Source organism: Medicago sativa, chromosome 7 (genome assembly GCF_051527215.1).
Source record: "Medicago sativa cultivar Bolivia chromosome 7, Bolivia_mono, whole genome shotgun sequence".
NCBI lineage: Eukaryota > Viridiplantae > Streptophyta > Magnoliopsida > Fabales > Fabaceae > Medicago > Medicago sativa.
Window position 1 is genome coordinate 8,271,373 of NC_140755.1, and position 127,781 is coordinate 8,399,153.

The window sequence follows — 127,781 nt, forward strand, 5'->3', positions numbered from 1 at the left end:
GGAAAGTAAATTGCTAGAAGGATAAAACATAAAGATATTCAATTCATGAAGTGGACCTTAAAGATATTACATTCAATGGTGCTTCAGAAGTATTAATCATGTTCGTGAGCCTTCGAACTTTCTAATTTTTTAGAGGTGATGAGATGTGATCAGAGGGTACTATGATGAATTCTAGATCAATTTGAATTCATGAGAAGAGACATACAGAATGCAATTATAATTTTTAAACTTTTTGTGAGTTTGATCCGTTTTTAATGGTGGTAAAAGAAAGTTAACGGTGACGATTAGTGACATTGATTATTAATCCACGTGTTATTTTATAATTGGCTATTTGTATTTAAAATTAAGGGTATTTTTGGGAAGAAAATTCCAACCCAAAATTGTGCTGAAAGGTGTAGTTTTCTTTATATATAGTATATATATATATATATATATATATATATATATATATATATACATATATATATATATATATATAGATTTATTATTGATTCATATATTTACTTTATTCTAATTCTAATTAATTTATTCACTTTATTTTAATTTATTTATTCACTTTATTCTAATTTATTTATTTTCTTTATTCTAATTTATTTATTTTCTTTATTCTAATTTATTTATTTTCATTATTCTAGTTTATTTATATTCTTTATTTGAATGTATTTATTTATTTTCTTTATTCTAATTTATTTATTTATTTTATTCTAATTTATTTATTTTCTTTATTCGAATACATAATTATAAAATAAATGAAAAAAAAGAAAGGAACAAAATTAATATTTATTCGAATTTATTTATTCAATACAAAATCATAAAATAAATGAAATATAATTAAAAAGAAAGGAACAAAATTAATACATAAAACATCTCATTTTATTAATATAAATCATACACTAATTATTGATACATACATTTTATTCGAATTCACTAAATCTATTTATTTTCTTTTTACCCTCTTGGGTATATAGTGATCAGCCTTGGGGTAAATTGTGATCAATTCTGTTGGGGAAAAAGACATCAACAGCCCTTGGGGTAAATCTAAATCTGGTTCTTTTTATACCCCTAGAAGATTCTTTTTACCCACGGTAAAAAGTTTTTGGGGTAAAAAGAAGCAAATTTAATTTTACCTCAAGGGATGATGTCTTTTTCCCCAACCCGACTGACCACTTTATACCTCAAAGGGGTAAAAAGAGCCTAGAGACTATTGAAGAAAAAAGAAGAAGAGAAATAGGGGGAGAGTGAGGAGGAGAGAATGTGAGATGGTGTGAGAAAATGAGGAAGTTTGGAGAGATATTTATTAGTGGGAATGGTAACATAGGTTGTGACTACCATAAATGCAGTCATAAAAACGTGTAAAAGTTGTAAAAAAACGTGTAGATTGAATGTTGTAAACTTGACCAAAGTCTAAAAAAAGTGTGTTCTTCAGTTCATAAATTAAAGGATAATGACATGTAAACCAATTTACACATGTGGATTAAGCCACATCAGCGCCAAATGTGCCATGTCATTAAAAAGGTGACACATCAACTAATTTTGTGTCAAATTTTCTGTTGGGGGACCAAAATTGTGATTTTGAAATAGGGGACCAATTACGTGAGCAGACTAAAACTTGGGGACCAAAAGCGTAATTAATTCTATTAATTATAATAATCCACACCATATAAACTAAACTCCTTCGATTGGCAGCACAAAAGATTTGGAGTTTACTATGTTTCTTTCTTACCACAAATCTCCACTAATTAATTAACAACAACAACAAAAGGAAATTGATTTTGAACAAAGAGGGAATTAGATTAGATTTCGAGATTTAAGGATTTGGGAATTAAATTCGTGATTTAGGGATTTGAGATTCAATTTACGGATATTGATTTTCGGTTCAGAGGCTAAAGTGACAATTTTCTACTTTCACTTTAGTCCATGTGACACCTCATGCATGTCAACTCATCAATTAACAGAAGTTTTTAACGGCAGTGGTTAAACTAATAACGGAAATGCATATTCAGGGACTGCTTTGTATTTAATCCTAAGTCAGAGATCTTTGTGACAACGAGGTACAAAATCAGACACCAAAGTGACCATTTACTCCTTTGTGTAATAATCACACTACTTGTCTCAATCAAATTTGGATTTTGCCCTTTTAACTTCACAAATTGATTTTTAACATCCTAAAAATACGAAAATACCTCTAACGGCAGTTAGCTATCATTGAGTGTCAATGATAGTTAACTGTCAATGCACTCTAATAGCAAAAATGGAACAACGTTCTTGACATAATTGATGTTTTTTTAATCACCTACATTTGTATCCAATCATTCGCACAATCTCCTTTTTTCACAAGGTGCACAATTTTGCACATTATATGGGGTTTCAGGGTGTTATAAGTTGGTATCAGAGTCATGTCGGTCTAGTCCGTGCCATCACTTGTTTATAGGCAATTAGTTATGCTTGGAAGATAAACCAAAAAAAATTACTCCCTCCATTCCTTTTTATTTTTGCACGATTATTTCCTATTATACCTTTATTTTAATCCACCTATATATTCCTATTTTTTGCACAGACTTTTTCTTTTCAATAAATTTAATGTTATCTTTTTCTCGTAACAAACAAATTGTTAGTTACTATCTTTTTCTTCAACAAATTCTTATTTTTTGAACACTCTGTCTCTTTCATAACAAACAATTGTGAATTTTAATTTTAAGATATCAAGAAACAAACTTTATTTTAAAAAACAAACTTTAGTTTTCCAAATATATAGCATTAATTAGTTTTATTGAAAAAGATAAGAGTAATTGACAAAGCGTACAATTGTACTCTTAAAAACACCAAAACGACAGTTAAATAGAACGATAAATTCGCACTCAAATGACACTAAAAAAGGAACGGAGAGAGTAATAGTTAGTTTTTTTTTTCTTTTTCTTCTTTTTCAAAATGACAATTGAGTCCATAAAGTTAAGAAGATTGTGTTGAATTGGACATTGATATGAAATTTCGTTGGAACACGATTTTATTATAAGAGGAATGTTATATAGTAGAATATAATCTCCATAGAAATATCAATAATTACGAAGGCATAACTTTTTATAAACGCTGAATAATTTAAAAAATGAAATAAAAAATTCAATGATAGAATAAATAAATTTGATTCAAACCAACATCAAAACCATGGGATGTTTTCATCCATTGAGAGGATGAAACTAAATATAATGAGATATAGGAAAACGAACCAAGTCGTTAGTGTTAATACCCAAATTAAACGTGGTATCTCTTGCTTGTTGAATGTGACAAACCTTGTAAGAGTGATATGACATAATATAAAATTGATAATCGCAGCGGCAGTATTTGAAACAAGTCCCACTTCTATGCTTGATATTACACTTGATAGCAGCAGAATGTATAAGATTACCATGGTGTTGTTGTTGTTGTGAGGGTTAGGGTTAGGGTTAGGGACACGATGTAGTGTACTTCCAATATTAAGTGCTATTTGAAAAATCGAAACAACAGCAAGGACTATGAGCATCACAGCAATGTTATGTTGTGCCATGAATTTACCAAAAAATGATGACATATTCATTGAAGAAAACATAATCAATACCAAGAATAAATTCATCGTGATCACAACAACTCTCTTAAACCTCTGATGATCTTTGTCGATGTCTCTGATCATGTACCTAAATAGTGACATTAGAAACATACATTAATTGAGTTTTTTTTTTCTCTTATTTTGAACCGAAAAAATATTAAAAGCTAAAACAATAGTAAATAGTATAAAGGTAAAAGAAAGGATTTGATTACCACTGATTAATTGAATCCATTATTCGGCAGCACACACAGAGCTTCATTTGGTGAATATAGGTTGACGACTCTTTTGTTTGTACTTTGACTGTATAGGTTGCTACTTAAATAGGTGTGTGCAGTAACAAACATCACAAGATAATTAGAGAAGTTAGTTTTCTTTTTTCTTTTTTGTAACAAAATCAAACAGTTCATATGATTCATCATTAATCAAATAAACCGAATATAATAAAGAGGAAGATTCCCAAATTTTGGAGAAGTTAGTTGTTCATTCAACCTCTTTGCTTTGCTTGCTATCCACAAATTTGTTACGGTCAAAATATTGACTTTAGACGAGACAAAAAAAAAATATATAAGGATTTTCGAATTAGTATATGTTAAAAAAAAGGCTTAATTGCATGTTTGATCCCTTATGTTTATTCTAGTTTTCAAGTTGGTCCCTTATGTTTTAAACGTTTCAAGTTGGTCCCTTACGTTTTAAAAGTTTCAAGTTGGTCCAAAACGTTATTCACGTTGGAATAAGTTAGTCCCTTTCGCGACATGATATTGAGTTTAATAAAACCAAAAAAATTAAAAAAAGGTTTTAAACTGATTTTCTATATTAGTTAAGTTCTATCACCCATATTGTCAACCCAAATCATTAAATGTTAAGTGACGGAAGAGACTAACTTATTTCAACGTGGGTAACGTTTTGGACCAACTTGAAACTTTTAAAACGTAAGGGACCAACTTAAAACTTTTAAAACGTAAGAGACCAACTTGAAAACTAAAATAAACCTAAGGGACCAAACATGGAATTAAGCCTAAAAAAAAAAACTAATATTTCAATCTTATCGTTGTTATTAGAGATATAGTAAATAAATTATACATTATGAATAAGTTTTATTTAGTCATATGATTTTAAGGTGTAGTTTGTACACAAGTTTTAAAGTTAGAGGAGATATTTGCATATAAGTTATAAATTTGAGGAGGTATTTGCTACATACATTTTTAATTTCATGGGGGTATTTGAATGAACCTAAAAAGTAAAATTTGCTTATATTTAAAAACTGAGGGAGTACACCTCTAATAACAATGAAAAGTAAAAAATCACAACTTTAAAATATGATTTTTTTTTGTTCATTGTGTTTTTTATAGTTACAATTTGATGGAATTCATTCTCGTGAGTGTTTCATTATGCTCTAATGTGTATTTATACAATGATGTTGTCTTGGGTCTCAAGTATCTCTAACTTGGGCATGAAGTACCTTGGGCATCAAGTATATCTAACTTGTGCCTCAATTATCTCTAACTAATATACAATATATTAATAATTTATACAATAAATATTTTATATTCTAATACGCCCCCGTAGTCGAAACGGGAGGTTGACGGATGTTGAGACTATCTCTGAAATCATCAAATAATTGCAGCGGAAGGCCCTTGGTGAAAATGTCAGCTATTTGATAGCGAGATGAGACATGTAGAACACGTACTTGACAAGTAAACAGCACTAACGTTGTCATAGTAGACAAGAGTGCCTTTGATGATCGGACACTGTAGTTCTAATAATAAGTTTCGAAGTCAACAAGATTCAGCAACAACATTAGCAACACCACGATACTCTGCTTCAGCACCAGAGCAGGATAAAGTTAATTGTCGTTTTACAGACCAAGAGATCAAATTATTTTCAAGGTAGACACAATATCCAGATGTAGATCTTCGCGTATCTGGGCACCCTCCCCAATCAACATCTGTATAAGTGTAGTCCATGGTGAATGGTACCCTTAATGTACCTAATAATTCGCTTCAAGGCAGTCATATGTTGCGTGCGAGGATCATGCATAAATAGACACACTTGTTGGACGACATATGCGATATCGGGTCGTGTGAAAGTTAAATATTGCAATGCACCTGCAAGACTCCGACATTCAGATGGATTATGATAGGGGTTACCTGAGAGGCCACTAAATTTTGCTTTAGTGTCTACGGGGGTAAAGACTGGTTTACAAGATGACACGGAAGCTCTTTCAGTTATCTCTTCGACATATTTATGTTGAGAGAGAAAGAGACCACCTAAATGTCTAGTATCTGAGATACCCAGAAAATAACTGATAGGGCCTAAATCTTTCATAGCAAATTCACAACTAAGGTGAGACATGATGCACTGACGAAGAGTATCAGATGAAGCAGTAAGGATGATGTTATCGACATATAAGAGAATGTATGCTATGTCATTTCCATTGTGATAGATGAACAAATAATGGTCACATGTACTATGTGAGAATCCCAATGTCGCAACAAATTCAGTGAAGCGTTGGTACCATGCACGAGGGGCTTGTTTAAGGCCGTATAGTGACTTCTTTAGTAGACAGACATAGGATGGTGAGGAACACGAAAGCCGGGAGGTTGATGCATATAAACAGTTTCATTAATGTTACCATGTAAGAATGCATTCTTGACATCCAATTGATGTAGACACCATGATTTTGAAATAGCGATACTGAGGACTGTTCGTATAGTTGTTGGTTTTACCACCGAACTAAAAGTTTCTCCACAATCGACACCAGTTTGTTGATTAGAACCATTCCCAACTAGGCGAGCTTTGTATCTTTCAAAGGAAGGATCTGATTTTTTCTTATGCCGGAAAATCCACAAACTACGAATGACATTAGCATTAGCTGGACGTGGTACTAAATCCCACGTCTTATTTTCAATAAGAGCATAATATTCATCTTTCATAGCCATTTTCCAGTTATGATCTTTTAATGCATTGATAGGGTTAGTTGGCAAGGGAGAAATGATGGGTGAAGTAGAAATGTGGAGATTAAAAAGTTGTCGTGGTTTGAAAATGCCATGTTGAGCTCGGGTGGTCATTTGAGGAGATAATGGAGGATTGGCTAGAGACGAAGTAGGTGTGGGGATAGTAGGAGTGGATGTTGTGTTAGAGATAGGGGTTGGTGGATGATTTGTGTTGTTGATGGTATTTGTTGGCGTTGAATATGATGGGGGGTGAGGGAGGTAGGGTGGAGGCCGAAGGGATGAGTGGTGGAGTAATGTTGATTTGTGGTGTGTTAGGTGTAGAAATTGGTTGTATTGATTGATGGGTGGTCGAGGTAGGTAACATATGATAAGGAAATTGATCATTGCTTGTATCCAAAAATTCATAGCATGAGGAGGCAGGTGCAGGTGAAGAAGAGAACGGAAAGACAGTTTCATCAAAAGTAACGTGTCTAGAAATGATTATTTTGCGACTAGACAATTCAAGACACTTATATCCTCTATGATTGGAGGGGTAACCTAAGAAGACACATGGTCTTGACCTTGGTTGGAGTTTATTTCTATTAGTGGAAGGGATTAATGGAAAACAGAGATACCCGATGACTTTAAGGTGAGAATAGGATGGACGCTTTTGGTAAAGAATCGTAGTTGGTGTTTGAAGAGCTAATTGTTTGGTTGGAAGAATATTTAACAAATAAGTAGCCATTTGAAGAGCATGATGTCAAAGAGAAGGTGGTAGGGAAGCATGTGCAAGAAGAGTACGGATGATATTGTTAATAGTACGAATTTTTCTTTCGGCTTTTCCATTTTGAGGTGAGGTGTGATGACAAGAAAATCGGAAGCTCATTCCATTTTGTTTACAAAAATTATGGAAAGAAGTTCTGTCATATTCTTTTCCGTTATCACATTGAAAACATTTTATATCTCTTTCTAATTGTGTTTTAATGTGATTGCGAAAATGAAGAAAAGTGGAATAAACTTGAGATTTGTGTGCAATAGGAAAAGTCCATAAAAAGTTTGTAAAATCATCTAGAAATAAAATATAGTAACGATGACCACAAGAACTAAGAGTTGGTGATGTCCAAAGATCAGTATGCACAATAACAAACGGTAATAAAGTGTGAGACAAAGAATCATACAATGGCATTTTTATTTGTTTTCCAAATTGACAAGACTGACAAACTGGATTGTGATTAGACTTCTTACAGAAAATAAAATTATTTCTATGAAGAGAATTTAAAATAGCTGCTCCCGGATGTCCTAAACGATAATTTGTTTTTACTGGTCATTAACTTTCATAAATAGAAAATAAAAGATAGATACTATTGATGATTATAAAGTTTTTTTTTTTGGTAGTGGTCGGGGTTTGAACCCCGGACCTTGCATATTTTTATGCATTGTCCAACCAACTGAGCTAACCTCACGAGGACAATGATTATAAAGTTTTAAAATATAATGTGTAGTTTCTAGAGATATTTTTATGCTACATAAATATTAAAAATAAATTAATAACTTAAACAAAATATTTAGTTGATAAGATCAAAGTAACAATGAAGTTTGTTGAGATATATATGCCACATAAAATATTAATTTTGGAAAATAGAAAAAATAATAAAAATATTAAGAATAAACGTGGAAGCGACACGTGACATAAAAAACATTTACTTTATATATACTAGCGGAAAGACGGGCACTATCGTGCCCATCTGTCCGCTCTTTCTACTGCGCTAACGCATGTAATTATTTTATTATGTTTGTTTGTATAATTTTGATTAAATTTTTTAAATTTTTAAATATTAATGAAAATTATTGATATATTAATTTATAAACAAAATATTGTCAAGTTATATAACAATTATTTATGAACTCAACATATTTTAGTTTGTCTGCATATAAAATAAAGAAAAAATAATGATCTTTTATTGTTTATTCTAATAGTATTTAGTAACATCATAACATAAATGTATAAATGACATTTTATGTAAAAGAAACATTGTTATGATTGCGATAAAAGAATATCTTTAAAAACTATATTTTTCATAAAGTATCCATCTTCTCCTTCTATTTTCCCTTCATTAATGAGAACTTTTGTTGAATTTTGAGAAACTCCTCTCGATAAAGCTACATATAATTGACCATGACTGAAAACATGTTGTGGAAGATAGATTCCGACATTGGGAATGGTCTCCCTTTAACATTAATTTTTGCTCACATTTATTACTAATATTTTTTTAGAGGATTTAAAGTCCAATCTTTAACATAATATTTTGCTCACGTTTGTTACTAACATTTTTTTCCAGAGGATTTAAAGTTCAATCTTTAACATTATTGTTTGCTCACGTTTGTTACTAATATTTTTTTTTAGAGTATTTAAAGTTCAATCTTTAACATTATTTTTTTCTCACGTTTGTTACTAATCTTTTTTTAGAGGATTTAAAGTCCAGTCTTTGTTTTATCTTGGTTTTCGGGTGTCAAACATTGATTAAGTTTGAACCTTTTAACCGGTGATATCTCATTTTTTCTTGGGAAGGGAAAAAGTAAGCAAAACCCTTGAGAATCGAGGTCCGGGAGTTGTTTTCGCTACGGGAAGGTGTTAGGCACCCATAACGACTATAGTATCGTATAGGAACCGTCTTTAATTTCTACGCGCGCGCTTTATTTTTAAATACTATTTTGAAAGAAAATATTATTAAACCTAAGAATTTTCTAAGTGAAGAATTGGAGGGAGAAGAATGTGTTTGAATTTTTATTTTATTTGAATTGAAGGAATTTTGTTCCTTGCCTACGTACCCGTTTAAGGGATCAAATCCACCGTAGTTCTCTTCCAAAAAATGTTTTTGTTTTTGTTGGTTGATTTTAAGTTTGAAAATGGGATTTTGAAGAATAGAGAGAGGCCTCGAGGGCATGAGATTTAGAAAAGGTGAGGTGGAATTAGTTATTTGCAAAATATGGTCAAAGTATGATTAATTTTCATTGAATTTTTGATTAAGAAAATAAAAGGGAAAATTACAATGGGATTTTGATCCCAAGGTTTATTTTGAAAATGATTTGAGTGAAGTTTGTTCATATTTTTTGGAAAATTGATTTTTCAAAGTAATAAGCCTAAACATTCATCTAAACATACAATCCTAAACGTACATCTAAACATGCATATTCTAACTATATATCTAAAGTGAAGTGTGTGCGTGTGTCGGTGCTTGTGTCGGTGTACATCATTAGAGTCCATTGTCCTTTACATCATACCCTAGATACATTCTATGGTCTTGCAAGAAATTAAAAATTGCATAAAGTAAAATATTACAAAAGCTCCTAAGTATTACATTCTAGGCCTTGGTACAAATTAAATTGCAAGAAAAATAGAGATGAATATGAGATGAAATGGGGATGCTTGTGATGTATGGAACATGAAATAGAATGGTTAGTGAAGATGAGGCATAATAGAATAGTACTTATAAGCAAGCAAGATAGTACTAACAAAATGACACAAAAAAATAACAAAACAAGTATCAAAATATGCCTAAAAGTTCACCACAATGACAAGGCAAACACATGACCTATAATCCTCACATTTTGACACTTTACAAAGTATTTTAGTTCAGTTCTAACACAAGAATTATGAGGAAACGCCATGCCAAATCTTATAGTATACTTTTAAGCATATTTTACACTTTGTTTTCACATGAAATCTATCATTACTTGCAAGACAAGAAACTCATAATTGGACACACAAAACTGTAAAAACAAGCATATGTTCAGAGATAATCACATCACAAAGTCACATATCAATCATCAATACCACATAACAAAAGATCATGGTCACCACGTAGCAAGATTTCATACAAAATTAACAAGAAATGAAAACAAGTATCAAAGATCAATATACCTATTTTTTTATCAAATTCCATCATGCAAAAATACCATAAACACTAAGGAAAAAAACAAGAACACAAGGGAATTTATTTTGGAAATTTTGCACAAAAAAAAAAGACACACAGGAGGTGTAGGAAGCAAAGTCCAGGGGTGTAGCTAGCAAGGAATCCATAACCAACGAAAAAACAAAAGCCCAAACCAACTCTACATGGATCCTGGGTCTTCAGGGGGTTCAGGGACCGTTGGATTGATCCAGACGGATCAACCCTAGATCCAACGGTCTGGGAGGCGAACCAATTGAACCAGACCGGTCCAAGGGCTTATATAAAGGCCTGGTGACCGCCGCCGGTGAAGATTCCGATGCCGGAAACCTAACTAACACTCATACACACCAAAACTCTTCGATCTAAGGCTTTTCACCGTTTATTTTTCAATCTAAACACGAATCAAGCATCAGAAATCACAAATGAGACCTAGATCTATGTAGATCGAAACTCAAACCTTACGGTTTTTTACTTTTTCAAAACTCTTCGCACTTTTTGAAACGAGGCTTTAATCCGTGTTATTTTCTCTGCTGATGATGAATTTGAACTTGATTTTGTAAAATGAACGGTGAATTTTTGCAGATCTGTACTTTTAGGGTTTTACTTCAAAATCCTTCGAATTTATCGAAGCTTTTCTTCAATTCACCGTTTATTTGTGTTCGTTGAGCTTCGTTGAGCTTCTTGCAATGAAAAACGAAGGAGTTTGGGTGATTACCTGAGTTTGATTCGGAGATTCGAACAAAAAAGATCCACGCAGCCTTTGATGCTCTTGGTAAGCTTCGAAACCGAAAATAAATCGGTGTTTTGATCTTCTTCTTCTTCGAACTGTGATCTTGCTTCAATTCTTCTTCTTCTCGCTCCTCTCAAACCCTCTGTGATCGTACCAAATGATTTGGTGCTGGAATTGCAGGGGTCGTAGTTCAGTGATGAAGATTCGTCCTCGAATCCCTGAGAACTACGAAGCAATTGCTTCAATTTTGACTTGATTCTGATTCTGGAAAACTAGGGTTTCGTTGAGTTCTTCATTGTTCTTGGTAACTTCTGAATTTTGATCTAACTGCCAAGAGAGAGAAAGTTTTGATTTTGTTTTGATGAGTTGGCGCGTGATTATTGATTCTGGCCCTGCATTGAATGATGTGGCCTATTTATAGGCTGCCAAGTGTGATATGGACCAATGAATTGCTGACATGTGGACTTAGGCTTAGTTGGCTTCGGCCTTGCTGAGTTTATGACTTGAGGGCTTTTCTGCAATTTTTGAAAGTTCATGGACCAATCTGCAAATAGCTAAAAAAAAAAGACCAAAAGTAATAAACTGGACAAAAGGACATAATTGCAATTGACCTAAAATAAAAGTTTGACTTGGAAGGACTAAAACCTAAAAAGGAAAACTAAAATGCAATTTTAAAAGTCTTAAAGGACTGAAATGCAATTTTAGAATTTTAGGACTTAAAAATAAAAATAATAATAAAATTGGAACAAAATTGGTAAATTGGAAAAAACGTAAAGTGAAACGATTAAAATTGACAAAACGGACTAAAACGAACAAACGGCTTAAATGAGGTACTTTAAAGTAACCTCTCTCTGCCGAAATTTCGTGTGAAATGACCAAAATGCCCCTGGGGCTACACCGACTAAAAATGACTCAGATGCAAATTTTAAAAGGATTTTTAACAAGACATTAAAGCAAGAACTTATACACACAAAATTAACAGACTCAGAGACAATTTTAAAAGTTTGAACAGGATTTTGACACATGAAAAGACTAAAATGCCCCTAGGGGCAAAACAGACTCAAAATGACTTCAAATGCAATTTTTAAAATGGATTTTGACATAGAATTGAAATGAGGACTTATTCAAACTACTTGAAAGGACTCAACCCAATTTTTAAAAGACTGAAAGAAATTTTAACATAGGAAATGACTAAAATGCCCTTTTATGTGAATTTTGCAAGTAACATTGAAATAAAATGCAGAGAAAGATGTAATTGATCAGAGTCATATCAAATGGCTTGAAATGCATGAAAAGAAGGATTGAGTTGGTATTTTTAGGTCCAAAATGAGGGTATAACAGCTGCCCCTATTTAAGTTTCTTTGTCCGGGGAGTCAAAAGACGAAGTCTTTGAGTTGACGGGACGAAGATACTTAAATATTAACATTTGCACTGCTTTTGGACATAAAAATACGCTTTCAAATTTTCAAAAATATGAATGCCATGCAATACTTTGATTATGAATGCAAGACAAACAACTAGAGTCCATGGAACATGTCATGTCACTGGGGATTCAGGCGGACATTGACAGGGTGGACAGACCAGGGGATAGAAAATAAGGTACAAGTTGTTCTTTGGATCGAACTAGTCACTTGACCAAGGAATACAAAACAAGAGATAGGTACAAGCTGTTCTTGGGATCGAACTTGGCACTTGACCAGAAACATAGACATATAGGCAGATACAAGCTGTTCTTTGGATCGAACTTGACACTTGATTGAAGATACAGATAGGCAGACACAAACTGTTCTTTGGATCGAACTGGCTGTTTGGCCGGAGATATAGACAAAAGGGTAGATACAAACTGTTCTTTGGATCGAACTTGCCGTTGGATTATCACCACATCATGTGGGTAGGTGCAAACTGTTCTTTTAGATCGAACTTGCCGTTTGACCTATAACAAGGCATAAGCTGGGTACAAACTGTTCTTTGTATCGAACTTGTCGTTTGTCCGGAAGCATAGGTATATATGCAGGTACAAGCTGTTCTTTTTGATCGAACTAGCCACTTGACCAGTAACAAGATATGTTGGAAGTCTGATTTGGCAAGATACCTATTGAGAGTAAATTGTCATTGACTTGGTTTGAAGATAAGCATGACCATTTTTGTTGGACCAAGAGCAAATTGAGAGTGAATTGACATTGAATTGAAAGTTTGAGATTGAAAGAGATTGAGAATTGAGATTGAATAGAGACATAGACATAGACATTGGATTGGAGAGTTGCAATTGACATTGAGATTGGATTGGAATTGAATTGAAAATTGACATTGACATTGAGATTGGATTGAAATTGAATTGAAAATTGACATTGACATTGACATTGACATTGAGATTGGATTGGAATTGAGATTGGAAATTGCTTCGAATTGACATTGAATTGAAATTGAGATTGCTTCGATTTTGACATTGAATCGAAATTGAGATTGCTTCGAATTTGACATGATTGAAATTGAGATTGAGATTGGAGATTGCATCGAATTTGACAATTGAAATTGAATTTGACAGTTGGAATTGAAATTGAGATTGGAAAGTTGAGATTGCATCGAATTTGACAGTTGAAATTTGGATTGAATTGAGATTGGAATTGATTTGAAATTGGAATTGGGAGTGGAAACTGATTTGGATTGGAAATTGGAATTGGAAATGCAGCATGTATGTATGGCATAACAAGATTATTGAATGTATGAGCACATAAAATGCATGATTATGCATGTATGAATGCTTGAAATGCATGATCGGTTTGTAATTTGACAAAGAAGTTTCACAGAGATAAACAAGGCATTGGAAGATTGGGCACGTAGTGGCTCGTGCTGCAACATATTCACAGGGGAAAACCTCTTTGGAGAGATCGTCGTTGGGAGACGTATCAAAACCATGGCTGAGGGCAATATAAACTTGTAAAGGAGGGAACCTTGGAAGGTTCTTGGATACAGGTCGCCGTTGCTAGGCGTATCAGTGCTGGGTAAACATTGGATGTTCGCATCTGTGGTCAATGCTTTTATTTCATTTTCATTCTTTTCATTTTTCATTTTCAAACCCCATTTTTGCCTGAACCGCCCTTTCGGGTTTTCGATTCACCGGGGAGTAAGATTCTTTTCATTGCCCCATTTTTGCCTGAATTGCCTTCATAGGTCGTCAATCAGCGGGGTGCTCATTTTTGCCTAAGCCGCCCTTTCGGGTTTTCAACTTAGCGAGCTTCTCATTTTCATTTTTCATTTTTTTCATTCTGTTTTTTCATTCTTGCCATTGACCACAGATCATCTTAGGGAGTAACCTGCTTGTAACATGTATTGAAATAGACATTGACACTCATTTATCCATGCATGTTTCATTGAAATGTACCCTGTTGCTCAGGTTTGCTTTCAAAATAGACAGAAAAAGATTTTTCAATTTTCAAAGATGTTTGTTTCAGACATTGACATCATCAAATAGAAAGAAAGTATTTTGTATATAGCATTGAAAGTAGAAAGAAAAGTAGAGTTTCAAACAAAAGCACAGGCTCAAATTGATGTATAAGAGTGAGAGTTAGCCAAAGGCATGACTTCACGGATTTACAAAGCTTGGAAAATGGTAATTTTATTGGTTGGTGATACATTGAACACGATGACCGCTACATTTCATAGAAATTTTGAATTCACAAGTACAGAAGCCTCTGATGAAGAAAATCATTGACAGTTGTGGATGCCCCAAGGGTGATGGTAATTTGCCAGATATAGTTACTTGTCTTTTATCAACCTCATTTTTGCATGAACCGCCCTTTCGGGTTTTCGGCTCATCGAGGCGCTCATTCTTGCCTGAGTTGCGTACAATCTCAGCGAGCTTTTCATATTCATCTTTTTTGTCCCTAACTTTTGCCTGGATCGCCCTTTCGGGTTTTCGATCCACCGGGAAGCGCATTTTTGCCTAGGCCCCCCTTTCGGGTTTTCGACCTACCACGCTGTTCTTTTCTTTCTAGACAAAGTATTTCTTGACTATATCGGCATTGACAGGATTTGGGAGTTCAACACCATCCATGTGTGTAAGAATCAAAGCACCACCAGAGAAAGCCTTCTTGACAACATAAGGACCTTCATAGTTAGGCGTCCACTTGCCCCTTGGGTCGGGTTGCTGACTTATTCTTCTTTTCAATACAAGTTCGCCTTCCTTGAATTCTTGAGGTCGGACTTTCTTGTCAAAAGCATTCTTCATTCGCACTTGATACAACTGTCCATGAGCCATAGCATCCATACGTTTCTCTTCAATCAAATTCAATTGGTCATACCGACTTTGACACCATTCAGCCTCAGTTAATTTTGCTTCCATGATCACTCGAAGAGATGGAATCTCCACTTCCAGAGGGAGAACTGCTTCCATACCATACACTAGAGAGAAAGGAGTTGCCCTGGTTGAACTGCATACTGTAGTACGGTAACCATGCAAGGCAAAAGGTAGCATTTCATGCCAGTCTTTGTAAGTAGTGACCATCTTCTGAACAATCTTCTTGATGTTCTTGTTAGCGGCCTCAACTGCACCATTCATCAGAGGTCTATAAGGAGAAGAGTTGTGATGTTTGATTTTGAATTCTTCACATAAAGCTTGCATCATGCTATTGTTCAGATTGGAACCATTGTCAGTGATGATCTTGTTGGGAACACCGTATCGACAGATGATATTATTCTTGATAAACTTGACAACCACTTGCTTGGTCACATTAGCATAGGAAGCAGCTTCAACCCACTTGGTGAAATAATCAATTGCCACTAGAATGAAACGATGTCCATTGGAAGCCTTTGGTTCAATTCTTCCGATCATGTCAATGCCCCACATAGAGAAAGGCCATGGGGAAGATATAACATTGAGGGCATGTGGAGGTACATGAATCTTGTCAGCATAGATTTGACATTTGTGGCATCTCTTAGCATGTTTGTGGCAGTCACGTTCCATAGTTATCCAGTAATAGCCGGCTCTCAACAGTTTCCTTGACATAGTGTGGCCCGAAGCATGGGTCCCGAAAGTGCCATCATGTACCTCATGCATCAATTTCTCAGCTTCTTGTTTGTCAACACATCTCAACAAGACCATGTCATAGTTCCTCTTGTATAGGATTTCTCCGTCCAGGAGGAATTTGCTAGCCCATCGTCTCAAAGTCTTTTTATCCCTGTTGGAAGCACCAGGTGGATATTCACGATTCTGCAAGAATTGTTTGATATTGTAATACCAAGGCTTTTTACCATTCACATCTTCATCAGTTTGATCTGGTATATTTTCAACAGTAAACACATGAGCGGGTCTATCAAGACGCTGTACTTTGATCACAGGTACATCATTCCAATGATTGACACGAAACATGGAAGACAAAGTAGCAAGAGCGTCAGCCATCTGATTTTCATCCCGAGGGATATGGTGCAGCTCAACCTTCGTAAAGTATGTCAACAGACGTCTTGCATAGTCACGGTACGGGATCAGCTTCTCATGATGAGTCTCCCATTCACCCTTTATCTGATTAATGACAAGTGCAGAATCTCCATAGATGTCAAGGTGCTTAATCCTCAGGTCAAGGGCTTCTTCAATGCCCAAGATACATGCTTCATATTCAGCTATGTTGTTTGTGCATTCAAAAGTTATTCGAGCGGTGAAAGGAATGTGATGCCCTTGTGGTGTTACAATGATGGCCCCAATTCCTTTACCATAAGCATTAACAGCACCATCAAATACCAACCCCCACTTGCTATTGGGATCTGGCCCTTCATTGATCAGTGGTTCTTCACAGTCTTTCGCTTTCAAATACATGATCTCTTCATCAGGGAAATCAAACTTAATCGGCTGGTAATCATCAAGAGGCTGACAAGCAAGATGCTCAGCAAGGATACTTCCTTTGATTGCTTTCTGAGCTTTGTACACAATATCATATTCAGACAACAACATTTGCCAACGTGCAATCTTTCCAGTAACAGCAGGCTTCTCAAAGATGTACTTGATTGGATCCATTCGGGATATCAACCAAGTTGTATGATTCACCATATAATGACGCAGGCGTTTGGCAGCCCAAGCTAACGCACAACAAGTCTTTTCAAGCATTGTATACCGAGTCTCACAGTCAGTGAACTTCTTGCTCAGATAGTAGATAGCATGTTCTTTCTTTCCAGTCTCGTCTTGTTGACCGAGGACACAACCCACAGAATCATCTAACACTGACAGGTACATAATCAAGGGCCTTCCTTCCACTGGCGGGACAAGGATAGGTGGTTCCAACAAGTATTCTTTAATGCTATCAAAAGCTTCCTGACATTCATCATTCCATACAACAGGCTGATTCTTTCTGAGCAATTTGAAAATTGGTCCACAGGTAGTAGTCATGTGAGATATAAATCTTGAAATGTAATTCAAACGTCCAAGGAAACCTCTGACTTGCTTTTCAGTTTGAGGGGCCGGCATCTCTCTGATGGCACGGACTTTGTCAGGGTCAACTTCAATGCCTCTCTGGCTGACAATGAAGCCTAGCAACTTTCCAGATCGTACACCGAATGTACACTTGTTAGGATTCAACCGCAGCTTGTACTTTCTCAGTCTTTCAAACATTTTTTTCAAATACACAACATGCTGCTCTTCGTCGCTTGACTTCACAATCATATCATCAACATATACTTCAATCTCTTTGTGAATCATATCATGAAACAGAGTGGTCATACCCCTTTGATAGGTAGCACCAGCATTTATCAAGCCAAACGGCATCACTTTATAACAGAACGTTCCCCACGGAGTGATGAAGGACGTCTTTTCTCTATCTTCAGGCGACATCCGTATTTGGTTATAGCCAGAGAAACCATCCATAAAGGAGAACACTTTGGATTGGGCAGTACTGTCAACAAGCACATCAATATGAGGCAATGGGAAGTTATCTTTTGGACTGGCTTTGTTCAGATCTCTGTAATCAACACACATTCGAACTTTCCCATCTTTCTTTGGTATTGGTACGATGTTGGCAATCCACTCAGGGTATTCAGCCGTCATGAGGAAACCCGCATCAATTTGCTTTTGTACTTCAGCCTTGATCTTAAGAGCCATGTCTGGACGAGACCTTCTCAATTTCTGTTTGACGGGAGGACATTCAGGTCTTGTCGGTATCCGATGTTCCACAATCTTGGGATCTAGACCCGGCATATCTTCATAGGACCATGCAAAGACATCTGGATAATCATGGAGAAGCTGAGTAATTTTCCTTTTCACTTCTGGCTCAAGTGCAGCACCAATCTTGATCTCTCGCTTGTTCTCTTCAGTACCCAGGTTGATAAGCTCAATCTCTTCCTGGTGAGGCTGAATGGCTCTTCTTTCTTGCTCAAGCAATCGAGTGATCTCATACGGTATCTCTTCATCATCATCCTCATCTTCAGCTTCATATACAGGGAATTCAAAATTTGGAGGAACCATAGGGTCACTATGTTCAACGGGTTTATTGTGGTTCAATCTGCATAATATGATTGGGATGATTTTAGAAAAATGTTTTCTATGCAGATTTTTGAAATTAATAAGAAAATACAGATGTTTTGGTTTTTTCTGGCATTACCATTATTTCCAAGAAAAAGGCACTAAAAAAAAGTAAAAAACAAAGAGTCGTGAGAAAGACGACAACTTTTATTGATAACGGCAATGCCGAAACAAACACGCCCTTACAATGATATCACTTTCGCCTTGGGCAGAGTGAAAGGATTGTTATTTTGAAAACAAAGAAAACATGAGCAACAAGACACATTACATGGAAGCATGCATGACTAAAGGAACATCAATGGCCTCCCAATTTCTCACAGTGCCTCCTGGTACAACAAATGTAGGCACGTGACTACTTTCAGCAGCATCTTCAGCAATAGCATTGACGAACCCAGCACTGTAGAAAGTTCCTGTTGAAACACCTGAGGTTGGGGAGAATCCAAGGCCCTCTTTACGCTTGTTTTCCAAAATCTGAATCACTTTGCCCCAGCCAGCAGCTTGTCCTTCTTGAACAGCCTTCTGGGCGTCTTTCAGTGAAGCCATAGCAGTACCAGCTCTCCGGGGCTCTGCACCTTCAACAGTTAAGCCTTGGAATGACGTCCCTTCAGCGGACCCTGCTTCAACACAAGAGAAAGATGACACTTGGCTAACCAGATATGCTTCTTCACCATGCACAGTGACAATCTTACCGTTCCTCATGAACTTGAGCTTTTGATGCAAAGTAGAAGTTACTGCCCCAGCGTCGTGAATCCACGGCCTTCCGAGGAGACAGCTGTAAGAAGCATTGATATCCATAACCTGGAAAGTGATCTGAAATGTCTCAGGACCAATGGTGATTGGCAAGTCTACTTCCCCGAGAACACCCTTGCGAGATCCATCGAAGGCCTTAACCAGATAGCTACTTCCCCTCAAAGAGATCCCATGATGGCTCAATTGCCTTAATGTGGATTCAGGCATTACATTCAGAGTTGATCCAGTGTCCACCAGCACATTGGATATCATGTCAGACTTACAGTGTACGGAGATATGCAGAGCCAGGTTATGGTGTTTCCCTGCTTCGGGGAGTTCATCGTCACCAAACCCCAAGTTGTTGCAGGCAGTAATATTACTCACTATCCCATCAAATTGATCCACAGAGACTTCATGATCAACATACGCTTGCTCAAGTATCTTCATCAACACTTTCCTGTGAGCTTCTGAGCTCATAAGCAGAGACAGGATGGATATCTTGGACGGAGTTTGCAGCAACTGGTCAACAATCTTGTAGTCACTCTTTTTAATAAGCCTCAGAATTTCATCCAGATTAGACTCGTCAATAGATTGGCATGTCGGGCCGGGGCTCTTGTCAATAGGAGGAGCAACTGGTGGAGTTATTGTGGCAATAGGTGTGACCACCTTCTTTTGAAACAAGGGTGGACGGACTTTCCCGCTTCTTAGAGCTGTAATTTCACTAGCAACATTATCAACTGTAGCTGGGGATACCAGAGGCACTTCCACTCCATTCTCAATCATGGTTGCATTGTACTTGTAAGGAATTGCTTTTGTAGAAGCGTAAGGTACAGGACCAGGTAACCTGATCACCAAAGGTTCAACATTCCTTGCTTGGGATGCACTTCCGGTAGGAGAATCATGAAACACTGGCACGATCACACATACATCACTGACAATCAAGTGTTTGTCATCCATCAGACTCTGGATATCATCTTGCACCACACAACAGCCCATAGGATTCCGAAGACATTGTGAACAAGAAACATGATCATGTTTGAACAGAGAAGCCTGGCAGAGCTTGACATGTAATGGCACCAAGGGAGTAACGACATTGCGGACATCCAACACGGGATCATCTTGAGGAACGGGGATTCCTTCGAAAGCCTCGATCATGTTGATAGCAACATGGTTTGGAAGTGGATTGTCAAGAACATGAGGAACACTATTCTCAAAGGTCAACCTTCCTTTTTCTATCAGATCTTTCACAATATATTTCAAAGCATAGCAACCTTCAGTATCATGGCCTTGAGCACCCTGATGGAATTCGCATGTAAGATCATGTCGGAACCTGGGAGGCAACGGATTAGGCGGAGGTTTACCTGGTCTCGTGACACAGTGTCCCTTAGCAAGTAAAGTTGGGAGCAGCTCAGCATACCGCATTGGTATTGGTGGAAAGGAAGGTCTGGGTCGGGGACCCTGTTGTTGCTGTTGTTGTTGCTGAGCAGGAGGCTGTTGTTGTACTTGTTGAGCAATGGCATTGACGGGCACTGGTGGTTGACCCGGTGGCAGAGGATATTGCTGGTAGAATGGTGAGAAGAAAGGATGTTGAGAGTATTATTGCATGTATTGGTAAGGCAAAGGCATTTGAGTAGCAGCTGCAGATGGGTTACCAGATACCATCCCTACTTCGGATTCTTTCCTCTTATGGTGGCCATTACCGTACTTCTTTGGTGCACTGGCTGAGGATTCACCTTTCTCAAGAACGATGATGCCTTCTCTGACAGCCTCCTCTAGACGAGTTCCCATAGTGACCATGTCGGAGAAGTTATTTGGAGCAGAGACTATCATCCTTTCTTTATATTCCTTCTTCAGAGTCTTCAGGAATGTCTGTGTTAATTCTTCCTCATCTAGTCGAGGAGAAACACGGGCAGCTGCCCCTCTCCACCTCTGAGCATATTCACGGAAGGTTTCATCTGATTTCTGAGACAGAGCCTTAAGAGAGTCCCTATTCGGCTTCAGACGGGTATTAAATTCATAATGGCTTTCAAAAGCAGTAGCGAGTTCCTCAAAAGTATGGATGTTGTCTTTGATCAAACTAGTGTACCAATCTGCTGCATCATCTGTCAAGCTACTTTGGAAGCAGTGGATCATCAGTGCGTCATTATCTGCGTAGTTAGCCATCTTTCGGACATACCGGATAACATGGTTGTGGGGACAAGAAGTTCCATTGTATTTGTCAAATTCTGGCTCTTTGAATTTCTTAGGAACCTCAAATCGGGATACCAAGCATAGATCACGAGCTTTAGCAGGAACACCATTGTTTCCCCGGCTAGCCTTGACCTCACGGAGTTCTCCAGCCAACTCCCTTAACTGTCTTTTCATAGCTTCCATTGCGGGATCTTGTCCACGCGGAGTATCGACATCAATCACCTGTTGTACAGTGTGTACAATAGGATCAGTGACAACAGTAGTCACCTGAGGCATAGCAGTGGATACAGGAATCTGTCCCTGACCGGCAACACCAGAGACACCAGCAGCAGTATTAGGAGAATAGTAAGCCGAGAGACCATAAGGACGGCCGTTGGGCATAATAAACCGAGCATCGGTAGCCATAGTAGATAATGGGATAGATGGAATTGCTTCAGTAGAAACTGGGACAGATGTGGCTGGTTGTTCTTGTGCAGCCAGCAAAGCAGATATAGTGTCATGAGCCTTAGCCAAGTCTTCTTTCATAGCAGCCAATTCGGCACGGAGCTGAGCATTTTCTTCTTCAAAGTTAGCCATAATTCTTCTCTTGTAAAATCTTGTTTGATGAATTCTATCTGGTTGGTAAACTTTGCGAACACGAGCCACCTTTCAGACTGCGGCGGACAAAACCAGGAGGCAATGAGCACGAGAGAAGTCTTTTGTGACCAATGAATGCATATGATGCATGAGATATGTTAATGCATATGTAAAAAGACTCTTTTTTTTGTTATCGAAGGGTTTTAGACAAATTAGAAGTTTGTAAACATTACTAAACAACAATTAACATAAACGGGAAACAAACAACCAACATATAGTTTTATAAGACGATTCCCTTTGAAATGCTAAGCCAAGGGATAGACTTTGAAATGTAAAGCAGTAATAACAACTGGGAATAACAGCAGGAAATGGAAATCCTCAGGCATAGGAAGTGGAAGCATCGTCCTCAGACTCAGACTCATAGTTGCAATATTGGGCATAGAAGTTACGGGCACCCCTAGCCCTCTTAGAGTCCCTCATAAGCAACCTATCTTTCTCTTCAATCTCTCTCTTAGCCTTAGCTAACTCTTTCTTCAGTGTCATCACCTCATGAGTCTTCTGCTCATCCTTTCCATCCAAAGTCATGATCAAGTTCTCAGCCTCATAGTATCTAGCTCTCCACTGATGCTTCTCCCGACTCTCCATAGCTAGATGTTCCTGATACATCTCCTGGGTAGGTGGGAGTAGAGGCAAAGGCATAGTAGGAATAGATGCAGACACATATCTCATAGAGGGGTAAGGCATACCAATTTCTTCGGCTTGGTTTATCACCCACTGTGTATAGGCCTCATGAGCAACACCGGACCTTACTCCCATATGCTTCACCTCTTTCTTTCGAAGTTTGGACCAAGCATCCATGAAATCCTCTTTTATTCCCGTGGGAGCATTGGAGTAGTGAAAGAAGTAAGGAGCTGTAGCAAGATTGATGGGTTTATCTTTCATCGGGAAACCAAATTGTCGCAAGGCGAGCTCCGGGTTATAGTTGATTCCACCCCGGGTACCAAGAAGAGGTACATTAAGAAACTTCCCACCACCGAAGATAATTTCCTTAACTCTAGAAGCTGGAGTAAGCCAAACCACTTCATTAGGAGTGAGAGCCATAATCCTCTGTGAAATAGACCAATTCTCCGGATTGGCGTGGAAAGACTCCGGAAGGTGCGAAATAAACCACCTATAGAGGAGAGGCACACAACAAAGAATGTATCCACGACCCTTGCCGGAACGATCATGAATAGCATGGTATGTGTCAGCTAGCAAAGTAGGAACCGGATTCTTGGAGTGGAAGATCATAATAGCATTCATGTCCACGAAGCCATCAAGATTCGGAAAGAGAATAAGCCCATAGATGAGAAGTGCAAGAATAGCCTCAAGAGTGTCCTGACAAGTGGTATTGAGGTTGGCTTTCCCAAGAAGATACTCTGAAGTGAACCCTCGGATGCGTGCCTTAGTGACAAGATTCTTGGAGACATCGGTGGTCTTGAGATAGAGATCTTTAGCAATAACCAAAGGAGTAGGAGGATTTTCAGGTCCTGAGAAAGGTACCCCCATAGCAATAGATAGACCCATCAAATGAGAATAAGCCTCTAGAGTAGGCACCAGCTGGAAGTCGGGGAAAGTGAAGCACCGGTAGTCCCGATCATAGAATTGCACTAGAGTGTGCACAAGCTTCTCATCCACATTAGTCTGGAGAATAGTAAGTAAAGCCCCGTAACGACGTCGAAAACCAGTCGGATCCTCAATCTTGAGTGCCAAATCTCTCAAACTAGCTAAATCCACTTCCTTGAACTTGTAGGAATTAGTCCTCTTCATTCCTACAATGTTTACAAATTCAACTTGTCTAAGCCCTTCGATAACAATGCATGGAAAAAGTTTATGCATGTATGCATGTATGCATGAATGCATGATTATGTTCAAGTTCGGAGAAAACATGGTGGGTTGAAGTTCAAAGTCGAGGAGTCATGGGTGGACACGGTGTCCGGTGAATCTAGGGCTTTAGGATAATAGTAACCGGGTTCTAAAAGGTTCCCAAGTTGCAACCTCTCCAATGTATGTCATGGTGTCACGAGACAACACTCGCTCCATGATTATCCGTGGAAGGTCTAACTTGAGTGTAGTATCGCGTGACGACTAAAGCTCGAGACAACACTCGGTTTAGCCTCCGCACTACGTCCTAGAAAATGGCCATGGATGGGTTTGGTTATCTATGGTTCATAGCGTCATAGAACAATTCGAAGTAAAGTGCCTAAACGCAACAACACGCGCCGACAATATCACCCCCAAAATGCCTCAGCTATGTGGGATTGATCGCATAATCCAAAACACGAGGCAACCCCCGGAATGAATTGTCGATTATATCCCTCCTAAATCCTAAGTTCACTCAGCCCGGGTGCAGGACTTTTGATATTCTCACCCCACACGTTTGCAAGAAATTAAACATTTATTCACATAGGAAAGCAAGTAAAAGAAACAAGTAAAAAGAGCGCAAGCGTGGAAATAAAGACTAGGCGTAACTCTCGAATCTCCCCAGTGAAGTCGCCAGCTGTTTTATCTTGGTTTTCGGGTGTCAAACATTGATTAAGTTTGAACCTTTTAACCGGTGATATCTCATTTTTTCTTGGGAAGGGAAAAAGTAAGCAAAACCCTTGAGAATCGAGGTCCGGGAGTTGTTTTCGCTACGGGAAGGTGTTAGGCACCCATAACGACTATAGTATCCTATAGGAACCGTCTTTAATTTCTACGCGCGCGCTTTATTTTTAAATGCTATTTTGAAAGAAAATATTATTAAACCTAAGAATTTTCTAAGTGAAGAATTGGAGGGAGAAGAATGTGTTTGAATTTTTATTTTATTTGAATTGAAGGAATTTTGTTCCTTGCCTACGTACCCGTTTAAGGGATCAAATCCACCGTAGTTCTCTTCCAAAAAATGTTTTTGTTTTTGTTGGTTGATTTTAAGTTTGAAAATGGGATTTTGAAGAATAGAGAGAGGCCTCGAGGGCATGAGATTTAGAAAAGGTGAGGTGGAATTAGTTATTTGCAAAATATGGTCAAAGTATGATTAATTTTCATTGAATTTTTGATTAAGAAAATAAAAGGGAAAATTACAATGGGATTTTGATCCCAAGGTTTATTTTGAAAATGATTTGAGTGAAGTTTGTTCATATTTTTTGGAAAATTGATTTTTCAAAGTAATAAGCCTAAACATTCATCTAAACATACAATCATAAACGTACATCTAAACATGCATATTCTAACTATATATCTAAAGTGAAGTGTGTGCGTGTGTCGGTGCTTGTGTCGGTGTACATCATTAGAGTCCATTGTCCTTTACATCATACCCTAGATACATTCTATGGTCTTGCAAGAAATTAAAAATTGCATAAAGTAAAATATTACAAAAGCTCCTAAGTATTACATTCTAGGCCTTGGTACAAATTAAATTGCAAGAAAAATAGAGATGAATATGAGATGAAATGGGGATGCTTGTGATGTATGGAACATGAAATAGAATGGTTAGTGAAGATGAGGCATAATAGAATAGTACTTATAAGCAAGCAAGATAGTACTAACAAAATGACACAAAAAAATAACAAAACAAGTATCAAAATATGCCTAAAAGTTCACCACAATGACAAGGCAAACACATGACCTATAATCCTCACATTTTGACACTTTACAAAGTATTTTAGTTCAGTTCTAACACAAGAATTATGAGGAAACGCCATGCCAAATCTTATAGTATACTTTTAAGCATATTTTACACTTTGTTTTCACATGAAATCTATCATTACTTGCAAGACAAGAAACTCATAATTGGACACACAAAACTGTAAAAACAAGCATATGTTCAGAGATAATCACATCACAAAGTCACATATCAATCATCAATACCACATAACAAAAGATCATGGTCACCACGTAGCAAGATTTCATACAAAATTAACAAGAAATGAAAACAAGTATCAAAGATCAATATACCTATTTTTTTATCAAATTCCATCATGCAAAAATACCATAAACACTAAGGAAAAAAACAAGAACACAAGGGAATTTATTTTGGAAATTTTGCACAAAAAAAAAGACACACAGGAGGTGTAGGAAGCAAAGTCCAGGGGTGTAGCTAGCAAGGAATCCATAACCAACGAAAAAACAAAAGCCCAAACCAACTCTACATGGATCCTGGGTCTTCAGGGGGTTCAGGGACCGTTGGATTGATCCAGACGGATCAACCCTAGATCCAACGGTCTGGGAGGCGAACCAATTGAACCAGACCGGTCCAAGGGCTTATATAAAGGCCTGGTGACCGGTCCAATTCATTTGCCACTCCCCTTTCTCTCTCTACGTTACAAACTCTCTCCCTTCTCTCTAGACTTCTGGTCATCTTCTCCGGCGGGTTTCACCGCCGCCGGTGAAGATTCCGATGCCGGAAACCTAACTAACACTCATACACACCAAAACTCTTCGATCTAAGGCTTTTCACCGTTTATTTTTCAATCTAAACACGAATCAAGCATCAGAAATCACAAATGAGACCTAGATCTATATAGATCGAAACTCAAACCTTACGGTTTTTTACTTTTTCAAAACTCTTCGCACTTTTTGAAACGAGGCTTTAATCCGTGTTATTTTCTCTGCTGATGATGAATTTGAACTTGATTTTGTAAAATGAACGGTGAATTTTTGCAGATCTGTACTTTTAGGGTTTTACTTCAAAATCCTTCGAATTTTTCGAAGCTTTTCTTCAATTCACCGTTTATTTGTGTTTGTTGAGCTTCGTTGAGCTTCTTGCAATGAAAAACGAAGGAGTTTGGGTGATTACCTGAGTTTGATTCGGAGATTCGAACAAAAAAGATCCACGCAGCCTTTGATGCTCTTGGTAAGCTTCGAAACCGAAAATAAATCGGTGTTTTGATCTTCTTCTTCTTCGAACTGTGATCTTGCTTCAATTCTTCTTCTTCTCGCTCCTCTCAAACCCTCTGTGATCGTACCAAATGATTTGGTGCTGGAATTGCAGGGGTCGTAGTTCAGTGATGAAGATTCGTCCTCGAATCCCTGAGAACTACGAAGCAATTGCTTCAATTTTGACTTGATTCTGATTCTGGAAAACTAGGGTTTCGTTGAGTTCTTCATTGTTCTTGGTAACTTCTGAATTTTGATCTAACTGCCAAGAGAGAGAAAGTTTTGATTCTGTTTTGATGAGTTGGCGTGTGATTATTGATTCTGGCCCTGCATTGAATGATGTGGCCTATTTATAGGCTGCCAAGTGTGATATGGACCAATGAATTGCTGACATGTGGACTTAGGCTTAGTTGGCTTCGGCCTTGCTGAGTTTATGACTTGAGGGCTTTTCTGCAATTTTTGAAAGTTCATGGACCAATCTGCAAATAGCTAAAAAAAAAAAGACCAAAAGTAATAAACTGGACAAAAGGACTTAATTGCAATTGACCTAAAATAAAAGTTTGACTTGGAAGGACTAAAACCTAAAAAGGAAAACTAAAATGCAATTTTAAAAGTCTTAAAGGACTGAAATGCAATTTTAGAATTTTAGGACTTAAAAATAAAAATAATAATAAAATTGGAACAAAATTGGTAAATTGGAAAAAACGTAAAGTGAAACGATTAAAATTGACAAAACGGACTAAAACGAACAAACGGCTTAAATGAGGTACTTTAAAGTAACCTCTCTCTGCCGAAATTTCGTGTGAAATGACCAAAATGCCCCTGGGGCTACACCGACTAAAAATGACTCAGATGCAAATTTTAAAAGGATTTTTAACAAGACATTAAAGCAAGAACTTATACACACAAAATTAACAGACTCAGAGACAATTTTAGAAGTTTGAACAGGATTTTGACACATGAAAAGACTAAAATGCCCCTAGGGGCAAAACAGACTCAAAATGACTTCAAATGCAATTTTTAAAATGGATTTTGACATAGAATTGAAATGAGGACTTATTCAAACTACTTGAAAGGACTCAACCCAATTTTTAAAAGACTGAAAGAAATTTTAACATAGGAAATGACTAAAATGCCCTTTTATGTGAATTTTGCAAGTAACATTGAAATAAAATGCAGAGAAAGATGTAATTGATCAGAGTCATATCAAATGGCTTGAAATGCATGAAAAGAAGGATTGAGTTGGTATTTTTAGGTCCAAAATGAGGGTATAACAGTCTTTAACATTATTTTTTGCTCACATTTGTTACTAATCTTTTTTTTAGAGAATTTATAGTCCAATCTTCAACAATATTTTTTTCTCACGTCATTACTAATCTTTTTTTAGAGGATTTAAAGTCCAATCTTTAACAATATTTTTTACTCACGTTTGTTACTAATTTTTTTTAGAGGATTTAAATTCCAATATTTAACATTATTTTTTGCTCACGTTTGTTACTAATCTTTTTTTTTAGAGGATTTAAAGTCCAATCTTTTTCATTATTTTTTACTCATGTTTGTTACAATTGATCAAAGACTAAGGATGAGTAATTTATATCAATAAAATAATACGGAATACTGTGTTTTGTGTAAGGGATATGAAAATACTTGATAATCTTTGTCGGTTGTATTGAGGGGAATAACACAGATGTACAACATAAAAGCGGCTGATAAAAAAGTAACATGAGTTGTTGTTTTGTGCTAGTTTTTTTGTGAGTTTGATCTTTGGTTAACAGAGGTAGGGTTAACGGTGATGATTAGTGACATGGATTACTAATCCACATATTATTTTATAATTGGCTATTTGTATTTAAAATTAAGGGTATTTTTGGAAAGAAAAGTCCAACCCAAAGGTGTGCTTATAGATAAAAAAAATAAAAAAGCACACTATCATAGTTTGTATAAGCAATTATAAACCAACAAAGTCTAATAATTCTTAAAATTAATCGTAAATAATTTGAATCATAATCACTTATAAACCAGCAAAGTGAAATAATCCATAAAATTAATCAACTTTGATTAGTTGTAACATGAAAGAAAAAATAACTTACAGGTAAATTCTGAATTCTGATGCAGAGGGCGGAGAGAGGTTGAGAAAAACTAAACAATATTTTGCTCACTTTTATTACTAATATTTTTATCAGAGGATTTAAAGTCCAATTTTTAACATTATTTTTTTCTCATGTTTGTTACTAATCTTTTTTTTTTTTGCTCACGTTTGTTGCTAATCTTTTATTAGAGGATTTAAAGTTTTATATTTAACATTATTTTTTGCTCATGTTTGTTACTAATATTTTTTTAGAGGATTTAAAGTCCAATCTTTAACAATATTTTTTGCTCACGTTTGTTACTAATATTTTTTAGAGGATTTATAGTCCATTTAATATAGTGCTAACAAATCTTTTTCTAAAAGATTTTGAATCATAATATTTTGCTCACATTTGTTACTAATATTTTTATCAGAGGATTTAAAGTCCAATTTTTAACATTATTTTTTGTTTAGTTTGTTAATAATCTTTTTTTTTCTCACGTTTGTTACTAATCTTTTATTAGAGAATTTAAAGTCTAAGCTTTAACATTATTTTTTGCTCATGTTTGTTACTAATCTTTTTTTTAGAGGATTTAAAGTCCAATCTTTGACAATATTTTTTGCTCACGTTTGTTACTAATTTTTTTTAGAGGATTTATAGTCCAATCCTCATCGGCTATTATTTTTGTTTAAAAAAAAATTAAAAAAACTCATAGACTCGTGAGAAATAAAGCAGGAAAAAACATAAACTTTGGATTATTTTTTTTCATAAGTGATTATTGTTCAATTTTGATTTTCTCAAATTTTGATTCATTCATTCTTCTAACAAACAAAAGTAAAAACAAAGCTTGAATTGTAATGTTGGCGGAAAGTAAATTGCTAGAAGGATAAAACATAAAGATATTCAATTCATGAAGTGGACCTTAAAGATATTACATTCAATGTAGCTTCAGAAGTATTAATCAAGTTCGTGAGCCTTCGAACTTTCTAATTTTTTAGAGGTGATGAGATGTGATCAGAGGGTACTATGATGAATTCTAGATCAATTTGAATTCATGAGAAGAGACATACATAATGCAATTATAATTTTTAAACTTTTTGTGAGTTTGATCCGTTTTTAATGGTGGTAAAAGAAAGTTAACGGTGACGATTAGTGACATTGATTATTAATCCACGTGTTATTTTATAATTGACTATTTGTATTTAAAATTAAGGGTATTTTTGGGAAGAAAATTCCAACCCAAAAGTGTGCTGAAAGGTGTAGTTTTCTTTATATATAGTATATATATATATATATATATATATATATATATAGATTTATTATTGATTCATTTATTTACTTTATTCTAATTCTAATTAATATATTCACTTTATTTTAATTTATTTATTCACTTTATTCTAATTTATTTATTTTCTTTATTCTAATTTATTTATTCTCTTTATTCTAATTTATTTATTTTCATTATTCTAGTTTATTTATATTCTTTATTTGAATGTATTTATTTATTTTCTTTATTCTAATTTATTTATTTATTTTATTCTAATTTATTTATTTTCTTTATTCGAATACATAATTATAAAATAAATGAAAAAAAAAGAAAGGAACAAAATTAATATTTATTCGAATTTATTTAGTCAATACAAAATCATAAAATAAATGAAAATATAATTAAAAAGAAAGGAACAAAATTAATACATAAAACATCTCATTTTATTAATATAATTCATACACTAATTATTGATACATACATTTTATTCGAATTCACTAAATCTATTTATTTTCTTTTTACCCTCTTGGGTATATAGTGATCAGCCTTGGGGTAAATTGTGATCAATCCTGTTGGGGAAAAAGACATCAACAGCCCTTGGGGTAAATCTAAATCTGGTTCTTTTTATACCCCTAGAAGATTCTTTTTACCCACGGTAAAAAGTTTTTGGGGTAAAAAGAAGCAAATTTAATTTTACCTCAAGGGATGATGTCTTTTTCCCCAACCCGACTGACCACTTTATACCTCAAAGGGGTAAAAAGAGCCTAGAGACTATTGAAGAAAAAAGAAGAAGAGAAATAGGGGGAGAGTGAGGAGGAGAGAATGTGAGATGGTGTGAGAAAATGAGGAAGTTTGGAGAGATATTTATTAGTGGGAATGGTAACATAGGTTGTGACTACCATAAATGCAGTCATAAAAACGTGTAAAAGTTGTAAAAAAACGTGTAGATTGAATGTTGTAAACTTGACCAAAGTCTAAAAAAAGTGTGTTCTTCAGTTCATAAATTAAAGGATAATGACATGTAAACCAATTTACACATGTGGATTAAGCCACATCAGCGCCAAATGTGCCATGTCATTAAAAAGGTGACACATCAACTAATTTTGTGTCAAATTTTCTGTTGGGGGACCAAAACTGTGATTTTGAAATAGGGGACCAATTACGTGAGCAGACTAAAACTTGGGGACCAAAAGCGTAATTAATTCTATTAATTATAATAATCCACACCATATAAACTAAACTCCTTTGATTGGCAGCACAAAAGATTTGGAGTTTACTATGTTTCTTTCTTACCACAAATCTCCACTAATTAATTAACAACAACAACAAAAGGAAATTGATTTTGAACAAAGAGGGAATTAGATTAGATTTCGAGATTTAAGGATTTGGGAATTAAATTCGTGATTTAGGGATTTGAGATTCAATTTACGGATATTGATTTTCGGTTCAGAGGCTAAAGTGACAATTTTCTACTTTCACTTTAGTCCATGTGACACCTCATGCATGTCAACTCATCAATTAACATAAGTTTTTAACGGCAGTGGTTAAACTAATAACGGAAATGCATATTCAGGGACTGCTTTGTATTTAATCCTAAGTCAGAGATCTTTGTGACAACGAGGTACAAAATCAGACACCAAAGTGACCATTTACTCCTTTGTGTAATAATCACACTACTTGTCTCAATCAAACTTCGATTTTGCCCTTTTAACTTCACAAATTGATTTTTAACATCCTAAAAATACGAAAATACCTCTAACGGCAGTTAGCTATCATTGAGTGTCAATGATAGTTAACTGTCAATGCACTCTAATAGCAAAAATGGAACAACGTTCTTGACATAATTGATGTTTTTTTAATCACCTACATTTGTATCCAATCATTCGCACAATCTCCTTTTTTCACAAGGTGCACAATTTTGCACATTATATGGGGTTTCAGGGTGTTATAAGTTGGTATCAGAGTCATGTCGGTCTAGTCCGTGCCATCACTTGTTTATAGGCAATTAGTTATGCTTGGAAGATAAACCAAAAAAAATTACTCCCTCCATTCCTTTTTATTTTTGCACGATTATTTCCTATTATACCTTTATTTTAATCCACATACTAGTTTAGATACCCGGCGTTGCCCGGGTTAGATATTAAATAAGTTTTATAAATTTGTGTGCACGAATACACGTCTCAGTATATTAGATTGAATTTATTTAAATTTACAATTATAATAATATCATAAAAATAAATATAAATATTTAAAAAAAAATTAAAAATAAATATAAATGATGAGATGAATGTCCAATGCAAGAATAAAAAGTGTAACAAAATCAATAATGAATTAGCCCAAGTGGTAATAGTTTTGGGTCCTTTAAACATGGACTATTACTTTCCCCCTATTGCCTTCTTCCGCGCCCTGTAAAATTTCTAAAAATGCCCTTGTGCATTCCGGATTTTAAAATTTGGATTCATGTTTACTATTTTGGATTTTATAATACGGACAATTCTTATGTATAATCAGCCATCAGACTCTCTCACATTTCAATAGTTTTGAGTTTTCCTTTTAAAAAAAACAAAAACCTAAGTAAAAAATGCTAAAAACCTGTCAAATAAAATCATAAAAATATAAAAAATAGTACCAAAAAATTCTAAAAATCAAATAAAACTAATGGAAATTTTTTCGGATTTTTCTGAGAATATGAAAAATTAATAAAAATGAAAAATGGGTCTAAACGATGGAATTTTGGATTTTGAGGGGCGGAGCAATCCGATCAAGTAACCCGAAAACCCGATTTTTGTTAAATAAAATATTGGTTTTTAAAAATAGAAAAAATAATAAAAATATTGAGAATGAATGTGGAAGTGACATGTGGCATAAAAAACCTTACTTTATATATATACTGTTGATTGATTGATTAATGTGTAGTTTGTTGAGATAAAAAATACTGAATGCATAAGATCAAAAGTTTGTTGAGATATTTTTGTTAAATAAAATAGAAAAAATAATAAAAATACTGAGAATGAATGTGGAAGTGGCATGTGGCATAAAAAACCTTACTTTATATATATACTATTGATTGATTGATTGATGTGTAGTTTGTTGAGATAAAAAATACTGAGTGCATAAGATCAAAAGTTTGTTGAGATATTTATGTTAAATAAAATAGAAAAAATAATAAAAATACTGAGAATGAATGTGGAAGTGACATGTGGCATAAAAAACCTTACTTTATATATATACTATTGATTGATTGATTGATGTGTAGTTTGTTGAGATAAAAAATACTGAGTGCATAAGATCAAAAGTTTGTTGAGATATTTATGTTAAATAAAATAGAAAAAATAATAAAAATACTGAGAATGAATGTGGAAGTGACATGTGGCATAAAAAACCTTACTTTATATATATACTATTGATTGATTGATTGATGTGTAGTTTGTTGAGATAAAAAATACTGAGTGCATAAGATCAAAAGTTTGTTGAGATATTTATGTTAAATAAAATAGAAAAAATAATAAAAATATTGAGAATGAATGTGGAAGTGACATGTGGCATAAAAAACCTTACTTTATATATATACTATTGATTGATTGATTGATGTGTAGTTTGTTGAGATAAAAAATACTGAGTGCATAAGATCAAAAGTTTGTTGAGATATTTTTGTTAAATAAAATAGAAAAAATAATAAAAATATTGAGAATGAATGTGGAAGTGACATGTGGCATAAAAAACCTTACTTTATATATATACTATTGATACTATTGATTGATTGATTGATGTGTAGTATGTTGAGATAAAAAATACTAAGTGCATAAGATCAAAAGTTTGTTGAGATATTTATGTTAAATAAAATAGAAAAAATAATAAAAATATTGAGAATGTATGTGGAAGTGACATGTGGCATAAAAAACCTTACTTTATATATATACTATTGATTGATTGATTGATTGATGTGTAGTTTGTTGAGATAAAAAATACTGAGTGCATAAGATCAAAAGTTTGTTGAGATATTTATGTTAAATAAAATAGAAAAAATAATAAAAATATTGAGAATGAATGTGGAAGTGACATGTGGCATAAAAAACCTTACTTTATATATATACTATTGATTGATGTGTAGTTTGTTGAGATAAAAAATACTGAGTGCATAAGATCAAAAGTTTGTTGAGATATTTTTGTTAAATAAAATAGAAAAATAATAAAAATATTGAGAATGAATGTGGAAGTGACATGTGGCATAAAAAACCTTACTTTATATATATACTATTGATTGATTGATTGATGTGTAGTTTGTTGAGATAAAAAATACTGAGTGCATAAGATCAAAAGTTTGTTGAGATATTTATGTTAAATAAAATAGAAAAAATAATAAAAATATTGAGAATGAATGTGGAAGTGACATGTGGCATAAAAAACCTTACTTTATATATATACTATTGATATATTCCTATTTTTTGCACAGACTTTTTCTTTTCAATAAATTTAATGTTATCTTTTTCTCGTATCAAACAAATTGTTAGTTACTATCTTTTTCTTCAACAAATTCTTATTTTTTGAACACTCTGTCTCTCTCATAACAAACAATTGTGAATTTTAATTTTAAGATATCAAGAAACAAACTTTGTTTTAAAAAACAAACTTTAGTTTTATTGAAAAAGATAAGAGTAATTGACAAAGCGTATAATTGTACTCTTAAAAATACCAAAACGACAGTTAAATAGAACGATAAATTCGCACTCAAATGACACTAAAAAAGGAAAGGAGAGAGTAATAGTTAGTTTTTTTTTTTCTTTTTCTTCTTTTTCAAAATGACAATTGAGTCCATAAAGTTAAGAAGATTGTGTTGAATTGGACATTGATATGAAATTTCGTTGGAACACGATTTTATTATAAGAGGAATGTTATATAGTATAATATAATCTCCATAGAAATATCAATAATTACGAAGGCATAACTTTTTATAAACGCTGAATAATTTAAAAAATGAAATAAAAAATTCAATGATAGAATAAATAAATTTGATTCAAACCAACATCAAAACCATGGGATGTTTTCATCCATTGAGAGGATGAAACTAAATATAATGAGATATAGGAAAACGAACCAAGTCGTTAGTGTTAATACCCAAATTAAACGTGGTATCTCTTGCTTGTTGAATGTGACAAACCTTGTAAGAGTGATATGACATAATATAAAATTGATAATCGCAGCGGCAGTATTTGAAACAAGTCCCACTTCTATGCTTGATATTACACTTGATAGCAGCAGAATGTATAAGATTACCATGGTGTTGTTGTTGTTGTGAGGGTTAGGGTTAGGGTTAGGGACACGATGTAGTGTACTTCCAATATTAAGTGCTATTTGAAAAATCGAAACAACAGCAAGGACTATGAGCATCACAGCAATGTTATGTTGTGCCATGAATTTACCAAAAAATGATGACATATTCATTGAAGAAAACATAATCAATACCAAGAATAAATTCATCGTGATCACAACAACTCTCTTAAACCTCTGATGATCTTTGTCGATGTCTCTGATCATGTACCTAAATAGTGACATTAGAAACATACATTAATTGAGTTTTTTTTTTCTCTTATTTTGAACCGAAAAAATATTAAAAGCTAAAACAATAGTAAATAGTATAAAGGTAAAAGAAAGGATTTGATTACCACTGATTAATTGAATCCATTATTCGGCAGCACACACAGAGCTTCATTTGGTGAATATAGGTTGACGACTCTTTTGTTTGTACTTTGACTGTATAGGTTGCTACTTAAATAGGTGTGTGCAGTAACAAACATCACAAGATAATTAGAGAAGTTAGTTTTCTTTTTTCTTTTTTGTAACAAAATCAAACAGTTCATATGATTCATCATTAATCAAATAAACCGAATATAATAAAGAGGAAGATTCCCAAATTTTGGAGAAGTTAGTTGTTCATTCAACCTCTTTGCTTTGCTTGCTATCCACAAATTTGTTACGGTCAAAATATTGACTTTAGACGAGACAAAAAAAAAATATATAAGGATTTTCGAATTAGTATATGTTAAAAAAAAGGCTTAATTGCATGTTTGATCCCTTATGTTTATTCTAGTTTTCACGTTGGTCCCTTATGTTTTAAACGTTTCAAGTTGGTCCCTTACGTTTTAAAAGTTTCAAGTTGGTCCAAAACGTTATTCACGTTGGAATAAGTTAGTCCCTTTCGCGACATGATATTGAGTTTAATAAAACCAAAAAAATTAAAAAAAGGTTTTAAACTGATTTTCTATATTAGTTAAGTTCTATCACCCATATTGTCAACCCAAATCATTAAATGTTAAGTGACGGAAGAGACTAACTTATTTCAACGTGGGTAACGTTTTGGACCAACTTGAAACTTTTAAAACGTAAGGGACCAACTTAAAACTTTTAAAACGTAAGAGACCAACTTGAAAACTAAAATAAACCTAAGGGACCAAACATGGAATTAAGCCTAAAAAAAAAACTAATATTTCAATCTTATCATTGTTATTAGAAATATAGTAAATAAATTATACATTATGAATAAGTTTTATTTAGTCATATGATTTTAAGGTGTAGTTTGTACATAAGTTTTAAAGTTAGAGGAGATATTTGCATATAAGTTATAAATTTGAGGAGGCATTTGCTACATACATTTTTAATTTCATGGGGGTATTTGAATGAACCTAAAAAGTAAAATTTGCTTATATTTAAAAACTGAGGGAGTACACCTCTAACAACAATGAAAAGTAAAAAATCACAACTTTAAAATATGATTTTTTTTTTGTTCATTGTGTTTTTTATAGTTACAATTTGATGGAATTCATTCTCGTGAGTGTTTCATTATGCTCTAATGTGTATTTATACAATGATGTTGTCTTGGGTCTCAAGTATCTCTAACTTGGGCATGAAGTACCTTGGACATCAAGTATATCTAACTTGTGCCTCAATTATCTCTAACTAATATACAATATATTAATAATTTATACAATAAATATTTTATATTCTAATACGCCCCCGTAGTCGAAACGGGAGGTTGACGGATGTTGAGACTATCTCTGAAATCATCAAATAATTGCAGCGGAAGGCCCTTGGTGAAAATGTCAGCTATTTGATAGCGAGATGAGACATGTAGAACACGTACTTGACAAGTAAACATCACTAACGTTGTCATAGTAGACAAGAGTGCCTTTGATGATCGGACACTGTAGTTCTAATAATAAGTTTCGAAGTCAACAAGATTCAGCAACAACATTAGCAACACCACGATACTCTGCTTCAGCACCAGAGCAGGATAAAGTTGATTGTCGTTTTACAGACCAAGAGATCAAATTATTTTCAAGGTAGACACAATATCCAGATGTAGATCTTCGCGTATCTGGGCACCCTCCCCAATCAACATCTGTATAAGTGTAGTCCATGGTGAATGGTACCCTTAATGTACCTAATAATTCGCTTCAAGGCAGTCATATGTTGCGTGCGAGGATCATGCATAAATAGACACACTTGTTGGACGACATATGCGATATCCGGTCGTGTGAAAGTTAAATATTGCAATGCACCTGCAAGACTCCGATATTCAGATGGATTATGATAGGGGTTACCTGAGAGGCCACTAAATTTTGCTTTAGTGTCTACGGGGGTAAAGACTGGTTTACAAGATGACATGGAAGCTCTTTCAGTTATCTCTTCGACATATTTATGTTGAGAGAGAAAGAGACCACCTAAATGTCTAGTATCTGAGATACCCAGAAATAACTGATAGGGCCTAAATCTTTCATAGCAAATTCACAACTAAGGTGAGACATGATGCACTGACGAAGAGTATCAGATGAAGCAGTAAGGATGATGTTATCGACATATAAGAGAATGTATGCTATGTAATTTCCATTGTGATAGATGAACAAATAATGGTCACATGTACTATGTGAGAATCCCAATGTCGCAACAAATTCAGTGAAGCGTTGGTACCATGCACGAGGGGCTTGTTTAAGGCCGTATAGTGACTTCTTTAGTAGACAGACATAGGATGGTGAGGATCACGAAAGCCGGGAGGTTGATGCATATAAACAGTTTCATTAATGTTACCATGTAAGAATGCATTCTTTACATCCAATTGATGTAGACACCATGATTTTGAAATAGCGATTCTGAGGACTGTTCGTATAGTTGTTGGTTTTACCACCGAACTAAAAGTTTCTCCACAATCGACACCAGTTTGTTGATTAGAACCATTCCCAACTAGGCGAGCTTTGTATCTTTCAAAGGAAGGATCTGATTTTTTCTTATGCCGGAAAATCCACAAACTACGAATGACATTAGCATTAGCTGGACGTGGTACTAAATCCCACGTCTTATTTTCAATAAGAGCATAATATTCATCTTTCATAGCCATTTTCCAGTTATGATCTTTTAATGCATTGATAGGGTTAGTTGGCAAGGGAGAAATGACGGGTGAAGTAGAAATGTGGAGATCAAAAAGTTGTCGTGGTTTGAAAATGCCATGTTGAGCTCGGGTGGTCATTTGAGGAGATAATGGAGGATTGGCTAGAGACGAAGTAGGTGTGGGGATAGTAGGAGAGGATGTTGTGTTAGAGATAGGGGTTGGTGGATGATTTGTGTTGTTGATGGTATTTGTTGGCGTTGAATATGATGGGGGGTGAGGGAGGTAGGGTGGAGGCCGAAGGGATGAGTGGTGGAGTAATGTTGATTTGTGGTGTGTTAGGTGTAGAAATTGGTTGTATTGATTGATGGGTGGTCGAGGTAGGTAACATATGATAAGGAAATTGATCATTGCTTGTATCCAAAAATTCATAGCATGAGGAGGCGGGTGCAGGTGAAGAAGAGAACGGAAAGACAGTTTCATCAAAAGTAACGTGTCTAGAAATGATTATTTTGCGACTAGACAATTCAAGACACTTATATCCTCTATGATTGGATGGGTAACCTAAGAAGACACATGGTCTTGACCTTGGTTGGAGTTTATTTCTATTAGTGGAAGGGATTAATGGAAAACAGAGACACCCGAAGACTTTAAGGTGAGAATAGGATGGACGCTTTTGGTAAAGAATCGTAGTTGATGTTTGAAGAGCTAATTGTTTGGTTGGAAGAATATTTAACAAATAAGTAGCCATTTGAAGAGCATGATGTCAAAGAGAAGGTGGTAGGGAAGCATGTGCAAGAAGAGTACGGATGATATTGTTAATAGTACGAATTTTTCTTTCGGCTTTTCCATTTTGAGGTGAGGTGTGATGACAAGAAAATCGGAAGCTCATTCCATTTTGTTTACAAAAATTATGGAAAGAAGTTCTGTCATATTCTTTTCCGTTATCACATTGAAAACATTTTATATCTCTTTCTAATTGTGTTTTAATGTGATTGCGAAAATGAAGAAAAGTGGAATAAACTTGAGATTTGTGTGCAATAGGAAAAGTCCATAAAAAGTTTGTAAAATCATCTAGAAATAAAATATAGTAACGATGACCACAAGAACTAAGAGTTGGTGATGTCCAAAGATCAGTATGCACAATATCAAACGGTAATAAAGTGTGAGACAAAGAATCATACAATGGCATTTTTATTTGTTTTCCAAATTGACAAGACTGACAAACTGGATTGTGATTAGACTTCTTACAGAAAATAAAATTATTTCTATGAAGAGAATTTAAAATAGCTGCTCCCGGATGTCCTAAACGATAATTTGTTTTTACTGGTCATTAACTTTCATAAATAGAAAATAAAAGATAGATACTATTGATGATTATAAAGTTTTTTTTTTTTTGGTAGTGGCCAGGGTTTGAACCCCGGACCTTGCATATTTTTATGCATTGTCCAACCAACTGAGCTAAGCTCACGAGGACAATGATTATAAAGTTTTAAAATATAATGTGTAGTTTCTAGAGATATTTTTATGCTACATAAATATTAAAAATAAATTAATAACTTAAACAAAATATTTAGTTGATAAGATCAAAGTAACAATGAAGTTTGTTGAGATATATATGCCACATAAAATATTAGTTTTGGAAAATAGAAAAAATAATAAAAATATTAAGAATAAACGTGGAAGCGACACGTGACATAAAAAACATTTACTTTATATATACTAGCGGAAAGACGGGCACTATCGTGCCCATCTGTCCGCTCTTTCTACTGCGCTAACGCATGTAATTATTTTATTATGTTTGTTTGTATAATTTTGATTAAATTTTTTAAATTTTTAAATAATAATGAAAATTATTGATATATTAATTTATAAACAAAATATTGTCAAGTTATATAACAATTATTTATGAACTCAACATGTAACACCCATACTAGAAATTACCTAGGATATCTAGTATGCTCGTTAAACTTGGCATTGGATACATTAAAATTACAATAATAAAATTTCTTCTGAACATATCATAAAACTACTTGTCTATACATTTAAAATAGTACCACTGACGTGTACAACATACATGCAATGACAAGTAAATATAATTGTCCAGCTTCTTCTTCTACTTCATCACGAACTGCCCTGCTTGCGATCCACCTGTGTCTCTGAAATAAAATAAAAGGGATTGGGGTGAGACGAGATGTCTCAGTGAGTTCCACCTATCCTAGGCTGTAGGCAATCTCAGGGAACCTAGGATCGCCATTTGTCTCTAAACTCAACCATTTTGGGTTTATGCAGTTTTATCATGCATAACTGAGCGATCGGGGGATAACTAGGATCGCTATCTAAAAGACTGATATAATCCTGATACTAATACTCAACTCATAATCATAATTATAATCATAATGTCTGTCATATTATGTTAGAAATGTTAGCGTTGAACAAACAATATTATCTGAGTTGATTTTACGGAATAAACCCAGGTGGAGTAACCCCGAAATTTATTCCACTCTGACCGGTATATATATAAATATTTCCAACTGGCGGGAACCCAACTGACGGGGATACCGGACTCCTCTGATTATTGTGGGGTCATCCTCGCGGATAGTGCCCGTTCCAACTGGCGGGAACCTTTCGTATCCAACTGGCGGGATAGCGAAAGCCACAATTTAAACATGTTTTAATATTATAACTTGATCTGATTCTCTGATAACTGAATCAATCCTCAACTCCACTATTGACGGGGAGATAGAGAGGAATAACTTATCTTAACTAATTTTCTTTTAATGAAAACATCCTGAAACTGATAATAAAGACGTAGTGACTCCGTCTTTATTCTGAAATTATTTCTGATACTAACCTATTCAGGTTCTAGGCATATCGTTGTCATATGCCATTTCTAAAAGGTTATAAAATTTTCCCCATATCCTGATAAATTAAATTCGACTAATTAAGCCGAACTTCCATACTTAGAATTCTCTACTTTCCAATGATTGGAAATTTACCCATGAATAATTTGTTCAATAGCTATTTTACTCTAAACATTACTTTACACAAATAAATATACACTATGGTAGTGTATGATTAGAGGATATGCATAATACAATTTCGGCTACATATTCGGCAATAATGAGAATTGGAGTCTTAGCTAAGTCAAACCATTATATTACCTTAAAAGTATAATTTATATTAGCTAAGAGTCGAAATAAAGTAATAAAATCAAACAATTCTCACTTTACGTAACGTTAGCCGAAATTGCATATTTATTCATTCTCACGCAAAACTTATCATAATATTTTTCCTCTAACTTCTACATTACCATAATCATATTTATCAACATAAAAGTTATTTTAGAGTACTCTAGCAAGGGTATAAATCTTAATCATATTGTCACTAAATTATGTACTAATGTACTAAATCATATTCTATTATTCTAAAGGCATAATTTAACTACCCAAAGGGAAGTTTTCTAACTAAAGGAACTCACCGTGAATCATTTCTGCAAATTGCAAGCAGCTTATCCCAAAATCTGCAGCTCTGCTATCTCCAAAACTCTATAATCACTTTCCCAAAATAGCTTATGCCTTAGCTTATAGGTCTTGCCCCTTCTGAAACAATTCAAACCACTCGTGACATAGCCTTACTTCATCAACCAGCTTACACAAAAATTTTCATTTCAGTCCCTGCACCAGAAGTTTGCCGTTTGGCTATTTAAGCACTTCTAAAACAGTTTAATTATCATTTAAGCACTTTTAACATCACTAAACCATCTTATCATTTTTCCATTACTCATATGTCAATTAAACATATCTCTCATAAGCTGTTCTTCAGAAAATAATACTTGAAACAACTTAACTTTCAACTTAAGCTATTCTTCAACGGCTTAACTAGCAACTTATAACTTCTATCACATAAATTTCGACCCAACCTTTAACACAGAAGTTCCAACAGTATTATTAGCCCTATGAACCACTTATACAGTAGTTTGAACTCACAACTTAGTCATTTAAGGCATTTTGATCAAAACAGCTTAACTGACAGCTTATTCCTTCTAAACCATTCATTTTCTGTTCAAATTTTCCAGAATCAAAACATACATGTATACACAACTCATATCCCATTTCCACAGCAATCCTAACATGCTAACTTCAAAAATCAATTATGGAAGTTTTTGGGACAACTTGTGGCTTTTAGCTTTTAGCTTCTAGTTTCTAGCTTTTCATGCCAAACAACAACAACAATACCAATTCTACTAACAGCCCTTACCTCAAACTTCTTGCCAAGCCAAAACCCTAGCTTTTGTGTCTTGCTCCAACATGCTCAAACTTGCCTCTTATGCTCAAAACACCACATAAAGCTTCAATTGTCTCTACAAAGTCACCAATTCAACTCTTAGTTTTTTTTTTTTATCATTTCTTCATACCATATTTCTAAATTCCATTACCACACATAATCCTCTTCCAATTACACATAAAACACATATCAAAGTTTGGATTAAATAAATTCCCATGAAAAGGTGATTATGCCACTTACCTTGTGATCAATTCATTCTTTGATGCTCTTATGCAAACTCATAAGCTAATTCCCATGAAGCTTGAATGAAAAATGAAGGTTATGGAGGAAGAAAGAGGAGGGGCGGTTTTGAGTGTTTAAGGAGGGAGGATGGATTTTGAAACTTAATTCTTGCTAAACACTCCACATGACACTCCTTGAATCATGTTCTTGATTATTTCATAGTAATTTTAGTGAAGAATTGAGAGGTTGACATGGTGGTAGTGTGGACCGATATTTTTGGAGTGAGAAGGAGGAAAGTTTTGTGCTTTGGTGAGTAGAATGATGTAGAAGAATGAAGAAAATGATAGAAAATATGTCTTGGTCCATTTTCAAATATCTAGGATGGCAAAATTACTAAAATGCCCCATTAATTTGTAACCATATAATTCTTCAAGTTCATTGGAATAATGTGTGAGATATTTACCGATTGACGTCGCATTTTTCAATAAATAATTAACCCTTCAGAAATTATTACCGTTCTGACATGTAACTGATACGACAATTTATTTAAAATTACGCGGGATATTACACTCTAACCCCCCTTAAAGAAATTTCGTCCTCGAAATTTAGAGTTTACCTGATAATAAATACAAATAATTCCTCTATACTTTCGATCTTAGACTTTCACATACGTCTGTTACCAACTGATTTTCTTTATCCGACTAAATTATCGGTTTCCCTTGTTACATAAAGTCTTTCGACTACCTAGCCATAGATACAACTGACTTGAATTAATATGTTAAACCGATTTTAGGACATATTTTCCAATCTCATATGTCGAAAAGATTCGATAATAACCTTCTTATCTGTGATTTGTGAAATACATTATGCACATTCCGAACATAGTGGATAGTAAAGCTAACTGATGCATCTGATATCTTTCGAGTAAATTCCTTGTTCCACATATTCTTTATAAATTGTCTTAGGTTACTCCTACTTGTTTACCTTCACTGAATTCTTGAAAAATCTCATACGTCTACTAGAGTAACACTTCTATCGACTTTGTCAACTTTTATCTTGTCTTGGACGGATATGACCTTTGAGTGATCTTTCATGCTATGTCTGGTCCCTATAAAATTTTATTTCTGAACTATGCCCCAAATAACGAGGTCTTATAATGATAATCATATCATACTCTGTATAAGATCGTCCTTACTCTGAGTAATATCTGACGTCAAGTTTATTTCATCAAAAGTAAGAATTGTTCCAACTTTCTCCGTTAATTAATACATAAATAGGTAAATGTTACTTCTGATGTCTGTTATGTTTTATCTGAATAAACTCAACATTGTGCTACCTCTAACATCTGTTGGAAGTACTAACTGACGAGTACAATCCATAAATCAGATTTAAATACATAGTGTACTAACTGGCGAGTACATTAAATATATAAATCTTATATGAGAATGGTGCACTGACTGGCGAGTACACAATACACGAGGTAGTACAACTGATAGCTTAATACATAACATATATTTGTAGTCATTCAACTTTGCTTCTTCTATACCAGAATTTAAATCAATCACGATACACCTTGATCATATTAGGATGAGTAAAAAGTATCATCATAGATCTTCTCTTGAACTTATATGTTCAAAATATACATTTCATTCTTGAACAATATTGTTATAGCTGTTACTCTAGGGAATGTCTTATCATCTTTTTCTTAATTCCATACTCATAACCTGAACATGCATAGTCCCATACCGTAGCTCACATAATTTTTCTAACTTGTGTGATATCAATCTTTTATTTATCTCAAAAAAAATATGGAGTTTAGATTCCTGAACTTCACGACTAAAATTTGCATTCAAGCATTTGCATTCATATTCTAAATAGTATATGTTCCCTCAGATACATGTTAATATACCTGATATTCCATGATAGTATTTCAAACCAAAATAAAAATAAAATCTTCAAGATACAACATTTATATCTTTGCCTCATACATGACTCCTTTTAACTAATCTGATACTTCTAAGTCATTCTTCGAAATCATGGCGTCGATTAACCGGGTTACATACTATAGGTGATTCCAATTTCTTATATTTAATAAGGTAGGAACACCTTCATCCTACTCTTACTACTTGAACTTTTTATATCTTTGAATCATGCGGTTTGGAAAATTGTTTAATTCGTCTCTTAAGATTTCCCATGAATATCTCATTCAAAGTCTTAAACTTTTGCACATTATGTTACTTCTTGCTGATTAATATCTCGCTGCGCTACTCTGATTTATTAGTTCACTTTGCTTAGGCGTACTACTCCAACCATACTGTAAATTTCTCCATCTCATTACTACATGTTATGAACATGGGGCTAACTTTACACTTCTTGCTATTTCGAGCACCGACTTATAATCACTGACGAGTCATTTTCAAATACTGCAATTTTTTCTTTAAACATGCACTACATACTTGTTTTCTCAAAGTGTTCCTGGAATGATTCTCACATTCACATTATTTATGAACTAAAACATACTTGAATCTTCGAGGCTTATTTCCATTTAGTTTGTTCTTGTCTGTATTGACAGTTACATTACACTTACGATCTCCTCTGTAATAACTTCGACTCCCAAAATTCGATCTAGTTAACAAAATCATTCTTTTGGTTTTCAAGACATTTGCATCAGAAAAATCATCAGATAAAAATGTTTAATTGCTCAATACTTTACTTCATTCTTAACTCTTTTACACTAGCGACAATTTTTCCTGTAGCAGAACCTTAAAATAATTTTCAAATTCAAAAATCTTGATTTAATCTTTAACACATCAACCTATTGTATTCATGCGTTAATACATTCTTGTCCTCGACATTCCGTTGAAAGAGCTTGACATCATTCGTCCATTAGTTCACCGAACTTCCGCAACTTATTATTATTAAATCTTTATTTTCCGTTCCGATCGAAAATTTACATCTTGTCTCTGACCATTACTGGGATCTCTTTCCACTTACTGTTATACTTGTATTTCTTAGTCTAAATCAACTTAATAACTCATGATAAACGTATGGGGTCTGATTCAATTTCCTTAGTGTACTACTCCCGTTAGTCTAACTTCTCTTGCAATTTCTCATCAATAAGAATACATCTGAATCGTACTTTTATCCGTAAAAGATTTTTCCACTACTATTTATTCATCCTTCTTGACACATATGATGCATAGCATCTTCACTTCCGGATTCATAAATTTGGCACTTTAAATTCGGGTGATACGACTAACCAGACATGATTTATCTGGCTTGCGTTGTCCATTAAATGCTTGCGTTGAGGAATTATCCTTATCTTCTCCAAAATAATTTACTTATTCCTTAATTAGTTCACTTAACAGTTCAAGCATCAAAATCCAGCTCGTTTCGACATTCAAGTCCTTCACTTCTTACATACTCTACATCCACCGAGAGCTTTTGGATTCCATTAATCATCTGACAATTTTTTTCATACCTTACATCATACTTCTCATATTGCGACTCTTGTTAAGGTTACAATCATCCCTGAGTCTCTTCCTTCTCTTGTATCCAAATACGAAGTGCAGTTTAATAATATCAAAGTACTCCGTCTCACTCATAACATTTTCTATCCATTCCTGAGGAATTTCCATCTTCACAAATCACCAGCCACCTTTTGGCATTAAATACTTCTTTATCAAGATTCGTTATAAAACCTGACTTTCCTTCTTCATGCGCTTCATTCCTCCTAGGTCCTATTCAGCTCTCAGACATTTGTTCTAACTATCATATACTAGTTTGAGTTGATCAGGCTCAGCTAGATACGACATTTAGAATAAATATCCGGAACCCAATGGTCCCACTGCATTTTATTGAATTCTAATGACCCAAGGCACGATCTGAATCGACCTGCTCTGATACCAAATTGTAACACCCATACTAGAAATTACCTAGGATATCTAGTATGCTCGTTAAACTTGGCATTGAATACATTAAAATTACAATAATAAAATTTCTTCTGAACATATCATAAAACTACTTGTCTATACATTTAAAATAGTACCACTGACGTGTACAACATACATGCAATGACAAGTAAATATAATTGTCCAGCTTCTTCTTCTACTTCATCACGAACTGCCCTGCTTGCGATCCACCTGTGTCTCTGAAATAAAATAAAAGGGATTGGGGTGAGACGGGATGTCTCAGTGAGTTCCACCTATCCTAGGCTGTAGGCAATCTCAAGGAACCTAGGATCGCCATTTGTCTCTAAACTCAACCATTTTGGGTTTATGCAGTTTTATCATGCATAACTGAGCGATCGGGGGATAACTAGGATCGCTATCTAAAAGACTGATATAATCCTGATACTAATACTCAACTCATAATCATAATTATAATCATAATGTCTGTCATATTATGTTAGAAATGTTAGCGTTGAACAAACAATATTATCTGAGTTGATTTTACGGAATAAACCCAGGTGGAGTAACCCCGGAATTTATTCCACTCTGACCGGTATATATATAAATATTTCCAACAAGCGGGAACCCAACTGACGGGGATACCGGACTCCTCTGATTATTGTGGGGTCATCCTCGCGGATAGTGCCCGTTCCAACTGGCGGGAACCTTTCGTATCCAACTGGCGGGATAGCGAAAGCCACAATTTAAACATGTTTTAATATTATAACTTGATCTGATTCTCTGATAACTGAATCAATCCTCAACTCCACTACTGACGGGGAGATAGAGAGGAATAACTTATCTTAACTAATTTTCTTTTAATGAAAACATCCTGAAACTGATAATAAAGACGTAGTGACTCCGTCTTTATTCTGAAATTATTTCTGATACTAACCTATTCAGGTTCTAGGCATATCGTTGTCATATGCCATTTCTAAAAGGTTATAAAATTTTCCCCATATCCTGATAAATTAAATTCGACTAATTAAGCCGAACTTCCATACTTAGAATTCTCTACTTTCCAATGATTGGAAATTTACCCATGAATAATTTGTTCAATAGCTATTTTACTCTAAACATTACTTTACACAAATAAATATACACTATGGTAGTGTATGATTAGAGGATATGCATAATACAATTTCGGCTACATATTCGGCAATAATGAGAATTGGAGTCTTAGCTAAGTCAAACCATTATATTACCTTAAAAGTATAATTTATATTAGCTAAGAGTCGAAATAAAGTAATAAAATCAAACAATTCTCACTTTACGTAACGTTAGCCGAAATTGCATATTTATTCATTCTCACGCAAAACTTATCATAATATTTTTCCTCTAACTTCTACATTACCATAATCATATTTATCAACATAAAAGTTATTTTAGAGTACTCTAGCAAGGGTATAAATCTTAATCATATTGTCACTAAATTATGTACTAATGTACTAAATCATATTCTATTATTCTAAAGGCATAATTTAACTACCCAAAGGGAAGTTTTCTAACTAAAGGAACTCACCGTGAATCATTTCTGCAAATTGCAAGCAGCTTATCCCAAAATCTGCAGCTCTGCTATCTCCAAAACTCTATAATCACTTTCCCAAAATAGCTTATGCCTTAGCTTATAGGTCTTGCCCCTTCTGAAACAATTCAAACCACTCGTGACATAGCCTTACTTCATCAACCAGCTTACACAAAAATTTTCATTTCAGTCCCTGCACCAGAAGTTTGCCGTTTGGCTATTTAAGCACTTCTAAAACAGTTTAATTATCATTTAAGCACTTTTAACATCACTAAACCATCTTATCATTTTTCCATTACTCATATGTCAATTAAACATATCTCTCATAAGCTGTTCTTCAGAAAATAATACTTGAAACAACTTAACTTTCAACTTAAGCTATTCTTCAACGGCTTAACTAGCAACTTATAACTTCTATCACATAAATTTCGACCCAACCTTTAACACAGAAGTTCCAACAGTATTATTAGCCCTATGAACCACTTATACAGTAGTTTGAACTCACAACTTAGTCATTTAAGGCATTTTGATCAAAACAGCTTAACTGACAGCTTATTCCTTCTAAACCATTCATTTTCTGTTCAAATTTTCCAGAATCAAAACATACATGTATACACAACTCATATCCCATTTCCACAGCAATCCTAACATGCTAACTTCAAAAATCAATTATGGAAGTTTTTGGGACAACTTGTGGCTTTTAGCTTTTAGCTTCTAGTTTCTAGCTTTTCATGCCAAACAACAACAACAATACCAATTCTACTAACAGCCCTTACCTCAAACTTCTTGCCAAGCCAAAACCCTAGCTTTTGTGTCTTGCTCCAACATGCTCAAACTTGCCTCTTATGCTCAAAACACCACATAAAGCTTCAATTGTCTCTACAAAGTCACCAATTCAACTCTTAGTTTTTTTTTTTTATCATTTCTTCATACCATATTTCTAAATTCCATTACCACACATAATCCTCTTCCAATTACACATAAAACACATATCAAAGTTTGGATTAAATAAATTCCCATGAAAAGGTGATTATGCCACTTACCTTGTGATCAATTCATTCTTTGATGCTCTTATGCAAACTCATAAGCTAATTCCCATGAAGCTTGAATGAAAAATGAAGGTTATGGAGGAAGAAAGAGGAGGGGCGGTTTTGAGTGTTTAAGGAGGGAGGATGGATTTTGAAACTTAATTCTTGCTAAACACTCCACATGACACTCCTTGAATCATGTTCTTGATTATTTCATAGTAATTTTAGTGAAGAATTGAGAGGTTGACATGGTGGTAGTGTGGACCGATATTTTTGGAGTGAGAAGGAGGAAAGTTTTGTGCTTTGGTGAGTAGAATGATGTAGAAGAATGAAGAAAATGATAGAAAATATGTCTTGGTCCATTTTCAAATATCTAGGATGGCAAAATTACTAAAATGCCCCATTAATTTGTAACCATATAATTCTTCAAGTTCATTGGAATAATGTGTGAGATATTTACCGATTGACGTCGCATTTTTCAATAAATAATTAACCCTTCAGAAATTATTACCGTTCTGACATGTAACTGATACGACAATTTATTTAAAATTACGCGGGATATTACACTCTAACCCCCCTTAAAGAAATTTCGTCCTCGAAATTTAGAGTTTACCTGATAATAAATACAAATAATTCCTCTATACTTTCGATCTTAGACTTTCACATACGTCTGTTACCAACTGATTTTCTTTATCCGACTAAATTATCGGTTTCCCTTGTTACATAAAGTCTTTCGACTACCTAGCCATAGATACAACTGACTTGAATTAATATGTTAAACCGATTTTAGGACATATTTTCCAATCTCATATGTCGAAAAGATTCGATAATAACCTTCTTATCTGTGATTTGTGAAATACATTATGCACATTCCGAACATAGTGGATAGTAAAGCTAACTGATGCATCTGATATCTTTCGAGTAAATTCCTTGTTCCACATATTCTTTATAAATTGTCTTAGGTTACTCCTACTTGTTTACCTTCACTGAATTCTTGAAAAATCTCATACGTCTACTAGAGTAACACTTCTATCGACTTTGTCAACTTTTATCTTGTCTTGGACGGATATGACCTTTGAGTGATCTTTCATGCTATGTCTGGTCCCTATAAAATTTTATTTCTGAACTATGCCCCAAATAACGAGGTCTTATAATGATAATCATATCATACTCTGTATAAGATCGTCCTTACTCTGAGCAATATCTGACGTCAAGTTTATTTCATCAAAAGTAAGAATTGTTCCAACTTTCTCCGTTAATTAATACATAAATAGGTAAATGTTACTTCTGATGTCTGTTATGTTTTATCTGAATAAACTCAACATTGTGCTACCTCTAACATCTGTTGGAAGTACTAACTGACGAGTACAATCCATAAATCAGATTTAAATACATAGTGTACTAACTGGCGAGTACATTAAATATATAAATCTTATATGAGAATGGTGCACTGACTGGCGAGTACACAATACACGAGGTACTAACATTTTTTTCCAGAGGATTTAAAGTTCAATCTTTAACATTATTTTTTGCTCACGTTTGTTACTAATATTTTTTTTAGAGTATTTAAAGTTCAATCTTTAACATTATTTTTTTCTCACGTTTGTTACTAATCTTTTTTTAGAGGATTTAAAGTCCAATCTTTAACATTATTTTTTGCTCACATTTGTTACTAATCTTTTTTTTAGAGAATTTATAGTCCAATCTTCAACAATATTTTTTGCTCACGTCATTACTAATCTTTTTTTAAAGGATTTAAATTCCAATCTTTAACAATATTTTTTACTCACGTTTGTTACTAATTTTTTTTAGAGGATTTAAATTCCAATATTTAACATTATTTTTTGCTCACGTTTGTTACTAATCTTTTTTTTAGAGGATTTAAAGTCCAATCTTTTTCATTATTTTTTACTCACGTTTGTTACAATTGATCAAAGACTAAGGATGAGTAATTTATATCAATAAAATAATACGGAATACTGTGTTTTGTGTAAGGGATATGAAAATACTTGACAATCTTTGTCGGTTGTATTGAGGGGAACAACACAGATGTACAACATAAAAGTGGCTGATAAAAAAGTAACATGAGTTGTTGTTTTGTGCTAGTTTTTTTGTGAGTTTGATCTTTGGTTAACAGAGGTAAAAGAGGGTTAACGGTGATGATTAGTAACATGGATTACTAATCCACATATTATTTTATAATTGGCTATTTGTATTTAAAATTAAGGGTATTTTTGGAAAGAAAAGTCCAACCCAAAGGTGTGCTTATAGATAAAAAAAAAAAAAACACACTATCATAGTTTGTATAAGCAATTATAAACCAACAAAGTCTAATAATTCTTAAAATTAATCGTAAATAATTTGAATCATAATCACTTATAAACCAGCAAAGTGAAATAATCCATAAAATTAATCAACTTTGATTAGTTGTAACATGAAAGAAAAAATAACTTACAGGTTAATTCTGAATTCTGATGCAGAGGGCGGAGAGAGGTTGAGAAAAACTAAACAATGCGGGAACGAACTATGAACAGTGAGAACCATACTTATTAATATTTTTAATATAGTGCTAACAAATCTTTTTCTAAAAGATTTTGAATCATAATATTTTGCTCACTTTTATAACTAATATTTTTATCAGAGGATTTAAAGTCCAATTTTTAACATTATTTTTTTCTCATGTTTGTTACTAATCTTTTTTTTTTGCTCACGTTTGTTACTAATCTTTTATTAGAGGATTTAAAGTTTTATATTTAACTTTATTTTTTGCTCATGTTTGTTACTAATATTTTTTTAGAGGATTTAAAGTCCAATCTTTAACAATATTTTTTGCTCACGTTTGTTACTAGTATTTTTTAGAGGATTTATAGTCCATTTAATATAGTGCTAACAAATCTTTTTCTAAAAGATTTTGAATCATAATATTTTGCTCACATTTGTTACTAATATTTTTATCAGAGGATTTAAAGTCCAATTTTTAACATTATTTTTTGTTTAGTTTGTTACTAATCTTTTTTTTTTCTCACGTTTGTTACTAATCTTTTTTTAGAGGATTTAAAGTCCAATCTTTGACAATATTTTTTGCTCACGTTTGTTACTAATTTTTTTTTAGAGGATTTATAGTCCAATCCTCATCGGCTATTATTTTTGTTTAAAAAATATTAAAAAAACTCATAGACTCGTGAGAAATAAAGCAGGAAAAAACATAAACTTTGGATTATTTTTTTCATAAGTGATTATTGTTCAACTTTGATTTTTTCAAATTCTGATTCATTCATTCTTCTAACAAACAAAGGTAAAAACAAAGCTTGAATTGTAATGTTGGCGGAAAGTAAAGTGCTAGAAGGATAAAACATAAAGATATTCAATTCATGAAGTGGACCTTAAAGATATTACATTCAATGGTGCTTCAGAAATATTAATCAAGTTCGTGAGCCTTCGAACTTTCTAATTTTTTAGAGGTGATGATATGTGATCAGAGGTTACTATGATGAATTCTAGATCAATTTGAATTCATGAGAAGAGACATAAAGAATGCAAATATAATTTTTAAACTTTTTGTGAGTTTGATCTGTTTTTAATGGTGGTAAAAGAAAGTTAACGGTGACGATTAGTGACATTGATTATTTAATCCACGTGTTATTTTATAATTGGCTATTTGTATTTAAAATTAAGGGTATTTTTGGAAAGAAAATTCCAACCCAAAAGTGTGCTGAAAGGGGTAGTTTTCTTTATATATAGTATAGATATATATATATATATATATATATATATATATATATAGATTTATTATTGATTCATTTATTTACTTTATTTTAATTCTAATTAATTTATTCACTTTATTTTAATTTATTTATTCACTTTGTTCTAATTTATTTATTTTCTTTATTCTAATTTATTTATTTTCTTTATTCTAATTTATTTATTTTCATTATTCTAGTTTATTTATATTCTTTATTTGAATTTATTTATTTATTTTCTTTATTCTAATTTATTTATTTATTTTATTCTAATTTATTTATTTTCTTTATTCGAATACATAATTATAAAATAAATGAAAAAAAAGAAAGGAACAAAATTAATATTTATTCGAATTTATTTATTCAATACAAAATCATAAAATAAATGCAAATATAATTAAAAAGAAAGGAACAAAATTAATACATATAACATCTCATTTTATTAATATAATTCATACACTAATTATTGATACATACATTTTATTCGAATTCACTAAATCTATTTATTTTCTTTTTACGCTCTTGGGTATATAGTGATCAGCCTTGGGGTAAATTGTGATCAATCCTGTTGGGGAAAAAGACATCAACAGCCCTTGGGGTAAATCTAAATCTGGTTCTTTTTATACCCCTAGAAGATTCTTTTTACCCACGGTAAAAAGTTTTTGGGGTAAAAAGAAGCAAATTTAATTTTACCTCAAGGGATGATGTCTTTTTCCCCAACCCGACTGACCACTTTATACCTCAAAGGGGTAAAAAGAGCCTAGAGACTATTGAAGAAAAAAGAAGAAGAGAAATAGGGGGAGAGTGAGGAGGAGAGAATGTGAGATGGTGTGAGAAAATGAGGAAGTTTGGAGAGATATTTATTAGTGGGAATGGTAACATAGGTTGTGACTACCATAAATGCAGTCATAAAAACGTGTAAAAGTTGTAAAAAAACGTGTAAATTGAATGTTGAAAACTTGACCAAAGTCTAAAAAAAGTGTGTTCTTCAGTTCATAAATTAAAGGATAATGACATGTAAACCAATTTACACATGTTGATTAAGCCACATCAGCGCCAAATGTGCCATGTCATTAAAAAGGTGACACATCAACTAATTTTGTGTCAAATTTTCTGTTGGGGGACCAAAACTGTGATTTTGAAATAGGGGACCAATTATGTGAGCAGACTAAAACATGGGGACCAAAAGCGTAATTAATTCTATTAATTATAATAATCCACACCATATAAACTAAACTCCTTTGATTGGCAGCACAAAAGATTTGGAGTTTACTATGTTTCTTTCTTACCACAAATCTCCACTAATTAATTAACAACAACAACAAAAGGAAATTGATTTTGAACAAAGAGGGAATTAGATTAGATTTCGAGATTTAAGGATTTGGGAATTAAATTCGTGATTTAGGGATTTGAGATTCAATTTACGGATATTGATTTTCTGTTCAGGGGCTAAAGTGACAATTTTCTACTTTCACTTTAGTCCATGTGACACCTCATGCATGTCAACTCATCAATTAACAGAAGTTTTTAACGGCAGTGGTTAAACTAATAACGGAAATGCATATTCAGGGACTGCTTTGTATTTAATCCTAAGTCAGAGATCTTTGTGACAGCGAGGTACAAAATCAGACACCAAAGTGACCATTTACTCCTTTGTGTAATAATCACACTACTTGTCTCAATCAAATTTGGATTTTGCCCTTTTAACTTCACAAATTGATTTTTAACATCCTAAAAATACGAAAATACCTCTAACGGCAGTTAGCTATCATTGAGTGTCAATGATAGTTAACTGTCAATGCACTCTAATAGCAAAAATGGAACAACGTTCTTGACATAATTGATGTTTTTTTAATCACCTACATTTGTATCCAATCATTCGCACAATCTCCTTTTTTCACAAGGTGCACAATTTTGCACATTATATGGGGTTTCAGGGTGTTATAAGTTGGTATCAGAGTCATGTCGGTCTAGTCCGTGCCATCACTTGTTTATAGGCAATTAGTTATGCTAACCAAAAAAAATTACTCCCTCCATTCCTTTTTATTTTTGCACGATTATTTCCTATTATACCTTTATTTTAATCCACCTATATATTCCTATTTTTTGCACAGACTTTTTCTTTTCAATAAATTTAATGTTATCTTTTTCTCGTAACAAACAAATTGTTAGTTACTATCTTTTTCTTCAACAAATTCTTATTTTTTGAACACTCTGTCTCTCTCATAACAAACAATTGTGAATTTTAATTTTAAGATATCAAGAAACAAACTTTGTTTTAAAAAACAAACTTTAGTTTTATTGAAAAAGATAAGAGTAATTGACAAAGCGTATAATTGTACTCTTAAAAATACCAAAACGACAGTTAAATAGAACGATAAATTCGCACTCAAATGACACTAAAAAAGGAAAGGAGAGAGTAATAGTTAGTTTTTTTTTTTCTTTTTCTTCTTTTTCAAAATGACAATTGAGTCCATAAAGTTAAGAAGATTGTGTTGAATTGGACATTGATATGAAATTTCGTTGGAACACGATTTTATTATAAGAGGAATGTTATATAGTATAATATAATCTCCATAGAAATATCAATAATTACGAAGGCATAACTTTTTATAAACGCTGAATAATTTAAAAAATGAAATAAAAAATTCAATGATAGAATAAATAAATTTGATTCAAACCAACATCAAAACCATGGGATGTTTTCATCCATTGAGAGGATGAAACTAAATATAATGAGATATAGGAAAACGAACCAAGTCGTTAGTGTTAATACCCAAATTAAACGTGGTATCTCTTGCTTGTTGAATGTGACAAACCTTGTAAGAGTGATATGACATAATATAAAATTGATAATCGCAGCGGCAGTATTTGAAACAAGTCCCACTTCTATGCTTGATATTACACTTGATAGCAGCAGAATGTATAAGATTACCATGGTGTTGTTGTTGTTGTGAGGGTTAGGGTTAGGGTTAGGGACACGATGTAGTGTACTTCCAATATTAAGTGCTATTTGAAAAATCGAAACAACAGCAAGGACTATGAGCATCACAGCAATGTTATGTTGTGCCATGAATTTACCAAAAAATGATGACATATTCATTGAAGAAAACATAATCAATACCAAGAATAAATTCATCGTGATCACAACAACTCTCTTAAACCTCTGATGATCATTGTCGATGTCTCTGATCATGTACCTAAATAGTGACATTAGAAACATACATTAATTGAGTTTTTTTTTTCTCTTATTTTGAACCGAAAAAATATTAAAAGCTAAAACAATAGTAAATAGTATAAAGGTAAAAGAAAGGATTTGATTACCACTGATTAATTGAATCCATTATTCGGCAGCACACACAGAGCTTCATTTGGTGAATATAGGTTGACGACTCTTTTGTTTGTACTTTGACTGTATAGGTTGCTACTTAAATAGGTGTGTGCAGTAACAAACATCACAAGATAATTAGAGAAGTTAGTTTTTTTGTTTTTTTGTTTTGTTTTTTGTTTTATAACAAGTTCAAGCAGTTCATTCATATCACAAAGAGAAAATATCATAAAGAGCAACATTCCCAAATATTGGGGAAAAGTTAGTTGTTCATTCAACCCGTTTTTTCGTTAGTATAAAGAAAATAAGCTTAAAATACATAAGTTTGGCCTGTATTTTACATTACATATTTAACCCATCATTTAAACTATTTTATTTACTATTTTATCCTTTAATAATATTATTTTAAATTTTAATTAAAAAAATTAAATCCCATGAAAATAGGAAATATCCCACTACAACACAAACAATATTATAAATATTATATATGAAGGGGATAGGGATTGTGTTGAATTATTTATAATTTCAATTATACCCTTAAATAAATTTTCCTATCTTAATGTTATACTTTTGGTGGTATTAAAAAAGATAAACATGATTTTTTGGATTTGTTACAATTTGAAAGCCACAAATATTTGTACTTATAATTTTAATCAAAATAAAAATTTCATATAAAATACCGTTCATAATTTACACGCTTTAGCGCAGTAAAAAGAGCTGAAAGACAAGCACGCAAGGGCCCATCTTTTCACTAGTACTAAATAAAAACCACACCTCTCCACATAAGCTCCACAACCTAAAATTGCACCTCTCCACATCAGTTCCACAACCCAAAATCACACCGCAGTCCACAACATTCTTCAATCATGACGACGATTCTAGAGACTTCAGTTCCAATGTATCAAAAACAATGAAAAACAGTGTAACGATCATCTGACGAAGCTTATGAAGAGTTGAAGAGTTGTTTAATCAACCTATTTCTCACTGGGACAGTAATCAAATGCAAGAATGAAAGTGAGTCTCACACCTACTTTGAAAATCAAGATGTGGTTCTTGGGGTCTTTGCAGGTTTGGTTCAGCTTGATTTTTACATTTAATTGTGCCTATGAAGCTCCGAGAGGAATTATAGGCATCAAAGCCTTAACTATCTTGATAATCTTTGGCCATGGAATTTATTCTCTGTTCTTAAACACATTGCTAACAATTTGTATGCATAATGGTGAAAACAAGAAAGAGGGTCAGAACGTTCTCATGTTTAGATATGTTAAATCAAAATTAATTTTGAATGTATAATTAATGAATATTAACATCTATTTAAAATCAAATTTAATTTCTATTTTATATAATTATTTATAGATTATTAACAATGTAAATTAAAATGTACCAAATCCAAACATGGGCAATGTTTAAATTAGACTAAATTATTATTTATTTTTTTTTATAAAAGTTAACATGTATGTTAGAATTTGGTTTTAGAGCCCAAATTGTCCTTCATCCCTAACCTTTGGAGTCGTTGGAATGGTGGTCGGCGCCGAAAACAATAAATAAAAAATACAAGGGGGAGAAAAGAAAGATAGGGGTACGAAGACATAAGCAATAAAATGAATTTTGTGAATGGTGTTTGCAGTTAAAATTAACCAACAAGAAAATGGTACTGAAGGAATGAAACAAATCTTGTAACTCTAAACAATTGTAAAAGGTAGAATCAATTTTGCGTTCAACGATTCTAGCTTCTAGTAGACTCGCGTTTAGAAGAGAGAATCGATTCTAGAATAGAAAGCGAGCCAAACATGTTTGGCAAAAGATGAAAATCACTTTAAAGGATGGAAACGCGCGTGTGGCTTGCTGAAATGCGCAACCAAACATTGACTCAGTATTAAAATAATTTCGTTGCAGTTTGTAAAAGATTTGTAAAACTCTAACAATCTCATATTCGACTCCTAGTCAAACATATTGTTTAAACTCTTATGATCACTAATATAATTCTTCAACCATTATGGTCTAGTGTTAGTGATATGTGCATAATATGTACACACTCCAGCCACTATTATAAAGCTAAAATATACATTTTTGCTTATAATAGTGACCGGAGTGTGTATAAGTAAAAATGATTTTATTACCTTAATTAAATGAACTTGACCATAACAATTTCAAAAGTACTCGTGATTTATCAATAGATGATTATTAATGGTGTTAAAAACCAACAAAGGATGAAAATTAACAGCAAGCATGTGGAACTGGAGGCTGATAATCAATAATCCAAAAAACGAAACATCTGTTACATACTTAAATGTAAATGACATGTATAAGGTTCCAATCTGCCTTTTCACACTTTCTAAGATCAAATCGACATGATAGGCGATAGCTGCCAACGTAATTGTGTCTAAAACAAGGATGCATTAAAATATCTTAGACCGGGATAGCAGCTGCAATTCAAAGTCCCAAACGCAAGGCAAACAAATTAACAGAATTTAATTTTCAGTCTTCAAGAGTATATATAGAACCCACACAAAGTTAAATATATCTGGTTTTACTCCAGAAAATTTGGTCAATATTATATGCTTACATCACAATCTTTCAAACCAAAGATTGACAGAATCAATGAGTAAAACCTCTTTTTGTACGAGGTTGTGGTGGAAATTTGAGAGGGAATTATTTTTGGTAACATAAAGGGTTACCAAAGAACTAACCAATACATGAAAAATTTCAGTACTAGATTGATTAATTTAGGCAGTTGCAGCCATAGGCACAGATCTGTGGCATGCTCTCTTTGCAGTATAGAGGATCATGAGTTAGGACTCGGACCAACATCGGATTGTAACTCTCGATCAGAAGTAAATGTATTCCAATATGGACTTAGTGTAATCTAGGGCATATCGGGTCGTAACTCCCAATAATTGGCGAACTAGAATTGCAAACCAATATGAGAATTTTTGATAATTTAAGGTGGTTTTGAGCAATTGATAAGTACCTAAAAAGAGCAACTTCCGAGAAAAAACATGAGAATTTCTCCTCCCACCCCCTGCATTCTTAAAAGCCTACGGAAATAAATGAAGTAACTTAACTTCAAAGTTTGAGAAATGAATTCCATATCCCTAGAGCAACCAAAGTTTCTCTTGATGTTCATTCTTGACCCCCAAAATCAGCACACGTATGAAAGACAGTATTTGTTATCGTATTGTCAGAAAGAGTCACCACTAATCACAACAAACACAATTGGTCAAATGTTTGAGACAATTACCCTAGAATTTCAAATTTCATAATTGTAAGTGATTGCTGTGTTCATTTCCTTGTGTAATGATTCCTCCTTCAAACACATAGGTTATGAATGTTACAATATATAAAATTTTATTAGAGGGTTTATTGTATCATTTGTCATCTTTTCAATATGATTCCTTTTGAGAATTCTCTCTCATTTCAAAACTCTCAAACTTCCAAATTCAATAATTCAGATTTTTAAGAATTTCATAATTGATATACGTAGTGAACTCCTCCTTCAATCTCATTTTGTGAGTAGTGCCATGAAATATGTATATATGTGGTTTCAATTTTTAATCACTGCAACTCCTCATCCTTACATTATCGTGCTAACATGACCAACTTACATACATGACCAACTTACTAAACTTCTCTATACATTCAATAATTTCTGAAAAACAAAAGACCATATATGTATTTTGGATACTTAAATGGATCTTGTGTGTACTAATCAATCATTTTATATTTTTTAATGTTATTATTTAATAAATACACCGTCTCTCCAATCTAACAACTCAAAAAATATTATTAAACAGATCTAACCAATATTTATATATCATTATACATTTTAACAAAACTTTTTTATTTTAATATAAATGTTTCCATAACCAGAGTTCTCTATAAACACATACCTTTTCCTCTCCACATTAGAGGTGTCTACTAACATGGTGCTAATTAAATAGGTGAAACACACACCAATGCAAATGTGACCTAAACACTATTAATGAATATAATTTATGAATTATTTAATATTTGTCTTAGAGATTAAATTGGTAAAGACTAAATATGTTGCCTATGTTTTTAGAGACTAGCTAATTTTTTTTTTTTCGAAGGATTAAATTGAATGTGATTTTTGTAGTGACCAAAATGGATATTCATTTTAATGTATATAATAACATATTGTTTTCTTTCAAAAAAAAAATAACATATTGTTTGAAATATAGGTAATGTCCATAAGAATAAGATAACATATCTCTAATTTTTTTTTTTTTAACAAAATATCTATGATCAGTACTTAAATGGTCTTATACGTGTGACCATGAAGATAATATCGCACAATACAATCACTAAATCGATTATTTTCTACAAGGAATGCTAACAACACAAATTCTAACAAACATTTTTCAACACATTCTTTTTGATTGGTTAAAAATCATATGAGTCCCACTAAATCATGTGGATCCCATATAAATTTGATGGGTATCATGTGAATTTTAACCAATCAAAGAGTGTGTTGAAAAATGTGTTGCTAGCATTTCTCATTTTCTATTATCTATAAAAAAATGTAAAATCTCTCTACCAAATAAAATGTAAAATGATACTCCATGAACTATTAGAATTTAATACTATTTATTTCACCCAAAAAAAAAAGAATTTAATAAAATTAATTCTAATTCTAATTCTAGGTTGGAAGATGGCCGCGTGTGTGATGGTGGCCGTGAGGCCTCAGCTTGGTGGCATGTCTACATGCGTTCGGAAGTGTGGTTCCTCGGTAATGTCCTTTGTTCTTTAGGCGATGGGAAAAATACTCTCTTTTGGACGGATGAATGGGTGGGAGAGTGTCTTTTAGAGTTAGATTCAATAGATTATATGAGCTGTCGATGTTGAAGAATGCATGTGTCGGTGTTTGACATGCATTTGTTAGGGTGGGGGTGGAGGGGGCGGCGTGGAGTTGGAGGCGTAGGTTGTTTGCGTGGGAAGAGGAGTTAGTGGGGGAACTTAGGCTTTTACTTCAAAGTGTCACTTTGCAGGTTGACAGGGTCTATAGAAGGCTTTGGTGGTTGGAAACATCTTCTGTTTATACTGTTCGAAGTGCATATAAATTTTTGACTGTCAATGTTCATGTTGATGCTGAGGTGTCTGTGTCTCATTTGTGGCTTAAGGAAGTTCCCTTGAAGGTGGTGTTATTTGCTTGGAGCCTGTTACGTGATAGATTGCCTACAAAGGACAACCTTTATCATCGTAATGTAGTTGGTGTTGATGATCAGCTTTGCGTTGGAGGCTATGGGGAGGTGGAAATATCTTCCCACTTATTTTTACATTGCAATGTTTTTGGGTCTGTGTGGAACCTTATTCACAGGTGGATTGTTGTTTCTACTGTTTTGCCATGTGATGCTTCAATTTTTTTTATCAGTTTAACTCCATTGGGAGAGTCAGCAAGTCAAGACGGTTTATCCTTCAGGTTATTTGGTTAGCAACAGTGTGAGAAATTTGGAAAGAAAGAAATAACAGGATTTTCAAGAACAAAAATTCCTCTATATTGCAAGTGACGGACAAAATAAAGTCGTCGACATTTATGTGGTTGAAAGGGAAATACGTTAGTCTTCCTTCCAACTATCATGGTTGGTGGCTTAGCCCGTCCGTGATATTAGACATTGGTTAACAGTTATTATTTCTTGTTAATTCTTGATGGCTTGTAATTATTGTATAGATATTGTTTGAACTTTTGGTGTTTCTTCCTTGGCACACCTAGTGCTAGGAAGACCATTTGATTGTGTTAATATGATTGATTTTAGTGTCTTCAAAAAATATAATTCATTTTAGTTTCTTAAAAAAAAAAAAATCTAATTCTAATCTCATATATACACGCATAACGGTATGATACATCGGACTAGAGTGTTAGGGGCATGAGCACTATGTATCAATCATGAACAATATGACACTCTCTAAAAAAAATGAACAATATGACATGTTAATTTGGACCACCTAAAGTTTGGGTCCAACTTGGACCAGTTGATTGTGAACCATAAATTTATTATTAATATATTCTAATGGATGAGATTGCAAGTTTAGTACTTGTTCATCAAGTTGCAATATGTTTCACGTTTACCTACATTTGGTTGTACCATACCTTTACTATTTTTTTTGTCAGTTTATAGAAAGGTGGGTTTGCTCCATTTTGTGGCAAAAGATACATGGGGGGCGTAAATAAAACTGCAATAGAATATGGTTGCTTGTAACGTTTATTTATTATTTATTTAAGTTGTGTTTATAATATTGTTGAATATTTTTGTAAAAAAATATTGTTGACTATTGTTTTTGAAAAAAAATTAAAAATGTTTTTTTCATAAGTGGAGAGCAGAAAATATACATTTACAGTGATAAAAAAATATTTTTTCTTTTTAAATATTGACCACATAATCATCCGTGTAATATAAACCACATAAATTTGAATTATAAACTTATTGAAATTTGAACTTTCAAGTGTTGGATAAATTAAAAAAGAAAATGAGCACTGAAATATTTTTACCGAAAATAAAATAAGATTTGTGAAAAAAAAAACTGTAAGAGTTAAAATAGTTTGAAAGGAAAAAAAATTATTAATATTTATCGAGTTTGTTAATTTCAATTATTGTGTATTTATGGATTTTTTTAGGTTGAACAATATAAATTAAATTTAATACTCTATCCGTTTCAAATTATGTCTTTTAAAAAAAAAACTCAAATTATATGTCGCTTTATAAAAGTATTAATATTTTTTTTTCTATTATATCCTTAATTCTTTATTACTCTATCTTCTTTCAATTCTTTAATTTATCTTTCTCTTATCATTTATTAAGGAAAATTTTGTAAAACAACTTATAATATTTTTCCCATACAAAAATAATTACATTTCTTAATACGTGTGAAATAGTCAAAACATCATATAATTTGAGACGGATGGAGTAATACTTAATTACGTTATCCTTGTGAGTTTGACTCAATTGATAGGGACAATTCATAATATATGAAGAAGTGAATTTTTTTTAAAGGATGAACCGATGGATTTTATTCACTAGACTACTTAACAAAAATTAATTAATTAATTGCATGGGTTTTTTGCGGTTTCAACGTCAACATACATTTTATTCCTTTGACTGACGAAAGGTAGGGTTAAACTACAAAACAATAAATTGATATTGTATTATAAAAAAAATTAAAATCAAACATAGAGTCTGTATTATTAATATTTTTTTTTTAATATAAAAGCTTTTTTGACTGAATATAGAAGGTTTATTTGTTCCTAAAAAAAAGTTTATTTGTTAAAAGAGTTTTAGGACAGCTTGGAAAATTGGTTTAAGGTTTACGTTTAGTTAAGAGTAATTCGACGGGATAGTAATTAATTAAAATAAAATAAATTTTGTGTGTAATACTTAAGTTAACAATGAAATTTTATGTTTAAGTTATTTTTTAAGTAATATAATTTTTTTACAAAACCTTCATTCGAAAAAGAAAAAAAAAATTACAAAACCTACACAAGTGGGAGAGAGAATAATGTTGAGGGTGTTTGTTACGACGTATTTAGCTTCTAATGTGCAAATATATATTACCTGATCAAAACTTACACTAGTGGGCCATTTAAGTGGTCCAAGTTGGACCAAAACTTATAGTGATGCAAGTTAAATGAACCCGACATGTTATTGTCATGTCACAAAAGTTTTGTTTTTCTCTGATGAAAAATATCTGTTTTTTCTTGACCCAAAAAAAAAATGTTTTCCTGCAATATATTTGTTATTTTATTTACAGTTTTGTGTAGGAGAATGGGACAACTCATAACTCGATATCTCGATCAAATGCCAAATAGAAATTCTAAAAAATAAAATATAGTTGCATCAACTTTGGAAACATTTTGTGAGCCAAACCGTGAAGGAAGAAGAGACAACCGAATCAGGAATTTTTTTTTGTCTACCCTATAATGAAATAAAAATTCTAAATTTGTCCTACATGAAAAAGAAAGTCCAAAACTACCCTACTTTTTCACTTTCTCTTTATTCCCCGCAAAATAGGTTTGGGGGATGTCCTTCCCAGCAATTTCATTTTGGGGGGAAGACCCAGGTTTGGGTGTCCTTCCAACAATTTCATTTTGGGGGAAGACCCTGTTTTTTGTCTTATTATGTTCTTCCCCCATAATAACAAAAAAACAGGGTCTTCCCCTCAAAATGAAATTGCTGGAAAGGACACCCCCCAAACCTGTTTTGCGGGGAATAAAGAGAAAGAGAAAAAGTAAGGTAGTTTTGGACTTTCTTTTTCATATAGGGCAGATTTAGAATTTTTTTTTTATTATAGGGCAGACAAAAAAAATCGCCAGAATGTGGAGAAAATTGTTGATGATAAAGGTAAAAAACCGGAACATGCTCAAAAACCATTCCAAAGCATGGAAAGCCAAGGATAATCATGAGTTATGAACCTTTTTAACAACAAGGTGCAAAGTTCATGACCAAAGTGACGTGACCATTTAATCTAATCTTACACAAAGCACAAAAGACATGAGACTTCATCCATCTAAACGACACTCTTTCCCGTCGTTTAAACGCTTCTCTTCATTTCCACTTCATTCTTCACTCTTCTCTCACTTGGATTCTTCAACAAGATGTTTTTAAATCAAATCTCGGTCCTAAAGGAACCATCAAAATGTATTGTTATACTTTCTCTGTTGTTCTGATTTTGATTTTTGATTTTTGATTTTTGGATCTGTGTAACTTCAATGTTTATGAATCAGGCTTGTTGGTGGTGCTGGTGATATTAAACTCACTAAAGATGGTTAGTGCTTTCACTTTAATCCCTTTGCATTTGTTTTGCTATGATCTACTATCTCCGTACTCATTTCTATTTTATGAAACTATTAACCATGTTGATGAAATTAATCTCATGAAAAGATATAGAATAGTTTCTCTTTTCTTAATCCCTGGGACTTCAATTTTTTTAGATCATGTTCATGTTAACTTGGAACAATTATAGTAAAACTCACTGACACATGTTACATCGAATTAGTTTTATTTTCTCAGATTATAGACGTATTTATTGTGTCCAGTATCCGTGTTTGTGTCAATACTTCATAGCTGAGCTGCTTTTGTTTGTTATTGTTACCGCAAATCCAGAATCCGACTGCTATTATGATTGCTTGGACGGCGGTTGCACAAGATGACATTAGTGGAGATGGCACAACTTCCACTGTCCTCTTCATTGGCAAACTTATGAAGCAATCTGCGTGTTACATCGATGAAGGTTAATGAATTTCTTGCTCTGTTGCTTATGTGTTTAATTGTCAAGCGGCTATCAAATTTGTTCACTTCACTGCATTGCAATTTCTGCCACTTGAACACATTGTGTTATTGTGATGATCTTAATATAGCATAATATTGTTTAGATTTACTTTTCAATAACCACTTGAAGAAAAAGAAAAGATGAGGTGATGTTTTAATGACTCTTAATATTCTGACCAATAGATTTTCATATGTAGAAATCAACCTTCCCATGAGCACCCATAAATTTTTTGCAAGTTAGGAACTGAGTACTTATTTTCAGTTGAAAAGATCCGTAGCAAGGCGATCCGAATTAGGCCCTTTCTCTGCTGAAAAACATAATTGCCCTTACATCTACCTGCCTTTTGTGATTACTTGTTGGAATTGGAATAGATTTAGACTATAAAAAATTCTGGGCCAGACACAATAAATGTAAATGTAGTTGCATCCTATGGACAAAGCAAAGAGACTTCTTAAACTGCAAGTGGATGGCCATGTTGTTTCATGTCTTTTTTGTCATTACTTTGCATCAAATGCCAAGAGCTTAAAATATATATATGAATATTCTAGGTATGCATGCACCCACGTGTATTGGTTGATGGCTTTGAAATTGCAAAAAGAGCCATTCTACAATTTCTTGAGAAGTTTAAGACTCCTGTTGTAATGGGTGATGAACCCGACAAAGAGATTCTCAAAATTAGTAATTACACACGTGGCCTGCCACATTGGCGTTGACTGGGTCAAAATTGACCAAAAGGACAAAAATTTCAAAGGGGCTAATTCTTGGAGGGCCAAATTTGTCATTTTTTTTAATAGGGGGCCAAAATCGCAACTTTTTCAAACTTAAGGGGGGAAAGTGCACTTTAGCCTTTTATTAACCGTGTCAGTCTCGTGTTCGGTGTCTATGTCATTTCTATTTTCTGATATTATTAACCTTGTCAGTGTTGTGTTTGGTGTCTGTGCCATTTCTATTGTCTGAAATTATTAACCATGTCGACGAAATCAATCTCAAGAAAATAGGAAAAAGTAGCTCTGAGTAAGAAGACATAGAATAGTTCCTTTTTTCTTAATTCCTCTACTTTCGTTTTACTCTGTGATCTACGATATATGAAGCACCTGCCCTTCATATTCACATGTTGGTATCAATATCCATATGTTCAATTACTTGCATTTTCTCTAATTATTACATGTGTCGGGTCTGGTATCCATAGGTGTGTCAGGATTTCAAATTTGTGAGATTATGTTTATGATTACTTGGAAACAATTATAGTAAAACTGAGACATGTAGTTACGTTGAATTAGTTCTATTTTCTCAAATTATTTAGACGTATTTATAGTGTCCAGTATTTCATAGTTGAAGTTTATGATTTGCTTGGAAAATTAGTTATGGTAAAGCTGACACATGCAGTTACATTCAATTACTTCCATTTTTTTTTACTTCAAATTATTACCAATGTCGACCCATGTAGTTACATTCAACTACTTCCATTATCTCAAATTATTATCCTTGAAACACGGTTTCTTTCAACTACTTCCATTATCTCAAATTATTATCCTTTATTTTTTTTTTTGAACAGCAAAAATATTATCCTTGAAACACGGTTTCTTTCAACTACTTCCATTTTCTTAAATTATCATCACTGTTGATGTGTCACTGCTGTGTTAGGTATGTCAGTGTCACTACTTCATAGTTTATGTTTGTATTTTTGAGATAAACATCTCAAGTTAGTTTACTGTTGTTTCTAGCCAGCTGTATTGAGGCACATGTCTAAATAGAATACCACATCAACATAACTGATGCACATGTCAAAATAGATTATCACATCTCAAGTTAGTTTACTGTTGTTTCCACAGAATGTGTCTAAACAGATTACAATTTGTAACACACATTTCAATATATGAAAATATGAGAATGATTCTCTCAACTTTTCTTTCCTTTAGCAATATTTACTTCAATACAGTTATGGTAAAATAAAATGCATTTCTGTGGTATTTTATTTTATTTTTGTTGAAAATTTTGTGGAATGCTGAGCTGGTTTTGTTTGTTGTTGTTGTTGTTACAGCAAATCCAGAATCCGACTGCTATTATGATTCCCAGGACAGCGGTTGCACAGGATGGCATTAGTGGTGATGGCACTACTTCTACTGTCCTCTTCATTGGGGAACTTATGAAGCAATCTGAGTGTTACATCGATGAAGGTTAATGAATTTTTCTCTCTGTTATGTGTGTATTTGTCAAGCAATTTGCACCACTTGAACACATTGTGTTATCAAGAGGATCTTAATATAGAATTATTTTGTTTAGGTTATCTTTTCAATAAGCACTTGAAGGAAAAGAAAAGTTCAGATGATATTTTAATGGCTGTAACTATTCTAACTAATAGCTTTTCATATGTAGAAATCAACCTCTTCATTTTGACATTTTTAGCAGCTCCCTAACCTTTCCATAAAAATTTTGTAAGCTAGGAATTGAATACTTTATTTCAGTTGAAAAGATTCTATAGCAAGGTGATCCAAATTAGGCCCTTTTCCCCACTGAAAAACATGAATTGCCCTTACAGTGTTTGTGATTAATGATTGGAATAGATTCAGAGTATATGACAAATGTGATTTGGGTGATGATAAGAAATCCTCCGAGGCGGATAAAAAAATACATGTGCGCGAGACACAATGAATGTAGTCGCATCTGAAATAGGTCTATGGGCAAAGCTTATAGACTTCTTAAACTGCGAGTGGATAGCCATTTTGTTTTGTGTCTTTTCTGTCATTACTTTGCATCAAATACAAAGAGCCTAAGGTATATATGAACTTTCTAGGTATGCATCCATGCTTATTGGTTGATGGATTTGAAATTGCAAAAAGAGCCGCTCTTCAATTTCTTGAGAAGTTCAAGACTCCTGTTATAATGTGGGTGATGAGCCCGACAAAGAGATTCTCAAGATGGTAGCAAGAACAACCGTGCTGACAAAGGTGGTTTTTTTTTTTCATTTAATCCTTCTTTAAGATGGTCATTTGATCAATTTTTATATTTGTAGGTAGAATGAACAAATAATTTATTAACATAGTTTTTCACTTGGCGTTTAAAATTATATTCTTATTATTTTTATTTCTTTCTTATTTGCAGCTATATGAGTCACTTGCTGATCAATTGACTAATATAAATGTTGATGCAGTGAGTGTATATCAAGATTTTTTTTTTTTTTTGAGTCACCTTGAATATATAGATTATAATTTATTTTGATCTTTTACAATCGGGTGTTTATTGAATTTGCCATTATAGGTTTTCTGCATCCGAAAGCCCGAAGAAGCAATTGATCTGTTTATGATCGAGATTATGCACAAATTTGATAGCAATTGATTATGTATATCGAGATTATGCACAAATTTGATGTTGACACACGCTTGGTATGTTGTTAGCCACTCTTCTGCTGAACGTGTTCATTATTTTTGTTGGCAAATATAGACTTACTATTCACCGTGTGCTGGGTTACCTACAGTTTCCTAAGTTAAATCTCTTGTAATCATTTGGTTCATCCATTTTTTCTAGGTTGAGGGTTGGTCCTTGATCATGGTTCCCGACATGAAGCGACGTGCAGAGAACTGCTACATCTTGACATGCAATGTATCTCTAGAGTATGAAAAGAGGTAATCAACTCAATTGGTTCTTTTTTCACCTATTACTATAAACAAATGTCAGTGCGTTTCAAGAGTTGAAGACACTATCATTCATTTTTCTTCAATCTATGAAACACTGTTTTCTGTCACTGTCTTGGATATGCTGCCCATATATCTCGGTGCAGTATCAAAGACCCATTTTTCAAATAAAAATTCTGATACAAATGTGATGTGCTTTTGACACCTTCCTCATCATTTCAGCTCGTAAAACTGAGAGACCGTTGCTGGTTCCTTTGTTTTGATTATAAGTAGGCATATCTGGGTCTGTAGGTTAGAAGTTGGGGGGGGGGGGGGGGGGGGGGGGGGTGGTGGTTATGAAGCAATGGAGAGTATTCTTTTCTTCGCATTTGGGTTTCTTTTTTGTTACCCAACTCAACTTGGATAGAGTTGTATGGTCTAGTGTAGTCCTGTCGAGTCAGATCACAAAATATTAAAATTGTTATTTGAATATATTTGCCAAATGCCGAGTATTAACCATCCCTTAGATACTATTATGGAAGTATTAAACATTATTACTTTTTAGATTAAGTAAACTCATACAAGTTGTATGAGACCGACATTGGCAAATTTTCTCTTCTCAGTGAAATAAATTCAGGTTTTTTCTACTCAAATGCTGAACAGAGAGAGGCTATGGTTGTAGCTGAAAGGCGTCAGGTTGATGAAAAAGTTAAAAAAATTATTCAACTGAAAAGAAAGGTAGAATGGATTTTTCCCTTGTATGTATTGGTTCTCACATGTTCCTCTGTGGTCATGCTCTGGTCTTCTGCTATATTGCAAAAAATAGTAAATTGATCTCACTGCTCTTGTCTAACTACCTTCATGCTTATATGTATGCAGGTCTGTCCTGATAATGATAGCAATTTTGTTGTCATCAACCAAAAAGGCATTGATCCCCCATCATTGGACATGCTTGCAAGGGAAGGCGTAAGTAACATATGAACACTCACTGGACATGCTTGCTAAATTACTTTTAATCTCACCCACTTGTCTGTCTTGTAAAGTATAATTATCTTATATACGATGTAAACCAGAAAATAATATAACTGTTAGAACACTCAGTGCACCAATTGCATGTTGTTAGTGTGTTATGAACTCAGACTGATATCTGTCACAGTTTTCCTTGCCATGTACTATTTCATCTGTTGATCGTTTTGTCCTTTTGTTTTAGATAATTGCCCTTCGCAGAGCAAAGAGGAGAAACATGGAGAGATTGGTTTTGGCCTGTGGAGGTGAGCCTGTAAACTCTGTTGATGATTTGACTCCTGAATGTCTGGATTGGGCAGGATTAGTGTATGAACATGTCCTTGGCGACGAGAAATATACATTTGTGGAAAATGTGAAGAATCCCTTTTCTTGCACAATCTTGATTGAAGGTATATTTCTGAACACATAGTGAATTTGTCAAGCAGATCCTTCTGTTATTTTTTTGGCACGATGCTTGCCGTACATCTTTACATCAACCTCTGTTTCATTTTATTGACATTGTTGGATTTAAGCTGAGATTAATCTTCTATGCTTTCTTAATGATCCAGGTCCCAATGACCACACTATAGCTCAGATTAAAGATGTCGTCCGTGATGGTTTGAGGGCAGTGAAGAATACCATTGAAGATGAATCTGTTGTCTTGGTAAGATTTTATTTGATTAGTCAATCAATTATATTGATATCTGCAGTATACATTTTTTTTCTTTTGGTCACATGCTTGTGCATGTTATTTATCCATTCCATATTTGTATTTATTTCCTCAATCAATTAAAGTTCTTGCGGTTTTTTGAACCTGTAGTGTACAGTTTTTCTTTAAGCCTGGCGGTTCTTTAAACCTGTAGTGTACGTTTTAACCTGGGGGGGGGGGGGGGGGGGGGGGGGGGGGGGGTGGTGGTGGTTATGAAGCAATGGAGAGTATTCTTTTCTTCGCATTTGGGTTTCTTTTTTGTTACCCAACTCAACTTGGATAGAGTTGTATGGTCTAGTGTAGTCCTGTCGAGTCAGATCACAAAATATTAAAATTGTTATTTGAATATATTTGCCAAATGCCGAGTATTAACCATCCCTTAGATACTATTATGGAAGTATTAAACATTATTACTTTTTAGATTAAGTAAACTCATACAAGTTGTATGAGACCGACATTGGCAAATTTTCTCTTCTCAGTGAAATAAATTCAGGTTTTTTCTACTCAAATGCTGAACAGAGAGAGGCTATGGTTGTAGCTGAAAGGCGTCAGGTTGATGAAAAAGTTAAAAAAATTATTCAACTGAAAAGAAAGGTAGAATGGATTTTTCCCTTGTATGTATTGGTTCTCACATGTTCCTCTGTGGTCATGCTCTGGTCTTCTGCTATATTGCAAAAAATAGTAAATTGATCTCACTGCTCTTGTCTAACTACCTTCATGCTTATATGTATGCAGGTCCGTCCTGATAATGATAGCAATTTTGTTGTCATCAACCAAAAAGGCATTGATCCCCCATCATTGGACATGCTTGCAAGGGAAGGCGTAAGTAACATATGAACACTCACTGGACATGCTTGCTAAATTACTTTTAATCTCACCCACTTGTCTGTCTTGTAAAGTATAATTATCTTATATACGATGTAAACCAGAAAATAATATAACTGTTAGAACACTCAGTGCACCAATTGCATGTTGTTAGTGTGTTATGAACTCAGACTGATATCTGTCACAGTTTTCCTTGCCATGTACTATTTCATCTGTTGATCGTTTTGTCCTTTTGTTTTAGATAATTGCCCTTCGCAGAGCAAAGAGGAGAAACATGGAGAGATTGGTTTTGGCCTGTGGAGGTGAGCCTGTAAACTCTGTTGATGATTTGACTCCTGAATGTCTGGATTGGGCAGGATTAGTGTATGAACATGTCCTTGGCGACGAGAAATATACATTTGTGGAAAATGTGAAGAATCCCTTTTCTTGCACAATCTTGATTGAAGGTATATTTCTGAACACATAGTGAATTTGTCAAGCAGATCCTTCTGTTATTTTTTTGGCACGATGCTTGCCGTACATCTTTACATCAACCTCTGTTTCATTTTATTGACATTGTTGGATTTAAGCTGAGATTAATCTTCTATGCTTTCTTAATGATCCAGGTCCCAATGACCACACTATAGCTCAGATTAAAGATGTCGTCCGTGATGGTTTGAGGGCAGTGAAGAATACCATTGAAGATGAATCTGTTGTCTTGGTAAGATTTTATTTGATTAGTCAATCAATTATATTGATATCTGCAGTATACATTTTTTTTCTTTTGGTCACATGCTTGTGCATGTTATTTATCCATTCCATATTTGTATTTATTTCCTCAATCAATTAAAGTTCTTGCGGTTTTTTGAACCTGTAGTGTACAGTTTTTCTTTAAGCCTGGCGGTTCTTTAAACCTGTAGTGTACGTTTTAACCTGGATGTTATTATCCACTCCATAGGTTGTGTTAATTTCCTCAATCAGCTAAATTTTCAGTCTCTAAAATGCAGACAGGTTTAGCCTGAATACAAAATGTTTTATCTGGTTTCTGGGAAGGATGGCATAGTTAGAATGTTAGATGTTTCAGGACATAAGAATCAAATAGGAAGTCTTCTTTTTCTATGTATGGGCAAAAAAGAATTTTTAGATCTAACAGTAATACAATGCTTTATAATTATTTCTTTCTATTTAAGAATCAAAATGAGGAAAAATTGATGTAAAATTCACATATTTTTGGCTAGTTGTTGACAGAGTTATATCATAAATTTATTGCCATAAGGTACACATTACCTTCCTCCCTCATGCTTGAGTTGATGCAAAAATCTAATTGGGATAAACAAAATGCTTTACATATGTTTAGGTAAAAAAAACATTGAATCCATTTGTTTTAAGTTATAAATAGTGGGAAAATGAGCAACAAAACTACGAGGACAATGGATATAAGCAATTATGCTACTAGCTTTTGATAATAGCGCTTTATAGAATTTATATATCCTTCAATACAGAACTTCGGTTTGCACCTTCTTTTATGTTGATTGTGATAGACACGAAGTGAATTTCCTTGCCAATGTTCAGGGGGCTGGTGCATTTGAAGTTGCTGCTAGACAATATCTGATGAACGAAGTTAAGAAAACTGTTCAAGGGGTAATATAAGCAACTTATGTTTTCCAAATTTTATTTATTTTATTTTTCAGTTGCATATTTAACAATGACGTTTGTAACTTTGAAACAGCGTTTGCTGATGCACTTCTTGTCATGCCTAAGACACTTGCTGAAAACTCTGGACTTGACGCTCAAGATGTGATTATGGCCCTTAAGGTATGCTTCTTTTAAATTTATCATGTCTTGGTTCCTCTAATGTGACTGTATTATGTGTTCATATGAAGTAGATGACAGTTTGGCATTAATAGTACATTTGCTAAATGCTTTTTCAGGGAGAGCATGACAGAGGGAATATTGTTGGTTTGAGCCAAAACATTGGAGAGCCTATAGACCCTCAAATGGAGGGTATTTTTTACAACTACTCTGTGAAGCGTCAAATCATTATTAACTCAGGGTATGCTTTAACATTTTGACTATTTTTTGCTGTGTTATGGAACTGGATCATGAAAATGCTAGTACCATGTCATTACCAAGGGTGGGTGGGCGGGCATGGGTGGGATGCATTTTGTAGTTTTAGGGTTTTTTCTAGCCAAAACTAACATGATCAGTTGGCGAATTTAAAATGCATAAAACAAAACAATACAAGCCCATATCTAATCACTTGGCCCAAAATAAAATAATACTGTCATTCACTACAAACAAGGGTTTCACAATACAGATACAATTGGCAGCCGCAAGGGTAACGTTTTCCTTAGAAGAGAGATCAATCTCAAACCAATTTTATACACTCGTCTCTCCCTCTGTGTTCTTCTTCTGTCTTCCTTTACTCCTTCTTTCTCTAAGGATTTTTAGGGCACAACTATTTACTCGGTTTCCCCAACAATCCGGATGGGTAACTAACTTCATTTACTCTCCTTGGTTACTAAATCGAATTGAGATCTAAAAATATTTCACAGCAATCTTCTTATTCTCTTCTGCTGGATTTCTGTTTTTTTAACCCGTTGAAACCTTGAAACCGATCCGATAAACCCGGACCCGAACAAAACCGATTTAAAAAACAGACATAATAGGGTTTGGACTTCTAACCCGTAGGTTTGGTCGGTTCTGGAGTTTGGACCCGAACCCGAACCCAAACCGAGCCGACGCCCACCCCTAGAAAGCAACATATTGTAGTACGCAGTACGTATGTATTATAGACATAACAAATGGAACTTTGCATGAGTTGTGATGCTCATCTCCCCTCTACAAAAAATTTGTAATTGCATCTGTGATCTGTGCAACTGATTTAAAAATTCAACATATTTTGCACCAAAGCATTATGTTCTACACATATTTCTTTTGGTTACAAATATTTAGTTATGGGTAGGAAATATGTGATGTAACTTCTTCTCTCTGATTCTCTAGTCCCTCTCTTCTATTGTTCTTATTCTTATTACACTCCTTTTGTTACCAATTACTCTCTATCAACAGAGATTCCAATTACCAAGTTGTAATCAATGAAATTTCATTTACATTCTTATATCAATTAAGTAGAATCATTACATTGGTGCTTTCATTGTCACCATGGCAGAGTATAGATGGAATCCAACAAGTGAAGATCGATGGGCGCAAATGGAATCTGAACATAATGCTCGATGGGCGCAGATGGCATACTTGGACGGACCAGGTTACACAATCATGGATAGAATAGAAGCCAAAATGGATTTGCGACGCCAATACGTTTCCAGAAGCTCTTTCCATGGTGTTCAGAAGTCAATTGAAAAAGCTCCGATACAGTCAGGTTCGTCTCACTTCATATCTTCCATGACTGAATCGAATCGAGAACACAATTCGCGTCTGGCTGAATCTGCACGAGAAATCCGAGAGTCGTGTGCAAGAATTCTCAAGTGGTTGCAAGAGGAGATCGAAGCTACCAAATGGACAAGCGACACGGTTCCGACTTCGGACGAAATTCTTCTGTCCGTGGAACAAATTGAGGAGATTGATGATTTAGAATCTTCAATGGAGATTGCTGAATCCGAATTGATGAGTGAGTCTCTCTCAATTGAGGAACACTTTGTCACCGACGAATCTGTTTCTGCGGATAAATTAATGGTTGATGCAGTGACTCGAAGGAGTAATTTTACGATCAGAATTCCAACAAGTTTGAAAGAAAGTATGACCTCTACAGTAACCCAACCTTCATCTTCTCGCATGATCCTTGCGATGCCACTGACAAAACCACTAGGATGTACAAGGGCCTCATCGTGGGAAGATTTTGTGAGGCAGTGGTGCGGTTCTTATGCTCGTCTATCGCCACCGCCACCGAAACCACCAGATTGTAGCTTAAGAAAAAGTAAGATGGAACTCCAAGTAATGTGGGATCGTTTAATGTCGCCACCACATCCAAAGCCACCCGACGACAATTCCGGAGCAACGGACACCGTAGTTTTGCCTTCTTGTGTTGTAATGGCAGTTTGCCCACCATCTGTTTGGGAAAATGTTTGTCTGAATGATTGTGTTATCATCCGGTTATTGCTGTTCATGTTGTTTTGGTCATTACCACCAGTTCGACATCACAGCGAAAAGGATCATGAACAGGTAATCCTTGTTGTTCATCTTGGTGTTAATTCGTATGCTCCTATTTCTCTAGACTATGGCTATTCAATGAATGTCTTTGAGAAGAGTGAAGTTTATGGTTATGGTGTAGTGTTGTTGATTGTCTTAACTTGTAAGCATATTGATGAGAAATGGAAACTAGAACCACATTTACACAAGGTGAAATATGAGAATATAGAATTCGGGAACTTAGTTTTTGACAAGGTTCAAATTCATCAACAACCACCCAAAACATTTATGAGTTTAATAGGATTATCTTGGCACATAACCAGTATGATACAATACTTTCGAGTGATGCGGAATCCCAATAGAAAGAATGGCACTCCTGTTGCTTTGATTTGGTTTGAAAATCTCTTGCAGCAACTACATCATTTGTCGCTTGAACCATATCATGCTCACTTTTGGAGTTGCATGAATGCTCTCTCTCATAATGATGCTATGGATATTGTTGAATTATTTTCCTTTGTTGTCAAATTTGTTGTTTCTATTCCTGAAGATGTATCTCTAGCTACATCATGATTGTACTCCTCCAATAGTGCGTAGAGATGTATCTACTAGCAACATCTTGCTAAACTGAGTGGCAGCCTAGTGCTTCTGACTTTGGGACAGCTCGACTCCTTCAATATGATTCATCCAATCGAACTATAGTTGCTGGAACAATTGGATATATAGCTCCTGGTAAATTTTGCATTGCTCACTGTGTTCTTTTTATTCTTGTATTTATCCATTTAGGTATGATGCATAACATGAATATTTATTATAAATTTACTAATTAAAATTACAAATTATTTTAGTTGCATCCTTTAATCTACTAATGGTGATTTGATCAATATGCAGAACTTGCCTATACTATGGTTTTGAGTGAAAAGTGCGATGTATATAGCTTTGGAGTTGTGGCACTTGAAACTTTAATGGGAAGACACCCTGGGGATATATTATCATCACTTCAATTAGCATCAACTCAAGGCATGAAATTACGTAAAGTATTAGACCAACGTCTCCCACTTCCGAATAATATGATGGTTTTACTTGACATAATTTGTGTTGCCGTAGTAGCATTTGCATGCCTAAATCTCAACCCTTCCTCTCCACCAGCAATGAAATGTGTGTCACAGAGTTTTACCATTGAACTCACACTATCAAGCATCCATTCGAGTGAAAATTCAGTGCAGCGACTCATGAGTCAAGAGCTAAAAACATTATTTCATATGGGGAACCCTTGAAAGAAAACCTTCACAATGAAGTTTAGTGTCTTAAAAATTTGAACTCAATAAAGACATTGTAAAAGTTTATTTTCATAAGTTGTTAGAAAATGCTATAAAATTTTGTTGTTATTGTATTTCCAATGTGTGTTTACAGTAACTTTTCCTTGTTTTGATCAAAATTGAATTACTTCTACTTCTAATAGTTACTATTTTAATTGAATTAAAAGAATAAAGATAGTTATAATGTCACTCTGCAAATATAGTGCTTAAATTAATGGCAGAAACATGGTCACAGTTGGTAGTATAGTATTGCTACGCATTGGAGGTAACAATGCTTGGAATGTTCTGTTTTGGCTAAATGTCTAATTGAGGTATTATTATTTGTAATGAATTAACAATTTTAAATTGAATACAAAAATAACATGACATTCACCATAATACTCAATTAATTCAAATATATGAAAACAATTACACGCGTACTCAGATTTTGATTGAGTTATTTTTTTTTTTTTTTGAAGGATATGAATTATGAGGTCAAAACAATAATTTTTTTTTTTGAAGGATATGAATTAGACCAGAAGGTACCGTTGCTATATGTATAATTCCTAAGTATGAGTTTTATGACTCAAAAGAAAAGGGCATGCACTTTATTCTCTATATTATTTATTGTACCATAAATTAATGCTCACGGCGAATATTTTTTTTTTTTTTTTTTTTTTTGGTACAACTCACGGCGAATATTTTACTCTAAAGAATAATAACTCAATATGTTTTCAACCCTCTACTAAAAATGAATTGACTAGTAGCATTCTTTCTCATAATACTCAATTAATTCATTCAAATTGTCTTTGATTTGGACTGAGGTAATTCTAATAAATTCCATAATAACGATTTATGCGTAGTGAATTATATCAAAACAATTACACGCGTACTGAAATATATCAAGATGTAAGACAATAAAGTTCCTTAAAACTCAAAAAATTGCAAGATTCAACAAATATACATCAGTTTATTGAACCACCACAAAACGTATAGAACATATGGTTTTACCCAGCGGTACATAAAACTAAAGAATTTTCACCAAAATTCAACAATATACATCAATTTATTGAACCACCACAAAACGTATAGAACATGGTTTTACCCAGCGGTGCATAAAACTAAAGAATTACCCTAAAAAAGAAAAAACGTAAAGAACTAATGAAACTGCAAGTACCACCTGGAAGATGAAACTTTACGAAAACAACACAAACTTCAGAAAAGAACATGGTTTTACCTAGCGGTACATAAAACTAAAGAATTTCCCAACAAAAAACCGTAAAAACTAGAACTCTTCATGAATTGAACCTGTATGCATGGAAGATGAGATTACGCTTTCTTTTCGATATCCAAGAGGCTGTCTCTTTCAGTATGCTGTAAGTGCCTCATAGCGTTATCAGAATAATTTCGACCGTAATCTTGTTGGGATTCTTCAAAGGGTAACCCTACACTTTCCTTGCTTGAGAACTCGAACTTACCCACCCATATGATTGAAACTAAGGAAAGAATTACACAGACAAAAGAGAACCAAGAAAATGCAGGTGCTTCTGGGTTAGCCTCTTCACCGATATTCATCCTTAATGCTAGTAGAGTGTTCAAGAACACAGCGGTTACTGCATGCCCAATAATGATGTAGACGCTAAAAGATTTGATACCATTCATTTTTTGACCCTCTGGTGCGCCATAAGTTGCAGTGAAATTAAAGACCACTGTGAAGCAAATTTCCAGTGTGCCTAAGAACAAGTAGAAGAACCATTTTACCTTTTCGTTATCAAAGAAAGCGATAGACTCTGATTCGTTTCTACATTTTATAATAGTTCCGACGAAGAAAAGGTTGATGAGACAAATCTTGACGAGCTTGGTGAGATGCTTCGTAAGTTCTTTGACATTAACGTTGATTCTTTCTTCTCTAGGTACACTTACAGGAAGCATTGAAGATGAAGAACGCACCATGGTTGAATTGAAGATGAAGAATTTTTTGAGAGTGTATTTGTACGTAATTTCTTGGGACTGTGTGTAATTATTGAAATGCGGTGTGTGATTTTGATGGAACGTAGTGTGATTAGTTTTTATAGTATAGAGTAATAGATAAGTACGGTTAACTAACCATGGTAGCTTCATGTTAATCATAGTTAGTGAATGATAACTTAGTTAGTTAGAGCCTTAGAGGTTGTTTTTTGGTAGTTAGAGGTGGTTTAAAGTTAGTTACAGGGAACCAACGATCAATAATAATAATAATAATAATAAAATTAATTTTTAGTGCATGCAATTAATTTTTTCTAACATTTTTTAGTGCATGCAATTAATTTGTTAGTGACGGTTACAAAGGTGTAATAATAGGTCACTAACATGACGTCTTGATCATTTTTCTAACATTTTTTTTTAGTGCATGCAATTAATTTTTTCTAATACTAAAATTTCTTTGTAAGTCTTTTTCTCAATCATCCTTTTTTATTCTTTCCGAAAGTCATATTTCATTTCTCTACTTCTTATAGACATAACATAACGTATTTTACTACTATACTACTATTCGTATCTAAAAATATACTTAACCACATATAGTTATATTCAACACATGTACTTTTTTTTCAAATGTAAGTCTTAATTAACATGACACTAATGACCTTTTTTTGTTTTTGTTGGTTGATATATTTATACGAGAAAATAGTATTATTCAACACATGTACTTTTTTTTCAAATGTAAGTCTTAATTAACATGACACTAATGACCTTTTTTTGTTTTTCTGCACTAATGATGTAAGTCTTCATCAGGCATGCCAGATGGTAACATTTTATGGGGCAAAGATTTGTCCTTGTGAGTTTTACTCAGTTGGTATGGACAATGCATAATATATGCAAGGTCTGAGGTTCGAATCTCGGCCACCACAAAAAAAAAATATTTATAAATATTTTTTATTTTTAAATAGAGCATAAAATCAGGGAGAAAAAATGTTAAGTTAAAAATATCACGAAAAGTTGAACCAAAAAAAGTTATACAAAGATGTTAAAAAAATTACATTTCTTAATTTCTTAAAATAAAAATTAACGAGTAAGAATTTTTATTAAGGGTTAATTATGTTTCTATTCCCTATAAAATAGCGACCTTGTAAGTTTAGTCCCTACTTAATTTTAATAGCATTTTTAGTCCCTAATTTTGTTTTTCTGCACTGAGTATTAGTCCCTACTCAATTCAAATTTGTTTAATTTATGCTTAAACTCTTAAATTTTTGAACAATTTTTTGCAGACATGTTTAGAACATTACTAAAAGTTCGTCCGCAAAAAATTATCGCAAAATTTGATTTCTACATCCAGATTTTATTACTTTTTATCTTTAACTTTTGTCGTTTTAAAAAATTCATATTTAATTCATTTCATGTCAGAAAATTCTAAATTTTAGTAAACGAACCTTTCATAGTGTTCTAATCTTGTCTCAAAAAAATCGTTCAAAAATTTAAGAGTTTAAGGATAATTAATCAAACTTTGTTTTAGCAGGTTCTAAAATTATAAGTAATTTTTTTTTATAGGGACTAAAAATGCTATTAAAATTAAGTAGGGACTAAACTTACAAGGTCGCTATTTTATAGGGACTAGAAACATAATTAACCCTTTTATTAATTAACATGACACTAATGACCTTTTTTTGTTTTGTTTTGAGGAAACACTAATGACCATTTTATCACCAACTCCCTTAAAAAAAACCATTTTATAACTTCTAATGGAATTCGACTAATTTATTTTTTTTTTTTATCAATTTCCTCTGATACCAAGAAATCTAAAATTCACAACCATCTTTAGATAAACAAACCTCTTAATTTAGGTTATAGTTGGATAAACAAATATTAATTAAGCATTTACTAGTATAAGAAATACTATATTATACAGTAACATTTGCATTATAACAACTAATAAAATACATTACTGTGGATCCTAAAAAAACATTATTATGGATAGATAGAGTGAAGATTGTAAAAGAGGATAAGTAGCAAAACTATGCATATCAATCAATTTATCAAATAATATAACACATGATTTTCATTTAATAATTGAGTTTTTTAAATAGCAAAAAATAAAAATAATATTATCTTCTTCAAAGTGCAAAAATGAAAGTCAAACAATTAAGAAGAAAGTAGCAACCAACAAGTGCTCTTCTCACAGAAAAGCAAAAGCATTATGGCTGTCCTTTTCTCTCTCTTGCCCGTCCTGCCCAGTTTCTTCCTTCCACATTTCCTGCTTGCCCGTCCTGCCCGTTGTTGAAAAAAAAACCTCTCTTTCACATGCAAATGCAAACTCAATCTCTCTCTTTCCCACATACACCTCCTTTGGACTCAATTTCCTCAACTGGGTTGTCTTTGTTTTGTGTACTTGCGTTGATCCTTTTCTTGTTTCATTCAAAACTATGATGTTTTTGTTCTTTTTAATGATGTTTCTAAATTTCTAAATTTTATAGCTTTCAATTATTGCTATTTAGATTTCTTGTAGTGGGTGTTTTTTATTTTTGTCTTTATTTATAACCATTTTCTTAATTTCGAATTTTTATGATTATTTAGCAAAAAATATGATTATGATCATAGTTTTCACTGCCTTAAATTATTGGAATTGAGATTTCTTGAATTGGGTGTTTTTTATTTTTGTTTTATTTTATAATCCAAGTCTAAAGTTTGAAACTTTATGGTGAATTTTTGAATATGTAAAAAAAAAAAATAAAAATAATTCTTAAGAGTTTTTGGAAGATGGGGTTTAGGAATAATGCAATTCAAGCAGGGAGTTTGGATGTGAGAGGGAAGTCAAAGGGAAAGATGAAGAAAGATTGTGATGAAAACGAAATTGGTTGTTGTGTTAAATTTAGTAGCTTTGGAAAGTGTATACCTTCAAGATTAAAGGTTGATAGTTCCAAAAGTGGTACCACAAGTGCTCATAATGGTAATTTTGTTTTCTTTTATGCATGTTTGTTTAGTTCTGGAAATAATCTGTTTGACATTAATGTTATGTAGACTTAGAAAGATTTGTTTTTAGACTAGTTTCGATTGGCTTATTTGAACTTACTGATAATTATTAGCATAAGCAGTTGTGACATGTTTACATGTTGGTTTCAGGCTTATTTCCATAAGCTCTCTAGGATAGTTTATGAAAGAGATTTTAGCTTATATGAAAACAATTTGACATTATTTAATATTTTGGTATAGAATAGCTTATACATAAGCACTTATATGATAAGCACCTATGCTATTTAATATTTTGGTATAGAAATAGCTTATTCATGAGCACTTATATGATAAGCACCTATGCTATAAGCACTTAATTAAGTTTATTATCCAAACAGAGCCTATGCTGTTAACTCTTAGGTTCTGGCCATCTATTTTTATCTCTGAGCTGCTAATTCTAGTTTTATGACACAATATAGGTTTTGAGTTAGTTGAAAATATACAAAACTTTTATTAAGTTTCAAAACAATGATCTGTTGTGCATTACCATTGCCAGCTGCATAATCTCTTCACAAGTGTTAGCAATAGCACTAATCGCTTATAGCATAGGCATTTATCATATAAATGCTTGTGTATAACTTATTTATATAACAAAAGATAAAATCATATCAAATTGTTTAAATATAAACTATAAAAAAAATTTATCAGTTATCTTGAAGTGCTTATGGAAATAAGCTGCAAACATTTGATGGACAAGTCATAAGTTGTTTCTAGCATAAGTCAGGATCATCTGATCTAAGTTTTTTTTTTTTTTTTTTTAATTTCTTTAGTCGCTTAATTGACAATAATAAGTTTAGTTTTTTCTTTCTATTAGTAGAAAATGCATCTGCGTCTCAGAGAAGCAAAAGGGAAAAAAGTGCTCCTCCAGGATCCTCAACAACTAGTAATGCAGAAAGTATCCCTTCCACTCCAATCTTCAGCGAAGAGTTGAAGGTTTCTTCTGATTTGAGAAAGTTCACATTCAATGAGCTAAAGATGGCAACTAGGAATTTCCGACCCGAGAGTCTTCTTGGTGAGGGAGGATTCGGTTGTGTCTTCAAAGGTTGGATTGAGGAGAATGGAACTGCACCGGTGAAACCAGGTACTGGACTTACCGTCGCGGTCAAGACCCTCAACCATGATGGACTTCAAGGTCACAAAGAGTGGCTTGTACGAACAAGACTTAAAATCCCTTATTCTCGATTTTTTTTCCTTTGATGTATTTCGTTTTCAAATCCTTATTCTAAGTTTTTATTTGTTTCCCTTTCCAGGCTGAGTTAAACATTCTTGGTGATATTGTCCACCCGAATTTGGTCAAATTGATTGGCTTCTGTATTGAAGATGATCAAAGATTATTGGTTTATCAGTTTATGCCGCGTGGAAGTTTAGAAAACCATCTTTTCAGAAGTACGATAACCTATTTTACTTCTATTGCATGCCTTCACTACTACATTTATTTTGCGTGTATGCAGTCCCTTATCATTCCAGCAAACGCGAAGGTTTTTGACACACATTAAAAATAAATTTATCACACTGCATTTGATATAAAGTTAAGTTGAAAATATGCTTGATTATTGCTGCATCTACCTCTTTCCTCGATACAAACATTAATGATGCATTCCCTATTCAATGCACCACCATAATTTTGATACAGACTTTAATTCACCACTAATTCTTAGGTTCCTAGGTTGTTATCAGATTTAGATTGCCTGCAGTCACGATCTCATGCGGTTACACAGTCAGCGTATTGAAGGCCGTGGACTGAGATTTAATGGTGCAATAAGCAAAGCGTATTTTGACTTTTTGTTAACACTTTAAAATACCTGAGTCACGGATATATTCTGTGTGAATGCATAGGATTTGTGACCGCAGCAAATTCAATCAGTTGTTATAGGATTCATACACTTCCATATTTCAAGAAAACAAAAACTAGAACTAACTGAATATCTTCCCAAGATGCATTGTTTTTTCTACTTTGCACTATTCTATTATAAATTGATATGCACGCATGAGGAAATTTATTGTTTTCTGGTAACAACCATGAATTGTGCAGAAGGGTCGTTGCCTCTTCCTTGGTCAATCAGAATGAAAATTGCACTTGGTGCAGCAAAAGGTCTTAATTTTCTCCACGAAGAAGCTCAGAGACCTATAATCTATCGTGATTTCAAGACTTCTAATATTCTATTAGATGCGGTACGTGAGTTCGTTATGGCAAAAGGTGTTTTTTATTATTTTCTGTTCTTCCTCCAACTTCATAACATAAAATGCAAAATCGTTTTTTAGGAATACAATGCAAAGCTCTCGGATTTTGGACTTGCCAAAGATGGTCCTCAAGGGGAAAATACACACATATCAACAAGAGTAATGGGAACATATGGTTATGCAGCTCCTGAATATGTGATGACTGGTTAGTTTGCTTTCTTGATTTTTTGTAGCATTAAATTTAAACTCCACTAGCATGAATGTGTCCGTCTGTTCACATTTTCCGGTTTCTCATTTTCTTTCTGTATTTTCTCTTTGGTTGGATAAAGGGATAAATTATGAATAGTAAGTTTAAATGAATGTTAAAATTGGAAGCATACAGGGTTGGACCAAAAAAATTAGCGTCCCTGTTATATATTGGAGTAGAAAGTTCAGTTATTTGATTAGGTGTAGAATGACAAAGCTCTAAATAAAGAATGAAGGGTAAAATTGTAAGAGAAAATCACACTTAAATTTGACAACCCCTTTATAGATGGTATGATAACGTGATTCAGGCTCAAGATTGCTAATTGTATCTGAGATTGCATATAATTTGACGTCCAGTTCTTGCTATTATGAATACAATATTTAATATTTAACTGGTTGCATTTATTGCATTAATATTGATTTTAAGCTAAAGTTATGCTTATTATAAGTTCTATATGGCCTGTCATAAATTTAAGCCTTTTTCCATTGTACAAATTTAAGGTTTTGTTTGCATGAGGAATTGACGTGATAAATGGTAAATATTTGCTAATTGTTCTATACATCTTTTTCTTTTCATGTACTAGATTGTTTTTGTCAACTACTTCGTGAACTCGGTTCTAGTAGTTAGAACTTTTCCTTGTTAATAAAAGAGCAATGATATTCTAACAACCAAAAATCAACAACTTTTGTGACAACCACCAATTTTCAAAGGAAAAGTAGATAGTGACACGGAAACCAAAGCAATAGAGAGAGAAAGTAAAAAGATAATGTGAGTATGAGAGATAAAGTTGTCACATAGGTTGTCACAAAATGGTTGTTAGAATATCATTTCTCTTAATAAAATCCGAACATTGAAATAGAACTGTTAACATTAATTACAGTGTCAATTTGTTTCTTATTTCCAAAGATTTGTGCATTGTTTTAATTTTTCCGTACAAATCTTTGGTAACATAAAACGGAGTGAAAACAATGCGACATATTTGCCTTCATTCTACAACTCAAACTTCTATTTGTTGCACTGTTACACGCTATCAGTTTTAGTTTTGACTTCAGCTGATGATTCTGGTTAGGTCATTTGACATCAAAGAGCGACGTCTATAGTTTTGGAGTAGTACTACTTGAAATGCTCACTGGACGGCGAGCTGTTGATAAAAATAGACCAAACGGTGAACACAATCTTGTGGAGTGGGCGAGACCTGTACTTGGAGAAAGAAGATTGTTGTTCCAGATAATTGATCCTCGTCTCGAAGGTCACTTCTCTGTCAAAGGTGCACAGAAAGCCGCCCAACTAGCCGCCCAATGCCTTAACCGTGATCCGAAAGCCAGACCTATGATGAGTGAAGTTGTTCACGCTCTAAAGCCTTTGCAAAACCTCAAAGATATGGCTATCGCGTCATATCACTTTCAAGTGGTGCGAGTAGATCGTACAATGTCGATGCCGAATTCTAAAAATGGCACACAAACACAGGTAGCATCTTTATCAAAGAAGGGTCAACCTATGAGGATCTTGTCAAGTCCAAATGGTCAACATGGTTCTCCGTACCGTCATTATATCAAGTCACCAAAACCTAAAAATGGATAAGAATCGTGATTTTCACTCGTTAATTCGCTTCTCCATTCATTAGCTGAACAGAAACTGTTGTGTTTTGAACAATTGGCCATTCTAAAACCTTAGAAATCATTAAGTTATATATGTTATTATTGTGAATTTGTATACATTTTCCACCATTTCGTAGAGCTTCTTTCCTTTTCAGTGTATTTTTTGTAAAGAAAACAAGTGGTGGTGTTAGCTCATGTTATTATTCATAGATATTTATATACTTGTTGGTCAATTTACTCATCAGTAAATACTTATATAAATGTAATCAAATGTTATACTTGTAAGAGAAACATGCTAGAGCCTAGAGCTAGCTTTGAATGACTTTAAATTTCTGGATTTAATCCTATTTATTAGCCAAGTCATTTGATGGTTGATTACATTGAATCAACATTCTATTTCGTTACTACGTTTTTTTATGCCGTGTTTGATTGTCTTTTTCGGTAACAAAACAAGACTTTGTCTTTTGTGTGACGTGCACAAGTAAAATGGTCATGTGTCATGCATAAATGTCTTTTTTACCATTGAATCAATAAGTCACATCATATCTATTTTTTTTTTTGTTGTTGTCCGGGGTTCGAATATTTTTTATATATTATGCATTGTCCTTATCAACTGAGCTAAGTTCATGGGACACATCATATATAATTTGATCTAATGGTAAAATTTATTGATTCAATGTCGAAAATTAAGATGTACATGACATAAGACTTATCTTCTCACTTGTGCACCATAGAATTAACCACAAAACAAAGTAGAATGTTAATTCTATGCAGCTCAACCAAAAAGCTGAATTGCCAAATCTAGTTATTTGCTTGAAGTGTATGTTGTGTTCAAGTGTAAGTGGTTTATCATCAAACTATGAATAAGTTAAATGTTGGATATATAAGAGAGGTTTCTCGAACACCCAAACAAATCTAGCCACACAGTTGTTGGTAATAATGAGTAGCAGAATTTCAAGCTACAACTACTATTCGTGGCAAGTTCATGTCAGTAACATTATGAAAGCCTTGTGAAGGGGTCGAGGAACCATGCAACAGCTCAAGGAAATCTCTCTATGGTAAGTAATATTGGTTTAGGCTTTATAGTTCAGCCTAATTTAGTCAAGATTTCATGCAAAATTACACGTGTAAAAAAACACAAAAAGGTGTAAAATCTCATCATGTGCCATTAGACTGAACTTTTCTGTGAAGAAATAGATAGTCTCAACACCTCATTTCCACATCTTTTGTTGTCTAGAGATGAAGTTTGTTCCGTTTTCTCCAATGATGGTTAGTCTTTTGACCCCTTAAAAATGCATAAACCGTTCAAGAAATAACTCTTAAACAGCTTTTTTTGTGTTTAGAAAAGCTTTCAGGAGATAACTTCCCAAGTTTGTTTTTCAGGATAAAGAGCAAATAGAGGAACCAAAAGAGCAACCATATCCGATAGATGTTAGATCGAACACAACCATTCTGAGAACTATTAAGTATATTGTTTAGTATTTGAGAGAGAGCTTTTTTTTTTTTCACTTCACAATGTCACCTTCGATGTACACATTAAAAAAAAGACTTCAGCATCGTGCAAATTTTTATTTCTAGACTTGTGGTTTTTTAGAAACGTGAGAATGTATCATTTAGTTTGTGTGTGTATTTCACAGTGATATATATCGACCAAAGCTACCATATAAGCATTCACCTAGGGCAAGCCAGCCACCATCTTCAACCAGCCAGCCTCAATGAACCACCAACCTGCACTCCATGATCAAAACTAGTAGAAACCAAAACGGTTAACCACCACTGGAATCACACCCACACTCCACAGTTTGACACCATTAACTTGGCAGCTATCTAAGTCTTACCATCAAAGCCACCCCCATAGCCACTCAACCAGACTCTTAATTATGTTGGATTATTACAAAAGGGCAGAGCAATCAAAACAGATTTTTTTCGTTTCTGAACATCACACAAACTGATATTATCAGTACATTTTCCTTCAATACTTGAAAATAGTTCTAAGAACTTGATTAAATAGTGTTGTAAACAAAGTATACTCAATCATAAAACAAATATTTCTAGAGTATGTGAATCTAAAATTCCAACAGAAGTAGAGAACTTCTTTTGACAGAATAGTAGAAAATTTCAATGGACATTGTATAACACTTCCAACAAGAGTTCAAACACAGCACACAATATGATTCACAGAAACATGATTCTTGGGAATGAAAATAAACTCCATTTCAAACGCTCACTAACAGCGGCCATTGCATCAAAAGTATTAGTCGCAAAAAATTACCATAGTCGTACAAGAAAATTTAAAATTTCGCTGTCAAAACTCAAAGAGTATCAATTCTTGGTTCAATAAAAGAGACTTGTTGAGCCTCTGGGCATTTAAGAGTAACATTTGGTTCATAAAAACCTACTTTATTTCTACAAGGTTGAATTGCACAACTGCAAAGAAAACACCTTGAACACTTCTTACACCCAAGAAGAGAATCAACATCAAACTGACAAACTATGTGCTTCCTAAAGCCTACCTCAATTTCATGACAAGATGGATCAAAATTATCAGGGTTTGAGAACCAAACTCAATCCAACCTTAGCACTCTTTTCAATGGCCTTGGTGTCTAGCTCAGTAGAAATGGTGATGAGTGATTTAGGACGCCACTCGTGCTGGATAAGGGCACTTGCCTTGGCTGAGTTGGTGATACGACCCTTCAATGTTGTCAATGGATCCAATGCATGTTGGACACCAAGTGTGAAGTTGTTCTCTCTAGTTGAGAATCTGTGACCCATGTCAACACCAACAGCAGTGTTGGTCACGGGGTTAATAACATGATAGTATGAAGCATTCAGCACATCACCTTTCTCATTCCTGCACACAAGAGCAAATAATATCAAAATGCATCCAACGCAAAAACAAAACAAAACAGGTATACTTAAGGGAACAACCCATACTACAATCCAACACAAAAACAAAACATTGGAAAGAGTTTGAACAATGTGTACAAAAACAGGTATACTTAAGGGAGGGAATCTAGCAAAAACAATGACAGAAAAAACTACTAGATTAAATGTGCATTATTGCCGATCATGGAAAATTGCAGTTTGTTAGAACTCATCTACGTTACAGTGTACTATAGCCTCTGTTTGACAACACTTCGCATTAGATAGCATGTCGCGGAATAATAGAGATTCTTTCAAATTCTGCTATGCTAAAGTGTTGTTATAGCCGCTATGTGTCAATATTAATTTGAACAGTAGAACTATCATATGTAATGGCCAACATTCATGTTAGAGTGAAATAAATGAAAATAAGTTAACTAGAAATACTCTAGCTCAGAGCAGCAACAGTTACTCACAGAGTCAATGCTCCAAGCAAGTCATCTTTGATAAAGCTCACTCCAACATTAGATTTTGTTAGCTCCCGAAGTTTGGTATCATAAGAAATATCACCACCAAATGCAAGAGCATTAGTTCCAAAAACACCAGATAAGTTGACAACTGGGTTTGCTTTCAACCCAATGTTGCCGCTTACTCCAGCATAGTCATGCAAGTATTGTAGTTCCACCTGTTTCATAAAACAGAACAAACAATTTAACAGCCATGGAGTAAGAGGAAGAGATCTGCTATCTAGACAATTTTAATAAGAATGTTTTCTCAAACTATGAAATTTTCAATATAGATAACTAGTTTCAAAAACTTATGATGTAAAATGGTTAACTATCTTACCTTCCCAGATGCTGGATCAGGAACTTTGCAGCTTATAATAGCCTTCACACCAGGAGCAGGTTCGGTGACAGTGATAGTTGTGAAAAGCTGGAATTTACAAGCATTTATCACACTTCAGTGAAAAGATTATAGGAATATGGATGTCATAAATAAGTCTGAATAACTTGAGATAAGATTAAGTTTAACTGCCAAAAGTACAAGAACTTTGGTCTGGTTTTGCATGTAAAGGAAAAACCGGTTGAAACAAAAGAAACAAGATGTTTGCAAATTAAGTTGTACTTTTATGTGTGTGTGTGTGTGTGTGTGTGTGTGTGTGTGATAAGAACAGATTGACTAGGGTTAACTAAAAAAGTAGACAATGAAAATATGATCTCTATAAAACAATTCAATGTCAAAGGTAATAATTTTACATGCAATAATAAAAAATGATTAAACCGATAAACACACTCTTAAGGGTGGTAAGATAAAAATCAATTAAAATAATTAGTTTGACAATTCTGTACGAGGCATGCAAATCATAAATATCAAAACAATAATGCGAAACTCACATTAGACTCTGTGTCTACTTTGAAGTCAGCGGTGTAGTTTTTGTTCTTCAACTGGGTATTAACATCGCCCACAAACAGTTCACCTTTCTTTGTACCTGATGATGTGATAGCCTGTAGCACAATACACAGTAAGTATAAGACATAAATTATTTATTGCTAAACAGAGGTTTTAAATCATGTAATGCAACCGATACATTACATTACATAAACTTATCCATTACGTAAACTTCAACCTAAGCATTCGTATTGCAAAGTATGGGATACAGGTTAGGAACATAAGGCAGAGCAGCCACACTTAAAAGCGATATGAATACAATGTGGCCGCTACAATGAAGACAGTGTCTGTAATGAAAATACCATAACAATCCGAAACGATTAAACACGCATACAAAATCTCAATAGACTTAAAACCTTATTCCATCAACAAGTGGACAATAAACAGAGTTCAAACTCAAAATTACAGAGCCTTTATCAAATAAATTTGTCAAATTGTACTATAAAAGTTAATCTACCAACAACAAATGTCTATGAAGCAGTGCCAAACACAGAAAATTATGCAAAAAAGGACAGTGTTTTCTATAGAAGTTGATCTATCAAGAGGGACCCAAAGATCAATCACCAAAAGCGAAAGGAAATCAATGCAAATTACAGGAAGCGCAAAAAGGCATCAGGGACACAATAATTGCAAAACCTAGTGCCAAAATGGTAGGCAGGGGAAAAGGGACCCTGCTGGGAAATCAAATAGAATCTACATTATAAGTGCAACAATGGCAGGCGAGCCAAGGGGAAGTTAGATGCGTTCAGAACAGAGGGGCCATGAAAATGAAATAAAAAAAAAACCTAAAGTGAAGGCTAGGCTAGCTGCACTAAAACATGATAAATAAAACCAACAAACTATAGCTAAAAATTAAGACCTGAATTTGTGCAATTTTGTACTGCAAGGCAAGCTATATTCGATCAAAATTTAACAGCATAGCTGCCTATATGCAGAGTACACAAGCACCAGATCACTCTAAAATAGAGCACCTGGGATCCGTTGCAGGGCCGACCCAATAATCTTCAAAAGTAAATAAGGCCTAAAGCACGTTTTGATATTTGAGATCTTTTTGTTAAAAAAATTTAATGAAATTTTTTTTTTTCTTTGTAGGCCGAAAGCAAGGACTTTAGTGACTTTGCCCTGGGGTGGCCCTGATCCGTTGAACTACACTCTACTTTGATGCCAATGTTCTCACTCTAGCTACTGTTAGAAATAGAATACACAAGCTTGATAGTAGTAATAGTATACACAAACCAGACCTTGCATACAGTAATAGCATACACAAACCAGACTTCCCAGTAACAGCATACACAAACCAGACTTTGCATTTACATTAAAAATTTGTAAAAAGAATCAAGAAAATCTACTTGTAAAATCCAAAAATGGTTAAAACATAAATCAAGTTTAGTTTATACTAGGTTTGTAAAATAAGATGACGTAAACTGCCAGTATCTCATTTCCATCATGCAACTAAAGAAACATTTAGGGAAAAGGTAGCACATACAAAACTACAATCCATTTTTTATCCGAACAAAAAAACTACAATCTATTCAACAAATGAGTAAAAAACAAAAATGAGAACAAAAGTAGAAAAAACCTCACAGCAAAGCACCAAAAGCAACAGAAACATAAGCCCTTTTTCCCATTTTAAAGAACAAAACTACAATCCATTTCAATCCTTTTTCAACAAAAGAAATACATATAATCAAAATGCCACCGAGGAAGCACACAAATCTTCCAACTAAAACAACATACAGAGAAAACAGAGCTCATACAAAACTACATTCCATTCAGCAAATAACTAAAAAACAAAAAATGTAATCAAAGAGTAAAAAACCACATAAACACAACAAAGGAACAGAAACATAATCCATTTCTTTCATTTTCAAATAACAACATAACATGCTTATTTGAATCCTTTAAAAAAAAACATAAAATCAAAATGCAACTGAGGAAACACACAAATCTACAAACTAAACAATCATGTTTTCTTCAACTAGCTCCTTGATTATTGTTACTCTTAATATATACTAATAGCATAGAAAACTCAATTACAAGCTAAACACTGAAAAACAAAATATAAAAACAAAAACAATAATTCAACTCACAACTCCAGTGGGTGAGTAGGTAGAGACGGTAAACTTCTGGTCACTGTTGTAGTCCTTGAACAACAGATCTACAAAAAACAAACAAAACCCATAAAAAAATTTCATCAAACAACACCAATAACCATTCATAAGTAAAAACCCAACAAAAAAAAAAAAACAAACAACAGAATTTTCCAACAATACCCATAACAAAATTCATCAATAAACATCACTTAACTATACATAAAGAAAAAAACCCAAAAATAAAAATCGAAAATTTCCAACAAAACAAACAAAACCCATTTCAAATATCATAAAAAAAAAACACCAATTACAATACGTAAAGAAAAAAATTCCAATGAACAAACAAAACCCATTAGAATTTTCATGGAAAAAACCCAAAAAGAAAAATCAAAACTTCCAACAAAACAAACAAAACCCATTACAGATTTCATCAAAACAACATCAATTAAGACAAAAAAATAAAAAAATAAGTCAAAAAATTCCAACAAAAATTCCATTGATTGAGAGAGAAAGAGAGAAAAACTACCTCTAGCTTTCTTGCCGATGTCAGAGTAGAGACCAGGACCCTTAGCAGCCATAGCTTGATTCGGTGAAAACGAAGATTCTCGAAGCTGAGTTTGTGTGATGAAACGAGTGTGAGTGAGTGAAATGAATGAAACCCGAACCCTAATTTATTTCTAACCTTTCTTTTTGGACAAGATTTTTTTTTTATTACTTGTTTTGTTCCCCAAGAAAATTAAAATTATCTCCACCGTTTGATCTTTGAAGATTCTGTGATTTCTTCATTTGAAATTATTTTGTATTTTATTTTTATTTTTATTTTTTGTTATCCTTTCTTTATGGACAAGAAAAATAATTTTTATTTTACTTTTTTGTTGCCCACGAAATATGAAAATGAGCTCTACCGTTTCATCCTCCGGTTCTTTGATTTTAAGATTAGGATTTTAATTATATTTTAAAATGTATCTATACCTATTAATAAAGGCAAAACATGGGTTTGGTGTAGCCTTTTTTTCAACCCATAATTACCCTTGCAAATCCTCTCACACGTCCAAAAAAACTCATGGGCAAAAAAGGGTTTTCAAACAGTTTTCTTTGCAGCAAGGGTGGTTACCAAATTTTATTCTTACCCATATATGTTCACACACACACAAAAGAGAGAGAACAATAGAAAGGGAGAGGAAGACTACTTCACGGTAGATAGAACAAGTAGAGGGAGGGGGTGGTTCTTCTATGCACCAAGGAAGTAGAACATGAAGGAAAAGGATCAGTACACTGAGTGACCAATTAGGGGTAAAAACGATGAACGGTTTCATTTTTTTCCTTTTCCAAATCCTTATCATGCTTTCAATTTGTTATAGTAACAATTCTAGATTATTCTCATCATCAATATATTCACATTGTTTTAACTTTTTAATTGTTATTGTAATTTTGATTTTGTTTATTTTCATTACTTTCCTCTTTCTTTGTAGTTTGCATATACATATTTAATTTGCGTATCAGTGATTTAATTTGCATCACTTTTGATAGTTCACATCGAAGGTGTTTGATAAAATACACACTTCACAAATATTTACATTTTCATAAGCCAGTATGAGATATGCGCAGGAAGTATAAAATTAATTTAATATCAAAATATCAAATCTTTTTGCAACCAATATTTTGGGAAATTTCCATTTTTTGATATATTCATATTTTACATAGACCAGTAAAATCAACTGATCTTCATCTTCCTCTTACAATATCCAACCATGTCTCATAACTTATGTTTCTTCCTATTATTTGACAGAAAAATGAATGTTGTGTATTTTTTCTTTTTTTGGGATTCAACTTCACTCTGTCCAATTTTATTGCTTTCTTATTTGTTAATTTATATTATTTTGGTTTAAATATCATTCTTGAACTCTCTTCTTCATACCGATGAAAGTTGAAAGATGCACCCATAGGATTGTATCCACATCAACTTTTCTCCTTCCTTTTCTCTTGCTCTCTAATTTGTTATATATTCTTGGTTTTCATTTTTTTTTCTCCAACTACCTTCTACAGAGAAATACAACTTATGAAAGATGCACATGGGAAAGTAGCCACACACAATAGGTAATGCAACTATTTTCATTTACGCTTTTATTATATGGTCTGTTAAAAGATTGGTGTGTTGCCGGTCCACAATTGTATATGCTATTGTCAACTAATCTTTTTTTTTTTTTTAACCAAAAAGGGAACCCATGGCCTAATCTCATGTATTAATGACTAGGGAAACCAAGTGGCAGAGATGCAGAAACAGTAAAGAAAAAAATCTTTGTAATCACATGCAAACACACTAACATACCTTGCCACCTATTATATAGTATACTTTAAAATGTTAACATTCCTATGTTGGTAGACTAGATTCATCAACGAGTTATGATATTATTAGTTGTGATTCAAAGTATAAAAATGATTTTTCATTTTATGGCAATTTTTACTTTTCTCAAGACTTGACAAATAATTTTCTTCAAGACGATGTGGCATTGTACACTAATCTTAAAATATTAACAGGGAGTTTTATGGATGAAAAGAAGCAGGAAATCTGGAAGGAATAACAATGAATGTATCAGTTATCTTGCAAAAGCTTTCGTCCTGAACAAAAGTAAGGAACCCAGTGCAATTTTTTTATTACAAATGAATATGGATTGACAATGTGGAACGATATGAAAGACTTTATGAAAAGCCTCAAGGTGAAGAGAGAAAATAGCCATGAATAAATATTTTGCCAAGTGGAATGATAAAATCTAAAAAGAAGCAAGTACATCGAACGATACTACAATATTTGATGGATTTTTTATTTGTTTACTGGTGTTGTTTATACTTTTCAGCATTGAGATTCAAGATAATTGTTTATATTTATGTTTCATATTTTTCAATTGCATCATAATTTCTTCATTGGTAATGATATGTGTGTCTTCTTCGACTTAGGACCCCTTTTGTAGTATTTTCGTCTTGCAAGTCATTTTATTTTTTTTTGAGGGAATCTTGCAAGTCAATTTTAAAATCCACATTAGATTTTGCATTTTACTCAATTTCCAATAAATGGTTGTTTTCGCCATCCTATTTTCTCATTTTTTTTCTTCCCTATTTCATTGCACGAGCCACGAGGGGATACCAACTATGTGCTTCTTCATTGACAAATAAAGATGCAACCTTGATTCAAATTGAAAGGTTTCTGCTGAAGGATATGAATGCAATGCCAACCAAGGATGATAAACAATATCAAGATAAGCTTTTTGTTATTAATCTCTGCCTTCACTTTTATATGTATGTTTTTTCTTTTTCTTCATGGATTTAAGCATTTGGTTGAACGAAAATTCAAGCAATGCAAGCCACCATAGTAGATAGAAATTGGATTGAACCTAAACTTATATTTGTCACTACCATTGGTGGTGAACTTGGACATCTGTAACAAATAACAATCTTTAAAGGCAAAACACAATTTTGGTGTAGCCTATTTATCCTTCCAAATTTACCCATATAAGCAGTTTTTTTGTTATGCGACAATTATTATTTGTTAAGAGGCAACATTTATTTGGATTTTAAAAACTAATCATCCTTGACAAAGAAAATAAATGAAATGACAATTTATGAAAGAGTTGAAGAAGAAGAGAGCGAAAGATGATAAAGTGAAAAGAACACAGAGAGAACTACCTAAGTATTGAAGTCGAGTTGGGAGGGTCATGCAGGCATTTGGCTCGGTGAAAAGAGGAGTCTCTCCATATTTTCATCATTTAAAAAACTTCTCAGCATTTTCTTACTTCTTACTATGGTGCCTGGAGAGATTGGTTTAGGGCAGCAAGTGTACTTAGGATCCCAGTTTTTATTGGTGATTTTGAGTTGCAATCTATGAAGTACGAATACTCTTTGAATTAGGCATGTCCTGATGTCAGCCACAGACCAACACATATAATTATATAGAATTATGTGATTTTCTCAAGTTATTATCAATGTCGGTGTATATGTTGTATCTGAGGTATGTGTCTATATCCATGCTTCATAAGTTGTAATGAATTTTTAAGGCTATCAAAACACATTTAAGTAGTGAGCACATATTCAGGAAATTTGTCATTTTTGGTCTCTGCTCCTAAATCATTCGTTTAGGTTATAGTGAGATCACACAAGCAAATTATGTTAATGTATTACTTACATAATTGCTTATTGCTGCATTATTTAGAGATTTACTTGGTCATTTTAATGATGATTTTGGTTACTTGAGTTTCTATTGTTGCTGCCAACGTGTATGTGAGTATATATTGTAGCAATTATAAGGTGTCAAATCAAGTGATGTAGAGTCAATAACACATTGTGTATCATTGATCTTTTATATGTTAGGTTTGGGATGACGGAAAAGGGATGCCATGCTTAATTTCTGAGTTAATAACCGAGTGGAACAAAAGTGACTTATATGTATATGCATCATACAAGTAATAAGCATATCCAGGAAATTGGGAGAGTGAAAGAGGAATAACATAAGCTTAACTTTTAAGTTAATGTCAAGGTTTAACAAAATTGGTTTCTCTATGATTAGCATTTTTACTTTGAGAACAAAAAGAGAGGGATTGTCAACCATTCTTGAAGAAAGTAATGGTAGACATTATGCAAAACCAAATTTTATCATATTTTACAAAGTAAAATAATAGGGATTGTTGTGCCAAGTTTTTCCGTGGAAATAATATTCATGGCATGCCATGTACTCCTTTTCATTGATGACCGTGTTCTTTTTAGTTGATTTTTGTTTAAAAGTGACTTGAACAAAGTGTGGCTGGCCATTTATAAATGGATTATTGTTAGTCATTGTGTTTAAATATACGACTATGGAGGAGTTGGCTACAGAAGTTGCAGCCACATTTTAAATTAAGAGACAAAAATGTAGATATTTAGAGTTTTTGTTAGTATGGAAAAAAGGCCAAATTTGGAAATGTTATTCATTTTGGTATACCCTTGGTCTCTCTTTCCTCTTTATGCTATCAATTACTTCATGTACTTTTTTTTGGTTAAGTTCATTGATGTTATTTAAATAGCTCAGTATAGCTTAATAAAATTCCCACGCACGATGCATAGCTTATAATAAAATGTTCAAGTAGTATATACAAAGAAACATATAAAAATATATACACGAGTTAGCGCAATAGAAAAAGCGGACAGACGGGCACGGGAGTGCCCGTCTGGACGCTAGTGTTAAATAATTTCTTTGTATGATATATATTTCCTTTAGTGCGCGTTCACACGGTTAATAATAATAATAATAATAATAATAATAATAATAATAATAATAATAATAATAATAATAATAATAATAATAATAATAATAATAATAATAATAATAATATATAAAGAAAATGTTTTTATTTATTTTTTGGAGGTGAGAGAAAATTTATATTTTTGGTTTAACCAAAGGTATCATCTGCACCTGCACGCTAATGTTAAAACTAATCTCTTCGGTCTCATCAGTTCTAGCTCAACTGACAAAAATGCCGAAATTGTTAGGCCAGATGTCATGACCGAGATTCGAACTCCGGTACCTCCACTTTGTGTGTGTGAGTTTATGATGACTTTGTCATCTCTGTTATCTACCCAAAAAAAAAAAAAACTAATCTCCTCGAGGTGCCGAAATTCGTTTAAGGGTTCGATCTTTTGCAACAAAATGTTCATTTATACGCGTTGACCTTAGATTGTATCCTAGAACAAATGATTAACGGACTCAAATATCTACCACATGTGTTTCACCTCACAATGTTGGTTGAAAGAAGTTCCATTATTTGTTAAGAGTGTGTTTCGAAAATCTTATCAATTTTAATGGACTTTATGATATTGCTTATATTTTCATCGTACCATAATATAAAATTTTAGATCGAGACCGAGTGAATCAAGATAATGGTCAGCACAAAAATTAAAAAATAAAACAAAAGTTAGAATACATGTGATATGATCTACACACGAAGGATACATATGAATTTTTTTCAAGGAAGCGTATGATATGATCTACACAAAGGATGCATTTCATGTAGACTGATGCATTCCTTCAAAAAAAAAATGTAGACTGATGCATAAGCATAATCACAATAATTTGTAGATTGATGCATACTATGTATATTATTGTTTAGTGGTAAATACACACTATGTGAATAATTGAGTCAATTCATTCATTTTGTTTTGTCAAAACCAAGTAGATTAATTTTTTTAAGCAAGAAGGGTTGAATCCCAAAAGAAGAACAGAGGTTTTTTTTTTTCTTGGCCGGGGTTTGAACCCCGATTTTGCATATATTATGCATTGTTCCCACTAACTGAGCTATGCTCACGAGGACAACAAAGGAGTTTAATGATTCGATTTGATTAGGTTTTGCTTAATAAAATATTTAAAATTAGATCTACGCCGATTTGGTTTATAGTGTTTTCCAAAAATAGAACCAAACCAAACTAAATTGATCATATTTGGTTTGGTTCAGTTCTGTACATCAGTACACCTGAAAAGAAATTAAAAAAATTAATAATTAAAAATTAAAAAATTAAAAATTACTAACATCATAATAACTACACAGATTCAGAACTATTACATCAAGCAAAATGACTAATACACTCAAGTCTGCATAATGATTCAAATTTCATTACGTTCCAAAATGACCATTCCCAAATGGCATAATTCAAGTTTGGATACTAACCGAGACAACAACACATTACATACAAAGTAAAATTAAATGAAAAACAGTTAAGACAAATAACATCTTCTAATTATTAGCTTGTGATCCTTGGGTTTATGGAACATGTGAAATAAAACAATGAAAATTGATTTTTAACTTCAAAAATTGCTCTTTAATACCCCAAATTTTAAATTTGGGGGCTTAACTCAATCCCACAAAACCGGCTTGTAAGGTGAGGATTGCCCTATTTACAAACACATGTTCATGTTATCTTTTATCTGATGCTGTACTCTTACACCCTCCTCACGACCATCACTATTGGACATCTTGAAATTAGGATTTAACTCATCCTTACAAAACCGGCTTGTGAGGTGATGATTGTCCCCACTTATATAAACATATTGTCATGCCATATATTATCTGATGTACATCTCTTTAACACACCCCCTCACGACAAAGCACTATTGGACTTAGTTCGTGGACATAAATGATGGGTGACCCGATAGCGGAAACCTGATTGCATTTGGCCCAATAATGGATCTTGAAGAGGCTCTGATACCGTGTTGAAATTATGATCCAACTTATCCTTACAAAACCAGCTTTTAAGGTGAGGAGTGTCTCCTCTTTATAAACTCGCATCAAGAGTCTTATCAAAACATCTTCGAAGACACTCTCTTTGGTCACCACTCTCATATACGAAGGAATTCGATTTGAGAATATGCGTGGATATATATATATATATATATATATATATTTTTAATTCATGATACGACACAATTTAAATATGTACTTAATAAAATTTAATATAAAAACTTATACTAATGTCTAAATTTTTTAACGAAAATACATTAATAATTCAACATTAATTTATAACTTTTATTTACAAAAAGATAGTTGTGATTAAAACTAATTTTTATTTCTGCTAGTAATCTTATAGAGTAAGTTAATTGATCTTTTTTTTTTTTTTTTTTTTATAATAATCTCTATTTATATCATAAATTATTAAACTCCTTTACTTTGTCGCAGGTATTTTTTACCTCATGGTTATCAAACCGAATTTTTAGTCTGACGGAGGGAATAATTTTGTTGATGAGTATAAGAAACATTATAGGAGTTTAGAGTGGGAGGTCCTGACTCCTGAGTTTGATCTCAAAAACTAGCTTAATGTCCTCCAGTTTAATAAAAAAAATCAAACTGAACCCTTAACGCAACAAATTTACAAATATATTTTAATTTTATGGGCATAAGGGACTAAAGCCACAATAATAAATTTACTTGTATATACACAGCAACCCTAATTTGTAGGGTGCTCCAAAAAAACACTAATTTATAGGGTGATATCATATTTTCTTACCATAAATCCATACTATAATTTATAACTGTGTAAAGTGTTATATTTTCAAGCAATGTAATATAATGTAATTGTTTGTAAAGTGTTATATTTTCAAGCAATGTAATGTAATTGTTTATAATTGTTCCTATCATATATATTTAACACAACCCTTCAAAGTGCTAAGAGGAAGTAGAAAGCCAATTCCACTGGCAAGGCAATGAGCATTCCTAACAAGATCCTATTAACAAGAAACAAAAACAGCATCAAATCTTCAGCAATGTAAAATATATGTATTAAAAGTTTATGAAAGATGCTTTGACATTACTACTTACGCAGTGCTTAAGATGGATGGATGGACATTATATTCTTTAGCAAAAACAAAAGGAACAATTCCTTGTGGTAGAGCTGCCTGCCACATGCAAATATCATGTATTAATATTTAGGGCAACAAGTTTAGTCACAGAATCATCATGTTAGAAATTGTTGGATTAAGATCAAATGGTCCATGTTATATATATAAGTATAGTGAATGTACATCTTATTATATATGAGTAGTCAGATAAAAATCAACGATTGAGATTATCAACTGCGTAAATGTGTGTCTGCATGCGATCCATTTCTTTCATTTTTGTTTTAGTTCTCAATTTTTTATGAGAAATAGATTATAGTAATTTGGAGTTCAACTGGAAGGTAAGAAAAGTTTGATCAATAATTTTTTTTAAAGAAAAAAGTTTGATCAATAATTTTTTAGTAAAGGATCAAACTCTTGTGCTTCCAATCAATTCGACTTTAACGGAATCTCACTTAACCCAAGTACTTGAGTCCAACCATTCGTAAAGAGTAAATACACACTTTAGTCCCTGAAATTGTAAAAGTTGATCAATTTAATCCTTTAAATTTGTGAAATAAAAATTTAGTCCCTAAATTGATTGTTATTTTTCAATTTAAAGGACTAAGTTGCTGTTTCTCAAATTTAAAGGTCTAAATTAATCTATCATTACAATTTCAAGGACTAAAATCTTTGTTGACTCCATGTACAATATTTAGTTTCTAACTTTAAATAAATGATCTGAAAAAGTAGTACAAAAAAGAAAATTAAAGAAAAGATGTCACCTGAACTATTGCAACTTTAAACAATGTGTTTCTTAAACCAATGACAATGGATGCCAAAGCCATTAGAGCAGGTCCTACCAACACTTTCAGTCCAACTGCAACCATTGTATTCCTTGGCCCACATGCTATGATGCTTGACTGTGATGCCATAAACAGACCTGATAAATTAACATCCATCAATAAACACACAAAAAGACCTTTTACTGCAACTCTAAAAATTTGAATATTGTTAATGACAATTAATTAATTTAATGTCAATATAAAACTAATTTTACACCCACATTGTATATCTTTTAAATCATTATTTTCATAATTTATAACAAGGAAGAAAAATATGGATAGTTTATATATAAACATACCTAAGCTGAACATTGCCATACCAAGACCTCCATTGGACAATAGTTCTATTGAATGATTGATTACTTCAGGCATATGTATCCCCCACCTGAAAATATGTATACCTAGTTGTTATTTATAGCCTTAATTATGATCTCCTTGTGATAAGGAAATTATATATAAAGAGATTAATTTCTATAAACTGACGTATAAAACATTTTACACATGCATTCAATCAAATCACACGATTGTGTTTGTTACTCTAAAATATCTCTCACAAATATCTAGATGGTGAGATCTAATTGGACGTGTATAGTGTATAAAAAAAGGTTATACCAACGCTATCGTGTGTAAAGGCACACAATAATCACCTGAATTGTATGCTTGACCAAATGATGCCTATTAAAGAAGCAAATGTATTTGGATTTCTGATTAGCTTCTTCCCCACTGTGACAAGAATGGGAAAGATCTTCGTTTTTCTTTTTGTTCCAACCGGTTCTTCATCTTCTTCTCTTTTCGACTGTACTTCACTAGCTGTCTCCGATTCTCCTTCAAGTAAACATCAAGAACTGAATGTAAGAAGCATGGTTCTAAATTGCATTTTCGAAAAAATGCAAGCAAATGCGGTCACAATTGCAGTCACAACACCGTTGCAGCGACCTCTAAAACTTTTATATTGCGAGTGTGCGGTTGCACACCACAATTTAAAACTATGATAAGAAGATATAAATGATACCATTTCCTTTCCACCATCACTATTAAAATCCAAATATTTTACCATATATACTACCACGAAGAATAAATGTGATGTAACATAGATCAAGGTGTTAATTTATAATTTATAACTTGTATGTTGCTAAAAACCTAGGATATAAGTTCTCATAAAAAAATTATTTTAGAGGAATAAATTTAGATACAATGTGTATCTAAATGAAGAAAAAAAGAAGAAAATACCACATGGAAAGAAGAGACAGTTAAAATATAGTAAGTTCTGGCCCTACATTGATTGTTTAGATTACTTTATGTAGATGAAACAACATTAATTTAAGCCTATGTTATAATTTCTTACTTGGTTTAATAAAAATGAACAATGACCATATCCAATCTCAAATGCCATTGATAAAAAAAAAAAAAGAACATGTGAAAATGATACATGTTTTTGAATTAGTATTTGGTAAAAAAATACAAAAAACGCAAACAAAAAACACAGGAGACTTGATTACGAAGTTCAGCCAATTATGCCTACGTATCCGGTTGTAGAGATAAGATGTAATTGATTGTTTGTTTGTTATTTGTACCTGTGTCTTGTGATGGAGGTGCAGATAGCATGTTCTTGGCAGCATCAAACTCATAAAGAAACAAAAGCAAATTGTACCAAATCATACTTTGCAAGAAAACAATCTGAGCTAACAAGACAATAGCTTCATCCTTATACATTGCTTTTAACAACGGAATTCCAAGAATCAAAGTATTAGGAAGTGTTGATAATGAGAAACCAGTTATAATCCATTTCAAACCACCTTTACCACTAATCTTAATAATTGCAGTTAAGAGAACAAATGCAAGAAGTTTCTGAATGAAATCAGCATACATGAGTTTAAGGCTCATTTTGTAGATATTGTTGGAAGAAATGACTTGGAATGATAAAAGAGGGATTGAGAATTTTGCAACAAATTTGTTTATTCCTGAACATTGTTCTTGTGTGAAGATCTTGAACCATTTCACTGAGACATAGGCTAGTATCATTGTTACATATAATGGGACAGTTGTTGTTATTACATGATAAACATTGGCTAAGGAAATCATGTTGTGACTAGATGTTGAAACATTTAGGGTCACCTACTGTTTATGTAGCTGTTTTACTTGCTTTTTAGGGTACTTTTAATTTGTTGAATAATGAATGACTGCGATTAAATAAATTCTTTAATTTGTCGTGTAACAAGTGTGAGGTAGAAGTCTCATTTTAAAAGAAAAAGTGATTGTTAAGCAATATATAAGTGAGATGATCAATAAACCCAATATGCTAAGGTTTTGGGTAAATATATAATGTTCAACTCACTTGTATCTCTGAGACTCCCTTAATGATACAACAATGGTATCACTTAATTACTAATGTCACCACTTTCAAATTGAAGTTCAAAATACTAGACAATAATGTGGTTGATGTTGATTCAATAAAAACGAGTTTGAGGCAACAACATCAACTGGGTCACATTCTTAGTCTGCGAGGACGATTTATACCATAAGCTTCTATTTATAGAGAGTGACACCAATTGTTAGATTTTTAAACGATTTTCAAACATCGGTCTGTCGAAGACCATATGAGACAATTTCACACATAGAGAAACAAAGGTTTGTAAATGCAATATTGGACCACTAATTTAAGCTTTTCCTTTTCCCCTTATATCTTGGATCTTTCAACATGTTTCATTATTCTCTTTTTTTCTTAATCCCTTTATTTAAACTATTAACCGCATGCTTGTTACACATAATTTTTTATTTCACTTTGTAATGAAAAATCTTATGATGTTTTGGTGGATATGTAATGATTCGATAATTATGTGATAATTAAGAAAAGGAGTTTATAAATAAACAATAAATAAATAAATAAAGTGAGTGTATTAAAGTCCACAGTAGCCAGGTACAAAAGATTGATTCCAATTTTCTTTCTTCTTGTCATTCTTTCGGTACGTAGGTTGATCTTTAGCAAAAGCAAACCTAGATTAAGACCAACATGCTGACCCAAACATTATTTTTAAGGAATGCTGACCCAAACATTTAAAATATTATTATAAAGTCATTATATAATTCACTTTTTTTAATGCAGAGATTTTTTTCTTTCAAGTTCCTAGTTTTGGTAGGGTCAGCTTTTGTCTCAACTCTCTCCAAGAACAAATAGTAACAATCTTCAATCAGGTACATGAGGTATATGCAAACTTTAAGACATTATGTCTATCTTTTAAAAACAAAATTGGTCGGTTCAACTAGTTGAACATGAATATGTTTGTTGATTGATTGGTTTGATCTTACTTGCATTGTATTATAGTTTTTTTTAGTACATCACATGATAGTTAGAGAATATAATAATGATTTGATGATTAATGAGTGAAGTGATAAGGAGGTCAATAGTTCTATTCAACGTAAAAATCAACAATACTAACAATTGTTGTTCAATCGATTTTCATCGTTACAACTTTTCTTTCTTTTTAAATTTTATTTATTTTTTATTTGTCAATGGTTCAACCATGGCTTAACCATGGACGAAAAGCCTTACCGGTTGATCTCTAGTTTGATTTTAAAAATATTACATTATATGCTAAAACATACTTTCATTTTTCCTTTATTAGTTTAAGTTTTCATTTCCTTTTTGCTAATGAAAATTAGTAGACTTTTCAATGTTTTGAAGGAAGAATATGTTGATTGTGAGTTAAGCAACAAAGGACTGTAGAAAGAACTGTGTGAAGAAGAATACTTTCCAGTTATGGTCAAAAGTGTGAAAACAAGTGTTCAAGTAGGGAATTTGCTTTCAAAAATGTGATTTTTTTGCCATAAAAGACCAATCATCTCTTTTTCCAGATTGTATTTGTAAACGAATATTAAAACCAAACCATGAGAGATATTATATTCCAATGATAGTAACAAGATTAATAGGATTAAGAGAAATTCTTGTATGGTCACAAAATTTTACACATAATACTTGAATACTCACAAAAATGAAAAAAAAAGGAAGAAAGAAAGAGAAAAGATTTACATGATATGAAATTTATGAATAATTAAATGATATGTATTTTTATATACGCATACGAATTTTGTGTCGAAAATATCTTGTGTCCATTTAAGTATTTTCCCAAGATTAAAGCAAAGTTGCACGTTTGATAACCGATTTCTTTATTATAGTTTATCATCGAACAAATATATTGAGGAAATTTCAGTATTTATACTTAAATTTTTTGTCAAATAAACTATTACAGATTCTCTCATAATAGTTTGCTTATTCGTTGTCTCCTACCTTTTTGTCAAACTAGTTAGATGTCTATAGCCACTTTAATGCAAGTTCATACTCTTGTTTTATCTATAAAAAAGTTAACACACTTCACTTAATGTTTGATGAAATTTATTAGCAAATTACATTTTTAGATGTAGTTAATATTTTTTAGTCTATTTCTTTAAAAATATAATAATTATTTTGTTTATATACTTATTCTCACAAACAATCTCAACACCACATTACATTACAATTTTTGGCACCAAAACATCTCATGGTATTCCACCGTCATGATGGAGGGGCATGTTAACAAAGGTAGCATCTAAAAGTCTTGTTAGCTTAGCACAAGTTGAAGGGACATTGCTAAATATATATAGGGCCTGTATTCGAACCTCATACACCACATTTATTCACCTTAAGAGATGAATTTTTAGCCACTGGATTATTTGATAAAAAAAAGGTAGCACCTGAAAGGAAACTCAAATACGAAACACATGATATAACTATCGGTCAACATTTAAGTGAAATGGCTCATGTATGTAGTGTATTAAAGTTTTGGAAGAAGATATGGAGTCAGTTTTTTTATTTTTTTATGGTTGCTCTTATTTCAATGTAATGATCTCCCGGTCTCTTCTCATGACATGACATGACATGACAATGGTATCAAAGCTTATAATTTGTTTAAATAGAACCGACTCCCTGTATCGAAATTCTTCTTGACAATGATGGTCAGACATCGTCTTCCGTGGATAGAGTGACAACTGATAACGAAGGTTTAAGTGTATGTAAATGAAAAAACTTCCGTTTGAGGAAAAGCATACCCAAATGAATGGATGAACTTACACTTGAGAGAGGAGTTGTTGTTGTTTAGTGTGAGTTAGAAGTTTCAAATTGAACAAAAAAAAGTCGACGTTGAGCATCATATAAATAAAACGATCTCATATACCTAATGTCTATTTATGTTGTTGCACTTCGCCTAATGTGATGATAATATATATTATATACTATACTATACAAAAATTGGAAAAAAAATGAAATCATCATTAATCAAAATGGTAGTAATAACAATTTTTTACTTCCCTAAAAACAATTTTGTAACTATCTTCAATTAGATTTGAACTTTGTCTAATAAAATAACAATACAACTTTAAGTCTTACCGATAAGCCGACACATGATGGACATAATATACTATGGCTTAGTAGATTTGTTTTCAAATGATCCAAACCCCACTGCTTTGAAGTTTATGTAATTTGCTTATTGGTGTATTTGGTTATTATTATTTGTTTACACTCGAGTACTTCTATTCAAGTTTTTTTTTTTTTAATTATTCTCTGTGAATTATTTTGGGTCATGAAACATAAATTGTCATATACCGGTTAGCTTGTAACCGGTAAACAATACCCCTTAAAAAATTGTCATATATAATTCAATACAAACAATATTGACAAGTAAAGACATATAAATTATTTTGAAGCTAATAAAAAACAAACTAACAAAGCATGTTTATCCGTATATAACGGTTAGAATGTGAGACTTTTAACTATGGCCAAATTTGGCAAATTTTAACCAAAGGAAATAGTCATAACAAGTTGTTATTATTATAAAATTATGAGAATTTGTTGGCCAAGTGGACAGATTCATAGCCATTACTATTTCAAGCAAATTTTATTTTCATGAGGACCCTTTCTTAAGCAAATTTCAATGGATCAAGAGTAGCCCAAGAAAATAGAACGGTTATCCACTACATACGGTTCTAAATATAGAACCAAAACTTTCATTTCTACCATTATATAAAGCATGAGAGTTTACCATAACTCACATATCCTAGCAATATGATATCTACACAATAAAATCGTCTTGGTTTAATATTTGGCATTGGTGCTAAGGTCAAGTAATTTTTCTATTGAAATCTCAAGACCTTAGCCATCCTTGTCTTACAAACCAAGAAATAAAAAAATAAAAAAAAAAAGTTGTAGAAGCCTATACAAACCCATCTTTATTAAGATATATTCAGCCATTTGATTAATAATGGCTGCAATTGCAATGAAGATTAGCTTTATTTTGTTGGTTTTGGCCATAACTATTCCATGCCTTGAGGGTCGTATTGGTGAGTTTGATGATTACCTCAAAGCACAAGCTGATTTGGCTCGTCAAATTGCTTTCAAGTCCTATGTACCCAATCCTGAAAACATCACAACCGAGATCAATATTCATGTTCATTTGTAATTTCTATAACTTTTCTCTTTTTTATTTTATTTATTTATTCATCTTTAATATCATATACGGGTTGTGTGCAGTCACAACGATGTTACCACACATTTCGGTTGTCTGATCAAGATTGCACGATCCATGTTTTAAACTCAATATTTTAAATTTAAATTTTGATCGTGCATCGAGATGTGTATGGTTTATTGACTCACACCTATATGGAAACACTAACCCGAATATTCTATTTCCATCCAATTGATCTAACCAAATCTCAACAATTGGATCTAAATTGTAATTTGATCAAGTATTTGAGATTTAGTTGAATTGATTGGATGGTTGCAAAAGATTCGTGTTTCGAAACAAACACATATAAACTTGAAGTTTCTATGATATAAAAAAGGGAAATTTTCCAACCTTGATTAGAATCTTGTTCCATTCTCAAAGAATATGATATAATTTGTCTTTGTAATTAGGGCAATGGAAGCTGCAATGAAAGCAGAAGCAAATGACACAAGGAGGGAACTAATGAGCCAAAAATCACGTGGTGGTAAAGGTCGTAGAGCAAGATGTATGGCCACCAATCCAATTGACAGTTGTTGGAGGTGTAGAAAAGATTGGGCTGAAAACCGTCAATTGTTAGCCAAATGCGCAAAAGGATTCGGTAGAAGGACTACAGGAGGACTTGGTGGAAGGATCTATGTTGTCACGGATCCTTCCGACAACGATATGGTGAACCCAAGACCTGGCACTCTCCGATTTGGTGCCGTTCAAAGGGGACCACTTTGGATTATTTTCCAACGTAGCATGGTCATTACATTGACTCAAGAGTTAATGGTTTCATCCGACAAGACCATCGACGGTCGTGGAGCCAATGTGCAAATTAGGGATGGTGCTGGAATTACCATGCAATTTGTGAACAATGTCATCATTCACGGTCTTCGCATCAAGAACATTAAAGCTAGGAATGGTGGTTTGATTAGAGACTCTTTCGATCATATTGGAGTAAGAACAAGGAGTGATGGTGATGCTATCTCTGTCTTTGGTTCATCAAATATCTGGATTGATCATATTTCCTTATCTGATTGTGAGGATGGTCTTGTTGATGTCATTCAAGGCTCTACTGCAGTCACCATCTCAAATTGCCACATGACCAAACATAATGATGTAAGTATAATTCATTTTTTTTTACTTCTCGTTTTCCTTAAACAATACCCTAAGGGCACCTGTCAGAATTTTCGTTTAGAATATTATACTACGTACACTACATTCTAATTCGGTAAATTTATATTGTATCTATATATATTTCAGGTGATGTTGTTTGGAGCTAGTGATACATATCAAGATGACAAGATTATGCAAATCACAGTTGCATTCAACCATTTCGGACAAGGATTGATTCAAAGAATGCCAAGGTGCAGATGGGGATTTTTCCATGTTTTGAACAATGATTACACACATTGGATCATGTATGCAATTGGTGGAAGCTCAGCCCCAACAATTCTTAGTCAAGGAAACCGTTTCATTGCTCCACACAACAATGCTGCAAAAACTGTTACACATAGAGATTATGCACCAGAATCTGTTTGGTCAAAATGGCAATGGAGATCAGAAGGTGATCATTTCATGAATGGTGCAACATTTATTCAATCTGGCCCTCCTATTAAGAATCTTCCATTCAAGAAAGGGTTCCTAATGAAACCAAGGCATGGATCTCAGGCTAATAGGCTTACACGCTTTTCTGGGGCACTCAATTGTGTTGTGGGTAGGCCATGCTAGAAAAATAAATAAATACCTAAAGTATATTCATTAATGTACTTTATATATGAAGAATATAAACAAGGACAAAATGATTGGGAATGTTAATCCCTTTTCTACTTTGATCTTTGGGGATACCTTCAACCAATGTTTTTTTTTTTTGAGCAAACCTTCAATTAATGTTATTATTGGATTGTAATGATCCAAATTTGATCAATTGATAAATATTATTTTTGTTTGTTTTTCTTTATATGGTTATTTATTTATTTATTTATTTTATGTAACTTTTGTTGGATAGGATTATTAATTCACTTGAAATAGTTTTCCTTCCTCAAATCCCTCTCTCATTCTCATCGATTTTCTTATAATCAAAACAACTTTATTAAATAGAGAATTAAATTAAAGCATCTCCAACTATAAAATTGTGTTTCTTTAAAAAAAAAACTATAAAATTGATTTTGAGTTCTTAAATGTGTTTAAGTGGACCAATCAGGGTCATGTTACATTTAACAAGTAACTCCAATGGTTTTTTTTTTTTTTGGTAAAAAGTTACTCCAATGGTAACTTCAAATAAGAATTCATAATGAACTCACTTTTTTGATTTTTTTTTCCACACTTAATTGATCAAAAGCAATAGCCTCCTCTCCTTCCTACGAATAAACCAATCACATGTTACTATTTTAATACGTATAGTCACCTCCAAAAATACATTTTTTTCCTCATTTAAAAAGGATACAATATTAACTAGTGAATAAACTAGATTTATCAAGTTGATTAGGTAATTAGAAGTTAGTTAGACCAACTCATTTTTATAAATAACTCACTCCATTGTACCATTTTCATTATTCTTTTATCAATCAATTTACTCCACTATGAATCTCTATGTGTATCTCCCACGTATATATACTCAGAGAAATTTATACGAGCATTGTCTTGCTAAATAAAAATTTCTTCATGTTAATAGGCAGAGAGTTACTACTCCTAAATTTATATGCTTATGCTTTTGTTGAACCTTAGCAATCATCAATTTCCGCAACCGCCATTTTCGGAGTATCAACAATGTGGGCCACATCGAACTTCGTGAGTCTCTCTTATTCTTCTTCCTTTTTCTCTCGCATGATATTATGGTCCTGCATATGATGTGTTGGATAATCTGTCTCAATGAAATTTTACCCTGTTTTGCAATGGTGTGCTTATTTAGGTAAGAGATGAATAAACTATTACTTCCGTGCTACTGCCTACGTGAGTTTCTCGCTAGAAATTCGATTCAATTTGTGTTTAGTGATCTTAATATTGTATTAGAGTCATTAATGAGAATGTGGGATTGAATTTTATTGATTTTGTGTTATTGAAATCAAATTCTAATAATGTTCTCTTTGTATGAGTTCAATTTGCTTATCCTTTTGGTGCAGTTCATGGTTTGAATAATGGTAATTCTCATTCTAATTTATGATATACATACATCTTGAATTTAAATGTGATAGTGTTTTGTGCCTTTGGTAGCTGATGGTCTTATTTATTTTGACATTGTTGTGAAAGTGACTTAAAATTGGAGTTTGGAGGCCAAAATTGATGTTTACTGAAAGTACAAATCGGGGCCCGAATGGCAAAAATCGGGGCCCGATTTTGGCTGTCTTTGGGAGCAGTTTGGTACTGGAAAAATCGGCGCCCGAATGGTAAAAATCGGGGCCCGATTTTGCGTGCTGTTATTTTTCAGAAACGTATTTTTGGGCCAGATTTGGTACAATTTTATGGGAGTTTCTTTTACTATAAATATAGGCATTGTATCAGTGTAAACCTGGAGATAGAGGGGGCTGAAACAAGGGTTTAGAAAGGCAACAACAAAACTAGGGTTTGTTTAGAGTTTGTCTCTTTGGAACAAAACTAGGGTTTGTGGGTTGATTCACCTTGGGAAACACTATTAGGATTGAGTCTCTTGGTTACGGGAAGAGGCTGGGATTTGGGTAGAATTAGGCGGGAGACTTATTCTTGTAATCCATCTCTTTTGTAACGTTACTCATCATATAGTGGAACGGAGGGCTGCTCTCTCCCCCAGACTAGGTCAATTTGGACCGAACTGGGTCAACAAATTCTTTGTGTTCTCTCTTCCTTTTCTCTCGCTGTTGTTTTCTACTTTTGGCTTGTGATTATAAGCTTTCCATACACTTTGATTTTGGTTGCTTAATTATCCCTTGCTCCACACATCAAGTTGTTATTGGTGTGAGTTTTTCATCGAATTCGCAACAATTGGCGCCCACCGTGGGGCAAAGGGTCAAAGGATAATCAAGTACCATGGGTTCGAAGTGGGATATTGAGAAGTTTACCGGCGATAACGATTTTGGGTTATGGAAGGTAAAGATGGAAGCGGTATTAATACAGCAAAAGTGTGAGAAAGCTTTGAAGGGTGAAGGTTCGTTACCGGTCACCATGTCACGAGCGGAGAAGACCGAGATGGTGGACAAGGCCAGGAGTGCCATTGTCTTGTGCCTCGGAGATAAAGTTTTGAGAGAAGTAGCAAAGGAACCAACCGCGGCATCGATGTGGGCAAAGTTGGAATCTTTGTATATGACAAAGTCTTTGGCTCATCGGCAATTCCTAAAGCAACAACTCTACTCATTCAAGATGGTGGAGTCAAAGGCCATCATGGAGCAACTTACGGAGTTTAACAAAATCCTTGATGACTTGGAGAATATTGAGGTGCAACTTGAGGACGAAGATAAAGCTATACTCTTGTTGTGTGCTCTACCGAAATCTTATGAATCGTTCAAAGATACCATGCTCTATGGCAAAGAAGGCACTGTTACCTTGGAAGAAGTTCAAGCGGCTTTGAGAACCAAGGAGTTGACCAAGTCCAAGGACTTGAGAGTTCATGAAAACGGTGAAGGCCTAAGTGTCTCAAGAGGGAGTGGTGGAGGTAGAGGTAACCGGAGAAAGAGTGGTAAGAAGTCAAAGTCTGAATGCTTTAACTGTCACAAGATGGGTCACTTCATGAAGGATTGTCCGAAGATTAATGGTAACTCCGCACAAATTGTCACTGAGGGTTATGAGGATGCAGGTGCTCTGATGGTGTGGTGTTGTTTGGAGGATGAAGGTGATGTTGGTCACCTTGAGAATGATGCCTAGTGGAGCGGTGATCGTCTGGAGAGACGTTAAACACTCAACATCAGCCTGGAGAGGCGGTGGTAAGAATACTCATGATCAGTCTGGAGAGGCGGAGGCAACAATACTCATGATCTACCTGTTAAGGTGGAGTTTCAAGGTTGAAGACATAGTGGGATGTACGCATTTGCTAGTTGAGGTAGAGTACGCTCAGCATGAGGTGGAGTTGAACACACCGGTAATGGTACGACTATGGAGGACCTTGGGTGCTATAGGGATAGCACAGCTTGCGGGATTACTCTAAAAGAAGGCCAAGGGTGATTGGATGCAAGGAGACCTTCAAGGAAACAGGAGATGTCCTGTGTTGAAGATGTCATGGTGAATGCTTGTGGGACTACCTAAAATACCTAGCGTAGTTAGACTACAAGGACCTTCGAGAAGGCGGAAGACATTCCGAGGGCTGAAGGGATGGGAGGTGTATACTTGTGGATTACTCTAAAAGCCAAAGGGTGATTGGGAACAAGTAGATCTTCAAGGAAGCGGGAGATGTCTCGTGTTGAAGAGGTTATGGTAAAGGCTTGTGGAACTACCTAAAATTCCTGGCGTAGTTGGACTGCAAGTATCTTCGAGAAGGCGGAAGACATTCCGATGGCTGAAGAGGTTAGGGTGTAAACTTGTGGAGCTACTTGGTGTAGTGGGAAGCAAGGGAAAGAGCAGCAAGGTGTTGATGTTAAATGGGCATCATCACTAATTTGGAGTCAAGGTGGAGATTGTTGTGAAAGTGACTCAAAATTGGAGTTTGGAGGCCAAAATTGATGTTTGCTGAAAGTACAAATCGGGGCCCGATTTTGGCTGTCTTTGGGAGCAGTTTGGTACTGGAAAAATAGGAGCCCGAATGGTAAAAATCGGGGCCCGATTTTGCGTGCTGTTATTTTTCAGAAACGTATTTTTGGGCCAGATTTGGTACAATTTTATGGGAGTTTCTTTTACTATAAATATAGGCATTGTATCAGTGTAAACCTGGAGATAGAGGGGGCTGAAACAAGGGTTTAGAAAGGCAACAACAAAACTAGGGTTTGTTTAAAGTTTGTCTCTTTGGAACAAAACTAGGGTTTGTGGGTTGATTCACCTTGGGAACACTATTAGGATTGAGTCTCTTGGTTACGGGAAGAGGCTGGGATTTGGGTAGAATTAGGCGGGAGACTTATTCTTGTAATCCATCTCTTTTGTAACGTTACTCATCATATAGTGGAACGGAGGGCTGCTCTCTCCCCCAGACTAGGTCAATTTGGACCGAACTGGGTCAACAAATTCTTTGTGTTCTCTCTTCCTTTTCTCTCGCTGTTGTTTTCTACTTTTGGCTTGTGATTATAAGCTTTCCATACACTTTGATTTTGGTTGCTTAATTATCCCTTGCTCCACACATCAAGTTGTTATTGGTGTGAGTTTTTCATCGAATTCGCAACAATTATGAGTTAATAAGTTCCATTCTCATTGTACACATGAATGTTCTTAATATTTTTGGTAAAATGTTTTTTACCATAATGTCTGTGATTTATGTTTTGGAGGTGTTGAAGTAGGACCAGAGTTGGTGTGAAAGTGAGGACAGAGGATGTTGGTTAGCTAGGAACCAGATGATATTGGATTGTTATTGTTTGAGAGATCTTCCATCATTTGTCTTCAGGTTTAAAATTTTTGTGTGTCGTGTTTTAATGAAATATATATTGAAGTTAGGCTATTCAGCGTATGTTTGGATTAACGGTGAGGATGGAAAATCGTGGTTGCACCATGATTTTGTTGAAGCTTCAAAATGTAGCTTTTGCTAAAGTTACAGTGTCTCGCTGTGATTGTCAATTCCATCATTAATCCAATCATGTACTTAATAAGCTAATACTATAGTGAAAGGTTTTAAAAAAGAATTTTGTGCAGTGATGCTTTGTAGTGCGGAAATTGAGTTAAATTAATGGGGTTGACGTGGCTTCAACCACAGTTACACAAACATCAAAAACCTTGAAATGTTTATTATCAAAAGTTTGGGTTTTCTTGATATGTTTGAATTGTGCGGGAGTTTTGGGTTGGAAATGAAGAATTTGTTAATATTTATGAGAAGAGATTTGGTTGTGTTGGTTATATTCATTTTATGCTTGGAAGGACTAAGAACTGTAGTGATGGTATGTTACAGACGTACTCCCTCATTTGAAAAAAATAAACTTTTCAATTCTCAGTTTTGTCCATGTTTTTGTAATTGAGTCCCATCCACAAAGTTTATGTTAATAGAATTAAGTTAAGAATATCTAGATGAGTGAATATTTCTTGTGCTTTGATGGTTCAATTAAGTTGCTTATGAGATAATTAAGATTTGGAGAGAGTTAGGGATGATAGAAGACTTCTCTCTAATCTCTATGACCTGTTTGGAATGACTTATTTGAACTAGTCTACTAGCAAAAACAATTGTGATACTCTTTGGGAGAGTTTAGATAATCAACTCATGTCATGTTCAAAAGTTGTTTTCAGCTTACTTACATAAGCTCTTTAGATAGCTTATGTAAACATCTTATAGCTTATCTGAAATCAGTTTGACTTTAATTTATCTTTTGTAAAGAATCAGCTTATACATAAGTAGTTATCTGAAAAACACTTAATTAAGCGGTTTATCCAAACAAGGTGCTTAATGGGGCAATGGTTAATAAGCACAAGTTCGAGACGCAATAAGATCTACACTTGTATCCACTATTTAGTAAACATTTATGCAACAAAATTAGTTACATTTGAACCTAAAATTGTTTGCTAGAGATTAGCTGCAAAGTAGTTGCAAAACAGGTAACAATGTTTAAGTGTTACGAGTAATACTCTGAAGTGTTACTGAAATCATTTAGTAACATGGGCTTTACCGAACAGTTATCAAATGTAACTAAATCTAAATAGTAACATTTTTTTTAATTACTTACATTTTTTAAATGTTACAAAATCTCATATATGTAGTGGTGTGTGTTTGAACCAACATTCCTACCTTCCAAGACATACTGTAGAATATTCCATCAAATCTCCCCATAGAGTTTTCAGAATAGTTTCACTTTTTAATATGGCAGCATTGACAGGAAAAGAAAAATTCTTTGGGGGAACAGAGGGGGAACTCTTGTCCAAGCAAGTGAGCAAGTAATTGGAGCTGACATGTGAGAAAGCATAGACTGAAGCACATTCTACAAACCAAATATATGATCTAGAGGTACCTTCGGCTACAAGCTGGTATTGGATGCTCCATTAAAGGTACCTTCTGGACAAAGTCCACAAATAAAATAGTAAATTTTGTAGTTGAATCTGAATTAGGAGTATATGAGACCCTCATCTTAGATGAAGATCTATAACTTATTTATCATAATATATATATATATATATATATATATATATATATATATATATATATATATATATATATATATATATATATATATATATATGAACTAAGTTGAATTTTTATAATTTTTTGAATAAACATTCAATTCAGTCCCTAAACAATCATTATCTCACTAATTTGGAGCTTGAAGTTTTAAAATCAACTAAAAGGTCCTTAATAGTTAACTGATCTAAGGACTAAATTGATGGACGAGAGAATATTTTAGAGACTAAATTAATGTATTTCTTATAATTTAAGGACGTTTTAGTTGATTTTAATAGTTCAGGGACCAAATTGATTGTGAAGTGATAGTTTAGGGACTAAGTTGACTGTTTATTCAAACATTTGCAGTCTAAGTTTTAAGGTCTAAACTCTAAGGGTGCGTTTGACTTGCTAAACAATATGTATTGGACAAAACAACACAAGACAGAACAACACAACACAAGGCAGAACAACACATGATAAACTTGCATGGTATTAAATAATTTTTGGTCTTATACAATTTTTTATGGACAAAAACTATTTTTGTATTTTCGATAACTTGTACGTGGGACAAAAAGTTTTGTTGTGGTTTAGTGAGGGACAAAAATTTATATTTTTGTCATGTTCCTTGCCTCTAGTTTGTCCTATCTCAGAAACAATTTTACAAATCGAACATCGTACAGCTGAAGATGTCCTTTACTATTTTTTAGCAAATCAAGCGCATCCTAAATTTGTATTGTTTGGCCCTTTAGTCAAGCCGTGTAACCACTAGATACCCTAGCAAAAACAACTATTTCCATTTTTAGATTAAAAAATTCTATCAGGGAGGAAAAGTTGAAAGCAAATTTGCTTTTGCTTAAACTAGGAGTCTCAAGTCCAAATGCAAATGACAACGATGTAAAGTCAGTGCATATTATTATATATGAAAGTTTTCCATTATTTTAATAAAAAAAGGTTTCCAATTATTATTTAATTCGATAAAGTTAATTTACATTGAGTTGTTAAGTTTATTACGTAATGTAGTATAAGATAATAATATAAAATATTTCACATTATAGTATATTCTTAATTATTATATAAAATACATGATATATAGACTTATGGATGAATAATTTATGCACATTTTTATCATAGGAAGTACCGTAAATTATAGATAGCGTGGGGTAACCAAACTCCAATAGATGAATCCAAAAAACTAGATTTAAAAAAACTTTCATTTTTTGCACTCATGTTGTCTTTTATTGCCTGTTATTAAATTAGAAAACAGTCCAACGTCGCTATTTATATGGTCACAATAGAACATAAAGCATTCTGGATCTTTTCTGTCAACTACCATTAAAAAAAAATTATACACATTAATAGTGTAAATTATTTTAATAAAGATATATCTAATTAAATCATAATATAATATAGGGTTAAATATGTTTTTGGTCCTTATAAATATGTCAACTTTTTGTTTTGGTCCTTCTAAATTTTTTCTTTAACTTTTAGTCCTCCGAAAAATTTTCATCTTCACTTTTGGTCTCTCCGTCTCAATTTGTAAACAAAAATGGGTCAATATAAATTTTGAACCAAATACATTAAAGTTTTCTTACATTTCGAGACAGAGCGAATATATATATAGGGGAGGGAGGAAATATCTACCTCTTATTAGCATTTTTCTATTACTAGCAAATGAGTTAAATTTTTCTATTAATGTTTGACTTAAATTTTGGGACATCATTATCACTTTGAGAAAGTAGTTCTTATTTAAGGCAAGGGTGAATATAATTCTCACTAAGCAAATAAAATGCTTTTGGACTTTGAGTTGGCAACACAAAATTCCCCATGAAATTATCGTCACCCTTGTTTGTAACTTCAATCATTTGGCTGTGTTGGTAACAATAAATACAAAACAACATAATAAGGCCAAGAAAACCATGCATCATACAACTATTATATAACACATACCTTGCACACATTGTATCAAGTTCAGTACTAAGTAGAGAAGAATTAGGAACAAACTCTTTCTTACCTAACATTAACAACATCAAATAAACACAAGAAATTTATGGCAATGTTGATAGAAAATGAAGTCATGTGTTTAGGAAAGAGTCAAAGGTCCATGGAAGGAAAAGAGGTAAAAGGAGCACGTTGTGTTAAGAGACAAAGAAGAGAACATGTTACTGCACCAAAAATAGGTGATGATGGTAACAAGATGGCACAGAAACAAGTCGGAGAAAATTCTACAACTAACACTTCAAAGAGAAGCTCAAGATTTCGCGGTGTTAGCAGGTTAAAAAACTTGAATATACATCAAAATCTGAACCGTTCAGATATGAATTACTTGTGCTTATTTTTCTAATCACAGTTGAGCTGTAAACAGGCATAGATGGACTGGTCGATTTGAAGCTCACTTGTGGGACAAGCTTTCTTGGAACGCAACACAAAAGAAGAAAGGGAAGCAAGGTAAAATTTCTTCTTTATGTTTTCGCATTAAAATTGTTGCTCTTTCATTTGTTTACAAGACTAACATTCTTTTACTTCGTGTTTATGATGTTTTCCATTTGGAATTTTGGCTGGAATTTGATATTGGAACAAAAAGTTTACCTTGGTGAGTATCTTACATATTAAAGCTAAGAATTTGATATATTCATTCTCTTAGCTAAGTATAAGATGAGAATTATGTTTCAAATATTGTAGGGGCTTATGATGAAGAAGAATCTGCTGCAAGAGCATATGATTTAGCTGCACTTAAGTATTGGGGAACATCAACTTTCACTAATTTTCTGGTATGATGATAGTAAGTTAGTACCTAGCTATGAAATAATGGATTCGGATTGACTGCAGTCAACAATCTCAAGCGTTCACGTAGTCAGTCTATTTGTGGTTGTTTGATCAATCCAAATCGGATGGTTCAGCTTTCGATGCATATTCAAGTTTTTTAAAATTTAAAGTATCAAACTTATAATCTAGATTGTCTGATCTCGAGCCAACGACCATCAATGTATATATTGACTACGTGAATGCGTGAATTGTGACCGTTGGCAATCCAAATCCATGAAAGACTAATAATTTGAGTGGTCTAGATGTAGATGACTGAATCATTTGATACTCCTTTAAATTTCAACAGATATCAGATTATGAGAAAGAGATAGAGATAATGAATACTATGACCAAAGAGGAGTACTTGGCCACATTAAGAAGGTAAGTAAATACTAAATAATAATAGAAGAGAAGAATTTCTTAATATATGTTTGTGTGCATGTTGCCATAGTATAAAATTGATACTCCCTATCATGAGTAAATGACATTTTTATAAAATTGATTTTACAGAATGAGCAGTGGATTTTCAAGAGGTGTCTCAAAGTACAGAGGTGTTGCAAGGTAATAAATTCTCCTAATATACTCTTAATAATTGGCTTATGAATTGTTTGTGATCAACATAAATCACTAATACTTGATGAATAAATATTTTGCAGGCACCATCATAATGGTAGATGGGAAGCAAGGATAGGGAGAGTTTTTGGAAACAAATATCTCTATCTTGGAACCTATAGTAAGTTATATTTTCACATGCCATCATGTATGACTAAAAAAATCAAAATAAATTGTGGCGTCAAAAAATGTGCACTCACATGATAACACACTGCATACTCAAAATAAAGATATAGTTATCTTTCTTTCATTAAAATTTCAATAACATATCTTATTATCTACCATTATAGGTACACAAGAAGAAGCTGCACGTGCTTATGACATAGCTGCAATTGAATATAGAGGAATTCATGCTGTGACCAATTTTGAATTGAGTAGCTACATAAAATGGTTAAAGCCAGAAAGTACCATAGAAGAAAAACATGAATCACAAACAATACAAAAAGAGTTTCAGAATGTGAGACCCCCGAATAACTCTACTCTATTACAAGAGTCAAAGTTATTAGCCCTTCAAAAGAGCTTTTTCATTCCAAATGACCTGAATTTCACTGAAAATCAAGAATCATCACTTGAAAACAAAAACAATCATTTCTTGAGCAAAAAGTCAACTTCTCCAACTGCCCTTAGCCTTCTACTTCGCTCTTCGTTGTTTAGAGAATTACTTGAAAAGAATTCAAATCTATCTGAGGATGACGTTACAAAAGAGCAACAACAAATAGCTAGTGATGATGAACTTGGAGGAATCTTCTATGATGGTATCGACAATATTTTTGACTTTGATCCCAACAGATGCAACATAGAATTTCAAGAAAGAGACTTGCATTCAATATTTTGTACATAAATTTTGGACAATAAAATAATGACTTTCGTTAAAAGGACATATAATTGATGCTAGGATATGTAAATGCAAATTATGATACGTTGAAAGCATACGTGTAATTTAAATCCCATAATGATATATACATGTTTCAATTGCAACTCATTGTTCATGTTCTATAAAGTAGTGACACAAGCGCAGACACCAAAGACACGAACAAATAGATTATTTAATGTAATCATATATTATTATTATTTTCATTCTTTCTTCTATTGCATTGTAATATGTGTATGCCTAATGCTCGAATGCCGCATATTAACTCTCCCAACTATGATTCAAGTTTAAGGTCCAATTCCTTTATTTGATGATACCCTGCGGTTTTATTTTTTTCCAGAAGACATATCAAATGACAATAAACATTGAAAAATTCACACGCTAGTGAAGGAGTCGGGGCATGAATCTCTGTCACAATGTTAATTTGGCCTAACAATTTCGGCATATTTGTCCGTAAAACTAAGCCTTATGGACTAATACACTACACTTTTAATTCTAGAGGTGTTGCAAGGATACCTTAATACTACTTCTACATGTGCAACAGTAATTGAGAGAGTTTTTGGAACTAAAAAAATAGAGTCAAATATATGCTGCAAGGATTGGATGACATTTTTTTTTCTGAAAAAGGTAATGGTAATAACCAGTCTAATACCAAAAAAAAAAAATTTAAAGATTAATCACAAATACTACCATAAGAGTTTCAAACAGTGGCATCTCCAAATAACCTACTCTAATACAGGAATCAAAGTTATCAGCCCTTTAAAAGAGATTTTTCATTCCAAATTATAGCCTTAATTCCACTAAAAAGTAAGAATCATCATTTGAAAATAAAAACTATCATTTCTTGAGCAACAAGTCAACTAGAGTAATGGCATAAGACAGAGCATATTAATGTTCACAGATGCTAATCTAGCTCACAGAAGCACCTGGGACTTGGGCGCAATCTACCATGACAGAAACAGAGAGGTGTTGGCATCTGCTACCTTGAGAATTCGAGGGTTTGAAGATCCAGCCATGGCAGAAGCTATGGCGCTCTATAAATGTGCGTAAATGGGTGATAGATTGTTGTTTTCTCTGAGATGAATTTGAAAGCGATGATGAAATGCTCATCAGAATGTTGAATTGCAAGGATTTGGGAACTAGAGCTTAACTTGGGAATATAGTCAAAGGCATCTACGATATAACTAGAAGTTATTCCATGCCCTGGCCAGTTGGATGGAAGTTATTCCACCTAGCATTGAAGAGAAAGTAATAGTTTTTGGACGAAAATGATGAAGAGATCTATTGTCACATTATGTCTAATACTAACTTTTTGTCCAATGGTATGTTAATCTGAAGAAAAAAGTAATACATGACAAAATTATGTGATGGTAGTGATTTCATAGTTTATGACTGTTATTAGAGAAACCAAGTGGTTGAGTTCAAGTGGTAAAAAAACGAACACAAATTCATCAGGAGACAAGGTTCATATTTCATCATTGATGTATCACTCTTACCAGATGCGAGATCTTGGTATCCATTTCCGTTTGAACCAAATTTTTTATGCTCTTGATGCTGTCAAGGAGGTGTTGATTATCCAATCTAAACTTGATCATTCAGTATGCCTCTTGTGCTTTGTCTGTATATTTGTTATTTAGAATTATAGGTTGATTGAAAAATAGTTTAAGCTAATACATTTATGAATGAGGATTAATGTTATTTGGTTATACAATGTTATTCATTTCTTTTCTACATGTTTGCAATTCAGTTTATTGGATCGGAGTTAATTGATCAGAAAGTCGTTGCGGTCCCAAACTTGGGAATTTCTAGTTTATGGACACCAGAAAATCACTATTACTGGTCGAAGTCTAGATATGGAAATCATATCTCAGCAATTGTTGAGGAAGTTCAATGCCTGAAACTTCTATTGGATAGTATGTCACTCTAAAAGCATGTTACCAACATTTGGATCATGTGATTTAGATTAAAATGATGGTTCCTTATTGTCTCTCTTTTTACCTTTTGTTGTACTAAAGATTTAAATTTGAGGGACATTGAGAATCTGAGCTCCAACGAAAAGGAGCTTCAAGAAATCATTGCTTCCCTGGAGGAAAGCATCAAAAGGTTCCAAGACGAGGAGTAAAGCTTAAGGAGTCAGGCTGCTAATCTTTGTAAACAGAAGGTAGGCAATAAAACAATATATATTTTAATTCAATACACTGATATAAATCTATCTAGAGATTTTCTCCTAATGAAGGGTACACCGTACACGATTGTTGATGAACAATTTAATTTTAAGCTTAAAGTAATCTGTGTTTGAAGAAATTTGTCTCTACTAAAGTAGGAGGACCTTAGTAACACAGCACAGAATGAGCTAAAAAAACGACAAGCAGCAATTAGGCGTATTGGAAAGTATAAGTGATATATTGTATTCAAAGATATGTAAGAGGAAGATTAATAGTTTTCTTTCATACTATAATATTGCAAATACAGTGTTTGGACCCTTCAGAACAAAAGAAAGTGATACTGAAATCAATGGAAGAGCGGGATGATTTAGATACTGGGTTAGCAAAGCTTGTTGATCGGGCAACAAAATGTAACATTTTGCGATTCCAAAAATTTAGTATTAGACATAATGTGATAATATATCATTGAATCAGCTAGACAACATAGGAAACTATGTCACAGACACACAGTAGCTTTCTAATGGTAGTTATTTTTAGGAAGTAATACATGACAAAATTATGTGATGGTAGTGATTTGATAGTTTATGACAGTTATTAGAGAAACCAAGTGGTTGAGTTTAAGTGGTAGAAAAACGAATACAAATTCATCGGGAGACATGGTTGAATAATCGAGAGAACTGTTTTCGAACCCTGGATGCAACAAACCTTTTCCAGAGCTTACTTACCTTCCGGTCAAACCCGAGTTTAAACACCATAATCTGTAAAGGTGACACTTATTTATTTGTTCCTATTCTTTCCCAATTGGCTTAAGCCCTTCACTTTGAGACTCTCTTGATACCCTTTAGATAGAAACATAGGAAAGGAAAGGCATATCCCATAGGAGAGAGATGCAGACCATATTGATGCACATGAGGTAACTTTGTCTATTACACTCATTTTAATCACAAATCTAAATTACAAGTAATTCACAACCTTCGTTGCAAGTCTTTCATAAAACTTCGTACAAAGCACATTCATACAAGAGGCAATTACAACAACAAATAAAGAAAAGAAACTACTTGATTAGTTTCTATAATTACTTGATTGTGCAGGACTTGTCGATGTGGTTGAGGAACAAATTTTGAGCTCACTATATGGTTTACCGCTTTCAGCTATCAATGGGAATAAGGTTGTAAACAGACAAATTAAGGCATATTAGTTTTTTATTTCATTGGAAAGTTTCTATCAAGATTATTTATTTCAGAATAATTTTTCGTTATTGGAAACTTCCGTTTAAGTTATTGAGAGAAAGGTTGTAAATTGATAACTTAAGGCATATAAGTTGTGGTAACATGAAATTGATTGTTGATGCAAATTATTTTGATGGAGATTTATAAAATGTTTGTGGCACTGTGCACCATAATGGACATATTGGTGCAGGGTATAATCCTCCATTATACATATTGCATAATCCAATACAACTGCAATGTTGGAGTAAAAATAAGTAGCAGAGAAGAAGATTACATATAACAGTTCAATTCATATAGGACATATAATTCTACTTTTTGGTGTTCAGATTAAACCTCACTGAAATACCAAAATGTATATCAAAGCACACTCTTTCAAACAACCTTTATTGCTTTTACATACAAAGGAAACTCTTACAAGAACAGAAGGAAACTAAAACAAATATTGGACTAATATGTTTATTGCTTTGGACTCACAAGACCCTTTTAAGCTATAACATAAAAACAACTCACTAATGTCTCTTAAAAATCTTATTAAGAAATATTATAAATGAAACGCCAAGGTAATCTCTACACCATTCAAATACCCGCGGAAAGTAAGTGTTTCCCAATGCAACTCCAGCAACAAGTCCACCGCCATATCCAATCAAAACTACTGTCCAGTATAATTCAAATAAAGATTTTGAGTCATCATCATCATCATCATCAGAAGTAGAAGGCCTTGCATGATCTATACACTTCTTCAACAGCTGATCCCCACACAAACCTTGGTTACCCTCAAATGAATCAGATTTGAATGTAGAAAACTGATTATTTTGTGGTATAGGACCCGTGAGATTGTTAAAGGACACATTTAAGTATTCCAAAAAGGTGATTTCAGCCAACTGTTGCGGAATTTTTCCTGAAAGGCGGTTGAAAGAAAGATCTAGTGCTTCAAGGTTGGAAAGCTTCCCTAAGGAAGATGGTATGCTGCCAATAAGGAGGTTATTTGACAAGTTGAGCAAAACAAGACCCTTCAACTCGCCTATCACTTGTGGTATCTCTCCACTCATTTTGTTGCTTGAAATATCAATGGCTATTAAGTTGTAATTTTTTTTGAAGGTTCTTGTAAATTTGTTTGACAATGTGAACGAATAAGGCTGATCTTTTGTTGTATAATAGTCTCTTGCATCGTTCCATGTCAACAATGAGTAAGACTCATACTGTAATTGACTTGCGTTGGAAGTATTCATTGCTTTCCAACTTTGGATCATTTCGGTTGGAAAACTTCCAGAGAATTCATTGTGAGAAAGGTCAATGATATGAAGCTTGGAAAATGTGCATGTCATGTTGCCAGGGCACCTAATGTCTCCATGAAATTCATTGTTACTTAAAGACAATACCTTCAACTCAGGTAAATCTCCCAACCAGAATGGAAAGGAATCATTGATATTGTTATAACTAACATCAAAGAACTCAAGCCTTCTGCTGTTTACCAATTCCCTTGGCAACTCACCCTGCAGATTGTTGTTACTGAGATCAATCTGCTGAAGGGAATTTCCTATCATGTATGTTTGAGGAATGAGGCCAGACAATTTGTTCCCTTTTAGACCCAGACTTTCCAAAGATTTGCTAAAGTTCCCCAGACATGAAGGAACATTGCCGATTAAGTTGTTGAATGATAAATCAAGAGTCACGAGTGATTTGAGATTGCATATGGATGGGGATATTTCTCCTGCCAATGAATTGCTGGAAACAGCTAAGCTTAGTAGACTTGCTTTTTTCCACAACCAATTGGGTATCGATGTTATATTGTTAGTTGATAATGAAAGAAATTCCAGATTAGCCATATATCTTATAAATGTTGGAATCTCAACTAAATTGCACGAATTCAATTGTAAGGAATGAATTAGAGAATCAGTCTTAAGAGATGAACTTTTTCCACTACACAATGACAGTTTGTTGAATGATAAATTAAGAAAAACTAGCTTTTTGAGCTTCAAAAACGTGTCAAGCTCTAGCTTTCCATACAAAATATTATAGCTCAGGTCCAAGGAAGCTAAATTGGCAAGATTCATTATCCATGATGGAATTTGACCCTTTATATTGCAATTTATTGCACTTAAAAATTGTAGCTGGGTGAGATTTGCAAATGATAATGGGATGTCACTACGAATATTGACTGAGGATATATCCAAGGCAATTAATGATGAAATCTTACCTACCCATGACATGGTCTCAATTGTAAATTCATTGCGACTAATATCCAAATCACTTAGTTTTGTAAGATTGGCCAAGGATGCAGAAGGGTCCCCCCTTAATTTGTTATTTCTAAGGATTATCTCCGTGACCTGTGTGAGGTTGCCAAGTGAAGAAGGAATATATCCAAAAAAATGGCAATGTGGAATTGATAGAACAGTTAAAGAACTAAGCATTCCAATGGATACTGGCAGTGTACCATAGAAACCTGTCTCATCGAGTCTTAACTTGGTGAGCGAACTAGACTGAAACTCAGGAAAACTTCCATTGAGATTTGGATTATCTCCCAAATCCAGATATTCCAAGTTTGGAAGATGAAATACTCCAACTGGGAATTCACCATACAATTCAGAATTGTAAAGAGATAGTTTTTTCAATGAAGTTAGGTTTGTAAGGGTGTCTGGTAAAGTAGATGAAATAGTCACAAAACTAAGTAGAAGAGTCTCAAGTTTTGTTGAGTTTTGAATTATGCTTCTGAGACTAGACAATTTGAGTTGCAACAAATTTGAGGTACTACCTTTAGGACGTAACATAGCTCTGAAGCCTAGATCAAGAGACAACAACTTAGACAACTGTGAAACTTGTGGTGGTATTTCTCCGGAAAATAAACTACGAGAAAGGCTCAGATATTTTAGTTGTGAAAGCTCACCTATCTTGGACGGGATTTGAGAGTAATTGAAGTCATTGTCAGAAAGATCAAGAACTCGAAGGTGCACAAGGAGAAAGAGACTGCTATTTGCATTCATTTTACCATAGAGTTGGCTGCTACTAAGATTAATGTGAATCACATGATCTGTGTGCTCATGACATTTAATGCCATCCCATGAGCAGCAATCTGTGC

General features: G+C 33.4%; 9 protein-coding genes and 4 long non-coding RNA genes across 21 annotated transcripts in view; 7 read left to right on the top strand and 6 right to left on the bottom strand.

Moving 5' to 3' along the window:
* Nucleotides 1-3,541, bottom strand: part of LOC146903966 (uncharacterized) — a 7,676-nt gene extending 4,135 nt beyond the window's left edge. The window contains exon 1 of the mRNA XM_085728204.1: nucleotides 3,404-3,541. Within this exon, the coding sequence (XP_085584330.1) occupies nucleotides 3,404-3,541 (138 nt within the window). The remainder of the gene's footprint in view (nucleotides 1-3,403) is intronic.
* A 37,222-nt stretch (nucleotides 3,542-40,763) lies between these two features.
* On the bottom strand, nucleotides 40,764-45,120 carry LOC146903967 (uncharacterized). The gene is made up of 4 exons (XR_015018415.1): nucleotides 43,332-45,120; nucleotides 43,065-43,167; nucleotides 42,286-42,481; nucleotides 40,764-40,963 (listed from the first exon to the last, which is right to left on the bottom strand). It is a non-coding gene; the product is annotated as an uncharacterized LOC146903967 (long non-coding RNA).
* A 2,166-nt stretch (nucleotides 45,121-47,286) lies between these two features.
* LOC146903968 (uncharacterized) lies at nucleotides 47,287-51,287 on the bottom strand. 2 transcript variants are annotated; one of them, XR_015018417.1, is made up of 4 exons: nucleotides 49,832-51,287; nucleotides 49,565-49,667; nucleotides 48,786-48,981; nucleotides 47,287-47,463 (listed from the first exon to the last, which is right to left on the bottom strand). It is a non-coding gene; the product is annotated as an uncharacterized LOC146903968 (long non-coding RNA). The 2 variants fall into 2 exon arrangements; XR_015018416.1 differs by having other exon boundaries at nucleotides 47,287-48,981.
* A 10,269-nt stretch (nucleotides 51,288-61,556) lies between these two features.
* Nucleotides 61,557-62,634, top strand: LOC146903969 (uncharacterized). The gene is made up of 3 exons (XM_085728206.1): nucleotides 61,557-61,634; nucleotides 61,894-62,222; nucleotides 62,574-62,634. Exons 1-3 carry the CDS (start codon nucleotides 61,557-61,559, stop codon nucleotides 62,632-62,634), a joined length of 468 nt encoding a protein of 155 aa, XP_085584332.1.
* A 2,554-nt stretch (nucleotides 62,635-65,188) lies between these two features.
* LOC146903970 (uncharacterized) lies at nucleotides 65,189-69,316 on the top strand. Its single transcript, XR_015018621.1, has 6 exons — nucleotides 65,189-65,535; nucleotides 65,622-65,662; nucleotides 66,001-66,127; nucleotides 68,208-68,343; nucleotides 68,961-69,114; nucleotides 69,269-69,316. It is a non-coding gene; the product is annotated as an uncharacterized LOC146903970 (long non-coding RNA).
* A 108-nt stretch (nucleotides 69,317-69,424) lies between these two features.
* LOC146903971 (T-complex protein 1 subunit zeta 1-like) lies at nucleotides 69,425-77,897 on the top strand. Of its 5 annotated transcripts, none has more exons than XM_085725715.1 (15): nucleotides 69,425-69,549; nucleotides 69,692-69,789; nucleotides 70,441-70,515; nucleotides 70,657-70,743; nucleotides 70,988-71,192; nucleotides 71,352-71,446; nucleotides 72,011-72,085; nucleotides 72,227-72,313; nucleotides 72,558-72,762; nucleotides 72,922-73,016; nucleotides 73,868-73,936; nucleotides 74,025-74,110; nucleotides 74,227-74,348; nucleotides 75,465-77,170; nucleotides 77,330-77,897. In XM_085725715.1, exons 3-12 carry the CDS (start codon nucleotides 70,450-70,452, stop codon nucleotides 74,094-74,096), a joined length of 1,056 nt encoding a protein of 351 aa, XP_085581841.1. In that variant the 5' UTR covers nucleotides 69,425-69,549; nucleotides 69,692-69,789; nucleotides 70,441-70,449; the 3' UTR covers nucleotides 74,097-74,110; nucleotides 74,227-74,348; nucleotides 75,465-77,170; nucleotides 77,330-77,897. The 5 variants fall into 5 exon arrangements, with proteins under 5 accessions (XP_085581841.1, XP_085581838.1, XP_085581839.1 ...); XM_085725712.1 differs by having other exon boundaries at nucleotides 69,509-69,549; nucleotides 70,401-70,515; XM_085725713.1 differs by lacking the exon at nucleotides 72,011-72,085 and having other exon boundaries at nucleotides 69,509-69,549; nucleotides 70,401-70,515.
* A 4,146-nt stretch (nucleotides 77,898-82,043) lies between these two features.
* On the top strand, nucleotides 82,044-87,074 carry LOC146903972 (serine/threonine-protein kinase PBL34-like). Of its 4 annotated transcripts, none has more exons than XM_085725716.1 (6): nucleotides 82,044-82,657; nucleotides 83,534-83,868; nucleotides 83,970-84,105; nucleotides 84,752-84,891; nucleotides 84,982-85,105; nucleotides 86,217-87,074. In XM_085725716.1, exons 1-6 carry the CDS (start codon nucleotides 82,468-82,470, stop codon nucleotides 86,726-86,728), a joined length of 1,437 nt encoding a protein of 478 aa, XP_085581842.1. In that variant the 5' UTR covers nucleotides 82,044-82,467; the 3' UTR covers nucleotides 86,729-87,074. The 4 variants fall into 4 exon arrangements, with proteins under 4 accessions (XP_085581842.1, XP_085581844.1, XP_085581843.1 ...); XM_085725718.1 differs by having other exon boundaries at nucleotides 84,755-84,891; XM_085725717.1 differs by having other exon boundaries at nucleotides 83,537-83,868.
* Nucleotides 87,075-88,959: 1,885 nt separating this feature from the next.
* LOC146903973 (outer plastidial membrane protein porin-like) lies at nucleotides 88,960-93,794 on the bottom strand. The gene is made up of 6 exons (XM_085725720.1): nucleotides 93,676-93,794; nucleotides 93,147-93,214; nucleotides 91,002-91,112; nucleotides 90,454-90,540; nucleotides 90,084-90,292; nucleotides 88,960-89,596 (listed from the first exon to the last, which is right to left on the bottom strand). Exons 1-6 carry the CDS (start codon nucleotides 93,725-93,727, stop codon nucleotides 89,290-89,292), a joined length of 834 nt encoding a protein of 277 aa, XP_085581846.1. The 5' UTR covers nucleotides 93,728-93,794; the 3' UTR covers nucleotides 88,960-89,289.
* A 370-nt stretch (nucleotides 93,795-94,164) lies between these two features.
* LOC146903974 (uncharacterized) lies at nucleotides 94,165-96,203 on the top strand. The gene is made up of 3 exons (XR_015018622.1): nucleotides 94,165-94,442; nucleotides 95,196-95,246; nucleotides 95,688-96,203. It is a non-coding gene; the product is annotated as an uncharacterized LOC146903974 (long non-coding RNA).
* Nucleotides 96,204-101,226: 5,023 nt separating this feature from the next.
* On the bottom strand, nucleotides 101,227-104,439 carry LOC146903975 (auxin efflux carrier component 8-like). Its single transcript, XM_085725722.1, has 6 exons — nucleotides 103,898-104,439; nucleotides 102,971-103,148; nucleotides 102,623-102,708; nucleotides 102,264-102,421; nucleotides 101,483-101,559; nucleotides 101,227-101,388 (listed from the first exon to the last, which is right to left on the bottom strand). Exons 1-6 carry the CDS (start codon nucleotides 104,403-104,405, stop codon nucleotides 101,322-101,324), a joined length of 1,074 nt encoding a protein of 357 aa, XP_085581848.1. The 5' UTR covers nucleotides 104,406-104,439; the 3' UTR covers nucleotides 101,227-101,321.
* Nucleotides 104,440-108,348: 3,909 nt separating this feature from the next.
* LOC146903976 (pectate lyase-like) lies at nucleotides 108,349-110,765 on the top strand. Its single transcript, XM_085725723.1, has 3 exons — nucleotides 108,349-108,807; nucleotides 109,267-109,957; nucleotides 110,102-110,765. The coding sequence occupies exons 1-3, from the start codon at nucleotides 108,614-108,616 to the stop codon at nucleotides 110,567-110,569; spliced, it is 1,353 nt and encodes a 450-aa protein (XP_085581849.1). The 5' UTR covers nucleotides 108,349-108,613; the 3' UTR covers nucleotides 110,570-110,765.
* Nucleotides 110,766-118,968: 8,203 nt separating this feature from the next.
* On the top strand, nucleotides 118,969-121,540 carry LOC146903977 (AP2-like ethylene-responsive transcription factor PLT1). The gene is made up of 8 exons (XM_085724043.1): nucleotides 118,969-119,297; nucleotides 119,389-119,471; nucleotides 119,608-119,616; nucleotides 119,706-119,794; nucleotides 120,136-120,209; nucleotides 120,339-120,389; nucleotides 120,485-120,561; nucleotides 120,731-121,540. Exons 1-8 carry the CDS (start codon nucleotides 119,074-119,076, stop codon nucleotides 121,279-121,281), a joined length of 1,158 nt encoding a protein of 385 aa, XP_085580169.1. The 5' UTR covers nucleotides 118,969-119,073; the 3' UTR covers nucleotides 121,282-121,540.
* Nucleotides 121,541-125,075: 3,535 nt separating this feature from the next.
* The window catches only part of LOC146903978 (receptor-like protein 6), a 3,112-nt gene continuing 406 nt past the window's right edge, over nucleotides 125,076-127,781 (bottom strand). The window contains exon 1 of the mRNA XM_085724721.1: nucleotides 125,076-127,781. This exon is cut by the window's right edge and continues 406 nt beyond it. Coding sequence (XP_085580847.1) covers nucleotides 125,215-127,781 — 2,567 coding nt within the window. The 3' untranslated portion in view covers nucleotides 125,076-125,214.

Bases quoted from the DNA above. Each gene is read 5' to 3' on its own strand.
- LOC146903969 (XM_085728206.1), top strand. From the start codon at position 61,557: ATGGCCGCGTGTGTGATGGTGGCCGTGAGGCCTCAGCTTGGTGGCATG. The intron at 61,635-61,893 runs GTAATGTCCTTT...GTCACTTTGCAG, and splicing joins TTCGGAAGTGTGGTTCCTCG to GTTGACAGGGTCTATAGAAG. The intron at 62,223-62,573 runs GTGGATTGTTGT...ATTATTGTATAG, and splicing joins GTGTGGAACCTTATTCACAG to ATATTGTTTGAACTTTTGGT.
- LOC146903971 (XM_085725711.1), top strand. From the start codon at position 75,506: ATGGAATCTGAACATAATGCTCGATGGGCGCAGATGGCATACTTGGAC.
- LOC146903972 (XM_085725716.1), top strand. From the start codon at position 82,468: ATGGGGTTTAGGAATAATGCAATTCAAGCAGGGAGTTTGGATGTGAGA. The intron at 82,658-83,533 runs GTAATTTTGTTT...TCTTTCTATTAG, and splicing joins TACCACAAGTGCTCATAATG to TAGAAAATGCATCTGCGTCT. The intron at 85,106-86,216 runs GTTAGTTTGCTT...GATTCTGGTTAG, and splicing joins TCCTGAATATGTGATGACTG to GTCATTTGACATCAAAGAGC.
- LOC146903973 (XM_085725720.1), bottom strand. From the start codon at position 93,727: ATGGCTGCTAAGGGTCCTGGTCTCTACTCTGACATCGGCAAGAAAGCT. The intron at 90,541-91,001 runs GTGAGTTTCGCA...TGTAAATTCCAG, and splicing joins AAGTAGACACAGAGTCTAAT to CTTTTCACAACTATCACTGT. The intron at 89,597-90,083 runs GTGAGTAACTGT...TCTTGTGTGCAG, and splicing joins TTGCTTGGAGCATTGACTCT to GAATGAGAAAGGTGATGTGC.
- LOC146903975 (XM_085725722.1), bottom strand. From the start codon at position 104,405: ATGATTTCCTTAGCCAATGTTTATCATGTAATAACAACAACTGTCCCA. The intron at 101,560-102,263 runs GTGACATCTTTT...TGCATGTGGCAG, and splicing joins TTAAAGTTGCAATAGTTCAG to GCAGCTCTACCACAAGGAAT. The intron at 101,389-101,482 runs GTAAGTAGTAAT...TCTTGTTAATAG, and splicing joins CCATCCATCTTAAGCACTGC to GATCTTGTTAGGAATGCTCA.
- LOC146903976 (XM_085725723.1), top strand. From the start codon at position 108,614: ATGGCTGCAATTGCAATGAAGATTAGCTTTATTTTGTTGGTTTTGGCC. The intron at 108,808-109,266 runs GTAATTTCTATA...CTTTGTAATTAG, and splicing joins ATCAATATTCATGTTCATTT to GGCAATGGAAGCTGCAATGA. The intron at 109,958-110,101 runs GTAAGTATAATT...TATATATTTCAG, and splicing joins ACATGACCAAACATAATGAT to GTGATGTTGTTTGGAGCTAG.
- LOC146903977 (XM_085724043.1), top strand. From the start codon at position 119,074: ATGGCAATGTTGATAGAAAATGAAGTCATGTGTTTAGGAAAGAGTCAA. The intron at 120,210-120,338 runs GTAAGTAAATAC...TTGATTTTACAG, and splicing joins TACTTGGCCACATTAAGAAG to AATGAGCAGTGGATTTTCAA. The intron at 120,562-120,730 runs GTAAGTTATATT...CTACCATTATAG, and splicing joins TCTCTATCTTGGAACCTATA to GTACACAAGAAGAAGCTGCA.